The sequence below is a fragment of the Onychostruthus taczanowskii genome, unplaced genomic scaffold, assembly GCF_017590055.1.
Source record: "Onychostruthus taczanowskii isolate IOZ18803 unplaced genomic scaffold, ASM1759005v1 scaffold3, whole genome shotgun sequence".
NCBI classification, from domain to species: Eukaryota; Metazoa; Chordata; class Aves; order Passeriformes; family Passeridae; genus Onychostruthus; species Onychostruthus taczanowskii.
The window spans coordinates 24,509,027-24,641,817 of record NW_024500349.1 but is presented as its reverse complement, the minus strand read 5'-3'; the positions used below and the strand labels follow the sequence as shown (position 1 = coordinate 24,641,817).

Genomic DNA, 132,791 nt, shown 5'->3' with positions numbered 1-132,791 from the left:
GGTGCTCAGGCCTTGGAACTGCCCAGGGAGGTTTGGAGTTCCCACTCCTGGAAGTGTCCCCGAAATTCCTGGAGGCGGCACTCAGAGCTCTGGTGATCCCAGAGATCTGGGGTTCCATCCTGGAATCTTTTAAGCTTCGGAAAGACCTCCAAAGTCCAGCCTTCAAATCCCTCCATGCCCAGGGAAATCTTTCCGGCCCAAGCAAGCCCAGTCCTGGTGCAAAGGCAAATTCATTGGATAAGGAGCAACTTCCTGGCCATAAAGGGGAAGGAGTTGGGTTTTCCAAGTATTCCGTTATTTTTTTTCCCTGGGATTTTTGTGTCTTCCACTCAGGATTGTGATCTCCTCATGCCAGGTGCAACACAAACGTACAGATTTCATCGTCCAGAGAAATGGGGGATGCCTGGAAGTGTCCAAGACCAGGTTGGATGGGGCTTGGAGAAACCTGGGATAGTGGGAGGTGTCCCTGCCATGGCAGGGGTGGCACTGGATGGGCTTTAAGGTCCCGTCCATCCCAAACCATTCCAGGATTCCATGATAATCCAATGTCTAATCTATACAATATAATGAGCCATAGGTTCTATAAACTTCTGGATATAATTCCTGCACTGTCAGTTTTCCTGGGAGCTCAGTGCTCCAAAGGATCAATGGATTGGAATGCTCAGGATTTTTCTACTTTAAATTATTTGATGACCTTGGAAGTATTTCCAACCTCAATAATTCCTTCATCCCATGGCTAGAACCACATTCCAAAGCTATTCCTTCGTTCCTAAACCAGCAGGGAAGGGCACTGTGGGAATCCGTTATGTATATATTGGGATAATCCCATTGAACTCTGGCAATGATGAAATCCCCGGATAGAGGCACCGAAATTTGGGAAAATCCGAGAACTGGTGGCCAACTGGCAGCTCCTGAGCTTCACCAGCAGCACGAGGAGCTCCAATCCAGCATTGGCTGGAGCCCAGCTGGCACAGGGAGCACAAATCCCGGGATGAGGTGGGAATAAACTGGGAAAGGTTTCACCATGGGGACACCCTGAAGTCACCTCCTCTTGTCCCACCACACCGGATCCTGGTGGACAATCCATGTCCCACCTGGGAGCGACTCCCCTCCCTTCCCTTCCCATGGGTATGTGGCACAGGTTGAGTCATTCTTGGCAAATCCAACTAAATTTTGGCAAATCCAGATTTTAGGCTCAGCCTGTAGGCTTGGCTTTGTCCCGAGACCAACCAGGAGCAAGGGAAGGTCACAAAGGACAACCTCCAGCCCTTCCACCCTGATCCATCCGGAGCACTTCTGGAAAGCCCTGGAGAAAATCCAACACGTCCATTTTCGGCTGGAAGCTGCCAAGCCAAACAAAGTTCTCGTAGCCACATGAATGAAATCCACATGTTTTTATGGAGTGTTCCCTTCAGATGGATCCGCACACGGTGGAAAGCAGAGGAATTGTGCTGATTTTGAAGGAAAACCATCCATGAAGGAGCTGCCAGATCTCCTTATTGCAAAATGCTTTTTACACCAAAAAAAAATCCTTTTTTCCCCTTTTTTCCCCTTCCCCCCCCCCTTTTTTTCTCCCTAAATGAGAAGAGGGAGGAAAAAAAATCCCTATAAATAACTCTACTGTACTGTTCTGTCTGAAAACTCAGGGAATATTTTACAAGCTGGATTCAGAGCCAGAATTTGGGACCTGCAAATGGGAGCTCTTTCTGTGGTGGTTTGAAAATGTGGGGAAATAATAAAATGAGGAATGTCTCAGCTTTAGAAAAAAAAAATTGAAAAAGGGAATCCAAACCCTCTGGTCTGTGTTCCTGTTTTTTAATGGATTAAGTACAGGGGCAGCATTCTTTAATTTGGGGGTGCTTGGAAGGGCCAGGGAAGGACCTAAAGCTGCCAGAAGGATTTGAGTGTTAATTAAAAGCAGCTGAAAATAAATCAAATTTAAAATGAGGAATGGGGGGAGGAATTTGAATGTCCAAAAAATGTTGTTACATTTTACTCCAATCTTTTCCTTCTCAGGATGACCTGGGATGAAGGATGGCCTTGAGACTCTTGTGGATGTGGACCAGATCTTCAGAGAACTGAAAAATCATGGAATTCCATTTCCTGTTTCCCTCCTTTTTTTTCCCTTTTTTTTTTTTTTCTCCCTAAATGAGAAGAGGGAGGAAAAAAAATCCCTATAAATAACTCTACTGTACTGTTCTGTCTGAAAACTCAGGGAATATTTTACAAGCTGGACTCAGAGCCAGAATTTGGGACCTGCAAATGGGAGCTCTTTCTGTGGTGGTTTGAAAATGTGGGGAAATAATAAAATGAGGAATGTCTCAGCTTTAGAAAAAAAAAAATTGTAAAAGGGAATCCAAACCCTCTGGTCTGTGTTCCTGTTTTTTAATGGATTAAGTACAGGGGCAGCATTCTTTAATTTGGGGGTGCTTGGAAGGGCCAGGGAAGGACCTAAAGCTGCCAGAAGGATTTGAGTGTTAATTAAAAGCAGCTGAAAATAAATCAAATTTAAAATGAGGAATGGGGGGAGGAATTTGAATGTCCAAAAAATGTTGTTACATTTTACTCCAATCTTTTCCTTCTCAGGATGACCTGGGATGAAGGATGGCCTTGAGACTCTTGTGGATGTGGACCAGATCTTCAGAGAACTGAAAAATCATGGAATTCCAGAGTGATTTGGATTTGAATGGACCGTAAATCCCATCCCATTCCATGGGCATGGAAACCTCCCACTATCCCAGGCTGCACCAAACCCCATCCAGCCTGGCCTTGGACACTTCCAGGGATCCAGGGGCAGCCACAGCTTCTCTGGGAATTCCATCCCAGCTCCTCCCCTCATTCCCAGCCTGGAATTCCTTCCCAAATCCCATCCATCCCTGCCCTCTGGCAGCTCAAAGCCATTCCCTGTGTCCTGTCCCTCCATGCCTTGTCCCCAGTCCCTCTCCAGCTCTCCTGCAGCTCCTTCAGGTCCTGGAAGGGCACAGTGAGCTTATCCCAAAGCTTCTCCTCTCCAGCTGAACATTCCCAGCTCTCCCAGCCTGGCTCCCAGCAGAGCTGCTCCATCCCTGGGGTCTCCCTGGTGCCTCCTCTGGGCTCTCTCCAGCAGCTCCAGCTCCTTCCCGTGCTGGATCCAGGGCTGGGGCAGCTCTGCAGGTGGGGCCTCACCTGAGCACAGGGGCAGGATGGATCGACACCATCATGGAGCTTCATTATGTGCTTCCACAGAATTCCAAAAATTCACCCCCTGCTGTTATTCCACACTGCCCAATTCCACCAGTCTGGAGACCACGGAACGACCCCATGAAACCTGAGGAGAAAATCCTGGAAGGGTTTGGGTGGGAAAGGACTTTAAAACTGATCCCATCCCATGGGCAGGGACACCGCCCACTATCCCAGGTTGCTCCAAGCTCTGTCCAACCAAATCCCACCACCAGAGCAGTCTGAGGCAGATTTGTCCTTTCCTTGCATTTCCTTGCTTTCAACAAAATTAACAAAATTAACAAAATAAACAAAACCCTGAAGTGATGCCGGTGGTTTTTGATGGATCCTCTGATCCTTGCAGTGCTTTGCATTCCAATGCCCAGGAATTTTCCAGGTGGTTTTTGATGGATCCGCTGATCCTTACAGTGTTTTGCATTTTTTTTTTTTTTGAGGCAAATTTGTCCTTTCCTTGCGTTATCAACAAAATGAACAAAATTAACAAAATCAACAAAATTTCAGAATAATGCCAGTGGTTTTTGATGGATCCTCTGATCCTTGCAGTGCTTTGCATTCCAATGACCAGGAACTGCAGCCCTGGGAGCGATTATCATGGATTGGCATGCCTGGAATCGCTTTCCTACTGAGGAATAATCAGGAAAAGAAGATATTTTCATTTGTGTGAGTGATTTGAGCCCCTAAAGCTCTGAGGGGAAGGAGCTGTTCCAGAGCATCTCTGGCTGCTAATGAGGGAATCTTTATGGAGCTTCCCGCTGGGAGAAAGGGAAAATCTGGGATTTATTTCTTCGTGCAGTTTGTGCTTGGCAGCCAGAGGTGAAATTAAGACAGCAAAGCAAACAAAAATCAGGCACCGTCAGCAAATTGGAGGCCGTGGAGCAGAGAGGGATGGGAATTTAATGGGAAAATGAGGGAAAATGAGGGAAAATGAGGGGGAAAAGGGGTTCTGGGAGAGGGGATCCACAGCTCTTTCCAACTATTATCAGCAATCCCAGGTTTCCTTTTCCAGGCTGGAGATTTGGGCCTGAGGGTCCAAAAGCAGGAAGAAGTTACAATATCCAAAATATCCTTGGGAAAAGTCAAGAGATAGGGAGGCTGGAGTTACGTGCTCCTAAAGGTCCCTGTCAACCCAACCCGTTCCAGGATTGCAGGGATGGAAGGAATTTAAATCCAGCTGGAGCATTTCCATGGGCTGAGGGAAAGCAAAGGATTGGGGAGGTTTCCATGCCAGCTTTTTTAAAGGGAATTTTCATTTTTTAAGGGAATTTTCAAATTTTCAAAGGAATTATCCATTTTTAAAGGGAAGTTTCCACTTGTAAATAAAATTTTCTATTCTTAAGGGAATTCTCCCTTTTCAAATGGAATTCTCAAATTTTAAATGCAATTCTCCATTTTTAGGAGGGACTTCTCCATTTTTAAAGGGAATTTTCAACTTTGAAAAGGAATTTTCCATTTTTAAAGGGAATTACCCATTTTTAAAGGAGGTTTTCCTGCTTTCAGCTGGGATTTAGGTGGTTGAAGGCAGCAACCAAATTTCCCTTTAGAATTCCCTACTCAAGACTGGAAACTTTTTGTTCCCATGGGATTTTTGGGAATACGGGTCGGATGGTGGCAGAGGAGCCACCCTTTGGATTCCCTCCCAAAGGGCTGAGAATTCCAAGCCATCCCACAGCAAGATCCAATGGCAAATAAATGAGGGATTCAACACCCTCCTACTGCTGTAATTCCTAAAATCTCTTCCTTAATTTTGGAAACTGAAGGAGGGATGAGATCAAACTGTGAGTTTTGTCCAGATTAAACTCGGTTTTTGTCCGGATTAAACTCGGTTTTGGGTCTTCTGAGGGAAAAGCAGCACTAAAGAGGCTCAAAAATCCCGGGATTTTCCAAGGTCTGAGCCCTCAGGGATGGGGATGTGGAACTAGCTCGTGGTGAGGAAATGGGGAAGGGACAGAGAATTTTTTTACTTTGGGATTTTTTAGCAAACCTCCACTTTAAATTGGGAAAATCCAGCATTAATCCCTCTAATCAATGGGAAAAGCTGAAGGGCTTCCACCACACGCAGGATTTGGGATGGGATACACCAGGATGATTCCCTGCTGGACACAGGAATGGTTTTCAACACCTGGAGTTTCCTGAGCCACACTGCAGTGGGTTTTTAGCTGAATTTCAGGCATTTTCAGGGAAGGAAACGGGGCCCTCTCAGCATCGTCACAGAGATTTTATCAACTCCCAGGTATTTGGGACAAAAAGGAGTTTTTAGACGATTCCCTCAGACTAATAAATTCCACCAGGCTTCAAATTCCCTGATTCCCTCACGAGGAGCCACAGCCTGGGTTTGCAACCCACCAAAATCCAGAGCTCTCCTCTCCCACCCGTCCTGGTGCTCTCATGGGAGCAAAGTCGGGAAGTCAGGAGTGAAGATTTTCTCTGGGTTTTTTTTGGAGCTCAGCATTTTGTGGTTGTAAAATGAAGCATTTTCTCCCAAACCACTTTTGAGGAGAAAAAGGTGCATTTGGAGAGCCAGACTTCTACAGTGGTTTGCTGGTTTCAGTTTGGGTGGTTTTGTTCAAAGCCAGAGGAGATTCTGGATTTCAGTTCCCAAAATCCATTGGTTATGAACTGAAAATAGAAACCCTTGGCCACTCAGAGCCAGAGATATTTTTTTAAAAACCTATTTTATTTTCCCCCCACATTTTAAATCCTTTTTTTTTTTTTTTTTTTTTTTTTTAATGAAACCCAGAAACTCATTTTAGGGGGGACAGCAGGGAGAACTTCTGGATCCATTCCAGTTTTTCTATCCTTGATTATTTAATAAAGATGAGATTATTTTTGTCTCTTCCAAAGCTTCTAACACTCCTACAAATGGTGTTTAATTAGTGCAGAAGGTTTTAATGAGGGTGGAGCACTCGTTCATCTGGAGATGGAGATAGGGGGAGGGCTGGGGATGTTTTCACACTGACAGAGAGGAAAAATGAACTTCCATCATTTTTCATTCTTTATTTTAAGCATCCCCATCTGCCTTGTAAATCCCCCCCTTGGCTGCTGGGGAATGGAGCCTTCTTCCCTAAAATCTTGCTTTTTTGAGGAGAAATCCAGCTAAAAATGCCATTTGATTCCAAATCCAGATGTTTATTGAGTCTAAATCCACTCCCAGCCCTCCAAAGGAATTGTCTGGTGGTTTCGGACCTTTTGCTGCAATGACATTTGGGAATCATCCCTGCTGAGAGCCTGGATTAACTTTAGGATTAGGATAACGGGGATGGCCTGGATGCAGAGTGACATCAGCAGTGACTCTGCTCTCACTGGTGTAAAGAAAGACACCAGGAACACGTTCCCTGGAAATGGCTTCCAGCAGGAATCTGATTCATCCCGAAATTCACAGATGTCTTTTCCACTGGCCTGGGATCACAAAACGAAGCTTTTTATTCCCAACTCCCTGGCTCCGGCTTCAGCTCCGTGCTTGAAGTCTCAGCCCTTGAAATCCAGCTGGCAAAGGATGCGATGAAATGAAGGATGAGGGACAACTCCCAGCGGATCATCCCATCCCTGCTGGCTTTGGGAAGCAGCAGGGGCACCTTCCACCAGCCCAGGCTGCTCCCAGCCCTCTCCAGCCTGGCCCTGGACATTTCCAGGGATCTGGGGGCAGCCACAGTTTTTCTGGGAAATCCAATCCAGCCCCTCACTGCTCCCTGTCTCAGTTTGAGCAGACAGGTGTCTGCTGAGGAAGGCAGGAGCTTCTCTTGAAACGGAAAATGCAACCAAGGCTAGAGTTTTCCTCTGCAGCTCCAGGGCTGCTGGAGATGGGCCTGCTCTTCCTCTGGGAATGCAGGGCAGGAGAAAGCTGCTCCTCTGGGAATGCAGTGGGCAAAGGCTGCTGTGCTGTTCCAGGCTCAGATTGTATCCAGGTAGGAATGCTTGGCTCCTGCCCTGGGCGGAGCATCTCCCCATGGGATGCTGGAATTTGATCAGCCCTGCAGGGACACTCAGTGGCCATGGACAGCAGAGATCTCCTGGAGGGAGGATTGGCTGTGGCAGAGATAAAGAAAACTGCCCCATGAACAGAGAGAACTGCCCCACCTCTGATAGGTGGGAATAGAACACACAGCCCCAGCCACATCCTGCATTTCCAACCCAAGGCACTCTCCCAGGGAATTATTCCTTCCCAATATCCCAGCTAACCCTGCTCTCCTTCTCCTGAAGCCATTCCCCCTAGTCCTGTCTCTCCAAGCTTTTACAAACAGTTCTTCTCTGGAATTTTTGCAGGCCTCCCTTCAGGATCACTCCAGGGATTTTGCAGTTTTCACTGAGTGTAGGAAATAATTCAGCTCAACTCGATAAAATCAGAGGGTGCGCAAGTAAATTCAGTCCCTGACACCATGTGGAGGCACCTGAAGGAAAAGGAAAACTGTGGATATGCAGCAGAAAATGGTTTTCCCTTAAAAACAAAGAAATGCGGATATTTAAACAATATTAAATACTATTCCTAATGTCCCTTTCCCTCACAAACTGCAGTTTATTTTATCTCTTTGCTCACCTCTCTTTTCCATTCTCTCCACACACAAAAATTCACTTGGATTTCATTTCATCACCTTTTGAAAAGCAGGATTTAATCACTTGGGAAGAGCTGAAAAAGGGGGTTATGGATTAGTTTGTCTGAGGCAGGTGCAGAGCCACTGCTCAATGATGGGATGGAATTTCTGGATTTCCAAACAGAAATTCCTGGATTTCCCTGGCCTGGCTCCCGAGGCTCCTTGAACTGGGTTTATTTTTCAGATCTGGGAAGAATCTCCCGAAATCTCCGGGAGCTGAGCAGAGTCAACCTCTTCTCCCAGGGAAAAATAAAGAGGGAATTTGTGCCAGGAGAGGTTTAAATGGGATGTAAGGAAAATTCCCTTCACTAAAAAGTTTGTCCAGGGCTGAAGACAATTCCTGAGGGATTCCTGAGGGATTTAAAGCCCTGTGGATGTGGCACCTGGGGACACTCAGTGGTGGCCTCGGCAGTGCTGGATTAAATTCCTGAGGGATTCAAAGCCTTGTGGATGTGGCACTTGGGGACACTCAGTGGTGGCCTCGGCAGTGCTGGATTAATGCTTGGACTTGACGATCCTAAAGGTCTTTTCCAACCTCAGTGGTGGCCTCAGCAGTGCTGGATTAATGCTTGGACTTGACGATCCTAAAGGTCTTTTCCAACCTCAACAATTCCATGATTCCGTGTTAATTTAAGCCTCCATCTGCTGTTCTCTGCAGCCAGAAGCCAGGCTGAGCTGCTGTTTTCACTTAATTTTGATGAACTTTACACGAGCTTAAATAGATTAAATTCAGATCCACATGGAGTCCATCCTTTTTATGATGGAATAAGTGGATTAAAATTATTCCAGCAGGCAGAAAATCTCTGATCTGTACCAAGAACTTGTTCTTGCCACAGAAATTAAAATCAGCCCCTCTCCGAGCAGCTGCCCAGGCCAAAAATGCTGCAGATAAAGAGGTGGGGGTAATGAATCATCCCTAATATTCCATGGCATGGCAGGGAAGCAGTTCAGTGGGACATCCCCACGGATCAGAGGGAGATAACATCCTCATTCATCATCTGGCGGAGAACTGAACACGGGCATGAATGAAATTCACCGATTTTACTCAAGTGGGAAGAGCCAAAAAAATCCTAGCAGATGGAGGATTTGTGGAACGGGGCCAAAAGAGGCAAAGGAGCAGGGATAGGCAGGAGCAAGCCAAAGGGAAAATTGGGAATTGTCTGTGCCGAAGGAGATGGAAGGGAGATCAAAGGAAACAAAGCTACAAAATGTGAAAGAAAAAAACAGGGGAGGCCCTGAAGTGGAATTCCCAGAGCAGCTGTGGCTGCCCCTGGATCCCTCGCAGTGCCCAAGGCCAGGTGGGATCACCCTGGGATAGTGGGAGGTGTCCCTGCCATGGCAGGGGTGGGAATGGGATCATCCTTCAGATCCCACCAACCCAAGTTCTGGAATTCCAGGATTGTGCAGCACTTATTTCACACAGGTAACACAAAACAAATTCCAGTGGAGTCACAGACTGCTGGCACATGGAGTATTCCCAAGAAACTCTGAGGAAAACCACTTGAATTTTCCTCAGAATGGATCTTCAGCTCCTGCTGGATTAATCCCATTGTTGGACTTATTTAAATGCCTTTTCCGGCGGTGCAGACATGGAATGTCAGGGCAAGGAAAAGCAGGGGGATGCCAAGGAAACAGCTCTGGCTCCCGGTGAGGAGAGTGGGAAGAATCCAAGGATCATCCCAGACTGTTGGTTTTCCCAGCCTTTACAGAGATGGAGCAACTGAGAGACGTTTTAAAAGATTTTATTCCATTAGCAGTCTCGATGAAGGGTGAGACACAAGAGATGTAAAACTCAGTGCCAATCCATCAGAAGCCAGGCCATTTCCTGGTTGCAATACCTTATAAATGTTTTTCAGCCTATTAGCTTTTGCCAGGAAGTGCTGCTGACACTTCTAACACCAATCACCGATTATTTCACCCCACCTGTTATTTTGTGGTCCTGCTACAATGCGTCTTTCACATTTCTAATTCTCTAAAATATCTGGTCTTTTTCGAAAGGCCGTATTTTGAAACTTGCTGAAATTTATTTTAATCCGATCTCTCTCTCAACAATGTCATCTCTTTTCCATGGCCTTCCTAGGCCAGCACACCTTGTCTCAGTGCTTACATACAAATGTACAAGACTATATGAACTTTCTATCAAGTTTTGAGAATTCTTTACAAATGAATTTCTCAAATCTAACTATAAAGTTTAACCTCCCAACTTCTGGGATGAGTCTGCACTGGGAAATGCAAGGAAAGGTCCATTCTCCTTCCCCCTTTAAAGCTCCTGGCGGACATTTTGCTCTTCCCAATTCCAGAGAAGTTAGGCTGCCCCTGAATCCCTGGAAGTGTCCAAGGTTGGACAACCTGAGACAGTGGATTGGGATTGAGTTATCTTCCAAACCATTCCATGATATTTAAGCAGAGTGACCCCAAATCCCTGCCCTTGGTGCCAGCTCCCCACAGCTGGAAATCGGGAATCTGCGGCTCCATAAAACACAGCTCCGTTTCAGGGCCTGGAATAATGTCCTCAAGGAAAGAGAGGTGTTACAGCTGATTTTTAGGGCATCAGGAAAGAGATTTACCGCCCCTAAATCCTGCTGAAGGCACAAAAATTCCCTTTTCCGGGTTGGCAGGATCCTTTCTCTCAGGATAAGCGGCCGTTTTGTCCCGTGTGTGTCCCACCTCCAGATCCACTCCCTGCTTGGCCCACGGCTTCTCCCACTTCAGCTCTTCCTCTTCCTCCTTCAGACTGGCAGCAGAGCAGATAAATCACCTCTTATCAACTGCACAATCACCTCTTATCAACTGCACAATCACCTCTTATCAATTAACCTCTTATTGACCCCACAATCACCTCTTATCAACCACACAATCACCTCTTATCAACTGCACAATTACCTCTTATCAATTAACCTCTTATTGACCCTACAAATCACCTCTTGTTAACTGCACAATCACCTCTTATCAACTGCACAATCACCTCTTATCAATTAACCTCTTCTTAACCCCACAATCACCTCTTAACTGCACAATCACCACTTATCAATTAACTTCTTATCAATTCACAATCACCACTTATCAATTAACCTCTTATTAACCCCACAATCACCTCTTATCAACCTCACAATCATCTCTTATCAATTAACCTCTTATCAACTCACAACCACCTCTTATCAAGCACACAATTACCTCTTATCAATTCAGTTAGCACTTATCAATTCCCAATCACCTCTTATTGACCTCACAATCACCTCCATCAACCTCACAGTTCCCTCTTATCAATTGACCAGTTATCAATTCCCAATCACTTCTTATCGACCTCACAATCACCTCCTATCAACCTCAAAATTACCTTTTATCAATTCCCAATCACGTCTTATCAATTCACAATTAATAACTTCCTATCAATTCACAATCACTTCTTATCAACCTCTCAGTCAAAACCTCCTAGAAATTTGATTCAGGGAAAAAAAAAAACAACAACCCCACATCCACCCAAAATCTTATTAAAGCTTTTTTTTTGGCAGAATTTTTCCATTCATTTTGGGTGATTTTTTTGTTTGTTTGTAGGAAAATTGTCCATTCCCAGGTTATTTTTGAGACCATGGATTTTAGCATTGATCCAGGAGTTTCTAGGAGGAAATAAAGAAGAGCTAATTAATAATAATTCCAATAATAATTATAAGTAATTATTCTCTAATAAAGAAGAGATTTATTAATGACAGGATTATTGCTGGGGTGAAGGAAGCAGAACAAAGGTTTTTGGACAGCTGAATCTCAGTTTTTTCCCAAATTTCCTTTCTGGAGAAAAGCCGGGTGAAAGTGCTGAGCTGAGCTTAATGCAGCCTCTCCATCTCCTTGGGAATTGACCTCAAATCCCACGGCCCCTGCTCCAAATTTTCTCATTTTGGAAAATTACAGGCTGCAGCTTGGCTCTTTTCTCCCCCACCTGGATGTTCCTCCCTTCCCAAACCCCAGCTCCGAAGGCCCCTGATCCCCTCCCAGGAACAGTCCCACAGAATATCCCACAGAACTCTATTTTCAATCCTAATTAACGGCTCTGGCGGCTTTTGTTTGCTTTTCTGGTTAACCATTTTTACTACTCCACCTCCTCCTCGTTTTTCCAGGAAGAATGTTCCATGTGCACCCCACAATTAAATTCCAGACAGCGCTGGGGGAGATTTGGGCTATTCTGAAAGACAAACCAAAAAAAAAAACCAACAACCCAAGGTGCTCAAACTATATTTGACCACCCAAAAATGAGGCGAGGATCCTTCCAGGCAGAGGGAAAAAAAATTTACAAAAATAAAAAACTCAACTCAGCCACTGTGGGAGCCTCTTTTTTTGGAAAGGCAAAACCAAACCCAGAGTTCAGCTCAAGTGATGAATGCAAGAAAAAAAGCGCAAAATTTTGTGGTTTGCTGCCTTTAATCAGCTCCCACCTGATCCCCGGGGTTTTGTTTCTATTTGAGCTCCATGCGGGATTTGGGATCGTTATCCCAGAGCGGCAATTTGCAAATTAGGACCTGTACTTGGAGGGAATTAAAACTGGATTTAGCTGGGGCATAATCACGCCACTGTCTTCTCTCAAGGTCTTCTTTATTCCCTGCTGGAGTTGCCTCCAAAAGCCGTGGCAAAGCCCAAGCGGAGTTTTGGAAACTCCAGGTGGGGGTGGGACAGCGAAGCTGAAAAGATCTTCCACCTAAATATTCCCCAAGGCAGAGCTGCTGATCCCAGAATCACCCCAGATCCCAAATATCCCCCCTGTACAAACTGCTGATCCCAGAGTTACCCCAAATCCCAAATATCCTCCCAGTCAGAGCTGCTGATCCCAGAGTTACCTGAAATCCCAAATATCCTTCCCATTACAGCAGCTGATCCCAGAATTAACCCAAATCCCAAATACCCCCAATGTGGTTGCGTCCATCGCGCCACTTCAGCGTCCCCCTGGAACCCAAGGAATTCTCTCACAAGGGACATCACGGCATTCCCAGATGCAACAGCGCCTACTAAAGCCCAGCCTAAATATTTAGGCCAGCTTAGATGCCATCCAGTGGAAGGAGCCCGTGGCAGGGGGGTGGAATTGGATCTTTCCCAAAGATCCTTCTGACCCAAACCATTCCCAGATTTTATGGCAAACACCCAAAATATTCCTCGGAGGACAGAGGCACAAAAGGCACCCCCAGGCCTTGGTTTTCAGCAGGAGGATTTAATCCCATAATGTTTTCCTGCTCTGGGCTGAGTGGGAAGAATCCATTCCATTCCCTAATCCCAAAAGTATTTTCTGGAGGTGCTGCCTCGTGCCTTTAGGACCTTGCACCTGATCCTCAAGTAATTACAGGGATTAATCCAACGGGAGTTCCTGCCTGGCACATCCCCGTGGACACGGTGACACCACAGCCTGGAATTCCAGCAGCTCAGACACTGGGAAAACAGAGAGGAAAACTATTCCCAAGGGATTGTTCATCCCATGTTTTGTGGGGGCTGGAAAAGTGGAGCTGATCCCACAGCAAGGAGAGCCGGGAATGGGCAATGCCGGTGGAATTCCTGCCCGGCCGTGCCCGGCTCCGGAGCGATTTCCCTCCCTCACAGAATCCCACTCCACCCACACCCACTGAGAGCTTTAATTCCAGCCTCATCCCAGAAAATCGGATCCCTGCACGTTCCCCAGCCGGACACAATGGAATGACAAAATCCTGGAATGCTTTGGCTTGGAAGGACCTTGAAGATCATCTCATCCCACAGGCAGGGACACCTCCCACTGTCCCAGGCCACTCCAGGTGTCCAGCCTGCCCTTGGACACTGCCAGGGATCCAGGGGCAGCCACAGCTTCTCTGGGAATTCCATCCCAGCCCTTCCCCACCCTCCCAGGGATTAATTTCTCTTGATCTCCAAGCTAAACCTGCTCTGTTCCCGGTGACATCCCAAGGTCCTGGTGACAAATCCTGAAAGGAAAAGGGAAAAGCTCCAAGACCAGCAGTGCTGGGGGAGCCTCTCTTATGGGGATTTTGGAAAGAATTTGGGATGAGTTGGAGACGGGACCTCTGAGTTGTTTTTGTTGATGTGGTTTATTTTGTTATCTTCTGCACAGGCAGGAAGGTGAGCTCAGCTCACATCTTCACTGCACGGCTCAGAAGGCCACAAGACCCTCAGTTAAAGACCTTCAAAGGATTTATTGACCAATAAAACACTGCCAACGAGGATATTTATGTCTTTGACCTTAAATATTTTGTCCTTAAATGTGATATCCTTAATTATATCCTAAATATTAATATTACATCCTTAAATCTTTTGTCTCATGCTACAGTGTGAGCTTTCTTAGCCAATCATGTTATGGCACACAAACCCACAGTGCTGCCTTCTAAACTCCTTGTTTACCTCTGTAAAATTATTAATTGTAATAATGAAATATAAATTATTATTAATGTTAATTGTAATAATGAAATATAAATTATTGATTGTAAACATTATTATTGATTGTAATAATTAAATATAAATTTTTATTATTGTTAATTATAATAATGAAATATAAATTATTATTTATTTATCTTAAGCTCTAAAACTCTAAACTTTCCTTTACTCAGCTTAACATGTCTCTGCTTTAAACTCTAAATCCACATTCTCACTTCTAGCACCTCAGTTTGGGAGCCTTTTCCAAGGTCTTGGATCAAATCCTGGGTTTAATTCTAAGCTTTGGCTTACAGGCCCAAAGTTCTGGGAGTTCCCTGCATTTCGGATTCCGACATCCATTTCCTTGGCTTTCCTGAGGTGCCAGACTGGGACAGAGAAGGGCAGGAAGCTGGAAGAAAAAACACCAGGAATGGAAACAGGAATGGTGGGAGCCAGGATGAATGGTTGTCATGCAAACCACTCTGCTTGCAATGCTTCCCTGATTTTGGGTAGTTCCAACCTGGATAAGGCTCCCTGATCCTTTGATTCTGGTGGAAGGTGTCCATGGCCATGGAGGGGGTTGGAATGAGGTGATCCAACCCAAAGCATTCCAGGATTTTGGGATTTCAATCCAAACACCTCATTCCTGATGCTGACACTGATCTGAGTGCAAGGAAAGAGCTTTGGGAGGGGTTCGGCTTCCTTATTCCAATAGAAAATGGGAGCACGATCCAGAAGGTTCCATAAATAAGAAGAGTGTTTTACTTTGCCCAAACGAAAAAACCAAAATAAATTGGGATTTGGATAAATCCTCCAATAAAATTCACACGCAGCTGGCAGAAAGAAAAGCTTTGAAAAATCCACCTCAGCTTCAGAGATTTGGGATTCTCCTGTCATTCCTGGTTTTTCCTGAGCACTCCCTCATCCTCCCCAGACCCTTCTGTGATCCATGGGATCCATCCACATGGAAACGTCTGGTGACCCTTTGGAAAACCCAGTGCATTCCACGGATGTTCAGGAAATACTGGAATACCTGAACTTTACATCTTCCATTCCTGGAAGCCAGGTGGCTTCAGAGCCCTTCTCCTGCTTTTTTTTTTTTTTTTTTTTTTTTTTTTTTTTTTTTATGGAATCATGGATTGGTTTCAGTCCTCTAAACTCATCAAGTCCATGCCTTAAACCCCACGTGCCACAAGGAGAATAAAACCCTCCAGGCATGGGAATTCCAAACCTCCCTGGGCAGCTCCAATCCTTGGCCACCTTTTCCATGAGGAAATTCCTGCTGATGTTCAACCTGAACATCTCCCGGCCATTCCCTCTCCTCCTGTCCCTGTTCCCTGGGAGCAGATCCCAAATTTTCCCCTGGCTGTCCCCTCCTGTCAGAGCCAGAAGGTTCCCCTTGAGCTTCCTTTTCTCCAGGATCTTTGATGGGATCAAGGGAAGAATTCCTGAAGCGAGGGAGAGATGCCTCTCTTCCCACAGCAAACATTGAAATTGGGTTGATGGGAAATATTCCCAAATCTCTGAGCCATTTCCTCTCCTCCTGTCCCTGTTCCCTGGGAGCAGATCCCAGATTTTCCCCTGGCTGTCCCCTCCTGTCAGAGCCAGAAGGTTCCCCTTGAGCTTCCTTTTCTCCAGGATCTTTGATGGGATCAAGGGAAGAATTCCTGAAGAAAGGGAGAGATTCCCTCTCTTCCTCTAAAAATTCCAGAAGGTCCCCCCTGAGCTTCCTTTTCTCCAGGATCTTTGATGGGATCAAGGGAAGAATTCCTGAAGCGAGGGAGAGATGCCTCTCTTCCCACAGCAAACATTGAAATTGGGTTGATGGGAAATATTCCCAAAATGTTCATTTCTCCACATAAATTGTACGGATAATGTGGATTTCTCTGGAGACATCCACGATCCCAAAATCTGGCTGAGGTGGCAGATTCCCTGTGCAATTTGTTTTCTTGCTCATCACCCCTCATTCCTTTTCCTTGGAAAAAACCTCAAATCAGGAGCTCCTCTGACTTTATCCTTCAGAAATTTCCAGAGGTGACAGCAGGACCTTGCTGGGGTGTGTTTTTCATGGATTTGCTTCCCTGGGTGCAGTCCAAGAGGGAAGGACCCTTAATGGGATCAAGGGAAGAATTCCTGAACTGAGGGAGAGATTCCTCTCTTCCCATGGCAAACACCAAAATTGGGCTGATGGGAAATATTACCAAAATGTTCATTTCTCCACATAGATTGTACGGAGAGGGATAACGAGGATTTCTCTGGAAACATCCATGATCCCAACACCAAAATCCGGCTCAGGTGACAATTCCACAAAATCCTGTGGAGTTGGTTTTCCTGCCCATCCACACTCACCCCTCATTCCTTTTCCTTGGGATTACCTTGGAAAAGGCACAAACCTGACTTTGCCCTTGGGAAGTTCCCCGAGGCGGCAGCAGGACCTTGCTGGGGACGTGTTTTCCATGGATTTGCTTTCCTGGCTTCATTCCAAGCAGGGTCAGGCGGTTCCTGGTATTCCCGAGGGGGATTTTCCAGGAGCTGCTTAACAGAGGATGGCAATGTCCCACAAATGTCCCACAAATGTCCCACAAGAGCCCGGGACTCAGGTCACTGCTCCCGCTGCCGGAGGCTGAGCCAGCACCATTCCCCCTTTCCAGGTGTTTCCATGGGCTCCGCATTCCTGGGCACTGGGGCAGGACGGAGGGAACAGCACAATCCCCTTCTAGGCAGGCTGGGAATGTGTCTAACAAATGCTGGAGCACTCAATTTTCTCTTCTATTTTCCATGGACAACCAATCCAGGGAGAAAATCGGGAGAAATCAACGCCAGGAGCAACTTTAGCTGGAAGATTTCCCGAATCTAGGCTTAATTTCCCATCCCAAATAAGCCCAAATTCCTTAAAACTCGATCTGATATCCCAGACAAGATCCCCTCTAGTGGGAATTTCTGGAATATGTTGAGATCCTGGAATTTATTCCTGGTCCTGACTGGGTGATTTTTCCTCCTGCAGGACCAGCATCACCTGAATCCAAGGAAGTGAGCGATCCTGCCATTATTCCCTGGATTTCTGGGAATTAAATGCAACTTTTGGCCTCTGGAATTCCATTTCCACCCAAATACGGGACAATAAATCCAATTTTCCACTAAAAATTCCTTCATGTGGCTGTGGCTTTTCCAAGGCAATTTCTCCATCTGCTGGTGGAAAAGCAACTCCCAAAGTGCTGCAATTACTCTGGGCTGGAATTTTCCACCTATTTTTCACTTCCTGACTTCCAGATCCCACTGGAATGGGGAAAACATTGGATCAGGGCTGGGAATTTCTTCCCTCTGTTTCCACTTCAGGAATTGGGATGAGTTTTGTGGGCAGGACGATCCCTGAAAACTCTAGGAACAGATTCCCTGATCCCAGAAATGGATCCCCAAATCCCAGGATGGATTCCCTAATCCTAGGAATGAATTCCCTGCATTTCACCCCCATTCTGATAATTCTAAACCAAATTATTCCCAAAAGATAATTATATTTTTTTTTTTTACAGCAAATCCCTTTTTTGAAATCATTAAGACATTCCCACAAATCTTTCGGATCTGATCCACAGGATTTGGAATATTTGCTTGGGAAAAAAAAAAGGATTGAGGTGGATTTTAAAGGATTCCCCAATCCCAGTGAATATTTTATTTTGGATTTTGATTATTTTTAACAAGATAGGGATGGAAGTTGGATGAGGGAGAAGGAATTCCATGGAAAAGAAAAGGAGTGGATTTTCCTCCTGGAAACCTTTGGAGTGGGAATAAATCCCTCTCCAAATGGAGCCACATCCCAAATTTCCAGCGTGATTCCAACTGCAGGACAGGGAATCCAAGTTTTCCTGCCCCAGTCCCAGCTGGATCCCATCCTGAAGTTTTTAAGGCATAAATACCCCTTCCCAAAATTCCCATGGATCCGGCTGATCCCAGGGAGCAAAGCCTGAATCCAGTGGAAAAATCTTTTTTATTGTCATGATTCCTGATTAAACTGGGCCTTCAAAAATTTGGATTAGGATTGAAATTCCGAAGAAATCCAATCTTTGTATCCATATTCCCACTTTTCCATTGGTGCCATTCCAAGGATGGGGATTTATGGCTCCTCTGTGTCCAGGCGCAGGATTCCCACAGCTGGAATTCCACATTTCCCTGGATCATTCTCTTCCCAAACATTCCCGTGCTTCTGGACATCATTCCCAATGTCTCTCCTTAAGTTTTCCGCCTTTTCAGGTGCTATGGAATTTTGGGACTTTTTGGAGCTGAGCGACCTCACTCAGGCAGAAAATTCCCTTCATTTTTCCAGGCTCGTTTCCCACCAAGACTGAGTAGGGTGGGAGAGAAGGGAAAGGAAAATTGGGAAAAGGAAAAATGGGAAAAATGGGAAATAGTTGGCACTGATAAATCCGGGTTGAAAAAACAGCAGGAAAACTGAAAATTTCTATCAAATAAATAGAAAATAAATCCCCTTCCTGGGGATAAAGGATTGGAGGGAATTCTCCCTATGGAGCAGACAGTTCCAGGATATCTTGAGTTTTAATTATCCCAAGATTTTCCATGCTATCCCGCAAAAAATCCCTGGAGCTAAATCCCCCCAGCTGGAAATTTTGAGGCAAAAATTGCTGGAATATTCCCAAAACAGTTGGAAAACGCCACTCCTGATAAATCCACTCCTCAGGAATTCCCAGGAAGGGAGAGAACAGCAGCCGCTTGGAAGTGGAGCAGAATTCCTGGTCTCAGAACTGGCTTTTCTCAGCAAAAAATCAGGAAAATGTGGATAAATCTCCTGGAAAAGATGGAATTCCTGGTGTTTCCTGCAGCAATACAGGAAAAGAGGCACCAGAGAAGGAAAGAGAAATTCCAATGTGTCCAAAAATTTGGAAGTCCACAGGACTCACACCTTGGAGAATTCCATCCTTTGGGATTTTTCTGGAATGTACATAATCCCTAAAATTCCCCACAAGGAGGTGCTGAGTGCCAGGAAATCTTTCTCCAACTTCTCCAGGTCCTCCAGGAGAAGAAATTCGGGATGAATCCCCTTCTCCTTTAGTTCGGATCCTCATCCCTGAGCATTCCCACGTTTATCCAAAGTCCTCATTCCCATTCCAGCTTCCAGGTCAGTTCCATCTCATTCCCGCTGGATATTTTTCTTTATTATCCAACCAAATTCCCAGTTTTCCTTCAGAGTGCCGAATCCTGGCAGCTCCATCTCCAAATGGGAAGAAATCCATGCATCCAACAGCATCCCACAGGAATATCTGGAAAAGCACATCCTGCTCCAAGTGCTCCTCCCCAGCAACTTGCCGGAGCATTCCCAAAAAAATTCCAGCACTGTCCTTCCGGGATGTCACTTCTTCTTTGCTGGAGCTTTGGAATTCCCACTGGCTTTTCCATCGGTTTTGGCACCTCCGGATTTTCCAGTTTCGCCTTCTTTTTCCCCCTTTTTCCCTGGTTTCTTGTCGTTTGTGTCCTTTCCCTTTTCCCCCTTTTCCTTTTCCCCCTTTTCTCCTTTCCCTCCTTTTTCCTCTTTTCCTCCTTTTTCCCCCTTTTCTCCATCTTTTTTTTTGGCTCCGTCCTTTCCTTCCTTCTTGGATTCTTCCTTCTGCTCCTTCTCCCCATCCTTTTTCTTGGAGTCTTTGGATCCATCCTTCTTTCCCTGAGCCTTGTCCACTTTTCCGGACACAGTGGGAACTTCTTCCTCTTTTTTTTCTTCTGCAACCTGAGCTGTTTCCAAGGATAGAAAAAAAAAAAAAAAAATGGAAATGGAATTGATGTGGATTCAACAACCCAGGAATTGTCCAAATTCCAGCTTCCTGCTGGAAATCTGGGATAAAGGGAAAATATTCCTACTGGGGATTTTCCCATCCCGCTGACTGATCCCAGTGAGGCTTTTTTGGAACTGAGAAGCAGAAAATCCAAGGATGATGGATCCCCTTGGAAAAGAGAAGCCACAGGCGGCCAGGAATCAAAATTCCCTAAATTCCTTGGAGAACCATCTCATCCCATAAGGATTAACTGGAAGGAGAAGGATTCAGTGGAAGGACAAGGATTTATTAATGGAATTTGGTTCAGCTCCACAGGGAGGGCTGGGAATTCCCAGTTTCAGGCACCCCTAAAATCCCGGGATTTGTGCAAATTCCCATTGTTCAACTGGTAATTCTGCATTTTGCTGGTGTAGGACCGAATTTCTCCAAGGAATTCCTAAATTCCTACAGTGTTTGGATCTGTCTCTTTTCCCACGGACTGAAGCAGCACATCCCAAATTTTGGAAATGCCGTTTTTATGGAATTACACCTCCCGGAGACACACAGGAAAGAAGGAAAAAAAAGCCATCAAAAGGTGTTGAGGAAACAGGAAAAATCCAGGAATGGAGAAGCAGCAAATCCAGGGATTGATGGATCCCCTTGGAAAAAAGAAGCCACAGGCGGCTGGGAATCGAAATTCCCTAAATTCCTTGGAGAACCATCTCATCCTCTTCCTTCAGCACAGGCAGGGAGTGGAGAGGTCTGGACTGGCCATGGCCAGAGAGAGTGAGGAGATTTTCGGGAGAGCCTATGGAATCAGGAAAGGAGAGTGAGAGCAGCAGAGAAGAAATATTCCAGCAGGAAAAACCGGGAATGCGGAATTCCAACCACTCCAGTTTCACTCCTGGTATTCCCCCGCCCAAGGGCAGGCCTTGAAATTAAATTAATTCCCACTGGGAATTTTCAGCATTGAATTCTCCTAACTAAGGAGGGTGAGGGCTGGAAATTGATGGGAAAATGGGATACGGCCTCCATTTGTCCCGGGAAAAGTTTGGATTGAATATTAGGGGAAAAAAAATCCTGATTGGAAGAGACATTAAGGATTGGGAAGTGTTGGAATTGCCATCCCTGGATAGGTTCCAAAAACCAGGAGATGTGGAATTTCACAGGATTTTTAAGTGGGATTTGGTTCAAAATAGGATTTGATGGATTTGAGGGGCTTCTCCAAACTTAATTTGGGAATGAAGGAATGATTCCGAGTCGAACTGACGGAAAAATTCCCTCTTATCCAAAGGATTTTATCCCAATATCCTGAATCCACACTGGGAGGGTTGACCTTGGTGGTGGCACCATGAGAGGGACTTTGCGAATCCCAAAAAAAATAGTGGGAATTAACTTTGGGGATGCCAGTGAGCTCACTGAGGGAATTTGCACTGCCACAATCCCAAAAAAAAAGTGGGAATTACCTCTGGGAATGTTGGTCAGCTCATTGACGGGCTTCGCATTCCCAGAATTGCAAAAAAAAAGTGGGAATTATATCTGGGAACATCTCTGAGCTCACTGAGAGAATTTGCACTGTCCCAATCCCCCCCAAAAAAGTGGGAATTAGCTCCGGGAATGTTGCTGAGCTCATTGAGGAACTTTGTGCTCCCAGGATCCCCCCAAAAAGTGGGAATTACCTCCAGGAATTTCGGTGAGCTCATTGAGGAACTTTGCATTCCCAGAATCCCAAAAAAAGTAGGAATTACGTCTGGGGATGTCTCTGAGCTCATTGAGGGAATTTGCACTGCCACAATCCCCAAAATAAGTGGGAATTATCTCTGGGAATGTTGGCCAGCTCATTGACGGGCTTTGCATTCCCAGAATCCCGAAAAAAAGTGGGAATTACCTCCGGGAATTTCGGTGAGCTCGCCCAGGGGTGGCACCGTGTCCAGTTTGTCCGCGTAGTTTTTGGCCGCCTGGCGCTGGGCGTAGCGCGCCTCGATCTCCTTCCGCGTGCGCGGGATCCGGCACTTGAAGATGCAGCACAGCGTGATAACTGGGAATGGGAAACATGGAATTCTGGGTGAGGGACTGGGAGTGGGAAACGTGGAATTCTGGGTGAGGGACTAGGAATGGGAGAGGGAAATGAGGAATTCTGGGTGAGGTTCTGGGAATGGGAGAAGGGATCAAGGATTTGTGTTGGTCGCTAGGAATGGGAGTGGAAAACAAGGAATTCAGGGGATGACTGGGAATGGGAATGGGAAAAAAGGAATTCTGGGTGAGGTACTGGGAATGGAGGGGGAGAAATGAGGATTTAACTGGGAATGGGAGGGAGAAGCATGGAATTCTGGGTGAGGGACTGGGAATGGGACATGTGGAATTCTGTGTGAGTTATTAGGAATGGAAAAGAGGAATTCTGGGGGAGTTCCTGGGAAGGGAAAACATGGAATTCTGGCTGAGTTACTGAGAGAGGGAAGTGAGGAATTTGGGGGAGTTCCTGGGAATGGGGGAGTGAAACATGGGAATCTGAGAGAGTTCCTGGGAATGGAGCGGGAAATGAGGAATTCTGGGGATAACCGAGAATGGCAATGGGAAAAGAGGAATTCCAGCTGAGTTTCTGGGAATGGGAAATGAGGATTTGGGTTGGTTATTGGGAATGGGAGCAGGAAACATGGGAATCTGGGTGAGGTACTGGGAATGGGGGGTAGTTATTGGGAGTAGGAAATGTGAAATTCTGGGTGAGTTTCTGGGAATGGGAGAGGGGATCTAGGATTTGTGTTGGTTGCTGGGAATGAGAGTGAGAAACAAGGAACTCTGGGGATAACTGGGAATGGCAATGGGAAAAAAGGAATTCTGGGTGAGTTTCTGGGAATGGAGAAGGAGAAGTGAGCATTTAACTGGTAATGGGAGTGGGAAATACGGAATTCTGGGTGAGTTACTGGGAATGAAACATGGAATTCTGAGTGGGTTACTGGGAATTGGAGAGGGAAATTAGGAATTCTGTGTTAGTTACTGTGAATGGGAGTGAGAAACATGGAATTCTGGGTGAGTAATTTGGAATGGAAAACATGGAATTCTGGGTGAATTACTGAGGATGGACAGGGAGAAACGAGGATTTAACTGGGAATGGGAGTGGGAAATACAGAATTCTGTGTGAGTTCCTTGGAATGGAAAACATGGAATTCTGGGGGAGTTATTGGGAAATACGGAATTCCAGGGGAGTTATTGGGAATAGGAGAGGGAAATATGGAATTCCGGGGGAGTTCCTGGGAACGGGAAATGAGGATTTGGGTTGGTTACTGGGAATGGGAGCAGGAAACACGGGAATCTGGGGGAGTTCCCGGGAATGGGAAACCTGGAATTTGAATTTTCCCCGTTTCTTATGGAATGGTGCCACCTTGTGGGATGTGCTGGGAGGTGGAATCCACACCTGGAGCAGATTTCTGAGCTGACTGGATTGATTTTGTTTAATTAATTAAGATTTTATTAATAATATTATATTAACATTAATATTAATTTATTAGTAATTTAATATTATATAATTACAACCATTAAATAAGACTATATTTCAAATTAATTAATTTGCTATAGAAGTAGATTATTTTTCATAACAGAAATACAAATTAAATACTTATTATTTATATAACTATTATATTATTACAACTATTAATTACAACTATAATTACAATTAATTATATCATTATATAGGGATATTATTATTTATAACATAGAAATGTATTATTCCATAAATACAATTTTAATTCTTGATTATAGTACTTTATCATAATAGAAATTGTTATTTAAAAATCAATGTGTAATTAATAAAGTAATACTCATTATAATATTAATTAAAATTATATTCACTATCCAATTTAAAGCATAATTGGTGTATTTCTATTTTTTTAATCATATTTATGGATTGATTTGATTTAAGTTTATTTTTAAAATTTTGTTAAATTTTAAAATAATAATAAAAATTTTTAAAATAATAAACTATATAAATATATTATTATTAACATAGAAATACATTGTTCCATAAATATAATTTTAATCATATTATTTTATAATATAATTTTACAATCTATTTTAAATTAATCTGTAATTAATAAATTAATACTCATTATAATGTTAATTAAAATTATATTTATAATGCAATTACCTTTAAAGCATAATTTATGCATTTCTACTTTATTTAGATTTTTGTTTAGGTCCAGCTTTATTTATGGTTTTACATTTATTCTATTTTTTTAATTTTATATTTTAATGTTTAATTTTATGTTTCAATTTTCTACTTTTGTATTTATTTCTATTTTTTAATTTTATGTTTTAATGTTTAGTTTAATTTTTTCTATGTGTGTACTTAATTCTATTTTTAAATTTTCTACTTTTATATATTTATTTTAAATTTTATATTTTATATTTAATTATATTGTTTTATTATAATAAATGATAAATACAATATAATAATGTATATTTAATTATATTTTGTGCTTTTAAAATTTTTCTATTTATTTTTATTTTTTAATTTTATATATTTCTATATTGATTGCTATTTTTAAATTCCTTTCCCCGGATTTATTGCTGGTTTTAATTCCCTGTTTTTACGTTTCACTCCATTCCCAATTCCCTGTTTTCCATGGATTTTCTTCATCCCAAATCCCATCCCAGGCAGCGATGGGGGCGGAGCTAGTGCCACTCCCAGTCGGGATTCCAGCTGAGAAATCCCTCCGGAATTCCAGAGGAATTCCCGAATTCCCAGACACCTGACAGGAAGTCAGGATGCTCCGGGATCACGTCCAGAGACAGAATTTTCTTGGAATCAGATTCCAGCTGGGAATGTCCAGTTTGGATTCCTGCCAGAATTCTCAATTCCATCCCAGAGGAATCCCCAAATTCCAGGACTCCTTAAAGGAATCCTCAGGAATTCCGACACCCAGCTGGGAATTCCAGCCCAGAGGAATTCCCGAACTCCTGGTCACTGAAAGAAATCCTCAGGAATTTCCACCCCCAGCTGGGAATTCCAGCCCAGAGGAATTCCCGAACTCCTGGACACCTGAAGAGAATCCAGGAAACTCTGGGATCACTCCCAGGAACGGAGTTATCTTGGAAAGTGATTCCAGCTGGGAATCTCCAGTTTGGATTCCCTCCGGAATTCTCAATTCCATCCCACAGGAATTCTCCTTGAATTCCCAAATTCCCGGGCACCTGAAAGAAATCCTCAGGAATTTCCACCCCCAGCTGGGAATTCCAGCCCAGAGGAAATCCTGAGTTCCTGGACACCTGAAGGGAATCCACAATTCCCAATCCAAAGAATTCCATGATTCCCAACCTGAATAATTCCTGGATTTCCAACTCGAATCATCCCGTGGTTTCCAAACTAAAGCATTCCATGATTCCCAACCCAAAGAATTCCACAATTCCCAACCCAAATAATTTCATGATTCCCAACCTGAATAATTCTAGGAATGCCAACCCAACACATTCCACGATTCCTAACCTGAAGCATTCCAGGTTTCCCAACACAAAGAATTCCAGGATTTCCAACTTGAATCATTCCACGATTCCCAAACTGAAGCATTCCACAATTCCCAATCCAAATCATTCCATGATTCCCAACCAAAAGAAATCCACGGTTCCCAACCTGAATCATTCCATGATTCCCAACCCAACACATTCCATGATTCCTAATCCAAAGCATTCCATGATTCCTAATCTGAAGCATTCCATGATTCCCAACCCAACACATTCCATGATTCCTAATCCAAAGCATTCCATGATTCCTAATCTGAAGCATTCCATGATTCCCAACCCAAAGAATTCCACAATTCCCAACCCAAATCAGTCCCACAATTCCCAACCTGAATCATTCCAGGATTTCCAACTCAAATCATTCCATGGTTCCCAAACGGAAGCACTCCACGATTCCCAACCCGAATCATTCCACAATTCCCAACCCGAATCATTCCATAATTCCCAAACCGAAGCATTCCATGATTCCCAACCCAACGCATTCCACGATTCCCAGGCCCACGGCTCCATCCCGGATCGGAGCAGGAATGCGGTGCTGGAGCCGATTCCCATCCCTGGAACTTCTCCGGGTGCTCCCAAGATGAATCCCCAGCGATTCCCACCAGAGAATCCCTCCTCGTGCATTCCCGGCATTCCAGAGAGCGCCCTGGGGAGTTTTCCAGGGGGAAAATTCCTGGGAATTGCGGGACTCACTGATGGAGAGGACGAAGAGGGCGAAGATGCCGACCACCTGCCAGAGGCGCAGCCCCCAGATCACCACGGTCTCCGACGTCACCGGGTCCGGCTTCTTCTTGGGAGGCGCCGTGGTGGCCTGGGAAAAAGGGAGGGAAAACCAGCAGGAAAACATGGATCAGGACGGCAAAATTCCCAAAAATACTCCGGGAGGTGATGAGAGAATGGAGAGGTTGGTGAGTCCTCAAGAATTTGGGAATGTTGGAGGGGTTTTTAAGGAACGGGAGCAGGAGGAATTTCCTTTTTCCAGCCATTCCTTGGCTCGCTCCAGAATTCCTTTCTCTGCTTTTCCAATGGATTTTAAGGATTGGGATCTCTGTCAATGAGGGCCTGGGTGAGAAAATTCCTGGAAAAACTCCTGGAAAAATTCACTTTTCCAATGAATTTTAATGGAAACACATCCTCAGGATGTGGCAAAGATGCAGATCCAGGAGGAAGCAGAATGGAAGCGCAAAGAAATTCTGGGATAAAAAGTTGTGGAATTTTTTTAAGGAAAGATAAACTCAACCTGAACCTAAAGGATGGAAATCCTAACAAATATTCCATGGGATTTTTAAGGAACACCTTGGAGCAGCAGCTGGAAAACAGCTGCAATACACCCAGTGCCCCAAAAAATTCCTGATTTTTTGGGAAGTGGAATTCCTGAGCAATCCCTCAAGGAATTTTATCCCGAGCTGGGAATAAAGCATTTTCCCCAATTTATCCTCCCAGGATTGGCTCAGATCCGGGATCCAATTCCCAGAGAAATCCCTCAATATCCCATTGTTTGCTGATCCCTAGGATCAGGAGCAGGGAAGCATTTTTGGGATCATGGGCTCATCCTGGGATTTAGGGATTTTTTGGGATTTAAGGGCCAATCCTGGGATTTTGGGATTTCTAACCCATCCCAGGATTTTCTGATTCTCTTCCCAAATTTCAGGAGAACTGCCAGCCCTGGGAATTTTTCCGAAGGCCTGGGAGCCAGCAAAGTTTTCCTCAATCAACTCCAAGATTTAAAGGGATTTTTGCCTCTTTCCCAAACATTTCCTTGCTTTTTTTCCTTTATTTTTCCTTTTCTTTGGCGTTTTTTGGGGATTTTTTTCAGCTGCCGGAATTATTTTCCTCTCTGGCTTTTTTTTCCTCCTCTGTTTGCTCCAGCCTGGCTGAGCCAGAATCGAATTATTCAGGATAACTCCATTATCCAATTATTTCCAGGAATAAACTCCTCGCAGAGCTTTTGCTTTTCCAAGAAAAAAACCTGGAATAAACAAAGCAGATCCAGGAATTCTTGCTGTTTATCCCGATTTTTGAGGCTTGGATGTTTTATTTTTGTTTTCTGGGAATTGTCTGGAATAAAATGGGAAATTTTCCAGCTGGCTGGGTTGTCCTTGGGATTCAGGGAAGGATAATTTGGGAATTCTGCACTGTCAGGGGAAGTTCTGCCTCATTTCTCCCCTTGGGAATGGTTGGACAGCTCAGAAAACCCGGAATTCTTCCTGGAGCAGCAGCCTGGCCTTGGAGAGGATTCCTGGATTTATGGAATGCTCAGGTAGGATGGGATGGGGGAAAAGCAGGGATTTGGTTGGGAATGAGAGCCTGGAAATCCTGGGAAAAATCGGGAAAAGGGAAAGGATGAGAGGTGAGAAATCCTGGAAAAAATCAGGAAAGGGGAAAGGATGAGAGGTTTGAAATCCTGGGGAAAAAATGGGAAAGGGAGGGAGGAGAGGCCAGGAATCCTGGTGGAAAAAATATGGAAAGGGAAATCCTGGGAAAAGTAATCAGGATAAGGGCAGGGGTGAAAGGTTTGAAATCCTGGGAAAAATGGGAAAGGGAAATCCTGGTAAAAAAATAGGAAAAGAGCAGGGAGGAGAGACCAGAAATCCTGGAAAAAATATGGGAACGGGAGGGATGAGAGGCTGAAAATCCTGGGAAAATCAGGAAAGGGAAATCCTGGAAAAAAAAAAAATGGGAAAGGAGGGAGAACAGGCTGAAAATCCTCGGAAAAAAAATATGGAAAAGGACGGGGATGAGAAGTTTGAAATCCCGGAATAAAATCAGGATAAGGGCAGGGGTGAGAGGCTGGAAATCCTGGGGAAAATATGGAAAGGGAAATCCTGGAAAAAAAACAGGATAAAGGAAAGGACGAGAGACTGGAAATCCTGGGAAAAATCTGGGAAAGGGATGAGAGGTTTGAAATCCTGGGAAAAATGGGAAGGGAATGATGAAATGATGAGAGGCTGAAAATCCTGTAAAAAAATCAGGAAAATGGATGAGAAACTGGAAATCTTTGGGAAAAAAAAAAATCTGGATAAGGGCAGGGATGAGAGACCAGAAATCCTGGAAAAAATATGGAAAAGAGAAAGGATATGAAGTCTGAAATCCCAGGAAATTCCTGGAATTTTCTAATCCCAGAAATTGCAGCCAAACTTTGCTCCAGGAATTCCTGGGTGGAGCAGGGAAAAGGATCCAGAGAGGGAAAAATGAAAGTTTTTGGGAGCTGGGATTTGTGTTCCAGGCAGGAATTTCCCTCTGGAATTGCAGCCAGGGCATGGGAGCCGCTCTTCCCTCCCGGATCATTCCCGGATTTTCCATAAATTTGGGAATGCAGAGTCATCCTCAGGGAAAAGCTCCTGTGGAGGGGCAGAAATTCCATGAAATCCCACAATTCCATGAAATCCAGGATTACCGGGAATGAGGGAAGGCGGGAGAAGGAAAACAGATCCCAAATATTTCCAAAATTTCCCATATCTTTCACGGGAATATCCATCAGGAATAGGATGTTTGGGATCATTTTTACCCCGCTCCTCAAATAATTGGAAAACCAGGAAAACCCCGCGATTCCAACCCGAAATTCCCAACCCAGCCTTTCAAGAAGCACCAAAAATTCCCAAAAAAAAACCTCCTTGGATCCACCTTAAATTCCCGGTTTGCTGTTTTCCAGGGAAATCCCCCATTCCCGGCCCTCATTCCCACTTTTCCAAGGGTGTTTTTTTTTTTTTACCTCGATCAGCTGCGCCAGGGAAAGTCGGGATCGGAGCAGGACGAGGCAGGAAAATCCCAGAAAATCCCAGCTTGGATCCCACGCCATCTTCTCCTCTCCTCCCGGGATTTTCCCCCTCCTGCCGAGCCTGGAATTTTTTTGGGATCTCGGGAAAAGTCCCGGCCTGGCTTTTGCAGCGGCGTTCTCGGAGCGGAGCGGCGCTGGGAGCCGTTAATTAATTAATTAAATTAATGAGGCGGTGTCGATGACGGAGCCCCGGGAGGGGGGATCGGGAGCACCGGGAGCTTTTCCTGCCGCTCCAGGGGGAGGAATTCCTGCCGCTCCAGGGCATTTTTGGGGGGTTTTCCCTGTTTTTTTCCCCAGTTCTTTCCTTTTTTTTCCCCCTAAGATTTTATTTCTCCCATTTTTTTGGGGATTTTTATCCAGTATTTTTTTCCAGGCAGTTTTTTTCCCCTCAGTTTTTTTTTTTCCCAGGTGTTTTTTAGATTTTTTTTCCCCAAGTTTTTCCAGGTTTTTTATTTCCAGTTTTTTTTTTTTTTCCAGGTTTTTTTTTTCCCATGTTTTTTCTCCCCCACGTTCATTGTTTCAGGTTTTTTTCCAGGCTTTTTCTTTCCAGACTTTTTTCTTGGTTTTTTTTTTTTTATTATTTTTCCTTTTTTTTTTTTTTTTTTTTTTTTTTTTTTTTTTTTTTTTTCCCCCGCCCCCCCCCCCCCTTCTTCCAGAGAACTGTGAATGTTTTTGAAAGAGAAGAGGAAAAATAATGATGAAAGATTTTGAATATCTGTACAAGTCATTAAGTTCTGAAGAATTTTTCCCCCAGGTTTTTTTTTTCCAGGTTTTTATTCCAATTTTTTCCCCCCCCCAAACCCGGCTGCTTTAGGGAGTGAAATTATTTTTTCTTTTTTTCTTTTCTTTTTTTCCTCTCTTTTTTTAAAAATTTTTTTCCTTAAAGACCAAACCAAGCTGAATGTTTGGAATTCCGGGATTTCAGGAATGTGTTCCTGCACCTGCATTTTGTGGAATTCTTGAAATTTTTGGGGGGTTTAAAGCTCATCCCATTCCACGGGCAGCCACAGCTCCTGTGCGATCCCACGGGATATTCCAGGGACATCCCAGCTTTTCTAGGAATTCCATCCCAAAATCCCATTAAAACCTTCCCTGATTTCGGAATTTCCGGGATTTTAGGATTCTGTCCTGGGATTTCAGGCAGCAAAAAAGGGATCCAGGAGGTTCCCAACATTTTTAGGGAATCCTACAGAATTCCGGGATCAAACCATTCCCATGGGGAAAGAAAATTCCAAGGCTGAATCCCGGATCAGCCCGGGAATATTCCAGCAATTCGGAATCTTTGGATTTGGGGGAATTTTCCCGGGGAAATCCTCGGGAATTTGGGATGCGGGAAGAGCCACGCGGTGGCAGCAGCGAGACAGGGAATTCCCGCTTCCCGAATTTCCTCCGGAATTCCAGGCTGGGGCTCCAAGATTTTAAGGAATTCTTCCCCGAGCTGCTTTTCCATCAATTTTTTTTTTTTTTTTTTTTTTTTTTGGGATGAGGCTCCTGCATCCAAGATTTTACTTTTTCCTCTCCCGCTCTCTCCTCCTTTATTTTCCTGCATTTCCCAAATTTCCTGGTTTCCAAAAAATTGGGATAAAACTCCTGGAGGTCTCGAGGAATTCCTGGGATTTTTGGGTTTGGTTAAAAAATTTCCTCTGGAAGTGAAAAGGATCAAATGTGGGGAAATCCTGGATTCCAGAGGTTTGGGAATTCTGGACCCGGCCAGTCTGTGGGGAGCTGGAATTCCCAAATCCACAACAAAGTGGAATTCCAGAAGTTTTTCCTTTTGGAAAACACCACGGAAATTTGGGATGTGAATAGGAGGATTTTCTGGGAATTCATTATGAGTGCTGGAATATCAAATCTGGGAATTCAGGGATGGGAATTCCCGGTCATTTCTGGTTCCTCATACATGAGTTGGGAATTCCAGCTCCTTCTTTTCATTCCCAGAGCTTTAGGAATGGAATTCTTTCCTTTTGGAAAATGCTGTGGAAATTTGGGATCTGGATAAGAGAATTTTCTGGGAATTCATTCCAAGTGCTGGAATATTAAATCTGGGAATTCTGGATGGGAATTCCAGGTCATTCCTGCTGCCATGAGCTGAGCTCCATCCTTTGACTCCCAGAGCTTTGGGGATGGAAATCTGGGATCTGCTCCAGGGAATTCTCTGGGAATGCATCCCATGGGCTTGGAATATCAGTGGGAATTCTGGGATGGGAATTTCAGCTCCTTCCTTTTGTTCCCTGAAATTTGGGAATGGAAATCCTGGGATGTGGGTAAGAGGGTTTTGTGGGAATTCATTCCAGGTGCTGGAATATCAATGGGAATTCTGGGCCCGGCCAATCTGAGGGAAGCTGCGATTCCCAAATCCACAACAAAGCGGAATTCCAGGAGTTTTCCTTTTGGAAAACACCACGGAAATTTGGGATGTGAATAAGAGGATTTTTCTGGTAATTCATTCCGAGTGCTGGAATATCAAATCTGGGAATTCTGGGATGGGAATTCCAGGTTTTTTCTTTTATTCCCAGAGCTTTGGGAACAGAAATCCTGGAATCTGGTTCAGAGGATTTTCTGGGAATGTGTCCCATGGGCTTGGAGTATAAGCTCTGGGAATTCTGGGATGGCAATTCCGAGTCATTCCCCGTGCCTTGCCCACGAGTTGGGAATTCCAGTTCCATCCTTTTATTCCCAGAATAAAGGGGAATGGGAATGAAGTTTTTGGGAAATCTGGGACCTGGATGAGCAAATTTTCTGGGAATGCATCCCATGAGCTCAGAGTATAAACTCCAGGAATTCTGGGATGGGAATTCCAGGATGGGAATTCTGGGTCATTCCCGGTGTCTTATCCATCAGTTGGGAATTCCAGATCCTTCCTTTTATTCCCAGAGCTTTGGGAATGGAAATTCCAGGATCTGGTTCAGAGGATTTTTGGGGAATGCATCCCATGTGCTGGGAGTATAAACTCCAGGAATTCTGGGATGGGAATTCCAGCTCCTCCCTTTTATTCCCAGAGCTTTGGCAATGGAATTCTGGGAAATGCTGTGGGAATCTGGGATGTGGATAAGAGAATTTTCTGGGAATTCACTACAAGTTCTGGGAGTTCAAACTCTGGGAATTCTGGGATGGGAATTCCAGGTCATTCCTGCTGCCTCAGCCATTAGTTGGGAATTCCAGCTCCTTCCTTTTATTGCCAGAGCTTTGGGAATAGATTTTTTTTTTCTTTTGGAAAACGCTGTGGAAATCTGGGATCTGGTTCAGAAAATTTTCTGGGAATACATTCCAGGTGCTGGAATATCAACTCTAGGAATTATGGGATGGGAATTCCAGGATGGGAATTCCAGGTTATTCCTGTCCATGAGTTGGGAATTCCAGCTCCTCCCTTTTATTCCCAGGGCTTTGGGGAGGGAATTTATCCTTTTGGAAGAGGTCATGGAAATCTGGGATCTGGTTCAGGGAATTTGCTGGGAATTCATTCCAGGTGCTGGGAATATCCGTGGGAATTCTGGGATGAGAATTCCAGCTCCGTCCTTTTATTCCCATGGGTTTGGGAATTTTGGAAAATGATGTGAAAATCTGGGATGTGGATAAGAGAATTTTCTGGGAATCCATTCCAGGCACTGGAATATCAATGGGAATGCTGGGCCCAGTCAATCCGTGGGAAGTTGCGATTCCCAAATCCATAATGAAGCAGAATTCCCACATCTTTCCTTTTGGAAAACGCTATGGAAATCTGGGATGTGGTTCAGAAAATTTTCTGGGAATGCACTCCAGGTGCTGGGGATATCAGCTCCGGGAATTCTGGAATGGGAATTCTGAGTCATTCCTGGTGTCTCGTGCATGAGTTGGGAATTCCAGCTCCTTCCTTTTATTGCCATGGGTTTTGGGAATTTTGGAAAATGCTGTGGAAATCTGGGATCTTGATATGAGAATTTTCTGGGAATTCATTCCAGGTGCTGGGAATATCCATGGGAATTCTGGGATGCGAATTCCAGCTCCATCCTTTTATTCCCAGAGGTTTGGGAATGGAAACTCCAGGATGTGGGTAAGAGGATTTTTTTTGGGAATGCATTCCAGGTGCTGGAATATCAAATCTGGGAATTCTGGAATGGGAATTCCAGGTCATTCCTGTAAATCTGGGAATTCCGGGATGAGAATTCCAGGTCATTCCCATCCATCAGCTGGGAATTCCACCTTCCATCCTTTTATTCCCTTGGTTTTGGGAATGAAATGCTGGAAAATGCCGTGGGAATCTGGGATGTGGTTCAGAGAATTTTCTGGGAATTCATTCCAGGTGCTGGAATATCAACTCTAGGAATTCTGGGATGGCAATTCCAGCTCCTTCCTTTATTCCCAGAGGTTTTATTTTCACTGTTCTTGTATTTTAATTTTAATTTATTTGTTAAAAACCTTAAATTTTTTCTTGGATTTTTAAATTTTATTTTGAATTTATTTTATATTTTCTTTTATTAGTTTTTATTTTATTCTTTTTTAATTTTAATTTTTTCTCTATTTTATTTTAATTTATTTTATCTTAAACTTTATTATTCTATTTTTTATTTTTAATTATTTACCTTAAATTAGTTTAATTTTAGTTTTTCTTCATTTAATTCTTGTTTTATTTTTTATTTAATTTTAAGGAATTTTATTTTATTTCAATTTTATTTCATTGTTGATTTTCTTTCTACGTAATTATTTTTACTTTGATTTATTTTTATTTGAATTTTAAAATTTTCTTTTACTTTTAATTCTATTTTAATTAATTTTTTATTTTAATAATGATGCAAACCAAAAATTCATTCTATTATTTTAATTCAATTTCATTTTACGTTTTATTTAAAACTTTTACTTTAATTTTATTTTTAACTGTTATTTATTTTATTTTATTATTTAAAAATATTTTATTTAATGTTAAAATTTTATTTATTTTTATTTATTTTATCTTTATTTTACAATTGAATTTTATTTAATTTATTAAAGCCAGGAAAATCCAGAAAAAGGAAAAAAATCCTTCTCAAATCCCTTTGGCTGCAGCGAAATCCCTGGAAAATTCTCCCCTTCACCTTCAGCATTTGGAATTCTCCCTGCGGATTGGGGCCGGGAATTCCTGGCGGGAAAAACCCAGAAAATTGGGGAATTTGGGAAATATTCGGGAAATAATCGGGAATTCGCTGCCGTTTCCCTTTAAATCCTCCCCGAGCCCTTCCCGGCTCGGATTGCAGCCGATGGAATTTTCCAGCGCCCGAGGTTTCCATGGAGACCGGGAATGTTGTGGTGCACCTTGGGAGAAAAGAATTCCAAGAATTTCGCTTCCTTCCCTTTGGAATTGGGCTGGAAAGGAGCCGGAGCCGGGAATTTTCCCGTTCCCATGGATCCGGATCGCGGCTGATCCTGAGGTAAAAGGGAATTGTGGGATTTTGTGGGGATCAAGGGGATCCAGCTTGGGAATTTTGAGATTTGGGAATGTCTGTGCCGATGTTCTGGAGCGTTGGGAAAGGATCCAAAGGTGCAAGGGAGGATGGGAAGCTGGGAATTTGGGAAAATGCTGTTCCATGGGAATGTGCCTCATTTCCTATAAATATTCCCAAATCCTGGAGGTGGACGGAACATTGGGAATGGGATAAATATTCCCAAGTCTCTGAGTTGGATGGAAAGTTGGGAACGGGATAAATATTCCCAAAACCCTGCAGGTTCCGGTGGAATGTTGGGAATGGGATAGAACAGTGGGATAATTATTCCCAAAATCCCTAAATGGGATGGAACATCAGGAATGGGATATAACAGGGGGATAAATATTCCCAAAATCCCTAAATTGGAAAGAATGTTGGGAATGGGATGGAACGGTGGGATAAATATTCCCAAAATCCTTGATCTGGATGGAAAATTGGGAATGGGATAAATATTCCCAAATCCCTGCTGGTCCTGATGGAACATCGGGAATAGGATAGAATGGTGGGATAAATATTCCCAAATCCCAGAGCTGGATGGAACATCAGGAATGGGATATGATGGTGGGATAAATATTCCCAAAATCCTTGAGTTGGATGGAAAGTTGGGAATGAGATAAATATTCCCAAATCCCTGCAGGTTCCGATGGAATGTTGGGAATGGGATAAATATTTCCAAATTCCTGCAGTTTTAATGGAATGTTGGCAATGGGATGGAATGGGAGGATTAATATTCCCAAAATCCCTAAATTAGATGGAACATCAGGAATGGGTTATGATGGTTGGATAAATATTCCCAAAATCCTTGAGATAGATGGAAAGTTGGGAATGGGATAGAAGGTGGGATAAATATTCCTGAATCCCTGCAATTCCTGCTGGAACATCAGGAATGGGGCACAATGGTGGGATAAATATTCCCAAATTCCCTGAGATGGATGAAATATCAGGAATGGGATTTGATGGTGGGATAAACATTCCCAAATCCCTGCTGGTCCCGATGGAATGTCAGGAATAGGATACAAAGGGGGAATTCCCTGGGTTGAGGGGACCTGGTGTCTCCAGGTTCTGATGGAACCCAAGGAATGTTCGGATGATGATCCCAGAAATGTTTTGGGATGGCCTGGGCAGGAGCAGGAGCTGGATGATCCCAAATCCTATTTTTTGTGGATCGTTATGGATGTCCCTCACCTTGGGAGGTGGCTTCCAGCCCAGTGGGACAGGGCCAGGTTGTCTCCATGGAACTGGGAAAGGTTGGAGATGGATGCGAAAGGTTGGGAAGGGTTTGGAAAGGTTGGAGGTAGATGGGAAAAGTGGGAGATGGATGGGAAGGTTTGGAAGGGTTGGATAGGGGTGGGAAAGGTTGGATAGGGATGGAAAGGTCACTCCAAGGCCACCAATTCGTGTGGCCACAGGAAAAAAGTCCTGGAATGTTTGGGATGGAAAGAACCTCCAAAGGTTCTCCAGAGCAACCAATTCAGAGACTTTGTCTCTCCTGTCTCTTCTCTGTATCCAAAGATTGGAGATGGATGGGAAAGGTTGGATAGGGATGGAAAGGTTGGAAAGGATTGGGAAAGGTTCTGAAGGGTTGGATGTGGATGCGAAAGGTTGGGAAGGGTTTGGAAAGGTTGGAGGTAGATGGGAAAAGTGGGAGATGGATGGGAAGGTTTGGAAGGGTTGGATAGGGGTGGGAAAGGTTGGATAGGGATGGAAAGGTCACTCCAAGGCCACCAACTTGTGTGGCCACAGGAAAAAAGTCCTGGAATGTCTGGCATGGAAAGGACCTCCAAAGGTTCTCCGGAGCAGGGCATTCCAAGACTTCAACTCTCCTGTCTCTCCTCCACATCCAAAGGTTGGAGGTGGATGGGAAGGCTGGGAAGGTTTGGGAAAGGTTCTGAAGGGTTGGATGTGGATGGGAAGGTTGGAGATGAATGGGAATGTTGGAGATGGATGGAAAGGTTGGATGTGGATGGAAAGGTCGGATGTGGATGGAAAGGTCATTCCAAGGCCACCAACTCCTGAGGCCACAGGAAAAATCACCCCGGTGGTGACGGATCTCAAGGAATGTTTGGACAACGCCCTTGGAAAAGCTGGAACAGGACGAATCCATCCTGGATTGCTCCAAAGGAAGGGACAAATCCTTGATCCTGATCCAAGGGCTGAGAATTCCCTGGGAATAAAATATTCCTGGGGCCTGTCAGTCGAGCTGGACCAGTTCTGGAGCTCCTGGAGAAATTCCAGTGGCAGCCAGGAGGGGGAACTGCCGTGGGAATTCTCATGGAATTCCAGCTTCTCCTGGCCCATTCCATCCCACTCTTCCCTAAATCCTCCTGCTCATCCCAAGGGGATTTTCCTAAAAAAGGAATTTTCTGGAATTAATCCTGGAATTCTGTCCTGGTTTCCAACAGCTCTTCAAAGCAAATTCCCACTGCTGATCCCGGTTTTTTCTCGAGATTTGTTTTCCAACCCCTCCCTCATCCTTTAGGGAAAGGTTTGCATTGTTGTGGTGAAAAAAAGTGGGATTGGGTTTTGGGATCACAGCTCCATGTCCTGTTTCCCAGGAACATGAAAATCCTGGGATTCTAGACTTGGAAGGCAAAAATTTGGGAATTTTGGGGTTGGATTTAGGATTTTTTAGGAGGAAGAGAAAGAGTTAAAGGTGGTTGAGGTGTCTGGGGTCTCCTTAAAAGGTTTTAGGAACTTTGGTGTTGGATTTAGGGTTTTTTAGGAGAAAGTACAGAGTTAAAGGTTGAGGTGCAGCAGAGAACTCTGGGAGCTCCTGAGAGAAGGATTTGGGAATTTTGGAGTTGTTTTTAGGGTTTTTTAGGACAAGCAGAACAAGTTCCGGGGGTTGAGGTGTCTGGGAACTCCTGAAAATGTTTCAGGAATTTTAGGGTTGTATTTAGGATTTTTTTAGGAGGAAAGGAAGTGGTTAAAGGCGGCTGAGGTGCGCAGAGAAGTTTGGGATCTCTTGAGAAATGGATTTGGGAATTTTGGAGTCGGATTTAGGATTTTAGGAAAAGGGAGAGAGTTAAAGGTGGCTGAAGTGTCTGGGGTCTCCTTAAAAAGTTTTAGGAATTTTGGAGTCGGATTTAGGATTTTTAGGAAGAAGGGAAATGGATAAAGGTGGCTGAGGTGCACAGAGAACTCCAGAACCTCCTGAGGGATGGATTTGGGATTTTTAGGGCTGGATTTAGGGTTTTTTAAGAAGAAGGGAAAGAGTTAACAGTGGCTGAGCTGGAGCAGAGAACTCTGGGATGTCCTGCGGGATGGATTTGTGGGTTTGGGGTTGGATTTAGGGTTTTTAGGAGGAGCGGAAAGAGTTCCTGGGGCTGAGGTGCCTGGGATCTCCTGAGGAATGGATCTGGGTATTTTAGGGTTGGATTTAGGATTTTTTAGGAGGAAGAGAAAGAGTTAAAGGTGGTTGAGGTGTCTGGGGTCTCCTTAAAAGGTTTTAGGAACTTTGGGGTTGGATTTAGGGTTTTTTAGAAGGAGGAGAAAGAGTTAAAGGTTGAGGTGCAGCAGAGAACTCTGGGAGTTCCTGAGAGAAGGATTTGGGAATGTTGGGGTTGTTTTTAGGGTTTTTTAGGAGGAATGGAGAGAGTTCCTGGGCCTGAAGTGTCTGGGATCTCCTGAAAAAGTTTTAGGAATTTTCGGGTCGCGTTTAGGGTTTTAAGGAGGAGGGAAAATGGTCAAAAATGGCTGCAGCAGAGAACTTTGGGATCCACCGAGGGATGGATTTGGGAATTTTGGGGTTGGATTTAGGAGGAGGGGAAAGAGTTAAAGGTTGAGGTGCAGCAGAGAACTCTGGGACCGCCTGACCGAGGGGTTTGTGGGTTTGGGGTTGTTTTTGGGGTTTTCAGGAGGAGAGGAAATGGTTAAAAGTGGCTGAGGTGGCGGATCTCCTGAGAGGATTTGGGAATTTTGGGGTTGGATTTAGGATTTTTAGAAGGAGGAGAAAGAGTTAAAGCTTGAGGTGCAGCAGAGAGCCCTGGGAGTTCCTGAGAGAAGGATTTGGGAGTTTGGGGCTGGTTTTAGGGTTTTTTTAGGAGGCGGGGAAATGGTCCCTGGGGCTGGGACCTCCTGAAAAGGTTTTAGGAATTTCGGGGCGGGATTTAGGGTTTTAAGGAGGAGGGGAAATGGTTAAAGGTGGCTGAGGTGTCCGGGATCTCCTGACCGATGGATTTGGGAATGTTGGGGTTGGATTTAGGATTTTTAGGAGAGCGGAAGATAATTTCTACTGCAGCAAAGAACTCCGGGACCCGCTGAGAAAAGGATTTGGGAATTTTGGGGTCGGGTTTAGGGGTTTTAGGAGGAGGAGAAAGAGTTAAAGGTGGCTGAGGTGTCTGGGACCTCCTGACCGATGGATTTGGGATTTTTAGGGTTGGATTTAGGATTTTTAGGAGGAAGGGAAAGAGTTAAAGGTGGCGGAGCTGCACAGAGAACTCTGGGACCGAGGGATTTGGGAAGTTCGGGGGTTTTTAGGGAGAAGGGAAATGGTTAAAGGTGGCTGAGATACCTGGGACCTCCTGATGTATGGATTTGGGAATTTTAAGGTTGGATTTAGGATTTTTTTATTTTTTTTTTTTTAGGAGGAAGGGAAAGAGTTAAAGGCTGAGGTGCAGCAGAGAACTCTGGGAGCTCCTGACCGAGGGATTCGGGAAATTTGGGGTTGGTTTTGGGGTTTTAATGCGGAAGGGAAGCGCCGCCTGTGAATGGCAGGAGAAATCTCCTTTTCCAAGGAATTACTGGAATTCCCAGCAAATGGGAGCGAGCCTGGAAAGAGGAGGAAAAAAAAATCCCAAAGTTTTTTTTTGGGAGGAGCACTGTGGGAACAGAGCGAGGCTGAGAAGCGAAACTTGCCCAAAACTCCTCCTGACCTTTTTTCCTTTCGCTTCTCGAAATTTCAACTTCCCGAAAGTTCAACTTCCCCAAAATCCGGGATGACAAAATCCGGGATGACAAAATCCGGCCTGACAAAATCCGGGATTATTTAAATAAAAAAAAAAAAAAAGGGGGGGGGGGGGGGGGGGGGGGGAGGGGAGTGGGATAGGAGGAGCAGGAACTTTGGGGAGCCAAGATTTGGGGTTTTGTAATCCCGGCTCCCGTGGGTGTTTGGGATTTGGGGCTCTGCCTCCAAATGTGGGAGGGAAATATGGGAGGGAAAAGTTCCAGCCTCGGGAACACCGACAATTCCCGGATTTCTGCGCCTCCTGGAGATTTTCCCAGCCGGGAATTTTCCTGCGCTGTCTCATTCCAGGTGGGTCCCTCCAGAATCCAGCACGTTTTGGGATTTCCTGCTTGGTTTTGGGATCAGTTTGATTTAGTCCGGAGGAAATTTGGGAATGTTCTCCCCGGGTAGAACCGGGATCGAGTTCCAAATTCCGGAGCGGATTTTCCCACAAAACCCCCCTTTTCCTTAAGGAATTTCAGTTCTTTATCAGGAATTTCACTGGCGGCGAAAATTAAAGCCCAGTCTAAACCCCGTCCTTGCTCCCACCGCGGCTTTTCTAGGCGGGACTCCCCGATCCTGCTCCTGCAGGGAGGGATTTTCCAGCCTCGCCTGGAATTCCAGGGCGGATGAAACAAAGCTGGGGAAGCCGCGGCGGTGCCAAGAGATCAAGAATTAAAGCCGGGTTGATAAGCTCGGTTTAGCAGGTTTCGGTTCGGGAGGAGGTGATCCCAAAAAAAACGCTTCCAGGAGCTCCGGAATTCCGTGGGAAGTGGGGATCCAAGGCTCGGTTTTGAGGGGAAAGCGGCGCTTTGGAGGCTTTTTAAAAATAATAAGGAATTAAAGGCAGAGGAGGGGCTGGGTTTAAATTTTGGTGTATTTTGGGGCTGGGTTTAGTCTGTGGTTTAAACTTTCGTTTCATTTGGGGCTGGGTTTAAACTGTGGTTTAGTTTGGGGTTGGGTTTAAACTGAGTTTAAACTTTGGTTTAGTTTGGGGCTGGGTTTAAACTGAGTTTAAACTTTGGTTTAGTTTGGGGTTGGGTTTAAACTGAGTTTAAACTTGGGTTTAATTTGGAGCTGGGTTTAAACTGGGTTTAAATTTGGTTTATGTTGGCCTGGCCTAAAGCTGAGGCTGTTTAGGAAAAACGCCTTTGGAATGTGCAGCTGCTCCCTGGAATGCCTTCAATCCCAAAGAGCAGGAAAATGGGAATTTTGGGGAATGTGGGTGGGATTATCCCGAAAATCTGGCTTCAAGTGCATTTTGGAGGCCAAAAAAATACAGAATTCCAAAGAAATTCGGGAAGAACAGGGAAGAACAGGGACTGAACTTGGGAATTTGCAGATTCCTGATTCCAGAGCTGGGTTTTTGGGAATAGCAGCAAAATAAACCTCGGGAAGCTCCCGGGTTTTCGTTTGGTTGCTAAAACCAGCTCTAGTTAATCCCAGCCTAGCTGAGCCACAGGCCTGACCTGTTTGGGAATGTTGACATTCCAAAGGTGTTGGAAAAGCCTCATGCAAAGCACCCGGAATTCCCTTGGGGAAGGCTTTGGGCAGGAAAGCGCTGGGGGGGAATTTCTCTGGGAATTGTGGTAAATTCCTCCAGGAATTGTGGGATTTCTTTCTGGGAACTGGGGGAATTTTCTTTGGGAATTGGGGGAATTGTCTTTGGGAAAAGAAAAATAATCCTGATGGATTCCATTAATTCCTGAAGGAATGAATTCCAGGCTTTTCCCAATATTTTGTGACCCTGGGGTCATCAGGAATTTTGGAAAAGAGGGATGAGAATCAAAATGAGAGAGGTGGGAAGAGATTTCTCCTTCATCCCTTGGATTTCTGAGATTTTCCCCTCTGGAACTATTAGGATTACCACAAGGAATTAATTCCAGGCTTTTCCAGCCCTGAGATCATTGAGAATTTGGGAAAAGAGGGATGGGGATGATTTGGGTTCGAAGAGATTTCTCCTTCGCCCTTTGGATTTCTGGGATTTTCTCCTGAAAAAACCCTACTGGAATGGGAAAATCCCCATCAGAATTAACACAAGGAATTAATTCCAGGCTTTTGCAGCTCTGAGATCATTGGGAATTGGGGAAAATTCAGGAAAACTAGGCTGGGTTGTCTCTGGTTGAGCTGTTTGGTTTCCAATCCTCTTCCAACTTTTCCCAAAGATTTTTGGGATCAGCCCCACCCAAGAATGGGCCCAAGGGCAGGGAAGCTTTTCTGGAAATCCAAGGAAAAACCTTGGAGATGGGATCCGATGGATTTCCAGGGGTTTGATTTATTCCTGCTGTTTTCCAGGCCATGTCCACAGCTGGAATTTCAGGAATTTTGGGATCATTGCTCCAGCTGGAGGAAAACTTCTCCTCCTGCCTGGCCCGGATCGACGCCCTCATCCTCAAACCTCTGCTCCAGGCAGGTAAATTCTGGGAATTTTTCTCTGGAATTCCCACCTGGAATTGATCTGGGAAGGGATTTTCAGCTGGAATTCCTGCTGGGAAGAGGAAATGATTTCTGGGAATGTTTTCCCTAAAATCAGGAATAGGGAATGAGGCCATAGTGGTTTTTTGGGATCAATCTGTGTTTTCACTGGCATCAGCATTCCTGATCCAGGGAAATTCCAAACCCAGGGAAATTCCTGGCCCTGATTTTCCTGGGTGGGGCTTTTCCAGGAGTTCTTTTTGGGATGACTCCAAGGAAACTGGGAATGGTTCCTTGGGAAAAGGGGGGGAATTTTACCTCTGGGGCAGTGGGATGAGCGTCCAAAGAGTTTGGGATAGAGTTTGTCCCATTCCAGCAAAAACGGCTCCATGGCTTCCAAAAATTCCTGGAATTTCCACCTTTTCCCCCCATTCTTCCCATTTTCTTCTCTCTACATTCCCAAATAATTTAATCCTTTCCTTCTAAAGAAAACGGCTCCAAAAATTCCTGCAATTTCCCATTTCCCAGAATTTCTCAACCACAAAATTCCACAAAATCCCTTTGGAATTCCACCTTTCCACAGGATTTTCCCAATTTTTCCCTCCAGAGCCGCAGGATCCGAAGGAAAAGGAGAACTTCCAGCTCTTGGTGCTCCTCAACGATCGCTTCCAAACCCTCTGGAATTTCACGGAGGAGAATTCCCGGATCCTGAGGGGGAAATCCCAGTTGGAAAATTCCGGCTGTATCCGGGATTTTTATATCCTCTGGAAAGGAGAAGTTTTCCTCAGCCTCTACATCCAGTGAGCGCCGGAATATTTGGGAAAACGGGATTGGGTTGATCCCATTGGGGTTGTTCTGGAGAGGGAAGCGGGAATATAGCGGGAAAAATCGGGATGAGAGCTCACAGAGCGAAAATATCCCTGGAAAATGGGTTGGGTGTGGTTTTTCCAGGATTTTGTGGTTTTGGATCGGGATCGGAGATCCCAGCGGGAATGAAATTTTATGGAGAGCTGAAATTCTGCAAAAATCTTCAATTCTACATTTTTTCTTCTCTGTGGAGGCGGCCAAAGCTTTCCCAGTTTGGGATTTCCCAGTTTGGGATTTTCCAGGTGGATGAGGTTTTGGATGATCCCAAGGAATTTTCCTGAGATTTTATTTCTGTTTTTTTTGGAATTAAACCCAGGTTTAATGTGGGATTTGCTGGGAAAAGATAGAGTTTGCTGGGAGAAAATGTAGGATTTGCTGGGAATTTTTGATACAGAAAATGCAGATCTTGGAAGAAAATCTTGGGAAATATGAGATGGAAAAAAAAATTCCAAGTTTTACTTGGAAAAATAAACCTCAGCCGGAGTATGACAACTCCATTATTTCCATCCCAGAATTCCCAAATTTTCCCAGTTCTATTGGGAATTCTGTGGTGAAGAGTCTGTGAATGAACAGCTCAGAGCAGAAAATTAATTTATGGAATTTCATTCCATAAAATCTGATGGAAATGGATCCCGGGATTGTCAGCACTTTCGACTTATCCAAGTCTGCCAAAAAGTCCTGGAATTAAGATTGGGAAAGAATTCCGAGATCCGATCCAACCTTTGATCCCAATCCTGTATTATTCCAGAGGTGCTTTTATGGGATTAAGGGGACTTCCCAAAAAGTTGGAATCCATAAATTTATCTCGAATTTCCCTCTCAAACTCCTTATTGGAATTTTTTCCAGGTATTTCGTCACCTTCGCCAACTTTGTTGTGGTCCAGGGCTTCGAGCAGGCCGCCAAGAGCAAGAGGTCAGCGGGTGGAAAATCCTTGGGAATTTTGGGAATCCTAGGGATACGGGGACACCAGAGAATCCTAGAATTCCAGAATGGTTGGGAAAATTCCCAAAAAAATCCTCTCATCCCATCCTGGGCCAACTCCCACTATGGTTGCTCCAAGCCCTTTCCAGCCTTGGACAATTCCAGGATTGGATTTTCCTCTCCCCAACCACCCCCAGCTCCTTCGGGAATTGGAAACTTGGAATATGGGATTTAGGAAAGGGATGGGAATGTGGCAGGAAATTCCCACTAATCCCAGACTTTCATGGAAGCAGGGAGTGAAAACGTGGATTTCTAAGGAGCACATTCCCAATTTTTCCATGGTTCCTGTTATATATGGGTGGATTCGCTCTTTCCAACTGCCCCCAGCTCCTTCCAAAGTTGGAAATTTAGGATTTGGGGATTTAGGGAAGGGGTGGGAATCTGGCAGGAAATTCCCACTAATCCCAGATTTTTATGGAAGCATCAACTGCAAATGTGAATTTCTAAGGAGTGCATCCCCAAATTTTTCACGCCTTTCTCCATCCTTGCCAAACACAGAAAGTTTGGAAAACAGAACGACCTTTTCTCATCATTCCCAATTTTGCAGCGAGGCTTGGAAGCTGCACAAGGCGGTGCTGAAGGAATTCCTGCGGGATTTCACCTCGGAGAGCTCCCTGGGCCTGGCCCTGCACCTGGTGCTCCACAAACCCTTCCGGGAGCACATCCAGAGCTACCTGCAGCTCCTCTCGCAGCTCCAGGAGCAGCTCCAGGAGGTGGGAATTCCCTGGGATGCTCGGTGGATCTTCTGGATGGGTTTTGTGGGAAGAACTATTCCCTACAATTCAATCTGGATCTCCTTTGCTAAATATTCCTGAAAATATAACCTGGAACTTGTTTAGTCCAGGATGGACACGTTGTTGAATATTCCCAAAAATCCAATCTGCAACTCCTTTCCTAAATATTCCCTAAAATCCAGTCTGGAACCCCTTTCCTAAATATTCCCAAAAATCCAGCCTGGACCTTTTTTGATCTAGGATGGACGCTAAATATTCCCTAAAATTTTTGATCCAGGATGCTAAATATTCCCTAAAATCTAACCTGGACCTTCTCTGCTAAATATTCCCTAAAATCCAGGCTGGAACTCCCTCATTCCAGGAGGGACACGTTGTTGAATATTCCCAAATATCCTGAATATCTTGCCTGGATGTTGCTAAATATAAAATAAATAAATATTTTGATTTAATATTTAAATGGATAAATATTCCCTAAAATCCAGCCTGGACCTCCCTTGACCCAAATTTTCAGCATTCCTGGAGTTTTCCTGTCTTTTCCCAGGGGTCGGAGCGGGATGTGGTGGCCACTGTGGCACAGGAATTCGGGAAGCTGGAATCCTTCATCAGCCAGGTCCTGGATGAAGCTGCCTTCACCAAGGAGCTCTGGAAATCCCTGGGCTACAAATTCACCGTGAGTCCCGAGGGAAAGGAACAGGGATTGGGAATTTGGTGTGGATGGGGAATTTGGTAAGGATGAGGAATTTGGTAGGGATAGGGAATTAGATATGGATCAGGAATTTGATGTGGATGAGGAATTTGAAGTGGATTCGGAATTCGGTAAGGATGAGGAATTACATATTTATTGTGAATTTGATATGCATCAGGAATTGGAAGTGAATGGGGGATTTGATATGGGTCAGGAATTTGGTATGGATCGGGAATTTGATAAGGATGAAGAATTCAAAGTGGATTGGGAATTTAATATGGATCAGCAATTTGGTATGGATCTCAAATTTGATAAGGATGAGGAATTTGGTATGTATTGGGAATTTGAGGCTGGAATTCAATAGAGCAGAGCTGGGTGGAAGAGCTGGAGGAACTCGGTGGGGGTTTCAAAGCCGAGTTTGTATCCCAGGTGTGTCACTGTCACTGGAACCCTGAGCCAGAGGGAATTTGGTATGGATCAGGAATTTGGTATGGATTGGGAATTTGGTATGGATTGGGAATTTGAGGATTGAAGTTGACAGAGCAGAGTTGGGTGGAAGACTAATTTGTGTCCCAAGCATGGCACTGTCACTGGAACCCCGAGCCAGCTGATCCCTGCAGGAATTCCTGCCTGGAATTCCATGTCCTCCCCCAATCCTGGTTTTTCCTGCTGCTCCAGGATGTGCTGTGTGTCCCCGAGAGGAGGCTCCTGGAGGACAGCAGGAACCTTCCCATCGCTTCCGGCACCGCCCGCTCCGAGCGGCTCCTGCTCTTCGACGACGTCCTGGTGCTCATCCAGGTGAGTCCGGGATCCTCCAGAGGGAGGATCCTGGAAGGGAAGGGAGCACGGATAAATGGACCTAAAATTCCCATGGAGTGGCAGAAGTGACAGGAATTTCCATAGGAATGGTGGTAAAATTCCAGTTTTTTGATGTTGAACACACAGCGGAGTTTGGCTCTTTGGAAAAGTTGGGAAAACTTTGTCTCAGATCCATCTGAGTGTGGTTGGCTCTGGAAAATAAAGGAAATCAGGGAAGGAGTAGAGGAGATCCACAGAACATTTTCCCAGGAAATGCGGATTATCCGTCATCACAGGCACCTTTTGAGTGGTTCACACCCTTTTCCACAGGGAATTTTGGCCAGGGATCTGATGGATCAGGGATGACATTCCATGAGCTCCCATGTATTGGGATAATCAGGATTTTCCATGTTTGTGCCACGGCTGCAGACGTTGGAGTTGGTTTTGGGGCGAATTTGGGAATTTTGGGGGTGTGGGGATGTATTCCCATGAGGGAATTCCAGATTGGATCGTGCTGGTGGCTGGGCTGGAAACACAGGATCGGCAAATCCATGGAATTATCTCTGTGTTCAATCCATGATTTCCATCTGTGTTTCACCTGCTGCTGTTGAGCTTTATGGAGGTTTGGGAATTCAACTGAATTGGGATTGACCTGGTTGGGGATTTTGATGTCCCTTTTCTGTTCTCCCAGATTTGGGAAAACACTGTGGAATTCCTTGGAAAACTCCATCCCACCAGGCAGCAGCTCTGTGTGAACACCTGGAGCTGAGGCAGGGAAAGGAGATGAGAAATTAAGGTTTTCCTTTTATTCCAATCATTGGAGTTCTGTTTGGGTGCTGCTGATCCCAAAAGTAACTCCTTAAATTTGGGATTTCGGGGGTATTTCTGGTGGTGCCACCTGGAGTCCAAATCCTAAATAAATCCCAGAATGGATTGGGTGGAAAGGGAGCTTAAAGACGATCCATTCCCACCCCATTCCATGGTTCCCACCATCCCAGGTTGCTCCAAGCCTTGTCCAACCTTCCTTGGATACTTCCAGGGGTGGGCAACCACAAATCTCTGGGAATATTGGCTGGAATGATTTGGGAACGTTGCCATGTGATAGGGAAGGAATTCCTGTGGGGATCAGGGTCACGTGGGAATGTTTTACTCCTGGATGTGACTATGGAATTTTGGAAGAGCTTTAGGAGTGTTCAAATGAGAACTTCCCTCCTTTTCTGATGGCTTTTCCATTTCCAAGGTCTCTCCTCCCAATGTGGGACGGATGGACCAAAAAGTTGGGAATTTGTGCTGCCACTCCAGCTCTGCCATTCCATGGATGTTTCCAGCAGTCACAGGACCATCTTTTCCCATTTTTTTCCCAGGGAAATAGCTTCCAGAGTTTTGATCTGAAGCTGGTGTGGGTGGATGAAAACTGCGGAGAGAAATCGGCTCCAGGATTGTGAGTGAGAAATTCCCACTGGGAGTTAAAAAAAAGGACTAAAAATGTTCAGGTAGATGGGAAAATGATCCAAAGCTTTGTCCCATCTCCTTTCCAAGCCGTGGCATTGGGATATGGATAATGGGATCTCATCAGCTTGGAATTTGCTCAGATTGAAATCCCAGAATTTTCGAGGTTGGAAAATCCCTCCAGGATCATCAAATCCAACCTGTGTCCCATCCCCACCTTGTTCCCAGCCCAGGATTCCTTGGACACCTCCAGCAACGGGCACTCCAAACCTCCCTGGGCAATTCCAATGCCTGACCACATTTCCCATGAAAAAATTCCTGCTGATGTCCAACCTGACCTTCCTCTGGCACAACCTGAAGCCGTTCCCTCTCATCCTATTAATTGCCAGTGAATCCCAAAATTGTGTAATCCAGCCCCGGAGAACTTGAGATCTCTGAAGAAGAACCACCTGGGAAAGCACCAGGATCTCCAGGAGGGGAATGGGAAGAGCTGATGGACTAGGAATTGTGTTTTCCATCTTTTTTTTTTCCCCTTCCAGGCACAGCCTACGCATCACAACCCCGGAAGAGACGTTCATCCTCTCCACCAAGGACCCTCAGATGAAGGTCAGGCTTTGGGATTTTCCCATCTCTTTATTATTTAAAACAGGATAATAATTCTGGTGAGGATGGCTTGGGATTTTTGGCTCCTTCTCCAAAAAAATCCTAGATTAGATGGCCAGAGGTGGCTCAGAGTTGATGGCTGGTGAGGAATGTTGGTGGGAACCCATCGGTTTCCTGCTGTTTTTCCTGAAGGACAGGCCTATCCCATAGGCAAATCAGCTTGAAATTTGTATTTCTTTTTTTTCATATTCAGGTGGAATTTTCCCCTGTTTTTTAGCATCCAAGTGGAAATTCCTCCCTCACAGCTGTTGTGCCTTGCTGCAGCATTTAACTTCCAGGAGAACCCTTGTGGAAGCTCCAGATGGGCTTTGATGGGAACCCACAAGTTCCTCACTGCTTTCCTGAAGTTGTCTGCAGTTGATTTTCCTGGGATGCGTGCTCATTCCCTGTTTTCCGTGCCCGCAGGCCGTGTGGCGGTGGAAGCTGGAGCAGGCCGTGCGCCAGGCGCTGAACGGGAAGCGGGATTTTCCACTCTGGGGCCGCAGCGGGGAAGGCAGCGAGGCCCCGTCCCGCCGCTTCTTCACCTACGTCTTCCGCATGGAGGGACGGCTCCGCGGGGCCACCTACGAGGGCGAGTGGCTCTGGGGGAAGCCCCATGGCAAGTAAGGAACCTTCCGGGGCCCTTTTCCAAGCGGGAATAAGGTTGGAAGTGCTGGTTTGGAGTTTCCATGAAGGTTGGGAGAAATAGCCAAGGTCAACCCTAACTTCTCCTGATCACTCATGAAGGGGAATCTCCTTTCCTGGGCTGGCTCAGAGTGGCCACCTACGAGGACAAGTAGCTCTGGGGGAAGCCCCATGGCAAGTAAGGAACCTTCCGGGCCCCTTTTCCAAGCGGGAATAAGGTTGGAAGTGCTGGTTTGGAGTTTCCGTGAAGGTTGGGAAAGATCTCCAAGGTCAACCCAAACTTCTCCAGGTCAGTCATGAAGGGGCTGCTCCTTTTCTGGGCTGGCTTGGAGTAACCACCTATGAGGGTGAGTGTTTCTCCTGGTCACTCAAGAAGGGGCTGCTCCTTTTCTGGGCTGGCTCGGAGTAACCACCTATGAGGGTGAGTGGTTCTGGGAAGGAACATTTTAGGCCTCTTTTCCAAGTGGGAATAAGGTTGGAAGTGCTTGGAGTTTCCATGAAGGTTGGGAAAGATCTCCAAGGTCAACCCAAACTTATCCAGGTCACTCAACCAGATCATGAAGGTGCTGCTCCTTTTTGGGCAGGCTCAGGGGGGCCACCCGTAAGGGCAGGTGGGTCTTGGGGAACCCCCATGGCAAGTAAGGAACCTTCTGGGCCTCTTTTCCAAGTGGGAATAGGGTTGGAAGTGCTGATTTGGCATTTCCATGAAGGTTGGGAAAGGTCTCCAAGGTCACTCAACCACCTTAGCATGGGTCTGCTCTTTTTTTGGGCACTTCCAGGGTGGGGATAAGGTCAGAATTTGATTCTTAATGAGGTTGTGCACGTGAATCCAGGCCCAGCTCTCTGATTCCTGCCTCGCTCATTCCCAGAGGGAATTCTGGCCTTGAGGGCAGGCTTAGCAAAGCCTGAGTCCTAAAACTTGGGATTTATTGTGGATGTGTCATCTGTGGTGTATGAATTAAATCCTAAAGGCTGTCCCAAAAACGTGGTGTTGATCACCCTAAAGGTGCTGCATGAGCTGGTGTCTCTACTTAGGATTTAGGCTTGACCTAAAATCAAGATCTCAGCCTGGGCTATGAAAATCGCACCCTCATGATGAGGAAAATCCCCAAAAAAAAAATTTTGGGGAGAACAGTTTTATTCTCCACTATCAAAACCTTTTTGAACTTTATCCAAACTTGAACATCCAAACTTTTATTCCAGGAATTAAGAAGAGCTTAAATCCAAAAGAAGCTCAGATGGGAACATTGGGAAAAGTTCAATAAATCCAAGTTTAAGTGAGGGAATGTCTGTAAATCCAAGATCCCATCCAAAACTTTTTGGACACAGGATAGAGAACACTGGGGTTTTTTTGGGGAAGAAACCTGGAATATGACCAAGCTCCTCAGCCACAAAAACATTGGGAAATTTTATTTTCCACCGTTTACAGTTTTACACAGTTTGCTCCGGAAGCAAAAAGGTTGGAGAGAGACTCACTTTGAGAGAGCCTTAAAATAATGAAAGAATCCAGAATATAAATTGCTTGGAAGGGATTTGAATCCAATTCCAACCCCAAATCCAAAACTGAATCCTGAATATTCCGTGGAAGAGATTGTGCTGTGCCTGGATCAGCACTGAAGAACTGTTTAGGGCAGGAGACCTTTGGATCATCCCCACCTTCACTCCCTCAAAACCATGTGGAAGAGATTGCGCTGTGCCCTGGATCAGCACTAAAGAACTGTTCAGGGCAGGAGACCTTTGGATCATCCCCACCTTCACTCCCTCAAAACCATCTCCAGATTTTTTTCCTGTCCTGCCTTAGGGCTGGAAAACTGGGATTAATCCAAACCTCTCCTGCCCATGGAGTGACTCAGGTGAGGCATCCCAGGAAATTTCTGGCAGAATTCAGGGACTTCAGGTGTTCAGTTCCTTGGATTTGAGTTCCCTTCTCACTCCTGGAGTTCCTCTGCCGTGATTTTGTTGCTGGAAGGTTCCAGAGCAGCGTCCTGGCCTTGGTGGCTGCTCTGGGATTTCTGAGGGAGGAGCACGTGAGCAGAGCTGTGGGAGTGGGAATTTGGGCTCTTTGGCAAAAACATCAGCATTCTCCACTGGTTGTCCTGGAATTCCAGAGTTCTCCAGTGCCTGTCCTGGAATTCTGGGTGACCTGGGCTGGGAGATGGCCAGACTCCCACTCAGATGTGGCTTAAACATCCTTGTGGCTGGAGCAGACATGAAATTATGGAATATCTTGAGTGGGAAGGGCTCACAGGGTTTAAGTCCTGCACAAATCCCAGCAGTCCCACCCCATCCAAACTCCTGGAGCAGCCTTGGGAATGTGCCCATTCCCTGGGGAATGTTCAGTGCCCGACACCCTCTAGGGGAAGAACTTTTCCCTAAAATCCAACCTAAACCTGGCCCAGCTCCAGCTGTTCCCTCATCCCCTTTGGCTGCTCCCCTTTTCTATTCTGATCCACAAAGCCAAAGGAGATGTAAATCTAAATCTAAATTAAAATATTGACATTTCAAAGACATCCAACCAATCCTCTGGAAAACTTGGAAAAGAGCCAGTCTCGTGGAGGTGTTTGAAACAACAGCCTCGGTGAAAGTCAAACAACCTCCTCACGGTTTTGGTGTTGCACCATCTCCTGGCAGACCGACCCAGAGGAGGTCTGGATTAAATGTTGGGAAAGAATTCCTGGCTGGGAGGGTGGGGAAAGGCTTGCACCTTCCACTGGGATCCAAACTCCATCTAATCTGGCCTAAATATTTAGGCTGGACTTTAGTAGGTGCTGCTCTATCTGGGAATGTTGTGATGTCCCTTGTGAGAGAATTCCTTGGGTTCCAGGGGGACGCTGAAGTGGCGCGATGGACGCAACCACGTCGGGGATTTCCAGGAGGGCCTGGAGCACGGGTAAGCCTTGGAGAACGGGATATTCCCTGCTTTGAAAAGAAACTGGAATGGTTCCTGCCAGAGGTTGGAACTTGGAGAGAGGGGACTGGCAGTGACTGACCCCAGGGGCTGGAATCTGGTCCCAGATCCCAAAATCCATGGGAATTAATTCCCAGGAAGTGTCTTAAAATTATTTTTAGGTCCCTTTAAAACCTCACTTGAATGAGTTTTTTCTCACGATTTAAGAAACCAATCCACGAAATCCAGGTATTATTTATCTCAATTTTATTGGAAATAGGACTTTAGGATTCCTCATTTTTCAACGTGGGGGGAAATATCCCAAACACTTTGTGTTGGGAATCCCAGAACATTTACGTCAGACCCTAAATTGGGGAAAGAAGAAAGAGGGGGAAAACCAGCACTGAAAGAAACTCTGGAGAAGGAACAATGAGGATCTGGGAGTGCAGCTCCCAAAGGGATGAGCTTTCCTTTGGAAAAAGTCCAGTGGCGCCTGGGAAAAGTGTCCCAGCTAGGGCTGATCCAGGCACATAAAGATTGGGAATTTGGACAATCCTTGGTTTTTGAACTTAATCCGCTACAATGGAGTTGCTGTTTTCAATGCAGACATTTCCATCCAGCTGGAACCTGATCCCAGATCCCAAAATCCATGGGAATTTATTCCGAGGAAGTGTCTTAAAGTTATTTTTAGATCTTTTTATAAATCTCACTTAAATGAGGAGTTTTACAGAAAAAAACCCCAATCCCATGAAATTCAAATTGGTTTTTAAACGTTGTCCACTACAATGGAGGCGCTGTTCTCCGTGCTGACCTTTTCCATGCAGACATTCCATCCAGTGGGAATCTGATCCCAGATCCCCAAACCCATGGGAATTTATTCACAGAAAGCGTCTTAAGGTTGTTTTTAGATCTCTTTAAGACCTCATTTAAATGAGAAGTTTTTTACAGAAAAAAATCAATCCCATGAAGTTCAAATTGGTTGTAGAAGTTCATCCACTACAATGAAGTCACCCTTTTCCATGTTGACCTTTTCCATGACGACTTTTTCCACGCTGACCTTTTCCATGTGCTCCTGGCAGGTTTGGGATCTGCCTGGTCCCGCGGCGCTCCGAGGACCGCTACGACTGCTACAAGTGCCACTGGTACCAGGGCAAGATGAAGGGCTATGGAATCTGTGAGTAAGTAAAATCCAGGACGGGTTCCAGGGAAAAGGGGGTTCCAGGGATTTAAAGTGGGAAATGTTCCCTGAAATCTTTGGAGCCTGGTCTGGAAATGCTTTGTGGGCATTTAGAATTCTAGAATTGTTTGGGAGCTTAAGGATGATCCCATTCCGTGGGCAGGGACACCTCTCACTGTCTAAGGATGCTCCAGCCTTTCCTTGGACATTCCAGGGATCCAGGGGCAGCCACAGCTTCCCTGGGAATTCCATCCCAGTTCCTCCCCACCCTCCCAGCCAGGAATTCCTTCCCAATATCCCATCCATCCCTGCCCTCTGGCAGTGGAAGCCTTTCCCTGTGTCCTGTCCCTCCAGGCCTTGTCCCCAGTCCCTTTCCAGCTCTCCTGGATCCCCTTTAGGCCCTGGAAGGGGCTGAGGTTTCCTTGGAATTTCCTTGGAATTTCCTTGGAATTTCCTTTTCTGAGGTCACCCCAGATGCTTTGGCTGCCGGGAACTGGCTGTGCCCAGTTCCTGCTCATCCCTATCCCTGATTTCTCCGTGCCAAGTGGGACAGACCCCACATTCCAACTGGGATGGGCCTATGGGATAGGCCTGTCCATTTTCTCCTCCGAGGTCACCCCAGATGCTTTGGCTGCTGGGAACACTGGGCTGTGCCCAGTTCCTGCTCATCCCTGTCCCTGATTTCTCCGTGCCAAGTGGGACAGACCCCACATTCCAACTGGGATGGGCCTATGGGATAGGCCTGTCCTCCAACCTGGATGTTCTGCTCCTTCAACTTGGAGCTGCTCTTCCCAGAGGGACCAGTCCAGGGAAGGGCTGGTGGCCGCCACAAAGATCCACCACAAAGAGCTGGATCCAAGCTTGGCCTCCTTCCTATGGATCCGATTTTCCAGCCTGGATTCACCAGAGATTCCTGTGCCCAGGATGGTGAGAGGTCAAGGCCTGAGTGGCCTCTCCCAGGACAACTCCAAGCCTGTGTGTTGAGTCCTTGGATAATTTGGGAAGCTCTGGAATGTCTGGTTTGGGTGACGCACATTCCCGACAGCAAACAAGGATTCAATTTAGCGCCGTTGGACAAATCTTTGGAATATTTTGAGACAGATGAGCCTGATCTCCTCACTTCCCTGGTTTTCTACTCCAAGAGTAGCTGTCAGATATTCCCAGGCTGGAATTCCATCCCTCTTCCTGCAGGTATGGGAATGATCTGGTCTACAAGGGCTACTTCAAGGACAACGTGCGCCAAGGGTTTGGGATCCTGGAGAACTTCTCGGCTGAGCGTCCCTTCAAATACACAGGACAGTGGGAAAACGACAAAAAGAATGGATACGGAGTCTGGGAAGACAAGGAGAGGTAAAGGTGGGATGGATCTGAGGTGTGGGACAGCTTTGGGTTTGGTGGGATAAATCCTGCAGAGTTGGGATGGGTGAGGGAAGGGGATGTAAGGCTTGAATCCCTTGGAAAATATTCCCGGAGCTCAGTTTGTGTGGGACAACCAGCCCGGAGCATTGTGTCAGGAAAAACCAGCCTGAGCAGGACAAATCTGATGGATTGAGTGCTGGGAAAGCAAGGAAAATCCATCACTTGGGTGTTCCTTGCATTCCAGAGGTGAGAGGTACATCGGGATGTGGTTGGATGACCACAGACACGGAGAAGGCATCGTGGTGACCCAGTCAGGGCTCTGCTACCAGAGGACATTCCATGCAGATAAAATGGTGGTGAGTCCAAGATTTCCATGGAATCTGGAAATCCTTGGGATGGGGAGTTCACTTCCGAGGGTGAAATTGAGGTTTCATTCCCGAATGAATTCATCCTGGAGGACAAAGAGGTTTGGAGACCAGGGAAAGGTTCTGCCCCCAGAGGGTGCTCGTGATGGACATTCCCAAGGGAATGGGCACATTCCAAAGGTTGCCAGAGCTCCAAGAATCTTTGGAAAACTCTCCAGGAAAGGGTGGGATTGTTGGTATGTCTGTGCAAGGCCAGGGGTTGGATTTGGATCCTTTTGGGGCCTTCAGGATATTCCATGATTTTAATCGTGATTTGGAAGAACAAGGTCTTGGTTAAGTCTTGTTTCTTCTCCCCTTTCAGAGGGATTGATGGGATATTGGGAAGGAATTCCTGGATTGGAGGGGTTAGGATGGAATTCCCAGAGATTTGTGGCAGCCCTTGGATCCCTGGAATGTCCAAGGACAGGTTGGAGCACCCTGGGACAGTGGGAGATCCCTGCCCATGGATCCTGAAGGTCCCTTCTAGCCCAAACCATTCCAAGAATTCCATAACATTCCATCTTTCCTGAAAATCATGAAGTCCTTACTTTTCCAGTGGGAATTCACCCCTCCAGTTCATGGAACATTGGGAATTTGGTGGGGAAAGCAAAGGGAATTGGCATTGGTATAAAAACATCCTTAAAAAAAACCAACCCTCAAAAAATCCATCCTTAAAAAAAAAACCAACAACCCCATTCCCACTTCCCAAATTAGGGAAAAATAGTTTTTATTGGGTTTTATGAGACGTTTTTGATTGAGGTTTGGGGATTTTTTTTCTCTTTTTTGGGGTTTTTAATTGGGTTTTATGGGACAATTTTAATGGAGATTTTGGGATTTTTTTCTCCTTTTTTTGGGTTCTTTATTGGGCTTTATGGGACATTTTCATTCCAGAGGAAAATATTCCAGCTCTGGAAGTGATCCCAACTGGTTTGGGGACGAAGAAACCTTGGGCTTAAACTATGGAATAAATCCCAGTGGGCAGAAAATTCCCCGTGGATAGGAATTATTCCCTGGAATAATTTTCCATGGAATGGGCACATTCCCAACACTACCAGAGCTCTGGGATTTTCCAAGGATTCTTGGGATGCCTCCTGTGCCAGGAGTTGGATTTTGATCCTTCTGGATCCCTTTCCCACAGGGAAGTCCAGGATTCCACACAGTCACTGTATTCTTGGAATAATTTCCCAAAGAATTCCCTAAAATACCCAAGGATTAGGATTAGGAGCACCACGAGTTTGACCCTGTGACCCTATTCCTTTTCCTTGGAAAATCCATGGAATAATTTTGTTGTTCCAAGTTTCCTGACCTCCTTCTCCATGGGTTTCCCGCGGAGCTTCTCTCAAGCATTAAAAGGAGATGTTTGGCTTTAAAAAAAAAAAAAAATTCTTGGAATCTGCATCCCATAAATTTTTCTGGGATGAATTGGACCAGGTCCAGAGCTTCTCTCAAGCACTAAAAGGAGATGTTTGGCTTTTAAAAAAAAAAAATTCTTGGAATCTGCATCCCATAAATTTTTCTGGGATGAATTGGACCAGGTGAGAAGTTCATTCCACGAATTCCCGACTTTTCCTTTCGTCCCAAGGGTTCGGGAATTCTGCTCCTGGAAGACAACTCGGTCTACGAAGGGAACTTCACGGAAGATCTGACATTTGTTGGAAAGGTGGGAATTTCCTCCCTCTCCTCCTGGAATTTCCCACGGATTCATCTCCCAACTTTATTCCTTCCTCCTCCGCTTCCCCCAGCTTCCTAAAAAACTCAGTTTTCCGAATTTCTGGAATATTTAGCACAGAAGGAAAGCTGCAGCTGGAGATTTTTGGGGATTTTGAGAATAATTTGGGATTTTCATGTTTCATTTACTTCAGGTTTGGTTGGTTTGGGTTTTTTGGGTTGAGCTTCTGGGGTTTATTTTCTTGGGTTTTTCTTGGGTTTTTTGGGACATTTCTGGTTGAAGTTTTGGGATTTTTTTCCTATTTTTTGAGGTTTTTGTATTTGTTTTATTGGACATTTTTAGTTGAGTTTTTGGGGTTTTTTGGGGGTTTATGATTTTTGGTGGTTTGGTTTTTTTTTTCTTGGTTGGGTTTTTATTGAGTTTTATGGGACATTTTTGGTTGTGTTTTTTGGGTTTTCTTTTCTTGTTTTATTGGACATTTTTAGTTGAGTTTTTGGGTTTTTTTGGGGGGGTTTATGATTTTTGGTTTTTTGGGTCTTTTTTTTCCTTGGTTGGGTTTTTATTGAGTTTTATGGGACATTTTTGGTTGTGTTTTTTGGGTTTTCTTTTCTTGTTTTTTTTTTTTTTTTAATTTTTATTGGGTTTTAAGGGACATTTTTTATTGGGTTTTTGGGATTTTTTCTCTCTTTTTTTGGTGAGTTTTTTTTTGAGTTTTATGGGACATTTTTGATTGAGTTTTTGTGGGGTTGTTTTTTTTTTTGAGTTTTTATTGGTTTTCTTTTTGGGGTTTTTTGGCTGTCCTTTGCAGCTGCACCCGAAATCCTTTTTTATTTTTAGAACAAAACCATTCCAGGGCTTGGGGCCACAGGAAATGATGCAGAACCCGGAGCTGCCGTAACCGAGGCAGCGGAAATTCGGGATTTCGCAATCCAGGCCCTGCCCTGACACGTCCCAGCTTTTGTGGTTGGATTCCGACAGAAATTCCTGCTCCAAAGTGTTGAGAAAATCCCCAGGGCAGGGAAAACGAGTTTTCCAGAAATCTGGGATCAGCCTGGCAGGAATTCTGGGAGATGGCACAATTAATGCTCATTAATTAACGCTAATGAGCTTCGGTAGGAAGAGGAAGAATTTGTCATCACCTTCTTCCTCCAAGGACATTCCATGCTGAGAAAATGGTGGTGAATCCAAGATTCCCTTGGAATCTGGAAATCCCCAGGATGGGAAAATCTGGGAATCCCTGGGAAATCTCCGGGGTGGATTTTGAGGGCTTGATTCCAGTGCTGGGATATTTTCCCTCCGAAATTCCTGTTTGGATTTTGTGGTGAATCCAGAGAAATCCGGGATTTGGCTGCAGCTGGAATGTGCTTTTTGCTTTTCTGGCTGGGATTCCAAGCCAGATTTGGGATATTGATTTGGATTTCATTTTTGGGATTTTAATAATTAATAGATAATTGAATAATGGAGAGTGGAATAATTATATAAATAGAGAATTTTATAGCAAATTCTTTAAAATTAAAGAATTAATAATAAATGGACACTTTATTAATAGATTATTTAATAGTAAAGAATTTATTAATCAATAGAGAATTAAATAATAAAGAATTTATATAATAAATAAAGAATTTAAGGATGGAAAATTTAATAATAAAGTATTAAAAAATAAGCAGACAAGTCAATAATAAAGAATTTATATAATAAATAAAGAATTTAAGGATGGAAAATTTAATAATAAAGTATTAAAAAATAAGCAGACAAGTCAATAATAAAGAATTTATGTAATAAATAGAGAATTTAATGATAGAGAATTTAATAAAGAATTTAATGAAAAGTAGAAAATTTAATAGTAAATAGAGAATTTAATAGTAACTAATTTATTAATAAATAGAGAATTTAATGATAGAGAACTTATATAATAAACAGAAAATATAATAGTTGGGAATTTAATAATAAATAAATAATTTATATAATAGTGAATTTATATAATAAATAGAGAATTTAATGATCAACAGAGAATTTATATAATCGATAGAGAATTTAATGATAGAGAATTTAATAGAGAGCTTAATAACAGAGAATTTAATAACAAAGAATTCCATAATAATAGAGAATTGAATGGAGAATTGATGTTGAGAAGTTGAAATAAGTTATTTTTAAATTAAAATTTTAAATTTAATTTATAATTCCAGATTTTTCCGCAGAGAAAGCGCTCCAGAATGTAATAATAAACGAGAATTTAATTACAATAAGGGAATTTAATGATAGGGAATTTAATAATAAAAAAGGAATATAATAATAGGAAGCTTAATAACAAATAGAGAATCTAACAACAAAGAATTAAATAATGATTGAGATTTGAACAGAGAATTGATGCAGAGAAATTGAACTAAGTAATTTTTTAATTAAAAAATGAATAGAACTGGTGATTTTAATTTAATTTATAACTTTTCCCGCAGGGCAAGCTGTCCTTGGCCAACGGCTTCGTGCTGGAGGGGACGTTCAGCGCGCGCGGCGGCCGCGGGCTCAGCACCCACGGCGTGCTCAGCACGGCCAGTGAGCCCGAGCGGCCGGCGGCCTCCGAGTGAGAGCCGGGATGGGGTCCTGGGCAACGGGGACCTCGGGATGGGATCCTGGGGAATGGGGACCTCGGGATGGGATCCTGGGGAACGGGGACCTCAGGATGGGATCCTCGGGATGGGATCCTGGGGAACAGGGACCTCGGGATGGGACCTTCGGGATGGGGTCCTGGGCAACAGGGACCTCGGGATGGGATCCTGGGGAACAGGGACCTCAGGATGGGATCCCGGGGAACGGGGACTTTGGGAAGGGTTCCTTGGGATGGGGTCCTGGGCAACGGGGGCCTCAGGATGGGGTCCTTGGGAACCACAGGAAGGGGTTCCTCGGGATGGGATCCTCAGGAATGGTGTCCTTGGGATGGGATCCTTGGGATCCTGGGGAAGGGGATCCTTGAGATGGGATACTGGGGAAGAGGGTCATGGGGAACGGGGTCCTCAGGATGGGATCCTCAGGAAGGGGGTCCTTGGGATGGGATCCTGGGTTACGGGGTCCTTGGGGATGGGGTCCTCAGGAATGGGATCCTCAGGAGTGGCATCCTTGGGATGGAATCCTTGGGATCCACGGGAAGGGGATCCTCGGGATGGGATCCTTGGTAACAGGGTCCTTGGGAACAGGGTCCTTGGGAAGGGGATCCTTGGGATGGGATCCTCAGGAATGGGATCCATGGGAAGGGGATCCTTGGGATGGGATCCTGAGGAACGGGGTCCTTGGGAACAGGGTCTTTGGGATGGGGTCCTCAGGAAGGGGCTCTTTGGGATCCTCAGGAAGGGGATCCTCAGGAATGGGATCCTTGGGATGGGATCCTTGGGAATGCTCCGGATCCAGTCCCACAGGCATTTCCTGGAATTGATCCCAGTGTGGATTTGTGGGCAATGGGACAGGGAGGGATGGAGCCCAGGGGGTTCACTGTGGTGGGAGGCAGGGATGGATGTTGGACTGAAATCCTGGGATTTGCGTGGAGTTAATTCCATAGGGAAGCAGGGAATGGAGCTTTTCCTGAATTCCTGGGATTGTCTGGGATTAATTCCAAATGGGAAGCAGAAGTGGATGTTTTAGTGCCATGCTGGGATTTTCGTGGAGTTAATTCCGTGTGGGAAGCAGGATATTGGATTGCAATCCTGGAATTGTCATGGAGTTAATTCCATAGGGAAGCAGGGATGGATATTTAGTGCCATCCTAGGATTTTCATGGAATTAATTCCATAGGGAAGCAGGGATGGATGTTCTCCTGAAATCCTGGAATTTTCATGGGGTTAATTCCATAGGGAAGCTTTTCCTGAAATCCTGGAACTGGGATTAATTCCATGTGGGAAGCAGGGATGGATGTTATAGTGCCATCCTGGGATTTTCATGGAATTAATTCCCGTTGGGAAGCAGGAATGGATGTTTTGATGCCATCCAGCCCAAATTCCTCCCAAATTCCAGTTCTCCTCCCAAATCCCAGTTCAATTCCATCTTTTTTCCCCTCTAAAACATTCCCAGTCCTGTGGAGCATCCGTGGGACACAAATTCCTTTTCCCTGAGCTATCCAGGCAGGAACAACTCCTGGGAGCTGTTGCTCAACTCTTTTCCAGCTTTTCTGCAGGAATTCCCAGAAGATAAAGACTCTTAATTAGGAATATTTAGGAATATCCAGCAGTGCATGGAGCAGGAATTAAAAAATTCTGGATTATTTCTGTCCCACACATCTGGAATTTTTTTTTTCCCCCTAAAGGATTTTTGTGGTCAGGACAAGAGACTTGAAGGGTTTTTATGGAATTCCCATTTAGGAATTCCCATTTATGGAATCCATGTAGGATTATCCAGGAATGATTTTGGTGGGAATGGAGTTTAAGGATGATCCCATTCCATGGATTCTCCCACTGTCCCACGTGGATCCAAGCTTGGACATTCCCAGGGATCCAGGGGCAGCCACAGCTGCTCTGGGAATTCCATCCCAGTCAGGATTTCCTTCCCAAAATCCCATCTAAATCCCCATTTTTCCAGTGGGAAGCCATTCCCTGTGTCCTGTTCCTCTATCACTTGTCCCAAGTCTCTCTCCAGCTCTCCTGGAGCCCCTGGAATTTTCATTTCTCCAGGAAAACGTTCCCATGTCTCCCAGCCCTGTGTTTCCATCAAATCCCAGAGAACATTCCCATTTTGAGGGGTTTGGGAAGACCATGGAAAATCCCAATCCTGTGTTGCTTTCCAGCCAGCTGGGCCTCAAGGAATTCCCAGTGGAGAAGAGATGGACGGGAATCTTCGAGCAATTCCAGGAATTCCTCCATTCCGGCTGCAAGGAGGAAATGGAGGAATCTTTCACGGGATTCCACATCCAAACCAGCAAGGAGCTGAGGAAATCCCAGGAATATCTGTTCTGCCAGAGGTACTGAGGGAATCCCGGGAATTCCTGAGGGAATCCTGGGAATTCCTGTTCTGCCAATGAGGAAATCCCAGGAATTCCTGAGGAAATCCTGGGAGTGTCTGTTCTGCCAATGTGGGAATCCTAGGAATTCCTGTTCTGCCAAAGAAACGGGAACTTTTACTAAGGGAATTATGGGAATTCCTGTTCTGATGAAGAAGAAATCCTGGGAATTCCTATTCTGCCGAAGGTACTGAGGAAATCCCAGGAATCCCTGAGGAAATCCCAGGAATTCCTGTTGGGAATGCAGACCCTCATTCCCACGCAGGAGTGTTGTGTAGTTCCAAGAATTTTCCAGTTGTTTCCACTGGGGAAAAAGGAGCAGGAGTTTCCCACCTCAGCTGGAATTTCTGCTGCTGAGATTAATCCACATCCATGAAAAATGAATTTCTTGGAATTATTTTAATGCCCCTTTGGAATCTGCCAGTTGGGATTTATCCGTGGGTGGTTTTCCCTCCTTAATTCCCATTTTTCCAGAGGCGCTGAGGAGATTTCTTGGAAAATTGAGGAGATCCTGGAAGAGCTCGTCCAGCACCAGGAGCCAGAGTCGATCCAGAGTTACTTGGAGAAGGTGAGGATTGAAATTGTTGAATAAAATTATCAAAAATTAATACAATTTTCATTATTAAAAATATCAAAATTCAGGATTTGATGATAAATAATTGAATAACAGGATTTATAGAAGAAAAAAATTCATAGTAGAGAATTTATTAATAATTAGAGAATTAAATAATAAAGATTTATGTTATTAATAAGGAATTTGCTAATAAAGGGATTTGTATTTTAAAAAGGGAATTTAATAATGGATAATTTAATAATAAATAGAGAATTTATAATAAATTGAGAATTTGTATAATCAGTAAATTGAATAATAAAGAATTTAATATTAAATAGACAATTTAATAATAAAGCATTTAATAATAAAAGGGATTTTAATAATGGATAATTTAATAATAATTAAGGAATTTATAGAATAAACAGGGAATTTAATAATGGATAATTTAATAATAAATAGAGAATTTATAATAAATTGAGAATTTGTATAATCAGTAAATTGAATAATAAAGAATTTAATAATAGAGAATTTAATATTAAATAGACAATTTAATAATAAAGCATTTAATAATAAATAGCTTAATAATTAATAGTCAATTTAATTATGGAGACTTAAATAATAAATTGGGAATTTAATAATAGAAAATTTACTATAATAGCTAATTTAATAACAGAATTAATAGATAATTTAATAATGGAGAATTTAATAATAAACACAATTTAATAATAGAAAATATATATAATAGTGAATTTAAGAATAAATAAAGAATTTATATAATGGATAATTTAAAAATAGAGAATTTAATAATAATTAGAGAATTTAAGAATAAAGAACTTACACAATTGAGATTTTAGTAATAGAGAATTTAAGTAAATAGATAATTAATAATAATTAATAAATAGAGAATTTGTTTAAAAAACAGAGAATTTGTAGGATAGAAAAAGTAATAATAAAGAATTTATTTAATAAATAGTGAGGTGATTTTTTCCTCATCCACTTTTTCCTGGAGCACCTTTTGCTCCCTCTGGAATATCCCAGCAAATCCTAGCCGGAAAAGGGAGCAGAGAGCATTTATGGCATCCAGAAGATCCCAAATTCCAGCTGGGAATTCTGAGAGAAATCCAGGTGCCCTTTGCGGCTTTCCCTCTCCTCCTGATCCATGAAATTGGATTTTCCAGGCGTTGGAATCTTCCCTGCATCCCTTGGGAAAGCTGCTCAGGGCTCTGACCGTGGCGTTCCAGGCAACATATTCCGGGATCGGGGCCAACCGGCACCTGCTGGCCATGGCGCAGGAGGAGGTCAAGTTCTACTCCAAGAAAATTTGGGAATTCTACCGGTGAGTCCAACATGGAGGTTTTCCATGGGGTGGGAGCATGGAGTGGATCTTTGGGATCGTGGGATTAGGAGGTGGGCCTTACTTGTGTTCCTGTTTTCTTTGGAGTTCTTGGGAGTTCTTTGGAATTCTTGGGAGTTCTTTGGAATTCTTGGGAATTGTTCAGAATTCTTGGGAGTTCTTTGGAATTCTTGGGAGTTCTTTGGAATTTGGGAATTGTTCAGAGTTCTTGGGAGTTCTTTGGAATTCTTGGGAGTTCTTTAGAATTCTTGGGAATTGTTCAGAGTTCTTGGGAGTTCTTTGGAATTCTTGGGAGTTCTTTAGAATTCTTGGGAATTGTTCAGAATTCTTGAGAGTTCTTTGGAATTCTTGAGAGTCTTTGGGAGTTCCTGGGAGAGTTGATTCCTTGAGGTAACAGTGTCAATCAGAGCACAAATCCATGGGGCTGGAAATCCGTGACTGAAGGAAAAATGGGATCATGGAGTGCTTTGGGTTGGATACCTCATCCAGCTCCAATCCCTTCCTGCTATTCCAGGTGCTCCAAGCCCTGTCCAACCTCTCCTTGGACTTCCAGGGATCCAGGGGCAGCCGCAGATTTTCTGGGAATTCCATCCCAGCCCCTCCTCACCCTCCCAGCCAGGAATTCCTTCCTAAAATCCAACCCGAACCATTCCAGGATTCTCTGGGAAATCAAGGCAAAGCCCAGCTGCTTTTCCAGAGTGGGGTTGGGAATTGTGACCACTCTGCTCTTTAGAATCCTTGGAAATTCTGGAATTCTCAGCCATTCCTGATGCTTCTGCTGCTCGAGCAGAAACCTCAAACACTGCAACAACTCTGCCAGAATTCCAGGGATTTCCACTGATCTCACACTGGATGCTGGGACAGCTCGTCCTTTGGGAACAAATTATCCTTAAAAAAAAACAGGGAAGGAATTAATCCTTGTTTTTGTGTCCAGGGGTTTGCTCCGGTTGGCCCTGGAGCGGAAGGGCCGCGCGCCTTCGGAGGACACGGATCCCAGGTTGGTGGCACCTCCGGGGGTTCCGTGTTCAGATCCCGGTGGGATTTACGAGGGGTTCTGGAATTCAGGAAGTGCTGAGCTCATGTTTGTCTGCTTGAGCCAGGCTTCATGCCCAGGTTTTTCCCAGTGGCTCCAAAGATCTCCTGGAGCTCCAGGTTTTTCCTGGTGACTCCTGAGATCTGGAGCTCCAGGTTTCTCCCAGTGAATTCCCTGGAGATCTCCTGGAGCCCCAAGTTTTTCCCAGTGAATTCCCTGGAGATCTCCTGGAGCACCAGATCCTCTTGGATTAACTTGTGGCCACCACAACCTGACCGTGCCAAGCTCGGAAGAGCGGAAAACAAGGAAAACCCCTTGGAAATGCCTCTTCTGTGGGTTTGGGAATATCCACATGGATTTCCCTGGAAAATCCTGGATTTTTTTCCCTGTTTTCCAGTCTCGGGAAGGGCTCCAGCCTGGTGCTGCCGCTGATCCTGCCTGGATTCTATCCCGAGCTCTCCATGCTCTACATGCTCCAGCACCAGCGGGAGGACGAGCTCTACTGCCAGGGAATTGTGGAGCTCAGCCTCTTCCCGGATATCCAGCTCCTGGAATTCCTGGATGTGCAGAAGTAAGCGGGATTTTTCCATCCCCAGGGAAAATCCCGGAAAGGTTGAGTTGTTTGTTGGATTTGTCATTGGTTTTTCCCAGTTTTTCGCTGGGTTTTCTCCCAGAATTCCTACTCGGAAATGTTTGGATGGAAGAAAAATTGGTAATGGAAAACTGCTGTTATCCCTACTAATTCTCATTTTTGTGTGGAAAATTCCCAGATGTTTTGCTCTGAATCATCCAGAATTGATAAATATTTTGGAAAAGGAATGTTCATTCCAGGGTATTCCCTGTAAAAATGTGGGAATACTGACTGAAAAGATGTAAAAAGTGGAGGCAGATGTTTCCCTTATCCATTCCTACTCCTGGATCCACCTCTGGAAGTGATGGAAAACAGCTTGGGAATTTTCCTCTGGGGTTTCAGGAGCACAGCAGATCCAGGGTCTCAATTGGATTCTGTCCAAAAGAAATGAGAGGAATTGGATCCAAAAGTGCCAAAATTTCTCATGGATTATCCCAGGATCATCGCTGAGGAACGCGAACTCTGATCGGAGCTCCCAGGGAAGCTCCGTGGAATGGGATCTCTGAGGGAAGTGGATCCATGGGATGGGAACTCCCAGGGAAGTGGATCCATGGGATGGGATTCCCAGGGAAGTGGATCCATTGGATGGGAGCTCTGATGGAAGTGGATCCATGGGATGGAGGGAAGTGGATCCATGGAGTGGGAGCTCCCAGGTTCCTGATGCAAATCCCACCTGGAGCAGGGCCAGGAGAGGAGCAGGTGGAGCCTCCGAGGCTTTGGCAGCACCTCGGAGGAGGAGATGGAAGAACCGATGGGATTCAGGACGGAATCCATCCTAAATCCCGCTTTTCCCTTTCCAGGCACCTGTGGCCTCTCAAAGATCTCACCCTGACCTCCAACCAGGTAAGGAAAATGCTTGGAGCCAGCTGGGAATGGGAACGGGACATGGAATCGGGCTTGGATGAGGACAGAGCTTCTCCAAATGAATCCCAGGAATCTGAGCTCCATGATCAGTTCCCATCCGGAGGCGCTGCCTGTGGATTTCCACAGAGATTTTGTGGGATGGCTCCAGAATCTCTGCCCTCGGTATTCCAGAGGTATCCCTGTCTCTTTTCCAGAGGCGCTCCCTGATCAAGGATAAATGTTTCCTGTCTGCCACCGAGTGTCTGCAGAAGCTCATGTGAGTCCTTGTTCGGCTCTTCCCACTGAAATCCAGGGATTTTTTTTGGGAAGTGCCAGGAATTGGTACCTGTTCAAAAGCATTCCCGGGCCATTCCATTCACTATTTAAGGAAGAGTTGTTTGGGATGTGCTTCCTGGTACAAAGTGAATTCCATGGAACTTTTTCCTCCAAAATTCCATGAAGACATCGATGATGAAATCTGGCAATTCCCTGCTCAGCATCTTCACTTCCCACAGATATTCCCTGGGAAGGAGTTCCTGGCTGGGAGGGGCTGGGATGGAATTCCCAGAGAACCTCTGGCTGCCCCTGGATCCCTGGCAGTGCCCAAGGCCGGGATGGACACTCGGAGCACCCTGGGATAGTGGGAAGTGTCCCTGGCATGGGGTTGGAACTGGATGTTCTTTAGGATCCCATCCAACCCCAAAAATTCCATGATTCCATGATTTTCAGTTGTTCCAGTTGGGGTTTTGAGGCAAAGCAGACGAGCTCAGCATCAGCATGGAGGGAAAATATTCCAGCATTCCCTGAGGGATTGCAAAGCCTTGGCCTCTAGCTCCAAAAAGAGCTCAGAATTCCTCAAATCCTCAAATGTCCCATTCCACCCTGGAATATCTCCTGGCCCAACTTTGGTGCCTCCTCTTTCCTCCACCCTTTGGGGCCAATCCATGAAATCCTTTAATCCCTAATTTTTTTAAAAAATCCCGCTTTTCTGGATGCAGCTTTTCCATGGCTCTTTTATCCTGACAGCACCACGGTGGATCCCAGAGAAAAGCTGGTAATCCTCTGGAAGAGGATCTCCAGGAATGTCCCGTTCCATATGGGAGACACCAGGAGTGTCCCATTCCATGTTTCAGGCACCAGGAGTGTCCCATTCCATATTTCAGACACCAGGAATGTCCCATTCCATCTTTCAGGCACCAGGAGTGTCCCATTCCATATTTCAGTCACCAGGAGTGTCCCATTCCATGTTTCAGGCACCAGGAGTGTCCCATTCCATATTTCAGTCACCAGGAGTGTCCCATTCCATGTTTCAGGCACCAGGAATGTCCCATTCCATGCTGGAGACACCAGGAATGTCCCATTCCACCCTGGAATATCTCTTGGCCCAACTTTGGTGCCTCCTCTTTTCTCCACCCTTTGGGGCCAATCCATGAACTCCAAATCTCCTGAAATCCTTTCATCCCTAATTTGTTGGGTCTTTTTCTTAATTCCCACTTTTCCTGTGGGAAAATTAAACTTTTCCATGTCTCCTTTATCCCGGCAGCACCACGGTGGATCCCAGGGAAAAGCTGGTAATCCTCTGGAAGACCTACGAGGAGCTGGAGCGCACGGCGTCGCGGCTGCTGGGCGCGGATTACCGGCTGCCCATGGACGATCTCCTGCCGCTCCTCGTGTTCGTCGTGTCCCGAGCCAAGTGAGCGGAATTCTTCCCCTCTGGAATATTCCCGGGTGGAAGAATTCCAATGAAAACCTTTGGGATGTGGGGTTGGATGTGTCGGGTTGGGGTTTTTTGTTTTTTTTTTTTCCCGGAGGTGTGGTTGGGTTTTTGGGATATAAAGTGCTGATGGGATTCTGGAGTGGTCATGTCTTATCCCAAAGGATATTTTGTGGGAAATCAGATTCCTTTAATCCCAGAATTCTAGAACGTCCGTGTCTTATCCCAGACGATATTTCATGGAAAATCAGATTCCTTTTATCCCAGAATTCCAGAATGTCTGTGTCTTATCCCAAAGGATATTTCATAGAAATGGGATTCCTTTTATCTTGGAATTCCAGAGTGTCCATCTCTTATCCCAGATGATATTCCAGGGTTTTCATGGAATATCAGATTCCTTTTATCCCACAATTCCAGAGTGTCCGTGTCTTATCCTAGACAATATTCCAGGGTTTTCCTGGAAAAAGTGATTCTGTTTATCCCAGAATTCCTGAGTGTCTGTGTCCTATCCCAAAGGATATTTAATGGAAAATCAGATTCCTTTTATCCCAGAATTCCAGAATGTCTGTGTGTTATCCCAAAGGATATTTGATGTAAAATCAGATTCCTTTTATCCCGTAATTCTGGAGAGTCCATGTTTTATCCCAAAGGATATTTCATGGAAATGGGATTCCTTTTATCCTGGAATTCCAGAGTGTCCATGTTTTATCCCAGACAATATTCCAGGATTTTAATGGAAAAACAGATTCCTTTCATCCTGGAATTCCACAGTGTCCATCTCTTAACCCAGATGATATTCCAGGCTTTTAATGGAAAATCATATTCCTTTTATCCCGGAATTCCAGAGTCTCCGTCTCTTATCCCATAGAAAATTGGGATAGTGGGAGGTCCCTGCCCATGGATCATCTTTAAGGACCTTTCCAACCCCAAACACTCTGGAATTCTGGGATTCCTACAGGAATTTGCCATCCTCAGCAGGAACTGGGATTCCTTTGGGAGATGAGGAATCCAAAACTCCATCCAGCAGTTGGAATTTCCTATGGATGGATCTGGAATTTTCTTGGGATGGAGCATCTCAAGTTGCGGCTGCTCCATCCCTGGAAGTGTTCCTGGTTGGAAACGCTTGGGGAAAATTGGGATAATGGGATGTCCCTGCTCATGGATAATCCTGAAGGAGCTTTCCAACCCCAAGCACTCCGGGAATCTGGGATTCTGGAATTCTGAAGTTCTGGGATTCCGGGATTCTGGAATTTTGAAATCCCAGATCCCTCCAGCAGATCCGGATGCACCAGCAATCAGCGTTGGAATTCCAGAGTTTCCCTCTTCCTCCTCTCCAAAATTCCAACCCTTCCACGTGCCCTGAGATTTTTCCCTGATTTTGGGATTTGTTTTTCCTTAGGATCCAACACCTGGGAGCTGAAATCCATCTGATCCGGGATTTGATGGATCCGACCAACCAGGGAGGAATGTTGGATTTCCTGCTGACGGCACTGGAGGTGAGGGAATTTTTTCCAGGAATTCCAGCAAAATTCCAGTTTTTCTGGAATGGAATTTTCAGGAATTTATTCCCTTGCTAGGCTGGGAAAAAATCCTAATCCTTGACTTTGGACAGATTGAATTCTATTGGAATTCTCTGTGAGATCAGCAGGGATTCTCTGCCTGCCGCAGATTGGATTTGATCCCAGAATTCCCAAATTTTTCCCTAATTTTTGCTCTGTTCCCTCCCCAGTCGTGCTATGAACACATCCAGAGGATCCGGCTCCATCCGAAGGAAAACTCCCACAGCTCCTGATCCATAGGGAAAATGTGAATTTTTCCGAATTTTCTGGACCAAACCCCTTTGGAAAAAGCGGGAATTGTATCCCTGGCTGCCTTTAAAGGGAAGAATTCCTCCCCAGCCGAGGTTTTCCTGATCCCAAAAACACTGGAAGGGCTGGAATTTTCATCTCCAAGGTTTTTGGTTTTGTTTTTGTTTTGAGTTTTATCCCCTTTTCCTGCAAATAATTCCCGGGAAAAATCTCCTTTTCCTGCTCGGGATGGGTTTTTTATTTTTGCACTGGAATATTCCCAGAAAAAGAAGGAATTTCTTTGGGAAAACCCAATTTTTAAGAAGATTTCTTGGACTGGGAAGGAGAGCTCATCCCAAAACTCCTAAAAATTCCAGGAATGAGAAGAGATTTTTCCCAACACTCCTTTTGCTACTTTTCCCAGCTCAGGACTTCTCCAATTCCATTTGGAAGCTGCTATTCCCAAATTTCCCCATTTTTCCCGTGCTCCAAAATTTTTATTTCTCCTTGGGAGACCTCAGGGGTGATCCCACACCTTGGATAATCCTGTGTTTCTTTGGAATTCTGGAGGGCTCGGAAAAAACACGGATTTTTCCCGGATTTTGGGAAATTCTGGGAAAACAAGCAGAAAATATGGAATAAAAACTCCACAATCCCAGCTGGATTTGTGCCCTGCCAATCCCGGAGGTGCTTCGTGCTCCGAGCTGGAATTTCCCGTGGAAAAGGAATATTTGGAATATTCCCAATGGATATCTGGGATATTCCCAATGGATATTCGGGATGCTGTTCCCAGCATCCCAAAATAATTTAAAAATAGCCTTAAAAAATCTCATTTTTTACAGTTCTTTCATTCTTCCTGGTAATTTTTTCCTTATCCAGGAAAATAAAACTCCCCAAGCTTTTTTTCCAGCTGTTTTTCCCAAGTTTTCCTGATTTTTCTAAATTAAGGAAAGTGCTCCTTGGTATTTTTGGAAATGAAGAATTGGAAATCCAAAGCTCACAAAAAATGGGATTTTTGTCATTTTTCCCTTGGGATTTTTAAATTTTTCTAAGGAATTTTTTTGCTTTATCCATGTGACTCTGGGAAAACAACCCCCCCCACCCCCCAAGTTTTTTCCTCCCATTTTTCCCGAATTTTATAATTTAAAAAATAACAGATTAATTACAAGAATTAATATGTTAATGAGAGAATCCCATGGCAGTTTGCCAGGAATTTTTATTTAACTAAAATTCTTGGAATTTTGAAGAAATTCCAGGATCCACGTGCTCCTTCTCCCATTCCTCTTTGTTTGCAGGAATTTGGGAATTTTCTAAACGAAGGAAAAGTGGATCCTTGATATTTTTGGGAATGAAGAATTGGAAGTCCAAATAAAAAGGGATTTTTTAAAAAATAAATGGGATTTTTGTCATTTTTCCCAGGAATTTCTTCATTTTTCCAAGGAATTGTTTTGCCTTATCCAGGTGACTCTGGGAAAACAAAACCCCCCCAGGTTTTTTCCTCCCATTTTCCCCAAATTTTATCCTTTAATAAATAACAGATTAATTACTATATTAACTAATTAAGAATTAATATATTAATGAGAGAATCTGACTGGAAGTTTGCCAGGAATTTTTATTTAAATAAAACTCTTGGAATTTTGAAGATTCCAGGCTCTGCGTGCTCCTTGTTGTCTTCAGGAATCCGGGAATTTCCTAAATTAAGGAAAAACGGCTCCTTGATATTTTTAGGAAGGAAGAAAAAAATGCAAAATTCCTACTGGGAAAGGACATGCAAAGTGCAGGGGGGGGTAAAAATTCCAAGGAATTCGAGGTGGATTTTCAGTTTGACTTCCTAAAACTTCCCGAAATTCCAAGTTTTCCTTGGTTTTGATTTCGGGAAGAATTCAAGCGAGGCCTGAAGGTAACAGTGTGCAGCCATTTGTGCTTCCAGGTTTTTGATTTTTCCAAGGAAAAGCAGGAGGGGGCAGGGTCCACTGGGAATATTCTGGGTGGGAATTGTGCTGTGGAAGCGTGCAGGAGGTGCTGGATCCACAAAAATATTCCACAAGGAATTTTTTTCCCTGAGTGCCTGCTCAGAATCCTAAAAAAGCTGGGATTTTCCTTTAGCTGGGATGGTTTTTTTCCCTAATTCCTCCAAACCACTCAGAACTTTTCTGATCTTTCCTGGAGGGAATTCTTGAGCTTGGGATAGAGCGTGGAATTTTGGGAGCACATTCCCATTCCTGTTGTTTGTTGGGATGAGTCAAGGCAGGTTTTGCTCCGAGTTGAATTAAATTAAATTTAATCCTGAGCGTCTCAGCTTTGGAAATCCCACTTTGGAAGACACGGAATCAACATTCCCAAATCCAAGCTCCAGCTCAGGCTCCCATGGAATTCACCAGCTGGAATTCCCTAAAAATAGGATGGAAAAGCTGAGCTGCACCTGGAAGAGGAGAGATTTTAACAAAGCTGAGCTTAAGCACAGGGAATTTGCTTCTTTCCACATCCAGACTTGATCCATAGGGAATTTTTTTCCCTGAGTGAAGCTCAGAATCCTAAGGAAGTTTGGGATTTTCCTTTGGCTGGGATGGTTTTTTCCCTAATTCCTCCAAACCACTCAGAACTTGGGGAATGTTCTCCCTCCTCCTGCTGGAGTAAAGCTCTTGTCCAAGTCTATTTCTTCCAAAGCCTTTGGAAAAAAGCTGGAAAAGCGGGAATTCTGAGCAGGGCCGTGTCTATGGCCGATTCCAGGTGCTGGCTCCAGCTCAGGCTCCCATGGAATTCACCAGCTGGAATTCCCTAAAAATAGGATGGAAAAGCTGAGCTGCACCTGGAAGAGGAGAGGTTTTAACAAAGCTGAGCTTAAGCACAGGGAATTTGCTTCATTCCAATGCCAGATGATCCAGAGGGAATTTTTTTCCCTGAGCGAAGCTCAGAATCCTAAGGAAGTTTGGGATTTTCCTTTGGCTGGGATGGTTTTTTCCCTAATTCCTCCAAACCACTCGGAACTTTGGGAACGTTCTCCCTCCTTCCCAGATGTTCTCCCTCCTCTCAGTGGAGTAAAGCTCTTCTCCAAGTCCATTTCCTCCAAACCTTTGGAAAACATCTTGGAAAAGCGGTCCTTAACTCCTCCAAACCACTCAGAACTTTGGGAACGTTCTCCCTCCTTTCCAGATGTTCTCCCTCCTCCCAGTGGAGTAAAGCTCTTCTCCAAGTCCATTTCCTCCAAACCTTTGGAAAACATCTTGGAAAAGCGGGAATTCAGAGCAGGGCCGTGTCTATGGCCGATTCCAGGTGCTGGAGCAGAGCCTCCGGAGGAGGAGACAGGGAAGTCAGATCCAGCTTCCGGAAATCCTCGTTAGCGCTTAACGAGCTCAGCACCTTCACCGTCCTCTTCAGGTCGAACACGGCGTGCAGCATTCCCAGGGTGGAAATGGCGGCTTTGGAATTGTTCTGGGATGAGGATTCCTCATCCAGGCCCTTCTCCAGGACGGAAATCCGGTTTTCCGCGATGACTTTGAGGAAGTTGTAGAATTCCTTGTAGTCGATGCCTGTGCAGGATTTCATGATCAGCTAAAGGGGGGGAAACGGAGTGAAAACGGGAATGACAGCGGGAAAAATCCAGGAAAAATCCCTAAAATTGGATGTTATGGAGTTAGGAATTCTTTGGAATCATAAATAATTATGTTTAATAATTTTTTCATTGGAATTGCTTCTGGAGCCAAAGACACCAGGTTGTTTTTCCCAAATATTCATTTTTGGAAGGAAATCAACCCAAGGAGAGGGAACAGCTTCCAGAAGTCAACTTGGAATTTTATTCATCTGGAGAATTTTGGAAGGAATTTCACCCACCCTCTTCCTCATGGAATTTTGGTTGGGTTATGGAGTTTGGTCTTTTGGACTCTTTCCCAGATCCAGGGGCAGCCACAGCTTCTCTGGGAATTCTATCCCAGCCAGGAATTCCTGCCCAAAATCCCATCTAAATCCCCATTTTTCCAATGGGAAGCCATTCCCCGTGTCTTGTCATTCCATGCTTATCCCAAATCCCTCTCCAGCTTTTCTGGAGCAGCTTTAGGCTCTGGAAGGGGCTCTGAGGTTTCTCCCTGAAACTTTCCCTTCTCCAGGGGAACATTTCCAGCTCTCTTGATCCTTAAGTTTTCCATCTTTCCAACCAACATTCCAACCTGGACACAGCCAATAACCAGAAGCAATTCCCACACTTTTACGGGGAACATTCCCAAACTTTCATAGGGAGTATTTCCCAACAAAACAAACCCGTCCCCAACTCCTACTTCCTTAAAAACCAGGGAAATTCTGCTGCAAGAACTCCAATAATCCCGGAATTCCGGGATAATCTGGGATAATCCGGGATGTACCTGGCACTGGAGGTGCCAGTCGTCAATGGGATCTTTCCATTGGCTGATTTCCCTCTGGACGGCCGCCAGCTCATCCTGCAGGAAGCTCCACATGACGGCCACGTTGCAGCCGTTGACCCAGTTGTGGTTGATGGAGATGGTGTCTTCCTGAGGGAAAAATTTGGGATAATCCATGGATAATTAGTAGTTAGTCACTAATTAAGTTATTAGGGATGATAATATGGGATGTGCTGCTCCAAAAATTCTATTCCTGAGCAACCCAAGATGTCCCTCATTCCCAAAATGCTGCCGCTGACCCAGCTGTGGTTGATGGAGATGGTGTCTTCCTGAGGGAAAAATTTGGGATAATCCATGGATAATTAGTAATTAGTCAATAAATAAATTATTAGGGATGATAATATGGAATGTGCCACTCCAAAAATCTGATTCCTTCTTTAGAAAACCAAATTGTCCCCAGTTCCCAAAATGCAGCCATTGACCGAGCTGTGGTTGATGGAAATGGTGTCTTCCTGAGGGAAAAATCTGGGATAATTCATGGATAATTAGCAATTAGTCAATAAATAAATTATTAGGGATGATAATATGGAATGTGCCACTCCAAAAATCTGATTCCTTCTTTAGAAAACCAAATTGTCCCCAGTTCCCAAAATGCAGCCACTGAACCAGCTGTGGTTGATGGAGATGGTGTCTTCCTGAGGGAAAAATTTGGGATAATCCATGGATAATTAGTAATTAGCAACTAATAAAGTTATTAGGAATGATAATATGGAATGTGCTGCTCCAAAAATCCCATCTCACGGGATCTTAAGGATCATCCCATTCCATGGGCAGGGACACTTCCCACTATCCATGGTGCATGGTGCTCCAAGCTGGAATTCCTCCTTCCTGGGAAGGATTTTCATCCTTTCCTCTTCCTTTTTCCCAGGATCTTCCTCCTCCTCCTCCTCACCCCAATTCTATGCCATGGAATTCCCACCTTGGTTTGGGTGGAAAAGGACCTCAAGGACCATCCCATTCCCACTCTCCCAGGTGCTCCAAGCCTCATCCAAGCCATCCTTGGACACTTCCAGGGATGGAGCTTCTCTGGGAAAACCATTCCAAACCATTCCTTCCCAACATCACGCGGGAGAACAGATCAACCTTTTCCCAGAAAATCCCAATTTCCGTCCATCCCAACAAAACCTCTGGGATCCCACTTCCCGATCCAAGAGCAATTCCCAGCGGGATCCATTCCCTCACCAGGTTATAAACCTGGTGGTGCCACCCGCTTGGAATGAAGACGATCTCTCCGGCTTCCTGGAGAATTTCCAGAGGGGGTTGGCTCTGGCTGTAGCGCGGATAAATCCTCTTATCCCGAAGATCCGGAGCCGTCACGTCAAAGGGGAGATTCCCGTGGCGATCCTTCAGGAATTCCTCCTGTCCCGCGGGATACAGGAGCCATTTCTTCCTGCCACAGACGTTGGCTGACCAGCTGTAGGAGCGGAAGACGTCGGCATGGAACGGCGTCCTGGGAAAAATCAGGGATGGGCGGGAATCAATCCCAAAAAATTCCGACAGGGATTCGAGTTGTTGAGAAGCTGAGGTGCTGATCCAAAATTCCTCATGGATTATGGACTTTGGCTAATAAAAGGCCACTATATGGATACTGATCCCAAAATTCCTCAAGAAATTTCAGTTGGATTATGGAATTTTGGTTATTAATAGGGCATTATGTGGATACTGATCCCAAAATTCCCTAAGGAATTTTGGTTGGATTGTGGAGTTTTGAATATTAAAAAGCCAGTGTATCCATACCAATCCCAAAATTCCTCATGGAATTTTGGTTGGATGATGGAGTTTTGGATATTAAAAAGCCACTTGTCCATCCTGATCCCAAAATTCCATAAGGAATTTCAGTTGGATTGTGGAGTTTTGGATATTAAAAAGCCACTGTGTCCATACCGATCCCAAAATTCCTCAGGGAATTTTGGTTGGATTATGGAGTTTTGGTTATTAAAAGGCCATTATATGGATACTGATCCCAACATTCCTGATGGAACTCTGGCTGGATAATGGAGTGCTTTATATCCTCTGTGCTTCTCTTCAATTTATCCCAAAAATCCCTCAAGGGCAGGGAATTAAAAATGCAACTTTAGAATCAATACTGTGCTGGAATTTTCACCTGGAATTTTCCCCTGCAAAACACTGGAGTTATCCCTGCACATTCCAAGTGGCTGATCCCAAGGGAATTTTTCCTCTAATCTCCCAGATCCCTTTTTCTTTTTTTTTTTTTTTTGTGGGTACAATTTGGGGTTTTCCCTTTTCCCTCCCATCCAGAACCAGCTGGGACACCGGGAGACCTGCCTGGTTGTCCTGAGGGATACTGGGATAATTTCCTGGGATATTCAGCTGGAAAAGGAGTTTTTTGGGATGAGAGCCTTACCAGGATCCCTTGGGTCCCATGTAGACGAACCTAAAATCATCCACGGCCACGGCATCCCAATATTCGTTGAGCCAATCCGAGGAAAAATACACGGGAGTGGTGTAAACATCCTGCTCTGGAAAAGCTCTGGAAAACACAAACGCTTGGAAAAGCAGCTCAGGAAAACAGGATCCCCCGAATGCAGTGGGAAGAGCAAGGTGGATCCTTTAGGATGGAATTCCAGGGGTTTGGGGTGGAAGGGAGTTGAAGGAGCAGTTTATCCCAAATTTTCACTATCCCAGATTGTTCCAAGCTGGTCTTGGGCACTTCCAGGGATTCAGGGGCAGCCATGGCTTCTGTGGGAATTCCATCCCAACCCCTCCCCATTCCCACAGGGAAAATTCCTTCCCAAGGCTCTTTTCCAGCTGGAGAAGGAAAGGCAGAGCTGGGGGAAGGCAACTGGAAGGAGTGGGAATGTTCCCAAAAAGCCAATGGATACAAAAGGATCCCAAATCCAACACGGCCATGGAATGATCCCAACTCAAATCCCAATCCAGATGTGACTGTAGGAGCTGTTCCAGTGCCGTTTTCCATAGGGAGAAAACATGGAATGGTTTGGGTGGGAAGACACCTTAAGGATCATCCCATTCCATGGCCAAGGACAATTCCAACTGTCCCAGGCTGCTCCAGCCTGGCCTCGGACACTTCCAGGGATCCAGGGGCAGCCACAGTTTCTCTGGGAATTCCAGCCCCTCCCCACCCTCCCAGACAGAAATTCCTTCCCAAATTGAGTTTAAATGGATCTTGAGTGAGGAATAAAAGCTGGGAATTAGGCTGAGGCAATATCAGGGATTTGAGGAATCCGGGGCTCTTTTTGGAGTTGGAGGCCCAGGCTTTGGAATCCCTCAGGGAATGCTGGAATATTTTCCCTCCACACTGATGCCAAGCTCATCTGTTTTACCTCAAAACCCCAACTGGAACAACTGAAAATCATGGAATCATGGAATTTTTTGGGTTGGATGGGATCCTAAAGAACATCCAGTTCCAGCCCCATGCCAGGGACACTTCCCACTATGCCAGGCTGCTCCAAGCTGGCTTTGAGCACTTCCATGGATGGAACAGCTTCTCTTGGAATTCCACCACAAACAGGAATTCCTTCCCAAATGAAGTGGGACACCATTCCCTGGGTCCTGTCATTCCATGCTTATCCCAAATCCCTCTCCAGCTTTTCTGGAGTCCCTTTGGGCTCCGAGGATTCCGTGGATCCTTCCCTTCTCCAGAGGAGCATTCCCACTGCCGGAGCGTTGGGAATGATCCCTGACCTGCTCAGGTGCCAGTCCTTGAGGTAGAGGCAGCCCCGGGAGGAGCGGTAGCCGTTCCTGATGTATTCCCGCCAATATTCCACGTATTCCTTGAAGGGCAGCTGCTCCTTGGGGTTGGAATTGTATTCCTTGACATCGCAGTTGGCAACGGGCACCACGGCTTCTCCTGGAATTACAAATCCCTCGGGAGTTTTCCTTGGGAATCAGGAGGATTCATCAAATCATCTCCACCTCACACTCATTCCCGCGGAATTCCGGGCTTCAAATGTTCTGAAGGAACCATCCCAATCCCAGAGCCATCATTCCAGGGGGACACCATCCAGGAATTACAAATCCCTTGGGAATGAGGGATTCATCAAATCACATCCCTGAAGTTCATCCCTGCAGAATTCCGGCCTTCAAATATTCCAAAGGAACCATCCCAATATCCCAGAACCATCATTCCAAGGGAACACGATCCAGAAATTACCAATCTCTCAGGAATTTTCCTTGGAAATCAGGAGGATTCATCAAATCATCTCACTCAAGCTCATCCCCATGGAATTCCAGGCTTCAAACATTCCAAAGGAATATTCTATATCCCAGAACCATCATTCCAGGGAAACAAAATCCAGGAATTACAAATCCCTCAGGAATTTTCCCTGGGAATGAGGAGGACTCGTAAAATCACCTCCCTCAAGCTCATTCCTGCGGAATTCCGGGCTTCAAATATTCTGAAGGAACCATCCCAATATTCCAGAACCATCATTCCAGGGAAACAAAATCCAGGAATTACAAATCCCCTTGGGAATCCTCTGCAGGAATGAGGAGGATCCATCAAATCACCTCCCTCAAGCTGATCCCCGTGGAATTCTGGGCTTTAAATATTCCAAAGGAACCATCCCAATATTCCAGGGAAACGCCATCCAAATCCACATTGTTTATTTTAAGTGACCTGGATTTTCCTGCTATTTATTCCATGTGCCCCAAATTTTCCTGGTTTTCCTTTGCTGTGACCTGAATTTCTCAGTTTTTTCTTTAAAGGGAATTTTCCCCTTAAATTCCTCCCTTAGGAGGGAGGTATGGGTCAGGAGTGAATCCTTCAGGATTTGGAATAATTAAATTATCCAAGATTATAAATTTATTTAAATAATAAGTGATAAAGGTAATTTGATAATTAAAGATAAATGAAATAATTTAAATTATAAATGATAAAGAAAATTTGGGAATACATTTCAGCTTGGAATCTGTGAACCAAACTGTGAAGAAATGGGAAAAATCCATGGATTAATTTTGCACAAAAGCTTGGAATTTGGGATTTTTTAGTGCCTTTATCCCTAAAATTCAATCCTAAAAAGCTGAATCTTTTAGGATTTGGAGAAAATCCCAGGACTTACCAAACTTCTGCAGGAGATGCTCAAAGTTGGGTTTCCCATGGAAAAAAAATCCATGGATTAATGTAGAATAAAAACTTGGAATTCCGGGGTTTTTGAAGTGCTTTTATCCCTAAAATTCAATCATATAAAGCTGAATCCTTCAGGATCTGGAATAATTAAATTCTCCAGGATTTTATATTTATTTAAATATAGAAAGAAAATAAAATTTGGGAATGAATAAATAGAAAAAATTCCATGTATTAGTTTAGGAAAATCTTGAAATTTTGATTTTTTTAGTGCTTTTCTCCCTAAAATTCAGTCCTAAATTACTGAATCCTTTAGGATTTGGAGAAAATCCCAGGACTTACCAAACTTCTGCAGGAGATGCTCAAAGTTGGGTTTCCCATCCCACGTCACCCAATTTTTCCTGCTGCCCCAATCCTCGGTGAACTTGGCCGAGAAAATGCAGGGATGGTTGGGAATGAGATAATCCCGGAAAAAATCGGAATAAGTGAAGGAATCGGCTTTGTCTATAAAATCCACGTGGCCCCCGGGGAGAGCACGCGGAGAAGAATTCCCAAAATCCCGGAAAAAAGCGGTGGAACAGGCAAAGGTTGCTCTGTCCATGCAGGCTGGAAAAAAAATTCCTGGCTGAGCCAAGGAATTTGGAAAAATAATCCCCAAAAAAAAAATCCCTGCCAAAAATGGGATTTGAGGCTTTAAAAGTGTGGAAAATCATGAGGAAGTTGAGGGGAATAAAGAGTGTTGGGATAATTTGGATTTTCCATGGTTTTTGGGATAGTTGGGAAAATGGATGGGGTTTTTTGGATGTTTATTCCTCTTGTCAGAGCTGGTTCTGTCCTAAAAAAAGCAGGAAAAGAAAATTTCAGTGGGATATTTCCAAGGAATTGATGAATTGAAGGGGTGGAAGGAAAGAAATTCCTGAAATATTTGGGAAAATGCTGATTGCTGTAGGAGCATCCCTTTGTTCCCAGCTCTGGCACTTCCCACAGAGTTTTTCCATGGATTTGGAGCAATCAAAGGATAAAAATAGGGGAAAAATGGGAAAACCCCCCCCAAAAAAAACCAAAAAAAAAAGAGGGAAGGGGAAGGCTGAGCACAGTGGGAATAAAGGAAAGAGGCTGCAGGGATGGGATTTGGGAACACTGAGGGAAAAGGGGATTTAGGGATCTCCAGGAGGGAATTCCTCCCTCACAGAGCTCCAAATGTTGGGGTTAAGGAACGTCCATGAGGGAATTTTCCCCCACAGAGCTCTGAGGGAATATGGGAATTAAGGAACATCCACGAGGGAATTTTCCCTCAGAGATCTCCAAGAGAATATTGGAATGAAGGGAAATCCATGTGGGAATTCCTCCCTCAGAGATCTCCAAGGGAACACTGGGCTATCACAGCGGGATTAAATGATTTCCATGATGGAATTCTCACCTCCCAGAGCTCCAAGGGAATATCGGGATTAAAGGAAATCCATGAGGGAATTCCTCCCACACAGAGTTTCAAGGGAATATGGGAATTATGGGATATCCATGAGGGAATTCCTCCCTCACAGCGTGCCAAGGAAATATCAAAATTAAGGAACATCCATGAAGGAATTCTTCCCTCAGAGATCTCCAAGGGAACATGGGAATTAAGGGAAATCCATGAAGGAATTCCCCCCTCACAGAGCTCCATGGGAACACTGGGATATGGCAGTGGGATTAAAGGAGTTCCATGAGGGAATTCCTCCCTCAGACATCTCCAAGGGAACACCGGGATTAAAGGAAATCCATGAGGGAATTTCTCCCGCAGAGGTCTTCAAGGGAATATCAGAATTATGGGACATCCATGAGGGAATTCCTCCCTCAGGGAGTGCTAAGGGAACACTGGGATTAAGGAACCTCCATGAGGGAATCCCCCTCAGAGATCTCCAGGGGAACACCGGAATTAAGGAACCTCCATGAGGGAATCCCCCTCAGAGATCTCCAGGGGAACACCGGAATTAAGGAACCTCCATGAGGGAATCCCCCTCAGAGATCTCCAGGGGAACACCGGAATTAAGGAACCTCCATGAGGGAATCCCCCTCAGAGATCTCCAGGGGAACACCGGAATTAAGGAACCTCCATGAGGGAATCCCCCTCAGAGATCTCCAGGGGAACACCGGAATTAAGGAACCTCCATGAGGGAATCCCCCTCAGAGATCTCCAGGGGAACACCGGAATTAAGGAACCTCCATGAGGGAATCCCCCTCAGAGATCTCCAGGGGAACACCGGAATTAAGGAACCTCCATGAGGGAATCCCCCTCAGAGATCTCCAGGGGAACACCGGAATTAAGGAACCTCCATGAGGGAATCCCCCTCAGAGATCTCCAGGGGAACACCGGAATTAAGGAACCTCCATGAGGGAATCCCCCTCAGAGATCTCCAGGGGAACACCGGAATTAAGGAACCTCCATGAGGGAATCCCCCTCAGAGATCTCCAGGGGAACACCGGAATTAAGGAACCTCCATGAGGGAATCCCCCTCAGAGATCTCCATGGGAATACCGGGATTAGGGAACCTCCTTGAGGGAATTCCCCTCTCGGCTCTCCCCAGTGTGAGGGGGAGGACCCGGACACCACAGGGCGTCGCACACGCCATCCCCACCTCGCTGTCCCGTCCCACCCCCACCGTCGCTGCCCGGAGGAACCGGGAGCACCCCGAAGGAGCCACACTCACCCCCGCCCCCCGCGGGGCAGCCCCGCGGCGCGAATGGCGGCGTCGGCGGCGACAATGAAAGGCTATGGCGGGCGCCGCCGGAACCTCTGCGTCGGGCGGGTGGGGGCCGGGGGGGAGGCGAAAAGCGGAGCGCATCGGCGCGGGGCTCAGCCAATAGAAACGCCCAGATGCGCGGGGCTCAGCCAATGAGAGCGCGCGGAGGGCGCAGGCGCGGAGCGGGGTCGGTGCCGCACTGAGGGAGGTGCGTGGGGAGCCGGGGGAGCTCGAAATGGGGCCCGAGGGGCTGGAGGGGGAGCTTGGCCTTGGAAATGGGGCTGGGGGGGTCACAAACTGGGGCTTGGGTGGGCTCCGGACGGGGAATGAGAGGCTCCGATCCATGGCCGCGGTGGTTTTGGACCAGGACAGGGAGGTCCGGATGGGGCTGAAGGGACCCGAAATGGCGCGGGAGGGGTTCCAAGTGGGGCGGGAGGGGCTGGAGGTGGAGTTTGGGGCTCGAAAATGGGGTTGGGGGGTCACAAATTGAAGCTTGCGGGGACTCCGATCTGTGGTCGGTGTGGTCTCGGAGCGGGCCCGGGAAGACTCGAAGTGAGGTGGGAGGAGCTCGAGGTGGAGCTTGGGGCTGAAATGGGGCTGGGGGGTCACAAATTGGGGATTGGGGAGGGGGCTCCGATCCCTGGCCGCGGTGGTGTCGGACCGGGGGTTCTGGATGGGGCTGGGAGGGGTTGAAAGCTGAGGGGTCACAAATTTGGGCTTGGGGGGGTGCTCAGCCCATGGCCGCGGTGGTCTCGGACCGGGAGCGGGGGAGTCTGGATGGGGCGGGAGGGGCTGGGGATGGAAATGGGGCGGAGGGGTCACAAATTTGGGTTCGGGGGGCCTCCGATCCATGGTCGGTGTGCTCTCGGACCGGGACCGGGGGATCCGGAGGGACTCGAAATGGGGCAGGAGGTGGAGCTTGGGGTTAAAAATGGGGCTGAGGGGTCACAAATTTGGGCTTGGGGGGGTGCTCAGCCCATGGCCGCGGTGGTCTCGGACCGGGAGCGGGGGAGTCTGGATGGGGCGGGAGGGGCTGGGGATGGAAATGGGGCTGAGGGGGTCACAAATTGGGGTCTGGGGGGCTCCGATCCATGGTCGGTGTGCTCTGGTCTGGATGGGGCTACAGGGACTCGAAATGGGGCGGGAGGGGCTGGGGATGGAGCTTGGGGTTAAAAATGGGGCTGAGGGGTCACAAATTTGGGCTTGGGGGGGTGCTCAGCCCATGGCCGCGGTGGTCTCGGACCGGGAGCGGGGGAGTCTGGATGGGACGGGAGGGGCTGGGGATGGAAATGGGGCGGAGGGGTCACAAATTTGGGTTCGGGGGGGCTCCGATCCACGGTCGCTGTGCTCTCGGACCGGGAGCGGGGGAGTCTGGATGGGACGGGAGGGGCTGGGGATGGAAATGGGGCGGAGGGGTCACAAATTTGGGTTCGGGGGGGCTCCGATCCACGGTCGCTGTGCTCTCGGACCGGGCCCGGGGGGTTGAGAACCGGGGCCTGGCAGCTCCGCCCGGGGCCGGGGCGGGTCCGAACCGGGAACCGGAACCGGGAGCGGGAGCGGGGTCGGCTCCGGGAGGGCTCGGCTGGGGCTGGGGGCTCCGTGAGGCGGATCCCGGGCTGGGCCGGCACCGAGGGAAGGCTGGAAGCGGGGTTTGGAGAGGGGATTGCGGAAATCCAGGAAATTCCTGGATCCCAGAGTTGTGCTGGGGAATCCTGAGGGAGCTGGGAGTGTTCATCCCAGAGGAAAGGAGCGCAGGGGGAATTTTTGGGGTTGGGCTGTGCTGCCAGGGAACAGGGACAGGAGGAGAGGGAGATTTTGGTTGGATATTGGGAATATTCCTTCATGGAAGTGTGTGAGGTCAGCTTGGATCCGGCTGGGATAGGGGAGGATCCATGGAGTGGGATCACCCTTAAGGTCCCTCCCAGCCCAAACCATCGGAATTCTCTGTTCCCTTGGGGTGAGGAGGAGGAAAATCCTGGGAAAAAGGAAGAGGAAGGGATGGAAGTCCTTGGCAGGAGGGAGAAATTCCAGCTTGGGGGTGAGGAAACAGAGGTGAGGCTTGGGAATGAAGGAATGAGGTCAGGCCCGGATACTTCACAGCTTGGAGAATCCTAAATTTGGAATTTGTGGATTTATCAGTCCTGGAATTGAGTCTTAATTAAAAAAGATGAAGAGAGACTGGATGGGATTGATAAACTCATTTATTGAGTGTGGCTCCCAGGAGTTTTAATCTCAGCGTTTCCCAGATTTAATTCTGGGAATAAAACCTGTGGAATTCTCAGCAGTGCAGGAGGAGAGAAAACAAACAATAAAAAGTGCAGGAATGCTCTGGCCATCATTCCCAAAAAACCTGGGAATGAAATGTTGATGGGAACATCACCCAGGGATGGTGCCAGCTCCTCCCCCTAATTAACTAATTAGTAATGCTCCTGGTTAATTGGGTGAACTCACCAAAGGTGAATCAGCTCCTTTTTATGGAAGCAGCCCCTGGATGATGTTCAGGGAAAGAATTCCTGCAAAATCCCCGTGACACTGCTGGATGTTAAATCCTCATCTCCCTGCTGCTGATCCAGGCCTTGCTGTGCATGGAATTCCAGGATTTTGGGGCAGATGTGGCCAAAAATCCAATTATTTCCTTAAAAAAGAGTGTGGATAGTGGAAGAGTCCAGATCTGATCTGGGAACAAATGGTGAGGGAACATTTTGGGAAGAAGCTGAAGGGATTTCTTGTGGAATCCCTCAGGTGTCTCCTGGATGAAGGATTGTGACATTCCCAAGTTTGTAAACCTGTGCCATTCCCAAGTTTGTAAACCTGTGACATTCCCAAGTTTTCGAACCTTTTCCCGAATGTACACAGAATTCAGAAGCAATTTGATTTTTTTTTTGTTTTATTTTTCCACCAATCCCATTTTTTCCATGGATCAGCTGCCAGATGTTAAATCCTCATTTCCCTGCTGCTGATCCAGGCCTTGCTGTGCATGGAATTCCAGGATTTTGGGGCAGATGTGGCCAAAAATCCAATTATTTCTTTAAAAAAAAGAGCGTGGATAATGGAAGAGTCCAGATCTGATCTGGGAACAAATGGTGAGGGAACATTTTGGGATGAAATGGAATTTCTTGTGGAAAATTTGGGATAGTGGAAGGTGTTCCCATGGCAGCTGGAACTGGCTGATCCTTGAGATCCCTTCCCAAACCATTCCATGATTCTCATCCTGAAATCCAGGAAGATTCTGCCCGTTGGTTTTCCAACAATTCTGACCATTTCTTTTCTTTAATGTTGGGGAAAAAAAATCCTTTTGTCTTTTAATTGGAAATTTAAATTTCTTCTTGAAGAGAGAAGAATCTGTTGCTGGTGACAATACCATTATATTGGGGAAAAAGGAAAAAAAAGGATTCCATTCCTAACTGGATTTTTCCTTGGAATAAAAAAGGATTTCATTCCCAACTGGATTTTTCCTTGGAAAAGAAAAATAGGATTTAATTCCCAATTGAATTTTTCTGTGGAATAAAAAAGGATTTCATTCCCTACTGGATTTTTCCTTGGAAAAGAAAAATAGGATTTAATTCGCAATTGAATTTTTCTGTGGAATAAAAAAGGATTTCATTCCCTACTGGATTTTTCCTTGGAATAAAAAAGGATTTCATTCCAAACTGGGTTTTTCCTTGGGGGAAAAAAAAGAAAAAAATGTTTTATTCCCAACTGGATTTTTTCTTGGGGGAAGAAAAAAGGATTTAATTCCCATCTGGATTTTAACTTGGGGAAAAAAAAAAACCCACCAATTTCATATCCAGCTGGGTTTTTCCTTAAAAAAAAAAAAGGATTTAATTCCCAACTGGATTTTTCCTTGGAAAAGAAAAATAGGATTTAATTCCCAATTGAATTTTTCTGTGGAATAAAAAAGGATTTCATTCCAAACTGGGTTTTTCCTTGGGGGGGGGAAAAAAAAAAAAAGGTTTTATTCCCAACTGGATTTTTTCTTGGGGGAAGAAAAAAGGATTTAATTCCCATCTGGATTTTAACTTGGGGAAAAAAAAAAACCCCCCAATTTCATATCCAGCTGGGTTTTTCCTTTAAAAAAAAAAAAGGATTTAATTCCCGACTGGATTTTTCCTTGGAATAAAAAAAGGATTTAATTCCCAACTGGATTTTTCCTTGGAAAATTTGCCCTCAGGCCCAGCAAGGAGCTGAGTAAAGCTTGGAGCTGCCAGGTGAGTCAGGGATCACGAGACCAGAGACAAATCCAGGTATAAAAACCTCGGGAAGTCACGGCTCTGCCTCTGCTGCCCTTCCAGACCTTGGATTCATTCCTTCAATACAAATCCTGGATTTTTAAAGGAATTTTCATTTTTGGGAGCAGCCTCTGTTGATTCAGTACAAATCCTGGATTTTTAAAGGAATTTTCATTTTTGGGAGCAGCCTCTGTTGTGTTTTCCTTTAGTTTCAAGGTTTTTTTTTCAAAACTTGGAAGAGAAAAAAAAACGTAAGGGAAAAAATTCCTCCCTGAGGGGAAAAAATGCTCCTGGAGAATTTCATGGATTCAAATCCAGGTAAGAAAATTGGGATAAGGCTCAGGAAGAGCCTCTTTGAATTTATAATTAGGTATAAATCCTTAGTTTTTTAAAGGAATTTTCATTTTTGGGAGCAGCCTCTGTTGTGTTTTCCTTTAGTTTCAATTTTTTTTTTTCAAAACTTGGAAGAGGAAAAAACCCTGAGGGAAAAAATTCCTCCCTGAGGGGAAAAAATGCTCCTGGAGAATTTAATGGATTCAAATCCAGGTAAGAAAATTGGGATAAGGCTCAGGAAGAGCCTCTTTGAATTTATAATTAGGTATAAATCCTTGGTTTTTTTTAAAGGAATTTTAATTTTGGGAACAGCCTCAGTTGAATTTTCCTTTAGAAATTTTTTCCTTGGTAAAAACTTGGGAAAAAATTCCTCCCTGAGAACTCCATGGATACAAATCCAGGTAAGAAACTTGGGATGAGGATTAAGAAGAGCTTCTTTTAATTTATAATTAGATATAAATCCTTGGTCTTTTAAGGAATTTTCATTTTGGGAACAGCCTCAGCTGAATTTTCCTTTAGAAATTTTTTCCTTGGTGAAAACTTTGGAAAAAAACCCTGAGGGAGAAAATTCCTCCCTGAGAATTCCATGGATACAAATCCAGATAAGGAACTTGGGAAAAGACTCAGGAAGAACTTATTTTATATAAATCCTTGATTTTATTTAAGGAATTTTCATGTTGGGAACAGCGTTGGTTGTATTTTCCTTTGGAATTTTGCTGAAAACTGGACTCTAACCACTCCTTGAAATCAGATTTTCCTGGAATTTTGCTCCCTCTTTTCCCACAATATTCTCTGGGGTTATGGATTTATTGGATCAAAAGAGGCGTAGAATTTTCACTTTAAATTCCAATTTTTTTGTCAATTTATGGCTGATTTTTTTTTACTATTTCATTTCTAAAATTAATAATGAAAAAAGAGTTATTAAAAATCCATGGAAATAAGGGATGGAAACCAAATAAAGGATTTTTTTGGGCTATAGCATGGACTAATCTTCATCTTAATTATATTGGAATTTTGAGTGTATTTAGTTAAGAAAATAATCTAAATGATTAAATTTATTTATTAAAAATAATAATTAAAAATGTCTGGAACTGGACTTTTTAAGGAATTAATGATGCAGCAGCCTGAAAATGCTGGGAGATCTCAGGGTGGGATCAGGAATTCAGCATTCCTGAAGAGGGAATTTTTTGTTTTCCTGAGAATTCCTCAATTTTTCTTGGAGAGATCGGATTGGGGTGGAATTAAGGAGGGTAATTAGCAGGAATCTCATTAATGGCATAGCAGAATTCCAGAGCTTCTGGAATTAATCTGTGATCCCATGGAATACCAAAGCCTTGGAGAAGATGATGGATCATGGAGCGATGAAATCCCAGTGATGTCATCAACATTCCCAAATTAATTATGGGATGGAAGCAGGCCTCGGTGCTGGAAACCACTGCCATGAGGAAGATACTCCAGGAAAATTCCAACCCTTGTCTCCAAGAAACTTCTGGAAGGGTGGAGAGAAACCATTCCAGGGACGGAATTGCCCATTCCAAAGTTGGGATTGTTTGGTCAGAAGGAATGCCTGGGAATTCCTGGAGAATATTGGGAATTGTTGGAGAATACTGACAATTCCTGGAGAATATTGGGATTTCCTGGAGGGAATACTGGGAATTTGCAGACAATACTGGGATTTCTCAGGGAATGCTGGGATTTCTTGGAGAATGCTGGGAATTCATGAGGAATACTGGGATTTCCTGGGGAATACTGGGAATTTGTGTAGAATGCTGGGAATTTGTGAGGAATATTGGCAGTTTCTGGAGAATATTGACAATTCCTGGGGAATTCCTGAAATGTGCTTAACGTGCCTGGATTTTGAGATGCCAGAGGGGAAGGGGAGTGAGCAGGGGTTTATAAAGAGGGATGAGCTGGAATTTTGGGATATCTTGGATTTTCTTCAGTGCCTGTTGATCTACGGGAAACCGAGGATGAGCTGGGAATGGGAATATTCCAGAATATGAATGGGATTATTGGGACAGTGCATGGTCAGTGATGTTGATGGACTTTTCCAGAGGAAATCTGGAATTTTGGGATATCCTGGATTCTCCTCAGTGTCTGTTGATCTGTGGGAAGCTCAGTTGAACTGGGAATGGGAGTATTCCAGGATATGGATGGAATTATTGGGTACATGGGATGGCCAGTGATGTTGTTGGGCTTTTCCAGAGGAAATCTGGAATTTTGGACTATCCTGGATTTTTCTCAGTGTGTGTTGATCTGTGAGAAGCTCAGTTGAACTGGGAATGGGAGTATTCCAGGATATGGATGGAATTATTGGGTACATGGGATGGCCAGTGATGTTGTTGGGCTTTTCCAGAGGAAATTGGAATTTTGGGCTGTCCTGGATTTTCCTCAGTGCGTGTTGGTCTGCAGGAAGCTGAGGATGAACTGGGAATGGGAATATTCCAGAATATGAGTGGAATTATTGGGAAGGTGCATGGCCAGTGATGTTGATGGGCGTTTCCAGAGGAAATCTGGAATTTTGGGATATATGGGATTTTCCTTGGTGCCTGTTGGTCCGTGGGAAGCCACGGTAAGAGGAATGGGAATATTCCAGGATATGGATGGAATTATTGAGAAAATGCATGGCCAGTGATGTTGACAGCACTTTCCAGAGGAAATCTGGAATTTTAGGATATCCTGGTTTTTCCTCAGTGCGTGTTGATCTACGGGAAGCTGAGGATGAGCTGGGAATGGGAGTATTCCAGAATATGAGTGGAATTATTGGGAAGGTGCATGGCCAGTGATGTTGATGGGCGTTTCCAGAGGAAATCTGGAATTTTGGGCTATCCTAGATTTTTTTTCAGTGACCACTGGTGTGTGGGAAGCTGAGGATGAGCTGGGAATGGGAATATTCCAGGATATGGATGGAATTATTGGGAAGGTGCGTGGCCAGTGATGTTGATGGGCGTTTCCAGAGGAAATCTGGAATTTTGGGCTATCCTAGATTTTTTTTCAGTGACCACTGGTGTGTGGGAAGCTGAGGATGAGCTGGGAATGGGAATATTCCAGGATATGGATGGAATTATTGAGAAAATGCATGGCCAGTGATGTTGACAGCACTTTCCAGAGGAAATCTGGAATTTTAGGATATCCTGGTTTTTCCTCAGTGCGTGTTGATCTACGGGAAGCTGAGGATGAGCTGGGAATGAGAATATTCCAGGATATGGATGGAATTATTGGGAAGGTGCGTGGCCAGTGATGTTGACAGCACTTTCCATAGGAAATCTGGAATTTTGGACTATCCTGGATTTTTCTCAGTGTGTGTTGATCTGTGGGAAGCTCAGTTGAGCTGGGAATGGGAATATGCCATGGAATTATTGAGCAAATGCTTAATGATCATTTCCAGAGCAAATATTCCTGTGGTTAGAAATGCTTCCCAAACTCCTTGGATATCCAGCTGAAAAGAGCCAGGAGCCAGGTAAATTCCTGTGTGTTTATTCAGGATTCCTGCTTTTTTCCCCTTGGATTTTAGTGTCTCCCGCTGGGTTGGAGAGCGTTTCCCTGGGAGAGGAGGCCGGGAAGAGCGAGCTGATGAACGAGGACATCCGGATCCATTCCTGGCCTTGCTCCTACTACCTGGACACCAGCAAACAATGGATCCCCGGGAAGCTCTCCCTGACTCCCCTTTCCATCAAATTCACTGCTGACAAAACGGGAGAGCTCCTGGTGGATTTCCATCTTTCCGGGATCAGCGAGATCAAGAAGGAATCTTCCCATTTAATATTCAGCTCCCTCACCATCCTGGAGAAGGGCACCAAGCACTGGTTCAGCTCCCTGCATCCCAACAGGAATGTGGTGTTCAACATCCTGGAGCATTTCTGGAGGGAGCAGCTGGTGTCCAGCCAGGAGGCCGGAGCGGGGGCGGCCTTGGAATCCAGCAAGGGCAAGGAATTAACGGGAATGTTGGAGGGATCCCAGAAACGCCTGGAGGACACGGCCAAGGTGCTGCATTCCCAGGGGGAACAGTTTGACAACATCATGAAGGGACTCCACAAGATCGAGGGGGACATGGATGTGGCTGACAGGTTCGGAATGGGAACGTTCCCTGAGCTGGGAATGGTTTGGTGGGCCTGGAATTTCTGGGGAAGGGCTTTGGGAAATGAAACTGGATTTTTCATTGGAAGGATGGAGCAGCTCAGTGAGGGAAGGCTGAGAGAGCTGGGAGTGTTCCCCTGGAGAAGGGGAAAATCCATGGAAAGCTCAAGAGCCCCTTGCAGGGCCTGGAGGGGCTCCGGGAGAGCTGGAGAGGGACTGGGGACAAGGGATGGAGGGACAGGACACAGGGAATGGCTCCCAGTGCCAGAGGGCAGGGATGGATGGGATATTGGCAATTCCTGGTTGGGCTGGAATTCCCAGAGCAGCTGTGGCTGCCCCTGGATCCCTGGCAGTGCCCAAGGCCTGGCTGGATCACCCTGGGACAGTGGGAATTCCCTGTCATGGAATGGGATCATCCTTAGGATCCTTTCCAGTCCAACATGAGCTCAGGGAATGTTGGGAATTCAGCTCTGGGAATTCAGGAGTGCCACAATCTCCTTCCACCCGTGCCCTGCTCCCTAGGAATAAAATGTATCCAATGTTCCATTCCTGGGAAAATGCCTGGGAAAAGCAGGAGTTGTCAGGAGTGGGAACAGCCAGGGCTCCTGGGAATGTTTGTGCCAAGTATTTCCTTATCTTGGAAGCCTCTGGATAAAATTCCAGCAGGAGTGAGGGGAATGCAGCTCTGGAGCACGAGGAGAGGAAAGGAATGGGAAAGGACTCGGAGTGTGGGAAGGGACTTGGAATTCCATGGATTCAAGGGTGGCTAAACATTACCCATCTGGGAGCTGCAGCAGGGAATTCCAGAGGGCTCTTCCCAGTTTTATTGAATTTAAGGAGCAGGGGATTCCTGGGAGTATCCCAGGGTTTTAATGGACTTAAAACAGGGAATGAAAACAGAATTAAATTGGGATTTTAGGGATGGTTATTGTTGGTTTTCCTTTGAAAAAACCTGGAATATTTTCCTTGTCCTCGGAGCAGGAGCTGAACCTGAACAATTCCAGCTCTGGTTCCCTTCCCTGTTTGCTGGGAATGTTTTCCTTAGGGAGCTGCCCCAACACTGCTGGAAAGGTGGGGTCTGGACACTTCTGGGAATTTTTTGCTGGATTTTGGTGTCTCAAGCTGGAATTCTTAGTGTTTTTTCTGGGAATTTGGGTGTTGTGCAAAGGAAGAGGCGTCAGGCTGAGGGGGGTAAAGGAAAAAGAGCAGGAAAAGGCCTTGGGAATGGTGATGGTTGGGCAGGAGTGGGAATATTGTGGAACAGACATGTGGAAAGGGGCCTGGAAAAATCCATTTCCATTCCTTCCCTCCCAGCTGGGATTCTGGGAGTTTTTCCAGTGGATTATGAGGAGAAGGTGGGGTTTGAACTGCCTGGATCCTGGGAAATTATGGATGGGTTTGAGGAGGGATTAAGGAATTTCCGTGTCCATGGGGATTTTCTTGGAACTGCTGGAACATCCAGAGCTTTTCCCTCTCCCAACCCTCCCTTCCCTCTTCCAGGCTGTTAACAGAGCTGGAATCTCCTTCCTGGTGGCCCTTCAGCACCAAACTCTGGAAAACCCCTCTGGAAGCAAAGCCCAAGGAAACCCCCGCTGCTCCGGATGCCAAAAACCAGGAAGGAATCCTGCTGCGAATCCCCGTGATCATCACCCACAGGACAGATTCCAACGCCAAACCCGGCAAACTCACGGTGCTTCCCTCCGGCCTGGAAATCAAGGATTGCAATTCCCAGCTCCTGCACCGCTTCGAATCCCGGGATGTGGATGACATCCGCGTGCACACTCCCTACGAGATCAGCATCCGGCAGAGGTTCATCGGCAAGCCCGACACTTCCTACCGGCTCCTGGCGGCGCGCATGCCGGAGGTCATTCCCATCCTGGAGATGCAGTTCAGCAAGAAAATCCAATTTTTGGAGGATGCTCTTGGATTTGCTGGAGCCAGGAAGTCCCCTCAGGCGGATTTGGGAACGTCCATCTGGCAGGCAGGTGGGTGCCAGGGGGTTCCAGGCTCCAGAGGTTTTTCCAAGCGGTATTCCAGAGACCATGGTGAGCGAGTCCATGATAAATCCATGGAATAAACTTGAGGTGGCTTCCGAGCCTTTGGCACTGCTGCTGCTTTTCCTGGAGTTAATTCCCAGCTGGAAGGGAATATCCAATATTCAATAACCAACACCCAGTAATTGCTATCCAATACCCAATAACTAATATCCAATAATTAATACCCGGTATTTAATATCCAATATCCCATATCTAGTAGTCAGTGTCCAATATCCAATAGCCAGTGTTCAATATCCAATATTTAATATCCAATATCCCATGTACAACATCTGATATTCAATATTCCTATCCCATATCCAATATTTTATATCTGGCATCCAGTATTTAATCATGGATATTCCATGTTCTCTATCCAATGTTTAATATCCAATATTCCATATCCAATATCCAGTGTTTAATATCCAATCCCCAATAATTAATACCCAGTATTTAATATCCAGTGTCCCATATCCAGTATTCAATATTTAATATACAATACTTCATACCTGGTATCCAATATTTAATAATGGATATTCCGTGTTCTGTATCCAGTGTTTAATATCTAATATTCCATATCCAATATCCAGTGTTTAATATCCAATCCCCAATAATTAATACCCAGTATTTAATATCCAATATCCCATATCTGGTAGTCAGTGTTCAATATCCCATAATCCAATATTCAATATCCAGTATCCCATGTCCAGCATCTGATATTCAGTATTCAGTTTCCCATACCCAATATTCCATATCCAATATCCAGTATTTAATATCCAATACCCAATAATTAATATCCAATAATCAATACCCAGTATTTAATATCCAATATCCCATATCCAATATCCAGTATTTAATCCCTAATTTTTAATGTTCTCTATCCAGTGTTTAAGATCCAATATTCCATATCCAATATCAAGTATTTAATATCCAATACCCAATAATTAATATCCAATAAATAATAACCAGTATTTAATATTCAAGGTCCCATATCCTGTAGTCAATATTCAATATCCAATAGCCAGTATCCCATATCCAATGGGTAATATCCAATATTCCATAGCCAGTATCCCATATCCAATATTTAATATCTCACATCCTGTTTCCAATATCTCAATATCCAGTAATTAATATCCAGAATCCAATATCCCATATCCAATAATTAAAATCCAATATCCCACATCCCATATCCAATATTCCATATCCAGTATCCTGTATCCCATATCCAGTATCCCATATCCAATATTTATATTAAACCTTTAATTCCCTTAAATCATGAATATTTACCCCAAATATCCAGGAATCTTGAATCAGAACGTGGGATAAATGTGATTTTCCCATATTAAAACCCCAGGATTTTGATATTGGACAAGTCCAGATGTGGAAATTCCAGAGATTTTGGAATGATTTTAAGAAAACTTTGGTGCCTGAAAATTCCCAACAAGAAAATTGACATTCCCTACTATTAATCCTGAAATTCCAGGATGGGGTTTTTTTAGCTCAACCTTGGGAATTTTCAGCACTGTGGAATTTATTCCTACAAACATCCCTGAATTCTTTTTTTTTTCCTAATTTTTAATCCCAAAGGAGCAAATCAAAGACAGATCCAGTGCCAAAACCAACTGGAAAATTGGGATACATTCATAAATTCCACCAATTTCTGGTTGGAATTCCAGCAGGGAAGGGAACATCCTGGTTTTGAGGAATATTCCAGCTTGGAAAAGCTGCTGGATTTTTAAGGAAGTGAATTTTAGCCTCCGGAATTTCCTGTAATCCCAAAAAAATTCCCAGTTCCTGATGGAATTCCAGGAAATAATTGGATCTCCAGCCCTTTTCCAGGGGTTTTCCCGTTGTTTTCCAGCTGGATTTTGTTCTCCTTCCCTGGTTAATTTAGAAAACCTTGGGAAGCAGAGGGGAGCTGATGGAAATCCTGATTTTCCAGGTTTTTTTTGTGTTTTCCTTGGATTTGTCACCCTTCCCATTCTGTCACAAGGTGGCACTCACGGACTGTGTGGGATCCTTTGGATTTTTTCCATGGAAAACTGATTTTTCCTTATTTTTTTTTCTGATTTTTTTCCTTTTTCTCAAATCAGGAGGGGAAAAAAAAATTAGATTTTTCTGTTCCCATCTCTGTGTTTTGCAATAGAGAATTTATCCAAGGATTTTTGGGAGAAATATCCCTGCAGGGCATGGAAATCTCTGGGAAAATTCTGGATTTTCCCTCTAAACTGCCACAATCCCGCCTGGCTCTTTTGTTTACAGCAATCCTGCCTTCAGGTTATGCCTAAATTTATAGAAATTCCCAAAAAAGTCCATTTTGGCTTCATTCCATGTGGAAAAGGAATTTAGGGAATTATTTTTATCTAATGCTTACTGGCTATTTTTATTTAAAAATATTATTAATTATGTATTAATTGGCTGTTATTGTAATTGATATGACAATAGCCATAACAATAATAACAACAGTGCTACTACTACTACATAATAATAATTATTTTCTGGAATTTTTTTAGCTGCTTTACACTTTTTCCCACTGGTTTTCTTTTGGGGTAAGCATGGAAATTTTGGAACAGCTTTGATCCAATTGTATCCAAAAAAATGGCTGAGAATTCCCATGAATCCCCCCACATGCCAAACTGTCCTCTTTACCAAAGGCTCCCTAAATGAGAAATGAAATTTTAAAAATAATTACTTAAAAAAGAAAATAATATAAAATAACATAAATAAAATAAAAAATGGAATAAAAATAAAGATAAAGTAAGAAAACATAAATCAAATGAAATAAAATAAAATGAAGAAAAAATAAAAGAGAAAAAATGAAATTAAGAAAAATAAAAGAGAAAAAATAAAGAGAAAATTGAAAAAAAGGAGAAAAATAAAGAGAAATTGTGAGGAATACACTTTGAATATTGCCAGAAAACCAGAATTTAATGGGAAAAATTGCATCCTGATTCCTCCCAAATTCCCATGGAGCAAAACACAGCCCAACCACTTTGATCCCAGAATTCCAGAACGATCCTTAAGGATTGCACGAGCAGCAATTCCCTTATCCCAAGCTACCCTTGGACATTCCCAGGGATTCCCCAGCTTCTCTGGGAATTCCTGAAGCTTTCCCTCCTTTCCAGGCAGGATTTTTTCCTTACTATGGAATTTCTCTGGCAGCCACGGGATTCCTGGGAGCCGCGGTGAATCCCGGATTGCCGGCGGGAAGCGCCGAAGGGACGGACAAGGAGCAGGTGCAGCTGCAGAAAGTATCCCAGGAGGAAGCCAAGGAGCTCCGACAGGTAAAAATGGGCATGGAATTTCACAGAATTCCCAGAATGTTCAGGTTGGAACCATCCTATTGTGTCAGATTAAGCTCTTTTCTGACCCAGAGCTGGGGCAACTGAGAGGTGTTTTAGAAACCTTTATTCCATTTTCAGTCTCGTGTGAAGGGTGAGACAATACAGATGTTATAATTCATACCATTACAGTCAAAACCCAATTATTTCCTAATTAAAATACCCTATAAGTGTTTCTTGGCCTATCAACTTTTGTAACACTATACTAAAAATGCCTTAAAGCCAATCATCTAGAATTACCCCTCATAAATCCTACTGCAATACATCTTTCATAGTTCTATTCCTCAAAAATATCTCGTTTTATTTACAAAACCATCCTTTAAAACTTCTTTCTAATTCCATTTGTTTCTCAACAACGTCTGTCCTATTCCATGGCATTTCTAAGTCAGCATTTCTTGTCTCAAAATTTACGTAGAGATGTGTGAACCTTCTGTCAAGCTTTAAGAATTGGTTATAAATTCATTTTCCACAGGATTGTTTATAAATTAATTTCCCACAGGATTGTGGTGTCATTGCAGATTTACTGGTGACAGACTCAATCCCTCACCCATGCTGTCATTAAAAACATTGAATTTTTAGGGGAGGAATTGTTGAATTCCTTCATTTCTTTGTTGCCTTTCTCAAATATTCCTGCCAATTGATCCCTGTGGGAATATTTGAAATATTCCTCGAGTTTGGCATGGAAATTCCTGGGTAATTTTTCATTTGGCTTGGATTTTTTGATCAAAAAAATTGATTGGAATGTGAGCTATGAAAATTCCTGATTTTAATCATTTGATTACAGATATTTGGGGATTTTTCCCTCTTATTCCAAAAAATTCCACAAAATATTCCCTAAACACCCATAGAGGACTTTGATTTAGGAAATCAGTGTGGATTCCAGGAAATGAAGGAATTTTTTCCTGAGATTTCACTGGAAAAACAGTTTTTCAAGGAGTGCAGTTGGATATTTTTCCTTAAATGGATTTTTCAGGACTGTCTCATGGAACTTAAAGAGAAAAATTCCTCTTTTTAATTTTTTTCCCTCTGACCTCTTATTTTTTCTGAATTCTTTGCTAATTCATTTGCCTGCAGTTTTCCAGCTATTTTATTGGATGGTATTTTACAGGAATTTATTTTGGTTTTATTTAATTTTGTTTTTAAACATTTTTTAAATTTTTATTATTTTTAAAATTTGTTATTTAATGTCGTTTCATTTTATTTAATTTCATTTATATTTTTGTTTTATTTTTATTTTTGTTTTCTATTTATGTTATTTATGTTTTATGTTGTTCTGTTCTTTAAATAATTATTTAAAAATTTTATTTATTTTTATATTTATTTTATTTTCATTTTATATTATTTGTGTTGTTTTTTAACTATAATTGGTTTTAATTTTTTACTTTATTTATATATATGTAGAAATATATTTATATATTTATATATACATTTATATTTATTTATATGTATTTATATATATTTTTACATATATTTATTTACTTTATTAGTTTTGAATTGTATTTATTTGATTTAAATTTATTTTTAGTCTATTTTATTTATGCTATTATTATTATTTTATTTAATTTTTTATTTTATTTCTTCTTTTACATTTTATTTCTTTGATTTTATTAGATTTTAATTGATTTCATTTAATTTTTTTCTAATGGGGAAAAATATCCTGCCAGAAGGCAGGGATGGATGGGATATTGGGAAGGAATTCCCTGGGAGGGTGGCGAGGGGCCGGGATGGAATTCCCAGAGCAGCTGTGGCTGCCCCTGGATCCCTGGAAGTGTCCAAGGCCAGGCTGGAGCAGGCTGGGACAGTGGGAAGTGTCCCTGATTGGAACTGGATGATCCTTACAACCCTTCCCACCCAAATTCTGGGATGTCAAACCACGAATAATCCCATTTTTCCGAAGCCCTAACCGCGAGCTCTCCGTGTTCCCCTCTGGCAGATCCTGAGGAAGCTCAAGGGCCTGGCCCTGGAGACGGAAGCGGAGCTGGAGAGGCAGGACGAGGCCCTGGATTCCATCGGCAGCGCCGTGGATCGCGCCACGCTCAACATCGATCGGCAGAACCGCAGGATGAGGAAGCTGACGTAACTTCCCGGCGGGAACGGGAACGCCGGGAAGAGCAGCAGGGTGGGGGAGCCGGGATTTTCAGGACTGGTTTTTCCACAGACACTTTGGGAGGGGTTTGGGAGGAGGTCTGGAAAATGGCGCTGCTGGGGGTGAGTTCCTGAGAGGATTGAAACGATTCCTGGACTTGGATGAGGTTTGGATCTTGAATGGCGGTTGGATCTTGGATGAGGTTTGGATGTTGGATGATGGTTCGACGTTTGGATCTTGGATGGCGGTTGGATCTTGGATCATGATTGGATCTTGGATGAGGTTTGGATCTTGGACAGTGTTTGGATTTTGGATGATGTTTGGATCTGGGATGGCAGTTGGATGTTGGATGAGGTTTGGATCTTGGATGAGGTTTGGATGAGGTTTGGATCTTGGATGGTGGTTGGATCTTGGATCATGGTTGGATCTTGGATCACGGTTGGATCTTGGACAGTGTTTGGATTTTGGATGATGTTTGGATATGGGATATCAGTTGGATCTTGGATGAGGTTTGTATGTTGAATGATGGTTGGATCTTGGATGTGGGTTGGATCTTGGATCATGGTTGGATCTTGGATCACGGTTGGATCTTGGACAGTTGGATATTGAATGATGGTTGGATCTTGGATCACGGCAGTTGGATCTTGGATGAAGTTTGGATGTTGAATGATGGTTGGATCTTGGATGTGGGTTGGATCTTGGATCATGGTTGGACCTTGGATGAGGTTTGGATCTTGGACAGTGTTTGGATTTTGGATGATGGTTGGGTCTTGGATCACGACTGGACCTCGGATGAGGTTTGGATCTTGGATGAGGTTTGGATATTGAATGATGGTTGGATCTTGGATCACATTTGGATCTTGGATCACAGTTGGACCTTGGATGAGGTTTGGATCTTGGATCATGGCTGGACCTTGGATGAGGTTTGGATGTTGAATGATCGTTGGACCTTGGATCACGGTTGGATCTTGGATCAGGGTTGGACCTTGGATGAGGTTTGGATCTGGGACAGTGTTTGGATTTTGGATGATGGTTGGGTCTTGGATCACGGCTGGACCTTGTATGAGGTTTGGATCTTGGATGTGGGTTGGGTCTTGGATCACAGTTGGACCTTGGATGAGGTTTGGATCTTGGATGAGGTTTGGAAGCTTTTTTTGGGTGGAAATATCCAAGTTTCCAGTTGGGATGCAACAGACCTCGTGGATATCTCCACTGCCAAACCCTGTAAATAGGAAGGGATGTGACAAAACCTGACAGTTTGGAAGCTTTTTTTGGGTGGAAAGATCCAAGTTTCCAGTTGGGATGAAACAGACCTCGTGGATTCTCCACTGCCAAACCCTGTAAATAGGAAGGGATGTGACAAAACCTGACTTAATTAATTAATTAATTCATTAATGTGCTTTTTCATTTTGCTGCTTTCCAGCCCATGAATTCCCTCTCCATCTCTTTCCCTAAAATCCTTAGGAGCTGATCCTGATTTTTTTTATTTATTTGCACTCAGTGGTGATGAAACATTTCAAGGCTTTTCCAGAATTCGTAAAAAAAAAAAAAAGGGAGTATTTTCAATTAAAGTCTGAAGTTTACACTTGGCTCTGTTGAGAGCAGAGATTCCCCTCCTAAATTATTGATATTCCATAGGAAAAATTCCCATTTCATCAATCCCTACCTTTTCCAGCTATTTTACCTCCAAGGAGCTGTTGTTGAATATTTAGTTTTAAATTATTTTTTACATTTTAATTTAAGTATTTTTGGTGTCGCTTTCAAATCCGACACTTCCAGTGCAATATTTTTAAACAGTGAAGCTTCAAATCCTTGGATTCCCTGGGAATTTTTTCCGTTTTTTTGGAATCCAGCCTAATTTTGGGAGAAAAAGACACCGAGCCGTGTCGAGGGTGTTGTTTGCAAGGTTTGTATTTCTTCTGCTTAGTTAGGACTGGAGTAAAATTTGTTCCAAGTTTTTCCTGGCATGCACTTTATTGGAAAATCCGGTGTTAATTCCGTATCCATCAATTATTTCCTGGGAATAAAATCCTCTCGGAGTTTCTCCTGTTGTTTCCCGCCCCTAGATTGCTGCTGGTTTACCGTGAGGAAAAGGAAGCTCCTGCACCTCATTTTTCCATGGATTTCCAAGTGGATTTTGCACCAAGTCCGTGTTTGTTGAGGCTGGCATGGGATCTGGGAGCGGGATGAGTCCAACCCAGAATTCCCAAAAGGAAATCTTTTGGATTTGAGCGGGGTTTGGGTGTTCTTTGTGCCATATTTTTTATTGTCGTGGGGTTTTAGCGCCGACTCCGTATTTTGTGGGTTGCGTCGAGTCCAACATATCCCAAAAAACTTGGAATATTCCTTGGGAAACCCATCCTGGAGCTGTACATTGGCTGAATTCCATGTGCCAGAAGGATTTTCCACCTGTAATTCCTTCTTATTAAATCTCTTGGAATTGTGATTTTCTCTCCTGTCTTCACTTGGCTGCGAATTTGCGGGAAAAATCCATCCCTGTTTTCCTGTGGAATGGCATTTCATGGATTTTGTGGGGTTGGGCTTTAGGATGGCTTTATTTGGGATTAAAAAATATGGAAAATATTCCCTGCTGGAAGGTGGCCTGGATGAGTTTTAAGCTTCCAACCCAAAGCATTCTGGAATTCCACAATCTTCAGTGAGGCTGGGATGAGTGGCTGATATTCCAGAGGGGCCTCAAAATCCTGGAAAATTGGGCTGGTGGGATCCTCATGGATTTAACAAGAAGAAATCCTGCCCTGGGGAGGAGCAATTCCAGGAATTTGGACATGCTGGGAACACCCAGCTGGAAGACAGGGGCTGGAGGTGCTGCTGGATAGAATTCCCAAATGGATTGGGTCGGAAGGGAATTTTTAGGATCATCCAGCCCCATCCCCAGGGACACTTTCCACTATTCCCACCTCTTTTTTCATGGGAGGTGGATTGGAATGGGATGATCCTTAAGGTCCTTTCCATCCCAAACCATTCTGGAATTTTCTGGGACTCTTTGTGCCGTATTCCTGACTCCTTTTGTGGTTGTAGGTCCCGAAATCTGTGGAATCCCACACCAGCTTAAAATTCCACAGGGGAATCCCAAAATTTGAGGGATTTGAGGGATTCCAAATGTGGGAATGGTGTCCCAGGTGCCAAATGTGGGAACAGGACCCAAAATGGAGGTTCCGGAGACCTCAGGCATGGAGGAACAACCTCCAAATTCTCCGTGGATCATCAGAGCTGATTCCTGGATTTGGGAATTCTTCCTTACCCACATCCTCTCCAGAGCCTTTCCAGCTCCTGGAGGTGAGTCAAGCTTGGAAAACACATCCCAAAAAGAGAGGAAACTTCTTGGGAGCCGCCCCTGTTGTATCCCAGAGGGTGAAATTCTTGATCCCGATGCCAGCCGCTCTCCATGTCCTTGGGGCTGCCTGGTTTTCCACATTTTTTTTTTTTTTTTTTTTTTTTTTTGGTTTTCTGCTTCCAAGCACACCAAATTCCCAGAATATTTTTTCCCCCCTTTCTCCTTGGTTGTAACCACGGTTGGGGTTTGGGTTTTTTTTTTTAAATCCATGGAAATCATGGAAAAAAAAAAAATCGCGTTCCAATTTACAAGGAAATACCTTGGGCCAAATTCATTAAAAAAAAAATTAAAGAAGAAAAGGAAGGCTGGTGGGAATTGTGGATGGATAAGGCTGGATCAGCTGGATGGGGGAGGTGGGAATGGGAGTGTGGATTTGGAATTCAAATGTTCTCCTGTTTGTGGGGTAAGAGAATTCCAGGATGGATTGGGTGGGAAGGGACCTGAAGGATGATCCCATCCCATCAAATGCAAGGGCAAGACTTGGACTTCTATGATCCTCATTGGCCCCTTCTAATTAAAATTCCAGGATTTTATCATGAGATTCCCTGAGGGATGGAGAAAATGAGGGAACAGGGATGACCTGAAACTTCTGGGTTTTTTTTTTTTTTTTGAGGTCTGGATCAGCTTTTCCAGCTGATTTTTTCGTGGCATTGTCAGCTGGATCAAGGACCAACCTGTTCCAAGGTTCAGAATTCCTCTGGCATCTTTTGGGACAAATCTGGAAATCCCCAGCTTCAGCACTGGATAAAAACTTATCATTTTAGGTTTTCAGGGCTGGTGCCTCTGGAAAACCTGGAAAACCTCGCTTTTGCCATGATTAAGTTTGGATTTTTTGGTGGCTTTGTCAGCTGGATCAGGGACCAACCTGTTCCCAAGGCTTGGAATTCCTGTGACATTTCCTGGGACAAATCTGGGACTCTCCAACTTCAGCACTCGATAAAACTCATCAATTTTGGTTTTCAGGGCTGTTGCCTCTGGAAAACATGGAAAACCTCAAACATTTGGATTTTTTGTGGCCTTGTCAGCTGGATCAGGGACCAACCTGTTCCTGATGTTCAGAATTCCCGTGCCTTCTGACAAACCCAGAACTCTCCAGCACAGGATATAACACGTGAATTTAAGTTTTCAGGGCTGGAGCCTCTGGAAAACATGGAAAATCTCACTTTTGGCATGATTGAGTTCGGAGTTTTTTGTGGCCTTGTCATCCGGGTTGAGGACCAACCTGTTCCTGAGGCTCAAAATTCCTGTGGCATCTCCTGACAAACCGGGACTCTCCAGCACGGATAAGAATATGTGAATTTAGGATTTCAGGGCTGATACCATTGGAAAACCTCAGGAAAAACTTGACCCTGATGAATCCCAGCTCTGTTGTCACCAGAAGTCCAGATGGGAGGGCAGAGCTGCTCCCGGCAGGAAGCGGAGAGGAAGGAAAGAGCAGGGAAGAGCGTTTGATCCTTTCCCTTATCTCCCATTGCTCTTATCTCCAGGCCCAGTTTGTTTTTCCTGGGTGGTTCCTTCCTTTTGTGGTTTTTCCTGATGGAAAATGGTGTTGCACTCTGGGATCCATGTACAAATCACCGACAGGACGGGACTGCTGGGGAAGGCGTCTCGAGCCGTTTTATTTTCCAGCTCCAGTCCCATCCCATGGTTACGGCAATGGGAAGATGCCAGCAGCTCACATCCCCGGCAGCAGACCAAGAACTCAATGCTACGACTCGCTTTAGAAGTTTTTTGCCCAATCACACAAAGCAAAAGCATTGGCAGTAGTTCCATCCAACCACTGTAAGCACACGTACCTTTGGTTAAACAATGCTTTCTTATTTCCAATAAAATAAGCCTCACCTGCTTGTGAGCCTTCAAACACAATGCACAGAGCTCCGTTTTCAAGCTTAGAACTCCCTAACATCTCTCTAGATTTTCTTTTCTGCAGCTGAGGGAGTTATTCCAGCCAAGCGTGAATACACAGACCATTGCTCCATTTGTCCTTACTTTTCTACTTCTTACACAATTTTTCTGCTGGCCAATCTTAGGGCTGCTGCTCAGCTCCAATCACAGTTCTGCTGTCTCTGAGACCTGCCTTTTGCAGCTTTCCCAAAACCTGATTTTATGGATTTCCACAAATGGGAGCAGTGGGATGAGCTCCTGGCAGAGGGGAAGCAGCCAGGGGAGATTATCTGGATTTTGTAAAGGTTTATCAATGCTTGTTATCCATGTGGGATGTGATTGATTGAGGGCCCCATCCCACCCTTGGGGACGCTTTTCTTTTGGATTGAAAGGATCAGGAGGAGGTGGTGGCTCCCTGGATCAGGGCAAGGTGAGGACAAGTTTGGACTTTTAGCTCAAATTTGGAAGGTTGCGGGTGAGGAAAATCCTGGATCACAGGGAAATTATTGGTTAGCAACTGCTGGAACTGTTGGGAAAGGGGAGAATCCACACTGGGACACCTCCCACCATCCCAGGTGATCCAAGTGTCCAGCCTGGCCATGGGCACTGCCAGGGATCCAGGGGCAGCCACGGCTGCTCTGGGAATTCCATCACAGCTCCTCCTGACATTCCCAGCCTGGAATTCCTTCCCAATATCCCATCTAAACTTCCCCTCTGGCAGCTCAAAGCCATTCCCTGTGTCCTGTCCCTCCAGCCCTTGGAAATTGCCTCTCTCCACGTTTCCTGCAGCTCCTTCAAGTCCTGGAAGGTCACAGTGAGCTCAGCCCAAAGCTTCTCCTCTCCAGCTGAACATTCCCAGCTCTCCCAGCCTGGCTCCCAGCAGAGCTGCTCCATCCCTGGGATCACCCTGGTGCCTCCTCTGGGCTCTCTCCAGCAGCTCCAGCTCCTTCCCGTGCTGGATCCAGGGCTGGGGCAGCTCTGCAGGTGGGGCCTCACCTGAGCACAGGGGCAGGATTCCCCCTTCCCTGGATCTCCTGGTCACCTTTCTTTCAGATCCTCATTTTTCCAACTAAACTGTTGCCTTAAACCCTACTAGGATCACGTTTAATACCAAGTTTGATGGTTTTTAATTTCTCTCTGGTTTAGGATTTTTAGGCTTCGTGCTTTCCAGTGTTTCTCCGTGGAGAGCAGCGTGGGCACCTTGATTTTTTCCACCGGGATCTGGGATCCACATCTTAGTGGGATTTCAAGAATTCCATCCCTGCAGCACTGAGACCCTCCAATTCCTTCAGGCTCGTCCCATCTTGGAATCAGCCAGAGCAAGTTTTATACTGGTTGCTCCTTGAGCACAGGGACCACGTTCCAGGTGCTGCCTGAACTCCCCCTCCTTTTGGGCTCCCAGGAAAGTGCAGATTCCAACAGAAAATAGGAGGAAAACTCCGCCAATTCCCAGCTTCTCCAGTGCCAAGGAGTTTGGCACTAAGCAGCTTTTTGCTGCCTGGTGTCTGGCAGTGCTGGGTCTTATTTTCAACAAACCCCGTTAAAGGATTACGAGGGCCTTGTTAAAATAATGCCCTTGGAGCTTATTCCTTATTGGAAGGAAAACAAGGATAAACAGAAAGGGTTCTCTCATCCCCAGGGTTATTGCTTGGAGTGCTTTGAAAGGAGAAAAAAGGAGGAAAACTGGCAGGAATTAGGGAATATATAAACACACACACACTTGTCTGGGAATATAAAGTGAGTTTTGTTTCATTTCTGCTTTACAGCCCTCGAAAAAAAAATAATTAACACCTCCTCCCGCTAATTAATCTAATTAATACTGATGTTTGGCCATTGCATGAAAAGTTTTACCTTGGAGAAATAATCAATTAAAAGGGAAAAGGAAGCCATTCCGAAGGGGAGTTGCTATATTTACCTTTTTAATGGAGTTTAATAAATGGGAATTAGAAATCCAGGGATTTTTTGCGTCGGCCTGAACGACGACAACAAAATGGGAAATTTTAAATGGTGCTTGCCACAAAGTGCTCACGTTTTCCAAATAAAATGTGGGAAGGCTGGATGGCTCCACCGAGCAGGGGACCTTTCCCTCAAGGCTTCAGCTTCATCCAGAGGGGGAAAACAGCAAAGAGGGAAGATCCCAACTCTGCCAATCCCTGAGGTCTCCTGTGCTTCCAGGAGATCAGATCCACCCTGTCCTTCTGCAGGTGGAGGAATGGAGGATCTGGAGCCAGTGGGAGCTGAGCAGGAAGCTCTGGGAAGTCGCCCCAAGACAGCAGAAGATTGGATGATGAGTGGGAAATGGCATTCCTGGTGGGACGGGGAATATCACAGAATCCTAGAATTCCAGGCTGGTGTTGGAAGGGCCCTTAGGGATCATCCTGCTCCAACCAGGGACACCTTCCCCTGTCCCAGGGGGCTCCAAGCCCTGTCCAGCCTGGCCTTGGGCTGGTGACAGCTGCTTAAAACTCATCCATTTGCAAAAAATTCCTGCTGTCAGAGGAACAAAACCAAGCTGATCTCTGTTTCTTGTAATGTTCAGGATGACAAGGACTCATGAGCTTCAAACGTTTTTGTTCTGATTCTGGCCCAACTTTTGAGTCATTTTTCTTGTGTTCATTGGTGGACGCTCAACTGCAGGAAATCCAAGGTCTTGAGTGGGATGGGTGCATTTACAGAACCCTGGAATGGTTTGGGTTGGAAGGGAATTTAAGGATCATCCCAGTCCCACCCTGCCATGTGCAGGGACACCTTCCATTGTGTTCCAAGCCCTGTCCAGCCTGGCCTTGGACACTTCCAGGGATCCAGTGGCAGCCACAGCTTCCCTGGGAATTCCATCCCAGTTCCTCCCCAGCCTCCCAGCCAGGAATTCCCAATTCCCAATCTCCCATCCATCCCTGCCCTCTGGCAGTGGGAGCCATTCCCTGCGTCCTGTCCCTCCATGCCTTGTCCCCAGTCCCTCTCCAGCCTTGGAGAAGGAGGGGGGAGCACCCAGGATGAGTGACTGGAATTTCATGTTCCAGGTCAGTCCCTAGCATGGATTTCTCTCCCTAAATCCATGTCTGACCGTGGAATGGCCACTCTGGGCCAGCCCAAAGTCCCTCCTTGCCTCCCTGCTGGTTCCTGGAGGTGGGAATGGAACAGGGCAGGTGTCCCTTGCCCTTCTCCCAGTTAACCATGTCCAGAGGTGGGAGAGCTGGAGATTGGTCTGCTTTTGGAATCCTGCTGGTTTCAGGCATCCATGGATTCTCTGACAAGGAATTTGTGCTGGATACTCCAGTTATTGATTTAATTTGAGCCTCTCTGGTTCTTCCACTGAAACCAGGAATGGCCAATCCCTTTTCCCTTTGTCTTTTCCCATGGATTTGATAGCCCTCCATCATCTCCCATCAATCCATCCTCAATACTTCCATTGTTAATCATTCCTCATATCCCTTTTTTTTTTTTTTTTTTTTTTTTTTAATCTTTGCCTTTATCCCAAAGGATTTTTCGATCTTTATTGTGCTTTTCAGGCCTTGTTTGGCTTTTGGAGCTGCCGTGACCAGAAATGTTTGGCAGCAATATCCTGACAGGAAAGGGGATGTTTTCCTCATCCCATTCCAATGTCGGCATCACACACTCACACCTGCACTGGCCCCTATTCCCAAAATTCCAGCCTGCTTTAATCAGATTAATGGAGCAGGCAGAAAGCCCCACCCTTTAATTAAATTCAATTAAATGAAAATGTTACATCCCAATCAAGTCCATTGTTTCCTTCGCTTGTACACAAGCCTGAATCCCCCGGAGGCAGGAGCAACAAATTCCCAAAGATTTCCCAGGAATGCTTTGTGGAGGTGATTGTTGACCAAGGGGAAAGCGGTGCCATGGATTGTTCTCACAGTTTACTGGGACTGAGTTGGAGCTGAGTGTCCGGGAACATTCCTTGGCACAAAAAAATTGCTAAAATTGGTGCAGCCATCCAGACTTTTGGCTGAGGGTGGAAAAGATCCGGCGTCTCCTCGGATCCATCCCTTGGTGAGTGTGAGCAGCACAACTGTTCTTTCCTTAGAATTCCTTGTGGATACCTCATGGAGCCTTTGGTGAGGGGGGAAAAAGGCTGGTGATGTCCCAGATCACCAATATTTGAGATTTCAGCTGATTATAAAGTCAGGGACAGCCAGAGGAGGCTTTAGTCTGCTCAGGGAATCCTGGAATGGTTTGGGTTGGAAGAGACCTTAAATCCCTTAAATCCATTCCCACCTCCTGCCTTGGGCTGAGACGCCTTCCACTATCCCTGGGGGATCCAACCTGGCCTTGGACAATTTCAGGGATCCAGGGGCAGCCACAGCTTCTCTGGGCACCTCTGCCAGGACCTCACCTTCCTCAGAGCCAGGAATTCCTTCCCAAAATCCCATCCAAATCTTTCAGCTCAAAGCCATTCCTTGGGTCCAGTCCCTCCATCCCTTGTCCCCAGTCCCTCTCCAGCTCTTCTGGAGCCCCTTTAGGCCTTGGAAGGGCTCTGAGCTCTCCCTGGAGCCTTCCCTTCTTCAGGATGAACATTCCCAGCTTTCTCAGGAATTCTCCAGGCCCTTCCCAGCTCCCTTCTCTTCCCTGGACATGCTGGTGGAAACTGGAGGTCCTGCTCCTTCCTGTCTCTCCCATTCTTTCATTCCTTCAAGGAGAAGAGCCATGCTGTGTTTGCTGGAATCTCCAATTCCACTTCTGCATGTCCTGGAATTCCATTAGTTTATCCCTCTCTTCAGAACTCTTACGATTGTCTTTAAAACCATCAGAATTTTTAGCAACAAAATTCCAAGATTTTGGATTTTGGTGGCAGCATTCCCAAAACTTCTTCGGTGGTTGCACCAGCTGGGAATACGCTTCTGACTCCCAAAGAAATCGGAGGTTTTCCTCAGATTCTGAGAGTTGGAATTTTCCCAGAAAAAGAACAAAGCAAAACATAAATATTCCAAATTTTTTTCTTTTAAAGAGGGGGAAATTCTGTTTACTTTGTGTTTGCTTTGTTGTCCCTGCTTTGTTTGGAATCCCGAGTGTTTGAAGTGCTCCAAGCCTCTCTTATCTGGGAACACGTGGTCCCAGGGATTTCTGCAGGAATGCTGATGCTCTCACACGTGCTTGGAAAGGCTTTGTGGAACAAAGATAAAGGGAAAATCAAATAAATCAAGGATAAATTCTGCTGTCTGAAAAGGATTTCAGAACCTTCCACCCCCTGCCACCCACGTGTCCACTGAAACGAAAACTTTTACTTTCATTTTCCACTTTTTTGTCTCCTTTTCCTCTGCCAAAACTGAAGGAAATTTTCTTTCTGCTTTTGTCCTATTTTTGCTAATTTTTAAATTTTTTAAAAAAATTATTTCTTTATATCAGGTTAAACTTCAGGAGTTTTTATGGAGGAAGGCCTGAATTCAGGAGCATCCTTCCCAATTTTTTGTTCTAAGGAAGCTGAAGCAAAATGTGCTGGAGATGGGTTTGGATTAGATTTGGCTGAGAGAGGGTGGTGAGGCACTGGAAGGGATTCCCCAGGGAATGGGCACATTCCCAGGGCTGCCAGAGCGTTTGGACAACGCTCTCAGGGTGGGATTGTTGGGGGGTCTGTGCAGGGCCAGGATTGGGACTGGATGATCCCTGTGGGTCCCTCCAGCTCAGGAAATCCCATGGTTCCATGATTCCATGTCAATCGTGTTCCCATTCCGTTTCTAAATCCCAATTCCTGGGCACAGCCACCCTGAGCTCTGCTCCCAGGGAAAAGGCGCAAGGGGAGGTTTGGATTTCTGGGAATATTCTCATGGAAAGGGTCATCCAGCCCTGGCAGTGGTGGAATCCCCATTCCTGGAAGAATTAAAAATCCATGTGGATGTGGCACTTCGTGGGGACTTTGTGGTGGCCTTGGCAGTGCTGGATGATTGGACCCAAAAAAAGCTTTTCCAACCTCAACAATTCCACAATTTTTTCCATGTTTAGGCCTGACACCTTAATTCCATCAGCCGTTCTCATGGCGTTACAATATTTTTAGGGAAACTCACCAATATTTTGGGATGAATGCCAGGAGTATCCAGGAAATTTCTTTCCAGAAGAAAGGATGGAACGCCCAAGCCCGCCTTGTTAAGGCAGAAGTTTAACGAGGTTTGGACAGGATTGGTTTGTGTGGAATTGGGATTGAAGGGGTGGATTCAGGAATGCCAAGGAAATGAGGGGAAAAAAAAACCTAAAGGAGAGAAGAGATTTTGAACTTGGAAAAGAATTTTTTTTAATTTTTTTTTGTTGACAAATTGTAAGAAATGGAATTTTAGTGGAATTTATCCACTCACAAATATCATCCTTGCAGTACCTGATGCTCCTTTCTCCAAATCCCAAATCCTGGCTGTTTTCTCAGCGTGAAAGATTCCAGTGTTGGCACGGGTGGGGTCCAGAAAGGGAAAAGTGTGGCTTGTTCTCCAAGGAGGAAATAATGGTGCAACTCCTGGAATGTGAAAACATCCAAAACTTTATAAAAGAGGATTAAAACTCTGAGGGAGAAAGCCTTGAGCTTTGCAGGAAGCAAAACAATTCCAATAGGAGCCAGCAAGGGAGAACCATGAAAAAAAATTATCTATTTATCCTGCAAACTGAGGGAGCTTGGAAATAATGAAAACTTCACAAAAGCATTCCTGGTCATGGGAACATTCAAAAGAAGCAGAGCAAAAAAAATAGGGTTTTTTTGCTCCTTGAAAAAAATGGAAGAAATTTAAAATTTATCAAGACTGACCCTCTGTGTCTGAGATTTTTATGGAAAATAATTCACTCTGTTTGGTAGGGAATATGGATAAAGGGGAAAAGTTGCCTGGAAAAATTTGGAAGAACAAGGATTAAGTGGAATTTTTTTGTTTGGGCTTGACCGTAGAAAGGAATTTTGTGAGATTAAAATTTTGGGAGATCAATGTTTAATAAAGGATGGATAAAAATGGATATTGGCCTCAATTAGGAAAGTCTGGGACACAGAAAACAAATGGAGGAACAAAATAATTTATGGGTCATGGAAGTAGATACTGGGGAATGTGGATAATTCCAGAAGTGAGAAGAAGTCTGGGAATTAGTGGAGATCACTTGGAGAGGTGGTGAGCTCATAACCAGCCTGGAATCGCCGATGGCTCTGGACCTCCTGCTCCATGCCCAGCAAATCTGGAGATTCCTTCCAGGGATGTTCTCTGTCTGAAGCCAATGATTTGGAGGAAATCTCGGGAATTCTCCTCTTGCCAGAGGCAGAAGCTGTTAGACCAGGAATGGTTAGGGATGCTTGTCCAGGAGAGTGGGAAATGCCAGAAGGCCTCAAATTCGGGGGTTTTAAACAATTCCAAAGCTCCAGGCAAATGGAAATCCCAGTGTCCAGCCCAGTGGATGGCATTGCAAAACTCGTCTCTAAGCTGCTCCTAAGCGAGCCAAGCGTAGCTGCCTAAAAAAATTAACCCAATTAATTTGGGCTGAAATGAGCTTTTAAATAATTGCAGAAACACCTAAAGCAAGATTTTCAAGAATTAAAATAGCTTTAAGCCAAAATAGATCAGAGAGAGTGGGAAGTGTCCGTGAACAATTCCCAGCTCCTGGTTGCTTCCTATTTTTTCATCTCTGAGCAGTTTAACTTAATATTAGGGAAACATTAATTAATATTAGGGAAAATTAACCATATTTTAATGAATATTCATGATCCACCCCCTCCCAGAGAATATGAGCAGCCCTAATTTGAAGTCAGGGAGGTTGAGGCTGGATCACCACAGACCTGGAATGGGAATCATTGCACATGGAGGTCATTCCAGACTTGGATTTCACACCTGGATCACCACAAACCTGGAATGGGAATCATTGCACCTCCCAGACATGGAAGGCCAAGACCTGGAAGGGGATCATTGCTCATGGAGGTCATTCCAGATTTGGATTTCCTACCTGGGTCTTCACATACCTGGAAGGGGATCCTGCATGGAGAGGTTGTTCCAGACATGGATTTGACACCTGGATCACCCCAGGCCAGCCCAGTACTGTAGTTCCTTATGAACATCCCATCTCCTCTCTGGAGCACTTGGAATATCCGGAAAGGAAAGGAAACAGCTGTGGACAAGTTCAGGGATTGGAGATACGAGATTCCATGCTCTGCTCTGGGAGGTGCAAATCCCTGGAATGATGTGCCATTCCTCAAGGCTCCCACCAACGCTCTTCAGACCAGAATCTGACTTTTCAGCTCTCTCATTCCTGCATGTAATTCCCATTTGATGAAGTTCAGGTCTTCCAGGATGGGATGAATCCCGCTCCTCTTCCCTTGATGCCATGGATTAAAGGGATGCTGGCTGGATCCCCCTGGCATTCCCAGGAATACAGAGATTTACAGCTCTCATTACTTTCCAGAGGAGTTAAAGGCTGTGCACCTCATCAGAGCCTGCTCCCAGTTTATGGCCATGGCCCTCCAGCCCCACTAATGATCCCAGAAAATCTTTGGGATTGTTCCCAGTCACCTGGACTCACTGGGAGTCATGCAGGGAGTCTGGGGAACAAAAATCCTTTCTTGCATCTGGCTTTAATTACCTTTGGTTTTAATTAACTTCTGTGAGTTTCGTATCAATAAAAAAAAAAAAAAAAGCAGCTTTTCATGGAGCAGCTTTTGTTTTCCATACAGGAAAAATTTCCATTTATCCCATCCCATCACCTGCGGCCTCTGAGGGGCTTTGTCCAATGCTACTGGAATTCCCTGCGCTCCTGGAAGGATCATGGAGATGATCCTGGGCAGTTCCCCATCCTCTTATTCCCCTTGGATCAACTGCAAAGTCCCCCCCTCCTCTGATTTTTGATTCCACTAGGTGATAATTCCTCATTTGGCCAAAAATTCCAGTTGGATTTAAGGATCTCAGTGGATTTGAGAACTGGAGGGAATAGATGGAATTAAGAATCTCCAGGGAGATTTGTGGTCTTCCTGTGCTTAAAGCAGGCTTGTAAAAAAAAGGGAGAGGGATTTTTTTTTTTTTTTTGCACAGGCAGGTGGAGATAGGAAAAATGGGAATGGATTTAAATTAAAAGAGGGAAGATTTAGATTGGAAGTTAGGAGGAAATTCCTCTTTGTGAGGCCCTGGAGAAGCCGTGACTGCCCTTGGATATCCCTGGAAGTGTCCAAGGCCAGGTTGGACAAGGCTTGGTAACTGCCTGGGCTAGTGGGAAGTGTTGGGGTTGGAATGAGATGATCCATAAGGTCCCTTCCAACCCAAACCAAACCTGGGATTGGATAACTCTGGGACACGGAGTGGAATCCCTGAGTCAGGGAATATTCTGGACACACCACTCGCACTTGACCTGCGGCAAAGACACAGCAAATAAAACGGTGGGGAAATGAAACCCCGGGAGAAGGAAAAGCTTTTCCACACCCAATGGAAGCAGGCCACGGAGAGCAATCCCACAGAATTGCCACAGGATTCAAGGAATGGGATTTTTCCCATCCAGGAAAGAGCAACTCCATCACTAAATATGAGGGGATTGAAAGGTTTTAGGATTGAGGGAATCTTCATCCATGAGCAGCCTGGGAGAAGCCTTAGGAGGTCATGGATTTTTCCGTAGTGTCTGGAAGAGCTGGCATTGCTCCCAGTTGGAGAGGGAGCACATTCCTGGAGCAGACATTAGTCCCCTGCAGAGTTTGTGTCCAAAAGGGACAATGAAACATCAAATCCAGGCTCTTAAAATCCATGAAGTGTGAAATCGTCCAAGTCATGACTGGGAATTCATGCAGCACTTGGAATTTTCTCTTTGTTATATTGGAGAGCAAAAATCCAGTGGTTCTGGAGTGTCAGGGGGACAATTTGGTTTCCAAAGATCCTTCAGATACTTGGGAATGTGGAGCTGAGGATTTTAAGGGTCGTTTTCAAACTACATTGTCCTAAAATTCCATGATTTCAGTGGTCAATCCTGCAAATGCAAATCCACAAAGAAGCTGAGTCTCTCCTAAAATCCCTACTTGGGGAGCCTCCACAGGACAACTCTCAAGGCCAGGAATTCACCAATGGATTTTGACATCCCTAAATATCTGCCCAATAACCCTGGGGCTAGATATAAACTCCAAATCCTGCTCCTGCTCAGCCTGATCCATGGGAATGTCCCCAAAGGGGACGGAAAGGACAATTCCCAGTCATTGCTGTGGCCAAGGACCTGATCCCACACAAATCCCACAGCATTCCCCAGCTCTCTCTCAGACCCAGTTGTCCTGGAGACTGGCATAGGAACAGGAGAAAATCCCATGGGACATGCAGAATTATGTCCAATAACACCAGGAATAAGGCTGGAAATATAGGGAAGAAGCAGGAGGGAGAAGCTGGAGGATGATGCAGAATTGGATAATTTGAGGCAACATCACTGAGCTTAAAAATCTGGGAACGCGAGGGAGAATATGAAATTAACTGGTGCAAGCCAATAGGGAAAAGCATCCTTAGGAAAACACCTGCAGAAAATTCATTGGGAAGGTTTCACAGCCAGTGCAGAAGGTTTGCTGCCCAAAATTCCTGGGGGAAATTCCGGGACAGAGAAGCCGTTTCCAGATTCCCTGAACAGCTGCATGTTGGTTTCCCAGAAGGGGTCAGTCTTTCCCAAGGATTTGTGGGGAATTACCCGGCTCTTCCAAAGGGAAGCACAATGCCTGGATGGATAAAATTTGGGAATAGTGGGAGCAGCTGCAGCCTCAGGTGAAATTGAGCTCATTGCAAGTGGGAACTCACCTGGGTAATTTGACAAATTATTGACTTCATATTCCTGGGATGTGGGAATTAACCTTGGAGTGAGAGGGGATGAGATGGGAATTGTGCTTGGAAATTCCAGAAAATGGGAATTAGCCTTGGAGCAAGTGGCGATACGAGGTGGGAATGCTGTGTTCAGAAATCCCAGGATGTGGGAATTAGCCTTGGAGTGAGCAGGGGATGAGATGGGAATATTGCGCTTGGGAATCCCAGGATTTGGGAATTAGCTCCGCCTTTGACTGAGAGAGAGGGATGGGATGGGAATATTGCACTTAGAAATCATAAAATGTAGGAATTAGCTCTGCCTTGGAGCAAACAGGGGGATGGGATGGGATGGGAATATTGTGCTCAGGAGTTTCAGAATTTGGGAATTAGCACTGCCTTGGAGCGAGAAGGGGGGTTAAGACGGGAATATTGTGCTCAGAAAAGTGCTCAACATTCCCAGTTTTTTTCCCTAAATCTCCTCTCATGTGCTGCACCAGGAAAATCCTTTTCCCTGCTCTGAAGTTCTGGAAAAATCCAACTCTGGCAGCAAAGATGGATCTTAGGAAAATCTCCTGGAGCCGTGGGCCCTCCAGAGCAGTTATGGAATTATTAAATCTGAATTATGCCTCAAATCCAGGGAAAAGTGGGAGCATCCTGGTTCTCCAGCTGTAAAAACACCTTGCACCTCACTAGCAGCACTTTTCCCTATCCCATTCCTGGGTTTCTGTCCCAAATCCCATAGGGATCCATCCCTTTGGATTTATATTTTTACAGCCTGTGGATGCTGGGATCAACTTTAAAAGCTGATCCTGGGATGATTAGTGAAATTTGGGGAGACCCTGGAACCTTCATTCCGTAATTCCATCCCTCCTCTTTTCCACTGGTGTCTTATCCAAATTTGGGCTTGAAATCCCTGGAAAGCCACCCTGAGGAAAGGCACTGGTGATTCTGGTGGATGGAATGATTGGAAAAGTGGGCATGAAATCCATGTGGAAATCCTTGGATTGCTGCAGTGAGAGGGAAGATTCTAAGAGAAGAACCTAAAAAGAAGATCCAAGAAACAAGGATGGAAGAAGAGGAAAATGGGGACATAGGTGACATCCAAGGAATATTTCAGTTGGTCACAGCAAAGATAAACTTTTTCCTGGTGAAACGAGCTATAAATCATTGGATAAATAACAATTAAAAGTCATTTTAAAAAATGATATTTCCTGCTTAAAGCCTGGGATTAAATATTTCACCTCATAAAAGCCAGTGCTTCCTCCTGGATCTCCAAAATCCGTTGACTCTGGATTGGGTGCAGGATACGGCCCAGATTTCCACCTGGAAGTGTTCCCGGAGCAGGATCCCACCTAATTCCTTGTATGGATTGGTATCGCTGGAAAACCCAACCCCAGCTTGTCAGAATCCTTCAAATCAGGGCAAAATGTTCCATTGGGATATTTGCAAAAAGCCAGGAGGGAAATATTCCCTTTCCTTTCAATGCTGTTCCCTTTTCTCTGTCAAGAAAAGAAACACTTTTCAAATTCTGTTTGTTCTTCCTTGTTATCCAAGCAAATTTCAGTCACAAGGACAATTCCTTGGATTTCAAAAAATTTTTGGGAGTTTCTGGGAATTCTGTGAGGAAATCTCAGTGATTTTTGGCTCTGGTTTGGGCATTTTCTTGTTCAGTTTCTCTGTGTGCATCAGAAGATATAAATAAATATATTTCAGAATATTCCTAAAGATGTTTTTTCATAATATTCATATTTTCCATAATATTCCTAACTATAATTTCCATAATATTCATAAATATATTTTCCCTATGTGCAATTATCAGGATCAGAATTCCAGCACAAAATGGATCGGATTAAATACAGACATCTACATTTTCCCAATAATCTGTTTTCTTCCATGTCAATGGGGCCTCAGGATGAGTAGAATCCCATCCATCCTAAAATGGAATGATTTAGGAATAAGCCCATCCATCCTAAAATCCAATCCTGAGGTTGGAGATGACGCCAAGATCATCAAAACCTTTGTTGTCCCTCAAATCCAGGAGAAAGTGCTCGGGTGGATTTCCAGAGTTTTTCTCAAACCATTGCTTTTTATAAAGTTTGGTTTTCTGGTCAACTTAGACCAAAGGGAGTTGTTCCCCTTCCAGAATCTTCTCCATATCCACCACTGTTCCCAGGTTTTGGGATAAACTGGAGGAGTTGGAGGGGACCTTCAAGCTCATCCCATTCCACCCCTGCCATGGCAGGGACACTTCCACTGTCCCAGGTGATCCAGCTGGGCCTTGGGCACTGCCAGGGATCCAGGGCAGCCACAGCTGCTCTGGGAATTCCATCCCAGCCCCTCCCCACCCTCCCAGCCAGGAATTCCCAATTCCCAATCTCCCATCCAGCCCTGCCCTCTGGCAGTGGGAGCCATTCCCTGTGTCCTGTCCCTCCATGCCTTGTCCCCAGTCCCTCTCCAGCTCTCCTGGAGCCCCTCCAGGCCCTGGCAGGGCTCTGAGCTCTCCCTGGAGCCTTCTCCAGGTTGAACAATCCCACATTTCCCAGCCTTTCACACATATTCCCATTCTCTTTCCGTTCTCCTTCCCAGAGTTTGTGCTCTACCCCTCCCACAGGAGCTGGTGCCTCTCTCCCCTTTGGATGCAGCTTGGAAAGAGGATTTTTAGCTCCTTTTTTCCTTTTCCCCCTCCCATCCCCAGTTTGCAATTTTCACTTCCCAGCACCAAGACCAGGTCACTCTTTCCTTTTTCTCCTCCTTCCTGAAGAAAATAATTAATTAGGAATTTAACCACCATCAGTCACTCTCCTTTCCCCCTTCCCCCATCCTGCTCTCGCTTTTCCCCCATCCCAGCTCCTGGAATATAAATCATTTGCTGTGATCTGCAGCTCAGCTGGAAAAACCAACAAGCTGGGTCTATAATGTCACCAGCATCTCATTTAGGGGATTTATGGGGTCTGGCCTTAAGCACTTGCTGCTTTACAGCCTGTGAGTTCACTCCTGCGGGAATTCCCTCCGGATTCCACCTCCTTATCCTTGACTCTGGCTGTCCGGCTGATCTCGGGAGCTTTTCAAAAGGTAGATCCCCAACTCTTGGAAAATGGGATCTCGGCTTTGTTTCTGTCCCTGATTGGTCCTAAAGAGGGTCACAGCACATTCCTGCAGCCAGGAAGGGCTTGGAATTGGGATGTGCTGGGTGCCCGAGGCAAATGGAATAATTATCCAAGGTGGACTTGTCGAGCTTCACGTGATAAGTGGGAAGAACGTGGCTGCCCTTCCTTTGGGCTCCCTCTGAGTTTTCTGATTTTCCTTCATTTTTTTAAATTTTCCTTTGAGTCTTTCCCAGTGCCTGGAGTTGTCAGGGTGAAGGGAATCACCAAGTTGTCACTCCCTGCACAGTTTTCCCTGGGAAAAGGAAGGATGAAGTGAAATTCCTTCACCAGGTTGTGGCAAACACCCCTCAGCTGAACCCTGCTGGCTCCAGTGGCCTGGTGACAACATTCCAGGAGCCACCTGTCCCTGGAAGAGCCAACCCTGGGGAGCAGCAGCTCCAGCAGTCCGTTAACAGCCCGGCACACATCCCGGAGTAACGGGATCAAAACTCCTTGGAGCCAATCTGTGCATCCAAGCCAGATCTTGTTCAAGGACCAGCCGAAATCTGAGTCCCACATTTTGTTACCAAACTGTGCCAGATTTAGGTTGGATTTTAGGGAAAGGTTTGTCCCCCAGAGGGTGCTGGGCACTGCCCAGGCTCCCCAGGGAATGGGCACATTCCCAGTGCTGCTCCAGGAGCATTTGGATAACGCTGCCAGGGATGCACAGGGTGGGATTGTTGGGGGGGGTCTGTGTCCTGGGTGATCCTTGTAGATTCCTCATTCAGGATATTCCATGATTCTGTGACAGACCCCAAGCTCATGGGAATGAGACCAGTGACAGGAATTTCAGGATTAGGCCTTTCCCAAAGACAACAGACGCTTCCCTTTAGCTCCAGATTTCAGGGAAAGGTTCTTCTCCAAGAGGGTGCTGGACACTGCCCAGGCTCCCCAGGGAATGGGCACATTCCCAGTGCTGCTCCAGGAGCATCTGGATAACACTGCCAGGGATACACAGGGTGGGATTGTTGGGGGGTCTGCGTTGGACTGGATGATCGTTGTGGGTTCCTTCCTACTCAGGATATTCCATGATTCTCTGACAGACCCCAAGCTCATGGGAATGAGACCACTGACAGGAATTTCAGGATTAGGCCTTTCCCAAAGACAACAGACGCTTCCCTTTAGCTCCAGATTTCAGGGAAAGGTTCTTCTCCAAGAGGGTGCTGGGCACTGCCCAGGCTCCCCAGGGAATGGGCACATTCCCAGTGCTGCTCCAGGAGCATTGGGAGAACTCTGCCAGGGATGCACATTGTGTGATTGTTGGGGGGTCTGTGTTGGACTGGATGATCCTTGTGGGTTCCTTCCTACTCAGGATATTCCATGATTCTCTGACAGACCCCAAGCTCATGGGAATGAGACCACTGACAGGAATTTCAGGATTAGGCCCCTCCCGAAGACAACAGATGCTTCCCTTTAGCTCCAGGTAGATCCACAGCCAGCTAGTTAAAAATTAGGCTTAATTTAAATTAAATTAAAATTTTAATTTAGTTTAAAATTATTTTAAAAATTAGGTTTTTGAGCACAGGAAATTCTTCAGCTTTCTTCTAGCTGGGCTCCAGAGCTTCACTTCCAATGGAATGGAAAACCAACTGGAATATCCGATATAACACCTGGATCTTTGTCTTCATAAATCCTAGGGGTGATTCTGCTACAAAAGTTCACCAAGTTATTGAAAATATTAATTGTCAGATCCATGTTCCAAATTTCATCCATTAAAATGTCCATGTTTGGAAGAACCTTTGTTTTAAACTTCCTTTCCTATTTCTAAAGCAATCTGCAGATCCTGATTTGCTCCACTGCTGATGATTGATACCAAAAAATTGAAGCATTTTGAAGCATTTTTGTGTTTTTGTTTGTTTGCTTGTTTGTGTTTTTTTTTGGGAGAGTTTTTTCGTCCTTTTTTGTGATTTTTTGTGGATCTGGTTTGGACTATAACTGGAAAAGAGGAGCAGGGATCAGAGAAAGAGAACAAAAAGCAAGAAACATGAGGGATATTTCCAATCGATTTTGCCTTGGTGAAATATCGAGTGATTAAACATTAGATAATTGAACATAAGGAATGGGGATTTATCCCAAGATGTCCCAAGTTTCCTCTCTAGCTGATAAACACCAGAGTTACAGGCATATGGATATGCTGGCTGGAATTTTTCCTGGGAGATCTCTAATCCAACCTTCCACTTGGAGCAGGGAGAGGTAAAGGAATGTTGGAATTTTCACTGGATTAATCTGGATCAGTCAAGATCAATCAATTTGAATCTGGATCAGTCATGATCCGGAATAAAAGCAAAGTTGGATGGAACTTGGAGCAACCTGGGATAGTGGAATGTGTCCCTGCCCATGGAATTAGATGATCTTGAAGGACCCTTCCACCCCAAACCATTCCGTGATCCTGTAAAAACATTCCTATTGTCTATTTCTCTTATTATTAGTTAAAAATTAGTTATTTTTGATTATTATTTTCCCTCTTACAGGAAGCAGGTACATTCCCAACTCAAACCCCCAGAATCCCAACCCCCAATTTCCCATTGGGAGCCAGTTTTGATGGAATATTTTCCCAAAATTCTGGGGCAGAATGGAATTTTTTAAGAAATAAATAGTGAAGAGAAGAGCAAAACTGACTGGCAGCAGGCAAAGGGAGGGAACATCCGCCCATCCCTGATTCCCTGCTCCCAAATTCCTGCGCCGGCCTTTCCCAGGCTTTTTGTCTTTCCCTTTCATGTCTCTGGGAAGGGCAGGGCGGGATTAGGAATCCCTCTGTCTCTGTCTGATGCCTCGCTGAAGGCTGATAACATTCCCTGCTGACAGCAGAGGGATGATTAGCAGGGATATAAAGGAGGGAAGTGTCCGGGAAGGAATTTTTTCCATGCCTGTGCCACTGATGGCCTCAAAGCCTCCATTGTTGCTGGTGCCCAGGAGAACAATTTGTGCCTCTGAAGGAGGGAGATAGGGATCTCCCCATCCCTCTGGAGAGCCATCCCAGCCTCCGGGACTCCTCCGACCTGCTGGAATGGCTTCAGAGGGCGTCGGATGTCAAAAGGGATGTGGAGCCTCCCGGAATTTCCTCAGCTCCGCCTCCACGCCGAGTTCAGCTGTGCAGGTGTTGGGTAGAGACACCGAGCTCTAACTTGCAGGGATATTCCCAAAAAATCCCTCCAGAAAGAAGTTTCTTTGGGAAATTCCTCATTGTGAGGATTTTTTCTTTATTCATCTACGCCAGGTGAGAGTTTTAGGGATGTAATTCCCTGGATAATTATCCAGGTTTGTCCTGACTTGAGGAGAATGAATCCAAGGCCAAATTGGACAACCAGAATAATCCTTGTGCTGCTCCAGAAAAATTCCCACCTTGGACAGGTTCCACCTTCCATCAGGATGAGAATCTCCTTGGAGGTCTTACAGGCTTGGAATGATTTAACCAAAGACTTCCCCCAAATTTATGGAGTTGTTCCAGGGGAGGTTTAGGTTGGATTTAGGAAAAGACTCCTCATTCAGAGAGTGCGGGGCACTGCTCGGGCTCCCCAGGGAATGGGCACATTCCCAAGCTCCAGGAATGTTTGGACACCACTCCCAGGGATGCACAGGGTGGGATTGTTGGGGTGTCTGTGCAGGACTGGGAGCTGCACTGGGTGATCCTTGTGGGTCACTCAGGATATTCCATAATTCCATGATTATTTCTAATGCAGAACATGAGAGTCAAATGGAATTCCCACCTCTCTCAGTTCCAACTGTGTTCCTGTCCTGGGGATAGGAATGAGTTGATCTTCAAGATCCCTTCCAACCTGAACCATTCCAGAATTCCATATTTTTTCCCCAAATCCTACAGGAATTTGGAGATGCTGCTCCCTGTGTGTTGGGAGGCCTTGGGAATAGAACTCAGCGGAGCTTCTGCTGGGCTCAGTTTATTTTCACCCATTGAGATTCCATCCTTAATATTTTAAAAAGAAATTAATGGAATTTTTGGCACCTTTATGGGATTTTGGGGGATTTGCCATCTCCCTCCCAAGGGAAGCAACCTTAAAAAAGAACAGGGGGCGGGGGGAGAAAGAGAGGGAGAAAAGGAAAAAGGACCCATTAAAGTGAGTTTTAAACCCAGAAAAAACAGATTGAATGTCGGACTTCATACCACTTCAGAAAGTGGAGGAGGATGTGGTTTGTCTTTGTTTTATCCAGCTGTAGCTTTATCCCAGCTTGGAAAAGCGGGATATTCCAGTGGGAATCACTGAGGGATCAGCAAACCCTTCTGCTGCTGCCTGAAGGCTCCCTGAGTTGTGTGAGTTGTTTTTTTTCCTCGGTGAGAATTTACGGCCGGTGATTCACGGAGCGAAGCCGTGTTTATTTTCCTTTTCCGATGATATTCCGCACTGCCCGTGTTCCAGGAAATATGACATAGCTGTTATTGCTAGGAACGAGCTGCTGCCAGTGGTTTACATCCACAACTGCCTTCGGAAGGAAGGAATTCCTGGCACTGCTCCTCACGCTGGACAGTTTAGTCCTTTCCGATCTTCCTTGTTTGTTGTTTTTTTCCCAGATTTGCAAATCCAACCAGGAGATAATGAGGAATTTCCACTTGGGAAGGGGGATTTGGGGTGAGTGTGTTGTCTCCTCTGGAATAGCTTAGCACATTCCCGGTGTTTGCATTCTGCAGGATCCAGAAGGATTTGCATCCATTTATGACCATGTTCTCCATCCTCAGTGGGGGAAAAATGGGAACACCTCATCCAGAGCCATGGGAAAATCCTACCTGTGCAAAGGGTCCGGCTCCAAGGTCATGGAATCATAGAATGAGTTGGGATGAAGGGAATGTAATGATCCCATTCCATGGGAAGGAATAGCTTCTACTATCCCAGGTTGCTCCAAACTGGCCTTGGACAATTCCCGGGTTGGCGCAGCCACAGCTTCCCTGGGAATTCCATCCCAGCACCTCATCACCCTCACAGCCAGGAATTCCTTCCCAAAATCCCATCTAAACCTCCTCTCTGTCAGTTTGAATCCATTTCCCTTTGTTCTGTCCCTCCATCCCTTGGAAATATTCCCTGTCCATCTTTCCTGTCGCCTCCTTCAGGTCTTGGAAAAACACAGTGAGGTCACCCCAAAGCTTCTCTTCTCCAGGCTGGAAGAAATCCACAGGAGATCCAAGTTTTTCAACATTGCTGCCCAGAATCCAATGGCTTTAGGGAAAACTCTCCCTGAAGAGGGGAATGATATAAATATTTGTACTTGGAATGACAAATTTTCCAACGGATAACGAGGGGAATTCTATTTGCGAGTTGGTACTGGAAGGAGGTTGGATGGGCTTGGAGCAACCTGATCTCCATGGACATGTCCCTGCCCTTGGCCAGCTGGATGATCCTTAAGGGCCATTCCGATCCAAACCATTCCAGGATTCCGTGGAGATTAAAAGCCGGGTTGTGACGTCATAGTTCCACCAAAACTCTGAAGATGAAAATCATGGAAGCTGTTGGAATATTGAACATGAGCCACGGCCAAAGACAAACAGGAGCATTCCACATTCCAACAGGCATGGAGGATGTTTTCCTTAGGGTTTTCCCCCCTCCCAGCTCTCATCCCAACCCTGGAGACCAGGAATTCGCTGAGCACCCTCTGGTTTTGTTGCCGGTTTTGGCCGGCATCGAGCTGCCCCCGTCGGCTCCATCTGCATCTCAAGGAAATTATAAGTGGTTAACAAAGAAAACCTGAATTGTGCCAAATGTGGGACATTTTGGCAGCCTTTGAATCCCAAAAATCTAATTCCCACTCCTCTTTTCCTTCTTTTTAGGGAACAAACCCTCGTAACAAAGACTTCTTGGAAACACCACCAAAATGGATGCTTTTAATTAAAAAAAAAAAAAAAAAAAAAAAAAAAAAAAAAAAGAAAAAAAAAGAAAAAAGTAAATTAAAAGAGTAATTGCAATTGTGGGTTTTTGGGGTTTTTTTTTGAGTTCAGTTTTCCTACTGGAAAGTTGGAAAAGGTTATGGAAATAAACATTTCTTTTTGCTGTGTCTAAACATTTTTATTCCAAGGAATAAATGTATTCCCTGGATTAGGAAAACAAAAATACAAGGGAAAAACAGCTTTGCTTTCAAAGGTGGAATTAGAAACCACTTCAAGCAGATCCACCTGGATCCCTGGAATATTTGGAGGAGGGTCCCAGACCTTGGAGTGGGAATTCAGCCTGTAAATGGGAAATATTTTTTGTCCCACCAGGACAAAATTTATTTTTATTTATTCCCATTGATTTTAAATCCTCCCAGACGTGGGGACTCAATCACTGCCCTGGGCTGGAAAACCCTTTCCGTGAAGGAGTTGTTCCCAAAATCCAACCTTAATCTCCTCTGGAACAACCTGAGGCTCTCATCCTGTCCCTTTTTCCTTGGGAGAAGATCCCAACTCCCACCTGGATCCCTGCTCCTCTCAGGGAATTTTGGGGAGTGAGAAGGTCCCCACTGATTCAACAGGAAGTCCTGTCTTGACCAGGATTGATGGAGCTGAAATTCCCACCAGCTCCAGTGGGGAAAATTTGGGATTTAAGGAAAAATCCCCCTCTCATGGGTGAGAAAATGAACCCACAAAATGAGTCCTGCATCTCTCTGCTCTCCTCTTCAGGAATATTTTTCTGCTTCCCAGACTTTTTTTATTCCCTTCGAATATTTCCTGTCATAAATTCCTTCTCCACTTCCAACCTGACCCATCCTGGGTCTCTGTGAGACGGGAATCCCAATTTCTGCTCAAAACAAGCAAAAATGGGGATTAAACCCAAGTTTTCTGCATTTTATGGAATATTTTAAGCCTGGATTATCCAACCGACAATGACACAGTTCCTGCTAATGCTGCTCTGGGAGAAATTTCAAATTAATCACAATTAAAAGATGAGACTGTGTTAAATTTGTGCATCCTGCAGATGAAATCCAAGGATTTGTCAGACTTTGGCACCACTGAAGTTAAAAATAAAAACTAAAAATTGTTCAATGGTCAAACCAAAACCACAAATAAAAAATAGTCAAAATAAAAAACAAAAATGGGAAAGCGGTAAAAATGAAAAAGAAAAATGGTTAAATGGTAAAACTAAAACTAAGAAATGGTAAAACTAAAACTAAAAAATGGTAAAAATAAAACAAAAAAATTGTAAAAATAAAAATTAAAAATGGAAGAAATCATAAAAATAAAAAAAAAAAGGTACAAATAAAAATGATGAAAATGGGATTTGGAGAACCTACTCTTGTGACAGGGTTATAAAAATTTAATGTCAAAGCATGACAAAGCATGAAAGAAACATGGAATTCATGGGGTTGAAGGTTGGATAGCACAGCCAGATTTAATGGCATGGATGAAATTTTCATAATTTCCCTTTTTTTAAAATTTAATTTTAATTTTTACAATTTAAATTTTTTATTTTTACAATTTTTACCATTTTTGTAATTTTTTATTTTTGGTTATACCATTTTTTAGTTTTGGTTTTATCATTTCACCATTTTAATTTTTATTTTGACCATTTTTTATTTGTAGTTTTAATTTTACCATTTAACACTTTTTAGATTTTATTTTTACCATTTTTACCATTTTTACCATTCTTATAATTTTTATGATTTGACCATTTTTACTTCTATTTTTACCATTCAACAATTTCTTTTAGTGTTTTTACAATTTTTTTTTTAGTTTTACCATATTGCTATTTTAATTTTAATTTTTTACCATTTTCCCTTTTTAAAATTTTTATCATTTTTATTTCCACAATTTTACCATTTTAATTTTATTTTTATAATTTTTTGGTTTTATTTTTGACACGTAACAAGGTTTTATTTTTGTTTTTACCATTTTTTTTAATTTTACTGTTATAATTTAACTATTTCTTAGTTTTAGTTTTATCATTTTACAATTTTTAATTTTTATTTTGACTATTCTTTATTTGTAGTTTTGGTTTTACCATTTGACAAATTTTACTTTTATTTTTACAATTTTTGTCATTTTTACTATTCTTACAATTATTATTTTTACAATTTTTTCTTGTATTTTTACAATTTTACCATTTCATCATTATTTTTACAATTCTTTATTTAAATTTTTACTATCCAACAACTTTTTATTTTTGTTTTTCCCATTTCTTATTTTTACCATTTACCATTTTTTATGATTTTACCATTTTTACTTTTATTTTCACCATTTTTATATTTTTATTTTTACCATTTAACAATTTTGTGTTGTTTTTATCTTTTTTTTACCATGTTGTCATTTTAATTTTTACCATTTTTCTATTTTAATTTTTTACCATTTTTACATTTTTCCATTTTTATTTTGACCACTTTTTAGTTTTAGTTTTACATCCAAGATTTAAATCCTTCAAGGGATTTAAATCCCACCCCTCCCTGTGTGGCTGTGCCAGGGCTGGACACCCCAAAAACGACCCAGAAAATCCAAAGCACTCTGGGTTAGGGATGCTATTAATTAATTCTCTGTGCAGAGATTAATTAACATAACAAACCCATTTAAAAGGCTCAGAGAAATTCCAAAACTTTGCCTCACCTTTCCTCATCGTTTTTCAGGATTCTGCACTTTGTAGAACAAAATTAATTTTTAATTGTAGTTAGAATGATGTGTAATAATTTTCATAATTTTTAATAATGGTATAGAATAATTTTTAATGTAGTTAGAATGTAGCTCTGTAGAGCTCAGAGGAAAAGGGTGGCTGGAATCCTTTTTATTAATAATTTATATATAAAATTTTTACATAAATTAATTTTACTGATAATTCAATTAAAAAAGCTAAAATCACTGCTTATTTTCGTAATTATTTTTATGAGGAAAAATGTAATTTTTTTATGGCAAACGTAATGTTTTGTGGTTAGGGTTGGAAGGGATTTTGGGATCATTCGGTCCCAAATCTCCTGCCATGGGCAGGGACACCTCCCACCATCCCAGGCTGCTCCAAGCTCCTCCAACCTGGCCTGGGACATTCCAGGGATGAGGCAGCCACAGCTTCTCTTGGAAATCCACTCCAAACCCTCCCCACCCTCACAAAAAAAATCAGGAATTCCTTCCTAGCAGGCTGGAAAACCGGAAATTCAAACATTGACTGAATTGATGGAGCTCTATTGTCATTAATTTATCTCCTGAACTTCCTTAGGATGCTCTCAATTATATTTAATTTAAGAATAAAAATCAGTTGCTGCGTCTGGAGGATTCGGGCAGGCTGATTTTCGGCTAAAAATTTTGGGACAAAAAAAATTCCTCTAAGAATTGTGGATGTCTGCAGCCCAATCCCCAAAGCTGGAGCCTTCATTTACCTCAGTGTAGAAAACAAACAGAAATTTTGGGATGTCATTGGTTTGATGTCGTCCATCAGCTCTAGGAACAGCACCCTAGATTCCTCATATCCCAAGGATGGTTGGGATGGAATTCCCTTGGATATTGGGGGGGCTCTGGATGATTTTCTGGGATGCTCCCATCTGCATCACAGCTTAAACCACACAAATTCCTCAAGGCTCCATTCCAGACTGAATTCCCTTCCTGGAAAAGGAATCCTTGGGGTGAAAGCTTCCAAATCCTTCAATTTCCAGCCTTGGAACATGGATTGACAGCTTGAGTGGAATCCCATTCCTCAAATTCCAAATGTTTCTGAGGCACCACACCAATGCATTAATTATTCACGGCGTTAATTATTGCCGGCTCAGGTTGGACTTCCAAAACTTCCAAAGGTTCTACAGCACAGCAAATTTGTCATTCCAGCATGGAGCAATCCTTTTTCCTGGCTGGATGGCTGGAATTCCTTCCAGGAGCTGTAAAGCTCCACGTGTGGCTCCGAGTTATTTTAATGAGGATTCCCCCCAGGGCTGTCCAGACAGCAAATCCCATCAGCCGTGCAAGTTCAACTCCTGACCCGAGGCTCCAAATCCATTCCGAGCCTCATAAAATCCACCTGGAGGCTTGGGATGGAGCGGGAATGGCTGGAGACTGTGGAATGCACAGGTAGAAAAGTCCCTGTTTTATTTCCCAGCGTTGATTTGTCTCTGATTTCTCCTCACGAGCCCCAGGGTGGAGTTAAACCCGCTCTCGTTCCGTGAGCTGCCGGGGCTTTGTGCCCTATAAATTTCCAGACAAACCACTTCATTTTTCCTCTTTTTTTTTTTTTGGGTCTTTCCTTCAGTTCTCTTGGAGTTGCTGGAGGGCAGATGTGGTTTTGGTGAATAAATTAAAAATTCAGTGGGGATATGGGAAGGTTGGGCTTCCACACAAAGCCTAAAAATCTGGGAATTAGCAAATAGATCCAAATTGATTTGGAGGGTAGGTGATTTCTGAGCCAGAATCCCAGGATGGTTTGGGTTGGAGGGGATTTAGGGATCATTGAATTCCACCCCTGCCATGGCAGGAACACCTCCCAGTATCCCAAGGTGATCCAACCTGGCCTTGGGCACTTCCAGGGATCCAGAGGCAGCCACAGCTGCCCTGGGAATTCCGTCCCAGCCCCTCCTCACCCTCCCAGCCGGGAACTCCTTCCCAAAATCCCATCTATTCCTACCCTCTGGCATTTTCAAGTCATTCCCTCTCGTGACAAATTATTCTGCTCTTGTTTATCCCCCCACACCCTCAAAGACAAGAAGATGATTCCATTGCTCCCGATTTCTGTGGGATAAGGAATGAGGAAATGGCTGGATCCAGTGAATATTTTTCAATCAGATTTCCATAAAATCCACACACAGAGAAAATATTCCTAATGTTGGAATCGAGCTGGTGGTGAAACTTCATTTTGGCTGGGGAGAACTTCTGGTTTCATCAATTTTCCTGTCAGAGCTCGACCATTTTTAGCAGCCCAGGAATCTGTGGAAAATTCAGGATGGGAGAGTGATTTTTGGGCTTTTAGATCTCTAAAAATCCAAGAAAAATCGAGGAATAAGAATGTTAAAGGAAGAAGCATTTAAATTTTAATTAAAAACTTTAATGAAAGTTGTTTTGCCTTTTCTGTAGGGCAGGAGCCTCATGAAGCTCATCCTGAGTCGGGTGGAATTTAGCTGGGATGAGGGAAACTGGAATCAGCCTCTTGCTGTCAGATTCCCTCATTTTTGTTATCCCAAGGTTTCCCCAAAGGCTGTGGGACGAATTCCTTCTGTCAGGAAGTGCTGGAGCTGCGAAGGAAAGCGCTAATCCAGGAGTTCAAAGCCTGGAGGAGGAAATCCAACCCTTCCTCCAGGGAATTTTTTGAGGGAAGAGCGGTTGACCACAAGAAAATAAAAGCTCTCACGGCTGATTGGGAACTGAGTGAGGAGGGCTGGAGAGAAGGAAGCTGGGAATGATGAAATTCCAGCTGAGGAATTCCAGCAGGGAGGGAGCAGTTTTTGGGAGATTCCCAGGGTGTCTGCTGCCTCTCAAACCGTGGGAATTCTGCAGGGAAGGAAAGGGGAGAGGGATAAGCTGAAGATTTTGGGAATTCAAAGGTAAAGAACTTGGATTTTCTCCCTCTTCTTGGACTTCAGGGGCAAAAGTCTTTTAGGAATGAATTCCCTTGGTTTATCCTTGGATAATATCAGTTTCTGGGAATCTGAATTTCCTCTGGATTTTCCCACACAAGTGGGAAGTCAGATGGCTTCAAACCCACAGCTCATCCCATCAGGAGAATTTCAGGGTTCACTCACAATTCCAAGAGGTTCTGATGGATTTCCTCCACGCATTTCCCAGCACTGGGAATTCCAACGGAACAGAATTTCCTTAAAAGCAAATGATTTGAACTCTCCCGAATGTGTTTTCCTCGGTTTTCCACCTTCCAGGATAGAACCAATCTTACCTCCACATGGATTCTCTCAGCTTTTTTTGCTGTATTGAGGTTAAAAAATTATTTGGGAAAGAGAAGGGAATTCCTCTGATCTTTAATCCATGGCGAATTTAAACCAAGGAAAGCTAAACCAGAAAAAAACTGAAAAACAACCCAGAATTGACCAAAAAGTCTACAGGGTAAAGAAAATCTCGAGCCAAGTCACAAGAGACTGAATTTCAGGGAATTCCCCTGGATTTGGCAAAGGAAGGGCCTGGGCAGGGATGGCTGACACGGAAAATGCCTGACAGGCAGGGAAAGGGGGAATACTTGTACTTTCAGTGTGCTCAGAAACTCAGCTGGAAAATCCCGTGAGGAAAAGCTCCATCAGGATCTTTACATTCCCAAGAAAATATTCTGCTTCAACACCTCCGCCCTTCCCAAAATAGTGAAGCCAAAACATTCCCAAACAATATTCCCAAACTTCTCCAGCATCCAAGGGCTGGATTCACCCATCCAAACTTTTAAGGATCCTTGTATGAACAGAAGGATTTAGCTGGATGGATCCAAGATACATCCCAGAACTGGATGCTCCTCTGGCTCTGCTCCAGGGGGTTTTCCAGATGCCTTTTGTCCCTTGGTGGTCACCAGAAACGGATGCCTTGTGCAGGCTGACCTGGAGCAGAGGCTGGACAGAGCCAAAGAATAAAGCAGGGATTGATTCAAAGGATCTCCTCCATGGATCCCCCTTGGGCAGCACAAGAGCCCAGCCAGGGCTGCAGCCAAGATGAACCCAAATGGTCCCAAAATGCACGAGCGCTCACGGGGTCTCTCCCTGGGATCAGCTCTGCTCCATGTGCACATTGCAGTTCAGTGTCCAATTCCAGCTCAGCCCCTGCACTCCCATCCTGCTTGTTTTTCTCTCTCCAGCCCATGGGGTTTGTGCTCTTGGGCTGAGATTTGGATCATTTGTCCTTGGTGCCCAGCTGGAGCAGGAATTGTTTTGTCTCCCTGCTCTGTGCACAGAGCTCACCATGCCCTGATGTGAAGCTCAGCCCCACACACTAAAGCAGCACAGAATCTGAAAATAGAAAACCTCAAACCCGAGGCATCCCATTCCAGTAGGGAATTGCAAAAACTCAGGATCAGCTTTGGGATATTTGGGAGTTCCAAGATCCTGCAGATGTGACATTATTTTAATGTCACATTCCCTGGGTTTGGGACAATTTTTGACGCTAAAGATAAGGAAATCCCACCTGGTTGCAGGTGCACATTCCTTTGGGAATATTTGAGGTGCCCGCAAAGGATCTCAGAAAACAAAGTCATGGAATGGTTAAGACTGGAAGGGACCTTAAAGCTCATCCAGGTCCATGGCAGGGACACCTGCCACTGTCCCAGATGCTCCAAGCCCCAACGTCCAGCCTGGCCTTGGACACTTCCAGGGATCCAGGGGCAGCCACAGCCTCTCTGGGAATTCCATCACAGCCCCTCCCCACCCTCCCAGCCAGGAATTCCTTCCCTATATCCCATATAAATCCCCATTTTTCTAGTGGGAATCCATTTCACATTGTCCTGTCCCTCCATCCCTTGTCCCAAGTCTCTCTCCTGGAGCCCCTTTGGCCCCTGGAAGGGGTCCTAAGCTACACTTTCATTTTTATTTTTCATATTTTTATTTTTATCACCACTATAGTAATTATATTTAGCATTTACTCCTTACTTATTATGAATAATAAACACTAAAATGTCCACACAACCATAAAGATAAAAAGCTCTGGGAATGACAACCTGGAGAGGAGGAAATGGTGTCTCTTTGTTCAGTTCAATATTCAGTTTTAGATCTGGATAATCAAGGAATTTATCCTTGGAAAGGTTTGTGTCTTTAGTGTTGTCAGAACCCCTCCAGCTCTGTTAATTCCTGATCCTCTGCCCTTGTTTGGCTGCTTTTGAAATCAATCAATCTATCAATCAATCAATAAATCAATCAGAATTCTTAATAAAGCAATCAGAATAATCAGAAATGTTATTTATATCCACATAATTAGTTGTACATATATATAAATATATAAATATATATATATATATATATATATATATAGGTATTATATGTGGATATATATTGTCGATATTATACATGGATATATATTTATTGTAGATATAATATATATATAAATTATGTATTTTATATAATATACATAATATATATAATATATAGTATATATATATATAAGATATAATTAATGTCCATGTTAATTGTCTAATTCTCTTCCCTCATAATTGAAGGGGAATGTGTCCCTGCCCAAGCATGATGTTGGATATAAGGAATATTAAGGAATATTCCTTAAGGTTCTTTCCAACCCAAACCATCCCTGGATTCTGTAATTCTGTACGTTTAATCCCAGTTTTAGCTCTATAATGAAATCCAAGTTTTGGTATCTGATGTGAATTTTTAAACTTTACATAAATTCTTCCTTTTCCAACTTTGCATTTCCGTAATGCTAACGTGTTGCTTCAAATTCCCAGGAGAAATAACCAGGAATAAATTCCCAATTTAAATCACTTTCCCCCACTCCATAGTTTGTATTTAATGGGTTTTTTTGCAGCTTCTTCAAGCCATCCCATCCCCAGTATAAACCATGAGGAACTGGGATGGAATTCCAGCCCAACCCAGTGAAACTTTTAGCACGCCCCCTTTCCCAATGAATTTTAATCCCAGTCATCCACACGGGGAAAATCAAGCATCAAAGTCGTTGTTGTTTCATACCTCCCCCAAATTTTTCTCCCAAGAGGGTGGGAAATGCAGGATTTTATCCCAGCTCTGAGCAAACCAGCCACAGCGAGCCCAGAGTATTTAATCCCGCCTAATTAAACCCCACTTTGCTTAATTAGGTGCTGCTCCAGGTGTTTGGTGACCAATTTTTTTTTTAGATTACTCCTCCAAGCTGAGGGGAAAAAACCAGGGAGACTCCTCCCCTCCCTCATCCCATCTCCAGGTTTATGAGCTCCGCTCCACCAGGAGCAGCCCAGCCCGGGCTGAGGAGATGAATGGGCTCCCAGTCCCCTCGGCATCCTAAATTTTATGGGGTAAAATGTGACCTAATTCCCTGAGCTTGTCGTGCTTTGCCCTCCTCAGAGGAAAACTCGGTGGTTTTAAGAGCGAAGAGTTGGGGGAGGTTTGGTGTCCAACTGGGAAAAATAACTGGAAGTTGGTCAGGAGGAGCTGAGAAATTGGAGAAGACCTGCCTGAATGTTATGGGGGAAAGGAGCAAGTTTATCTGAAGATTTTATCTCATTATCTAATTATTCTGTTTATTTTATTAGTTCCCAAACTAGATAAATTATTTGTTACTCATAAATGTTAATTTTTGTGGGGCTGTGTCCATATCCTTCCAATGGTATGGGGTTGGGATGAGATGATCTTTCCTACTGCCAAACCCCTCTGTGATTCTGCAATTTTTTGGATATTTCTTTATTACTGAAAACAATTTTAGGCCTTCTGCTTGAGGAACTTGGCATAAATGAACTTCTGTGTGGTTACACTAAATTGTGGCACTTTCTGAAATGTCTCCTGCTGCTGGCATTTTGGTTCACACCCAGAAATATCAGGAAATGTCCAGATGGAAGCCTTGTCTTCTTGACCAAGAAAATGGGAATGCTCAAAGCTGGAATTCAGTTTCCGGCTTTGGAGACAGGGGTTGAGCTCCTCAGAGGATTTTGCCATTGTAGTTTTCCCATATTTTCAATGATTTTTAAAAAATGTATTTATTTTTCCAGTTTTCCAGTTCCTGGTGGTGTCACAGCTGTCATGACCTGTCTCAGGTGAGGCCCCACCTGCAGAGCTGCCCCAGCCCTGGATCCAGCACGGGAAGGAGCTGGAGCTGCTGGAGAGAGCCCAGAGGAGGCACCGGGGTGATCCCAGGGATGGAGCAGCTCTGCTGGGAGCCAGGCTGGGAGAGCTGGGAATGTTCAGCTGGAGAGGAGAAGCTTTGGGCTGAGCTCACTGTGACCTTCCAGGACCTGGAGGAGCTGCAGGAAATGTGGAGAGAGACAATTTCCAAGGGCTGGAGGGAGAGGACACAGGGAATGGCTTTGAGCTGACAGAGGGGAAGTTTAAATGGGATATTGGGAAGGAATTCCTGGCTGGGAGGGCGGCAAAGGGCTGGGATGGAATTCCCAGAGCAGCCGTGGCTGCCCCTGGATCCCTGGCAGTCCCTCCATCCTTGTCCCCAGTCCCTCTCCAGCTCTCCTGGAGCCCCTTCAGGCCCTGGAAGGGCTCTGAGCTCTCCTGGAGGAAATGACTTCTCCACGAGGACAAAATGTGCTCTGGGACATTTTTTTTGGGAACTGCTTTTCCAGGTGTGCTGGGTGGCTCATGGAAAATGAAGGATGGGACGAGGACATGGACTGAAAACTCATTTCAGGGAGCTTGAATGTTGGAGGTGAAGTAGGTGATTATTATCTGCAATTAT

At 44.6% G+C, this 132,791-nt stretch overlaps 4 protein-coding genes across 11 annotated transcripts; 2 read left to right on the top strand and 2 right to left on the bottom strand.

Annotated features, from left to right (window-relative positions):
- Positions 1 to 20,437: 20,437 nt before the first annotated feature.
- On the bottom strand, positions 20,438 to 29,334 carry TMIE (transmembrane inner ear). The gene is made up of 4 exons (XM_041408630.1): positions 29,160 to 29,334; positions 26,141 to 26,258; positions 21,825 to 21,974; positions 20,438 to 20,744 (listed from the first exon to the last, which is right to left on the bottom strand). Exons 1-4 carry the CDS (start codon positions 29,244 to 29,246, stop codon positions 20,638 to 20,640), a joined length of 462 nt encoding a protein of 153 aa, XP_041264564.1. The 5' UTR covers positions 29,247 to 29,334; the 3' UTR covers positions 20,438 to 20,637.
- A 10,472-nt stretch (positions 29,335 to 39,806) lies between these two features.
- Positions 39,807 to 72,419, top strand: ALS2CL (ALS2 C-terminal like). 4 transcript variants are annotated; one of them, XR_005952972.1, is made up of 27 exons: positions 39,807 to 39,914; positions 41,901 to 42,018; positions 42,628 to 42,820; positions 43,734 to 43,799; positions 44,416 to 44,581; positions 45,144 to 45,272; positions 45,966 to 46,085; positions 47,450 to 47,526; positions 48,074 to 48,140; positions 48,603 to 48,799; positions 51,646 to 51,711; positions 52,788 to 52,886; positions 54,077 to 54,235; positions 54,489 to 54,600; positions 56,231 to 56,308; positions 58,771 to 58,895; positions 61,082 to 61,255; positions 61,769 to 61,862; positions 63,026 to 63,183; positions 64,136 to 64,198; positions 64,632 to 64,805; positions 65,666 to 65,708; positions 65,924 to 65,985; positions 67,252 to 67,401; positions 68,822 to 68,918; positions 69,152 to 69,375; positions 72,363 to 72,419. XR_005952972.1 is itself a non-coding variant. In XM_041408646.1 (26 exons), the coding sequence occupies exons 1-26, from the start codon at positions 39,810 to 39,812 to the stop codon at positions 69,212 to 69,214; spliced, it is 2,955 nt and encodes a 984-aa protein (XP_041264580.1). In that variant the 5' UTR covers positions 39,807 to 39,809; the 3' UTR covers positions 69,215 to 72,301. The 4 variants fall into 4 exon arrangements, 3 of the variants coding, with proteins under 3 accessions (XP_041264580.1, XP_041264583.1, XP_041264581.1); XM_041408646.1 differs by lacking the exon at positions 72,363 to 72,419 and having other exon boundaries at positions 69,152 to 72,301; XM_041408649.1 differs by lacking the exons at positions 51,646 to 51,711; positions 72,363 to 72,419 and having other exon boundaries at positions 69,152 to 72,301.
- JMJD4 (jumonji domain containing 4) lies at positions 72,308 to 81,465 on the bottom strand. Its single transcript, XM_041408650.1, has 7 exons — positions 81,356 to 81,465; positions 79,011 to 79,503; positions 77,288 to 77,453; positions 75,987 to 76,112; positions 74,804 to 75,071; positions 73,565 to 73,711; positions 72,308 to 72,761 (listed from the first exon to the last, which is right to left on the bottom strand). Exons 2-7 carry the CDS (start codon positions 79,267 to 79,269, stop codon positions 72,450 to 72,452), a joined length of 1,278 nt encoding a protein of 425 aa, XP_041264584.1. The 5' UTR covers positions 79,270 to 79,503; positions 81,356 to 81,465; the 3' UTR covers positions 72,308 to 72,449.
- Positions 81,466 to 81,555: 90 nt separating this feature from the next.
- Positions 81,556 to 97,867, top strand: SNAP47 (synaptosome associated protein 47). Of its 5 annotated transcripts, none has more exons than XR_005952975.1 (6): positions 81,556 to 81,596; positions 89,465 to 90,017; positions 91,528 to 92,012; positions 95,186 to 95,344; positions 97,335 to 97,709; positions 97,754 to 97,867. XR_005952975.1 is itself a non-coding variant. In XM_041408763.1 (5 exons), exons 2-5 carry the CDS (start codon positions 89,524 to 89,526, stop codon positions 97,479 to 97,481), a joined length of 1,248 nt encoding a protein of 415 aa, XP_041264697.1. In that variant the 5' UTR covers positions 81,556 to 81,596; positions 89,465 to 89,523; the 3' UTR covers positions 97,482 to 97,623. The 5 variants fall into 5 exon arrangements, 2 of the variants coding, with proteins under 2 accessions (XP_041264697.1, XP_041264696.1); XR_005952976.1 differs by lacking the exon at positions 81,556 to 81,596 and adding an exon at positions 85,493 to 85,596; XR_005952974.1 differs by lacking the exon at positions 81,556 to 81,596 and adding an exon at positions 89,078 to 89,176.
- Positions 97,868 to 132,791: the final 34,924 nt, after the last annotated feature.

What these genes read in the sequence shown, in the direction of transcription:
- TMIE (XM_041408630.1), bottom strand. Translation starts at nt 29,246, where the DNA reads ATGGCGTGGGATCCAAGCTGGGATTTTCTGGGATTTTCCTGCCTCGTC. An exon ending in CCTCTTCGTCCTCTCCATCA is followed by an intron (nt 21,975 to 26,140) that starts GTGAGTCCCGCA and finishes TCCCATTCCCAG; the next exon opens with TTATCACGCTGTGCTGCATC. An exon ending in GCTCACCGAAATTCCCGGAG is followed by an intron (nt 20,745 to 21,824) that starts GTAATTCCCACT and finishes CTGATTCCATAG; the next exon opens with GCTCTCCCGAAAATCTCCTC.
- ALS2CL (XM_041408646.1), top strand. Translation starts at nt 39,810, where the DNA reads ATGGGAGGGAAAAGTTCCAGCCTCGGGAACACCGACAATTCCCGGATT. An exon ending in TCCAGGAGCAGCTCCAGGAG is followed by an intron (nt 44,582 to 45,143) that starts GTGGGAATTCCC and finishes GTCTTTTCCCAG; the next exon opens with GGGTCGGAGCGGGATGTGGT. An exon ending in GAGTGTCTGCAGAAGCTCAT is followed by an intron (nt 65,986 to 67,251) that starts GTGAGTCCTTGT and finishes TTATCCCGGCAG; the next exon opens with CACCACGGTGGATCCCAGGG.
- JMJD4 (XM_041408650.1), bottom strand. Translation starts at nt 79,269, where the DNA reads ATGGACAGAGCAACCTTTGCCTGTTCCACCGCTTTTTTCCGGGATTTT. An exon ending in GCATCTCCTGCAGAAGTTTG is followed by an intron (nt 77,454 to 79,010) that starts GTAAGTCCTGGG and finishes TTGTAATTCCAG; the next exon opens with GAGAAGCCGTGGTGCCCGTT. An exon ending in ACCACCAGGTTTATAACCTG is followed by an intron (nt 73,712 to 74,803) that starts GTGAGGGAATGG and finishes TTTTTCCCTCAG; the next exon opens with GAAGACACCATCTCCATCAA.
- SNAP47 (XM_041408763.1), top strand. Translation starts at nt 89,524, where the DNA reads ATGAACGAGGACATCCGGATCCATTCCTGGCCTTGCTCCTACTACCTG. An exon ending in GACATGGATGTGGCTGACAG is followed by an intron (nt 90,018 to 91,527) that starts GTTCGGAATGGG and finishes TCCCTCTTCCAG; the next exon opens with GCTGTTAACAGAGCTGGAAT. An exon ending in AAGCCAAGGAGCTCCGACAG is followed by an intron (nt 95,345 to 97,334) that starts GTAAAAATGGGC and finishes CCCCTCTGGCAG; the next exon opens with ATCCTGAGGAAGCTCAAGGG.